The sequence below is a fragment of the Chlamydotis macqueenii genome, chromosome 28 (genome assembly GCF_036417535.1).
Source record: "Chlamydotis macqueenii isolate bChlMac1 chromosome 28, bChlMac1.mat, whole genome shotgun sequence".
NCBI classification, from domain to species: domain Eukaryota; kingdom Metazoa; phylum Chordata; class Aves; order Otidiformes; family Otididae; genus Chlamydotis; species Chlamydotis macqueenii.
Window position 1 is genome coordinate 954,939 of NC_141583.1, and position 129,773 is coordinate 1,084,711.

General features: G+C 47.3%; 23 protein-coding genes across 23 annotated transcripts; 21 read left to right on the forward strand and 2 right to left on the reverse strand.

Annotated features, from left to right (window-relative positions):
- Window positions 1–17,953: 17,953 nt before the first annotated feature.
- On the forward strand, window positions 17,954–18,343 carry LOC147597201 (claw keratin-like). Its single transcript, XM_086768153.1, has one exon. It carries the CDS (start codon window positions 17,954–17,956, stop codon window positions 18,341–18,343), a length of 390 nt encoding a protein of 129 aa, XP_086624279.1.
- Window positions 18,344–26,525: 8,182 nt separating this feature from the next.
- On the reverse strand, window positions 26,526–26,915 carry LOC147597202 (claw keratin-like). The gene has a single exon (XM_086768154.1). The coding sequence runs from the start codon at window positions 26,913–26,915 to the stop codon at window positions 26,526–26,528; it is 390 nt and encodes a 129-aa protein (XP_086624280.1).
- Window positions 26,916–29,229: 2,314 nt separating this feature from the next.
- LOC147597203 (claw keratin-like) lies at window positions 29,230–29,619 on the forward strand. The gene has a single exon (XM_086768152.1). It carries the CDS (start codon window positions 29,230–29,232, stop codon window positions 29,617–29,619), a length of 390 nt encoding a protein of 129 aa, XP_086624278.1.
- Window positions 29,620–54,003: 24,384 nt separating this feature from the next.
- LOC147597204 (feather beta keratin-like) lies at window positions 54,004–54,297 on the forward strand. Its single transcript, XM_086768188.1, has one exon. It carries the CDS (start codon window positions 54,004–54,006, stop codon window positions 54,295–54,297), a length of 294 nt encoding a protein of 97 aa, XP_086624314.1.
- Window positions 54,298–58,140: 3,843 nt separating this feature from the next.
- On the forward strand, window positions 58,141–58,437 carry LOC147597205 (feather beta keratin). The gene has a single exon (XM_086768176.1). The coding sequence runs from the start codon at window positions 58,141–58,143 to the stop codon at window positions 58,435–58,437; it is 297 nt and encodes a 98-aa protein (XP_086624302.1).
- Window positions 58,438–61,196: 2,759 nt separating this feature from the next.
- On the forward strand, window positions 61,197–61,490 carry LOC147597206 (feather beta keratin-like). Its single transcript, XM_086768183.1, has one exon. It carries the CDS (start codon window positions 61,197–61,199, stop codon window positions 61,488–61,490), a length of 294 nt encoding a protein of 97 aa, XP_086624309.1.
- Window positions 61,491–64,185: 2,695 nt separating this feature from the next.
- Window positions 64,186–64,479, forward strand: LOC147597207 (feather beta keratin-like). The gene has a single exon (XM_086768179.1). It carries the CDS (start codon window positions 64,186–64,188, stop codon window positions 64,477–64,479), a length of 294 nt encoding a protein of 97 aa, XP_086624305.1.
- Window positions 64,480–67,240: 2,761 nt separating this feature from the next.
- On the forward strand, window positions 67,241–67,534 carry LOC147597208 (feather beta keratin-like). Its single transcript, XM_086768184.1, has one exon. It carries the CDS (start codon window positions 67,241–67,243, stop codon window positions 67,532–67,534), a length of 294 nt encoding a protein of 97 aa, XP_086624310.1.
- A 2,695-nt stretch (window positions 67,535–70,229) lies between these two features.
- LOC147597209 (feather beta keratin) lies at window positions 70,230–70,523 on the forward strand. The gene has a single exon (XM_086768180.1). The coding sequence runs from the start codon at window positions 70,230–70,232 to the stop codon at window positions 70,521–70,523; it is 294 nt and encodes a 97-aa protein (XP_086624306.1).
- A 3,395-nt stretch (window positions 70,524–73,918) lies between these two features.
- LOC147597210 (feather beta keratin-like) lies at window positions 73,919–74,212 on the forward strand. The gene has a single exon (XM_086768181.1). The coding sequence runs from the start codon at window positions 73,919–73,921 to the stop codon at window positions 74,210–74,212; it is 294 nt and encodes a 97-aa protein (XP_086624307.1).
- A 2,680-nt stretch (window positions 74,213–76,892) lies between these two features.
- Window positions 76,893–77,189, forward strand: LOC147597211 (feather keratin 1). Its single transcript, XM_086768173.1, has one exon. It carries the CDS (start codon window positions 76,893–76,895, stop codon window positions 77,187–77,189), a length of 297 nt encoding a protein of 98 aa, XP_086624299.1.
- A 3,288-nt stretch (window positions 77,190–80,477) lies between these two features.
- Window positions 80,478–80,771, forward strand: LOC147597212 (feather beta keratin-like). Its single transcript, XM_086768185.1, has one exon. The coding sequence runs from the start codon at window positions 80,478–80,480 to the stop codon at window positions 80,769–80,771; it is 294 nt and encodes a 97-aa protein (XP_086624311.1).
- A 2,681-nt stretch (window positions 80,772–83,452) lies between these two features.
- LOC147597213 (feather keratin 1-like) lies at window positions 83,453–83,749 on the forward strand. The gene has a single exon (XM_086768177.1). It carries the CDS (start codon window positions 83,453–83,455, stop codon window positions 83,747–83,749), a length of 297 nt encoding a protein of 98 aa, XP_086624303.1.
- A 3,288-nt stretch (window positions 83,750–87,037) lies between these two features.
- On the forward strand, window positions 87,038–87,331 carry LOC147597214 (feather beta keratin-like). The gene has a single exon (XM_086768186.1). The coding sequence runs from the start codon at window positions 87,038–87,040 to the stop codon at window positions 87,329–87,331; it is 294 nt and encodes a 97-aa protein (XP_086624312.1).
- A 2,685-nt stretch (window positions 87,332–90,016) lies between these two features.
- On the forward strand, window positions 90,017–90,310 carry LOC147597215 (feather beta keratin-like). The gene has a single exon (XM_086768187.1). It carries the CDS (start codon window positions 90,017–90,019, stop codon window positions 90,308–90,310), a length of 294 nt encoding a protein of 97 aa, XP_086624313.1.
- Window positions 90,311–92,990: 2,680 nt separating this feature from the next.
- On the forward strand, window positions 92,991–93,287 carry LOC147597216 (feather keratin 1). The gene has a single exon (XM_086768174.1). The coding sequence runs from the start codon at window positions 92,991–92,993 to the stop codon at window positions 93,285–93,287; it is 297 nt and encodes a 98-aa protein (XP_086624300.1).
- A 3,288-nt stretch (window positions 93,288–96,575) lies between these two features.
- Window positions 96,576–96,872, forward strand: LOC147597217 (feather keratin 1). Its single transcript, XM_086768175.1, has one exon. It carries the CDS (start codon window positions 96,576–96,578, stop codon window positions 96,870–96,872), a length of 297 nt encoding a protein of 98 aa, XP_086624301.1.
- Window positions 96,873–99,107: 2,235 nt separating this feature from the next.
- On the forward strand, window positions 99,108–99,404 carry LOC104482140 (feather keratin 1). Its single transcript, XM_010123536.2, has one exon. The coding sequence runs from the start codon at window positions 99,108–99,110 to the stop codon at window positions 99,402–99,404; it is 297 nt and encodes a 98-aa protein (XP_010121838.2).
- A 6,177-nt stretch (window positions 99,405–105,581) lies between these two features.
- On the forward strand, window positions 105,582–105,929 carry LOC104482141 (feather keratin 4-like). Its single transcript, XM_010123537.2, has one exon. It carries the CDS (start codon window positions 105,582–105,584, stop codon window positions 105,927–105,929), a length of 348 nt encoding a protein of 115 aa, XP_010121839.2.
- A 4,215-nt stretch (window positions 105,930–110,144) lies between these two features.
- LOC104483502 (feather keratin 1) lies at window positions 110,145–110,495 on the forward strand. Its single transcript, XM_010125291.2, has one exon. It carries the CDS (start codon window positions 110,145–110,147, stop codon window positions 110,493–110,495), a length of 351 nt encoding a protein of 116 aa, XP_010123593.2.
- A 4,804-nt stretch (window positions 110,496–115,299) lies between these two features.
- On the forward strand, window positions 115,300–117,016 carry LOC104483501 (feather keratin 4). The gene is made up of 2 exons (XM_010125290.2): window positions 115,300–115,365; window positions 116,646–117,016. Exon 2 carries the CDS (start codon window positions 116,669–116,671, stop codon window positions 117,014–117,016), a length of 348 nt encoding a protein of 115 aa, XP_010123592.2. The 5' UTR covers window positions 115,300–115,365; window positions 116,646–116,668.
- A 6,619-nt stretch (window positions 117,017–123,635) lies between these two features.
- Window positions 123,636–123,974, forward strand: LOC104483500 (feather keratin B-4). Its single transcript, XM_010125289.2, has one exon. The coding sequence runs from the start codon at window positions 123,638–123,640 to the stop codon at window positions 123,968–123,970; it is 333 nt and encodes a 110-aa protein (XP_010123591.1). The 5' UTR covers window positions 123,636–123,637; the 3' UTR covers window positions 123,971–123,974.
- Window positions 123,975–125,476: 1,502 nt separating this feature from the next.
- On the reverse strand, window positions 125,477–126,202 carry LOC147597218 (uncharacterized). Its single transcript, XM_086768145.1, has one exon. The coding sequence runs from the start codon at window positions 126,200–126,202 to the stop codon at window positions 125,477–125,479; it is 726 nt and encodes a 241-aa protein (XP_086624271.1).
- Window positions 126,203–129,773: the final 3,571 nt, after the last annotated feature.

Consider the following 129,773-nt stretch of genomic DNA (forward strand, 5'->3'; position numbering starts at 1 on the left):
CCAGGGCCCAGCCAATTGGCAGCAGAACACTTCCTGATGATGCCTCTGCAGTAACATATTTCAGAAGGGGAAAAATAAAAAAGAAAAGACGTGAAGAAGCCAAGTGGGAGGCGGGAGCCTTGTGGGCCTTCCAGGACTTGCCCTCTGGCCTCCCACCAGGCAGCCAACTGGGCCTGACTCGGCCCAGCCCAGCTGCAAGAAGTGGAGAGGAGATGAGATGTGAATGAGATGTGAAAAGATCCTGAGAGGCATCTGCCTGCCTGTTGTGAAGATTTTTTCCTGTGAGAGGAATGGCTGCAGATGCCAAGGTCAGTGAAGAAGGAGGGGGAGCAGTAATGCAGCTCCTGGCAGAGATTCCCCTGCAGCCTGTGGTGATGACCATGGTGGAGCAGGTTGTCCCCCTGCAGCACATGGAGGTCCACGGAGGAGCAGAGATCCCCCTGCAGCCCGTGGAGGACCCCACACTGGGGCAGGTGGAGGCCTGAAGGAGGCTGTGGCCTGTGGAGGGCCCGCTGGGGCAGCTATTCTGGAGGGACTGCACCCCGTTGAAAAACAATCCACGCTGGAGCAGTTTCACAAAGGACTGTGGCCCTTGGAGGGACCCCACGATGGAGCAGGGGAGGAATGTGAGGAGTTCTTCTCCTGATGATGAAGCAGCAGCGTAAAGCGGTGTGCGAGGAACTGACCATAACCGCCATTTCCTCTTCCCCCCCGTGCCGCTCGGGGGGGAAGGTGGTAGAGATAATGTTAAGCCAGGGAAGAGGGAGGGGTGGGGGAATGTTATCTTGTTATCTTGTCTTATTATCCTGCTTTGGTTTTAAAAATAAACAGAGAGTTTTCCCCAAGTCGAGTCCGTTTTGCCCATAACAGTAACTTTAAGGATCTCTCCCTGTCTTTATCTCAAATGTTGAGCTTTTTTTCCCCTATGTTATCTCTCCCTCTTCTCTCGGAGGGTGGGGGGAGTGAGAGAGCAACTGCATAGTCTGGTCCCGAGTGGGGCTAAACTGCGACAGTGCATTATTGAAACCACACCTGTGGAAATGGATTTTCTTCTACCCAGTTTCTGTGTGGAAGATCAAGGTAGTGTTTGGAGTTTTCAAGGCCAGCATCAAGACAAGGAAAGCTTCCTTGACGCTTTTCCCGTTGCTCTTAAGATAGGTTTTTATTTTGTCTTATGTTCTGCTGGCTGGTAGTGAAATATGTCTGTTAAATTGGAATGTGATAGGAAATTGTGACTGGATCAAGAACATTTGAATTTGGCTTCCAGGAATAGGACAATACTCTGCTTACTTGAACAGTTTTATACACTTTCTATAAGGCTTAGGACTAACTCTCTTCCATTTAAAAACATTATTATAAAGACTGTTACACCCTGTTATGCTCAAATATGTTAACCTTAAATCTGATATTTTCAAGTAATGGGAGAAATTGTGGCATTTCTTGAATTTCTGAGGGGTAGAAGAGAAGAGTGTGTTTTTTGGGACCAGCTGCTCTGAATGTGGAGGGATATGACGTGCTCTGCCAGCACTAGGAACAGAAAGTCCCTTCAGGATGCCACTGCTCCCAGTATATCCGTGCAAACTAGGGACAGAGGAAATAAGATGGCAGGAACTAAATTTTTTTTTTTTATGTAGAAAAATTTTAATGCAATAAGAAAAGGAGTTGGCAGGGATACAGAAAGATTATAGTTTTGGGATACTGGGAAGAGCTACAGTAGATGAGTCACTGCACCGTGCTATACAGAACATTCCTTTTTGTTGAAGCTGTGTTGTTCATCCTTTAGGTCCTTGTAAATCCAGATCAAAGGAGAGACTGCCGTAAGACTTCTCCATTACACAGTACTGCAGCAGCTTACTGGGAGTAGTTATTGAAAATGCAGATGACACAAAAGCTAATTTTGCAGAACACCACTGCAGCAACCGTCAGAAGCTTCAAATGAACTGCAGATGGTTGTTTGCGTTGCTGAAGGGGTGTAAAGGGAGAGTATCAAGAGAGAGCTCATAGTTGAGAAACACAGGAAGAACAAGAAAAATAGAAATGCCAAGAAATTATAGAGAGCAGCCAAGCTCCCCGTTCTCAGTAACTTCAGTTGCTGTCACAGGGGCTCGGCGCTTCCGTAAACATTGCCTCTGAGATTAGCCATCCGTCTTCGTTTGCCGGGTTGGGGTTAATTCTTGTTGCAGGGATATTGCTGCTGGGTTTACGAGCAAGGGTAGTAGCAGCACCTGTAGCTGTAATCGCAGCAGGAAGGGTAGTAGTATCGGGTGGTGTATGTGGTCCTGTATCTGTGGCAGTCTCCGCAGCTATACCTGCGCCGGTAGTGGCACAGGCTCTGGTAGTTGCAGGGGTTGCAGCAGCTGTAGGTCCGGGATCTGCACACAGTCCTGTAGCAGGGGGAGTAGCACACGCTGTAGCATGGGTACCTGTAGCAGTGAGACATCTTGGTGTGGTGGAGGGAGGCAGGCAAACCTGGAAAAAAAAAAAGCAGGGTTAAAGGGTAGGCTCAGCTTGCGGGGAGCAGCAGCAGTGGTGCCTTGGTGGCACAAGGACAGTAGCTTTGGAAAGAAATATTGAGCAAATCCCTCAGCTTTTGGATGTGATTTTGGCTTCCGTTTTATCCAAGCCCGTTCTGTGCTCCCTCTTCGTTAGGTTTGACCATGAGACAGTTTCTATTCTTTAGCTTCTCCTACAAGTCAACATAATATCCTGTATTTTTGAACTTTGGATACAGGAGGTTCAGCTTGCAGATGTGCATCCAAACCTCTGTGTCTGTGAGTGTTTGGTGTCCAAGCTCCCAGCACAGGCAGCTGAGGTCAATCCCACAGCTAGACTGCCGCTCAGGACCTGCATGTGTAGGTGTCCTCATGTCTGACCTGGATCCCACACAGCATTTTCAAAATTTTTCTGAAGCTTTTGTACACAACATGACAAGTTCGTTAAAGTCAGCCTCCTTGTCTCGTTCTATGCTGGCATGTAAACGATTCCTTTTCATGTAACTTTGGTTTGACCACCTTGTTAGTGCCAGCTCTAGCAAGGGTACTGAAAATACTCTGCTGTGCAGCGGAGAGCTAAGGTTCAAATCCTCTATCGCTGCAGATCAGAGCGGCTCTAGTGACTGCAGAGAGACTAAAGCAATTCATGTGACCTGTCTGCATTCCTTATTGCAACCGCTTTCCATCAAAAAACCATTTCTGCTTTGCGCAATATACAATTCTGCCCATGAACCAAAAGTGCAGACCGTGTTAAGTATCGTCAAGCGAAAAAAGAAAATTTCTCTTCCATTAAAAAAGTCAAAGAAGTAGAGCTGTTGCTTTCTCTTATGTGAAGACAAGACTTCTTACTAAGCTTCACATCTTACCAATGATATCTGAATGTTCATTCATCAATGTCCCCACTTTTTAAACTCTACAGCTTAAAAACATACAGACTAAAATACTTCTACCTTTGTTACGAATCAGAGAACGCTAGTGAAGGACTTATTCCAAAGTTAAAGGAATCTCTGTGAGAACAGGATCTGAACTTACCAAGTTCACGGAGGAGAGTAAACCAAGAGGAACGCTGTGAGGAGCGTGGGGTTGTGAGCGCTTTTATATGGTTCCCCATAGACCTGGGGAAGTCGGTGCAATTCCCCCTGTGCTTCCGTTGCCTGTTAGTCACAAAACACATTTCGGAAGTACATCACCAGTCCAATTGCTGTAATTCTTCTCCTCCACATTTAGGACAATTTTCACATTCCTCTGGTACCTCATTGTGATTACACTCTGTGAGATTATTTCATTTTAAAACTTTCCAGGATGAATGAGTTTGTGGGAATTCACTCAAAGGATGACTGGGATTGAAACTAGAGGATATGCAGAACAGTTCCAGCTCTGCTGCCTGCCTACCTGGGGAGTCCACAGACTATTTCTTTTTGTTATTTCCCTGCAATGAAGGTGGATACTGCACATTGAGGGGTGATGGAAAATACCTGAGGAGGAAAGAGGCATTACACTATGTGCTTAGGGCTTTTACCAAACATTTTGATTCATTTCCGTCACAATTAATAACAGGCGTTCCATTGATTCCTTTAGGTCCTTCTACTGCCTATAATTTGGCATACGCACTATGAGGCGGACAGGCCAAGGCATAGGATCAATTAAAGGAGCATCTGAGCAATGTGTCTAAGACTTAGTCTCTTTTTTCTTTTTTTTTTTCTTTCTTTTTTCCCAATGCAATTCTTAGATAATCTTGCTTAAACCTCATGATGTCACACACATATGAAATATTTGGTTTTTATATACATGAGATATATAATACTGGGGCAAATATTGCTCCAGGATCAGGTAGCGCAGAACAAACTGTTCCTGTTGCTCTACCAAAGGGACTGCAGTAGAGAAAAGGGGGAGAACAGTCTTTTAGGAAGGCCGTGGAAGCCAGTAGCACAGAGACTGCGTGTTCCTGACTGGTGGGGAGCATTTGATGGGCAGGGTGGCTGGAGACTCTGCTAGTGGTGCCGTGTCTTACGAGGTCCCTTGCTTTGCAATGAGCTTCAGCAGAATAAAAAGGTCGGTGAGGCATTGGAAGTTGCTCGCTGCAGAAGGGATCTTTCTAAGCCGGGAAAGGAGAAATCGCTTCTCTGATTTTTTTTTTTGTGGTGGTGTTACCCAGTGAGATACGACTCATCCATGTGAGGATGATGATGACTGCAATGCCTTACTTTTAATAAAGAGAAACATCGCTTAGCCTGGGGGTTCCCTTCCCCGTTCTGTTGTTTATTATACATCGAGGCACCTTTCAGTAACAAACCATTAATATTTAAATAATACAAACATTACTAAAGTAAGTCTTTAATGACTGTTTTGGAAGAGCATTGATACCATAAATTCTGATGCGGCTCAGCACTTCTAGGATGTCTGTTATTATCCTCATTTAGTATGCAAATGAGGAATGTCTCACTGCAGTGAAGGTCATACAAGGAGGTATTTGTTGAGAATTAAAAAAAAAAAAAAAAAGAGAAGGCTCTTGGCTTCATGTGTCGTGCTCTGCTTCATTTGGGAACCCAGTGTTAGATGAGGTTGAAAACTAGAATCAATAAGATTTGCTGCAACGTAATATTTATAATTTTAACTTCCAAATATTCTGCTAATGTCAGTGATCTCAAACTTCATTTACATTTGCTTTGGTGATATTCTGAACGAGCTTTTTAATGGTATGAGCAGGTGCAATGGCAAGGGATAGATTATGGGATTAATTTTTCCTCTCTCCTTTTTGTATATGTATGTTATAGTTACCCAGGAGATTGGTGGACTTTCATGTTTTTGTTTGTTTTCTTTAGTGAACCAGACTGAAATAAGATATTAAAAGTATAAAATAAAAGTATTTTAGAAGAGGAGGAGAAAATACTTATTTTTTTTCTTGAATACAAAACTCAGTTTTACAGGCACGGGAGGAGGCAAAGAAAAGTAGCACAAAATACGTTTGCCTCCTCTGCTTCTCTAGCAGTAGGAATTTTTATTTTGTGAGGAAGAGAAAGTGAACTAGGTTTTATTTTAAGTGTAAATGTATGTTAGGTATGTGTTAGTGTACAGAACTTAGGTTTTTTTTTTTTCTCTAGGAAAAGCTACCGTGGACCACAAGCCTAGTGTAATTTCTAATAAGAACCCATTATCTTCCAACCAAATGTTTTGGTTCTCTCTGAGAATGGGAAAACAAAAATAAAGTACAGTTGAAGCTCCTTCCAGTTCAGGCTACATGTAAGTTTAGGACGTTAAAAATATCCCAAATGTATGGATTTTGATTCTCAGTCATCTCTAGTCTGAGTATCTCTCGTTCTCTTGTCCATTCTGGTATCTTGATTTGATAATTAAAACTGAGGATGACCCAAAAATTTTTAAGATGAAAGGCATCTGTAACCTTTGCATTGTCACGCCAAGATGAGAGCAGGTTAATAATCCTTGACGTTAGAGAAACCAATTATATTAATTGAAGTTGTGATGCATGCAAAAAAAAAAAAATTAGTTTTGTTGCTCTTTGCACAAGTCAGAAGATCAAAATTTCTGAGTGACCAAGCAACCTGTTGCATGACCGCTGAGGCCAGGTCCCTCGGAAACAGCTGAGGAGCACTGAAATGGCCATCAACTGTCCTGGAAATGAAGCATGTGCGTGGGATTTTTCAAAGTTACCTAAAATTAATAGAATATTTTGATGTCCCAGATATTGAAAATCAGAAATTGAGCTTGGGAAGTGTGAGTTCCTTAGTGCCTGTACTTCTGTACCTACAAACAAAAGTGATTTACCCCACGTTATTCCTTCATTTGTTCTATTTTTCTAACTGTGGTGGAGCAGAGTTTATATCAGAACTAACATAGATATTTTTAAGAAGTTCTTTTTAATATACACTTTTAAAAGTTAATGGAAAATGTTGACGTTTTCTCTCAAGATGGATTTTTTTCTCTTTAAATTTTATTTTACCAAGTGCATAGTTATTTAATCTCCTATCATGTCGGCGATAAGACCATATAGAAATAATTAATGTAATTCTAAATGCATACGAATAAGGTATATTTGTGTGTGTTTGCGTGTGTACATAAGAAACCCCATCATTTCTTGAGATGTGATCCATTTTCCCTATTTCTTCTGACATTGTGCTATGACTGATAACATTTATTGAAAAATTATCTTAACTTCATTTTTTGAAATACTGAAGGTTATTTCATATGAGTAAATATTTTTACTATTTTTCTGTATTATTTATAAAATTTAAATCTGATCATTTTTGATTAGTAGTGTACTTTTTCACTTATTGAAAGTCTTTTTCAAATTTCTTCATATTACTCTGAAATAGGAGAGTCTATGATGTACTGTGTCAACTTATATCTTAAACTTTCATAACAAATCTATGCATAAACCAGAGCTACTTTCAAATGAAAAATTAATACCTTCACATTCTGAATTTGCACTTCGTGACCAGTTGAGGGAAACATTGATTTGCACTTTTAGACTATTAGATCAGATAAGAACAATTTCAGTAAAAGGAAATTAATATAACAATTCAGCACACTAAACACAAAAAGCCTTTGTTAGTAGGTAATTTGTCCAAAATAATTTTCCAGAAGTACTCAATGCGTTACTGCAGAATAGAATGGTGAATTTTCAAAGCAGGATTTGATGGATGTTTTTAGCAGCTCACCCAGGCACTCATGGCCTTGTTTTCTTCAGGTTTCTCTTTTGCAGACTCTTCTGCCAACCTCTTGAATAATCTGTTGAATAAATATCTAGGTTCTGCTTCATTTCTATGCTCCGCTTTTGCGTGGATGCAAATTCACGTGAACCTCACTTCTGCTGGGAATCAATTGTGCCTGGCACTTATGGGATGAGGCAAGAAACCCTGCGGCGATCCCTCCCCTGATGGTCTACCCACCAGGGAAATGTTAGTGCCAAAGTCCATAATTCTGCCACCTACATGCAGATCAGCATTTGCTGGAGAGCTGAAGCTCCTGCGGACTGGGAGGAGAAGCATTTCCTGTTGGAGATCTCTTCCAAAACTCAATTTTCTTGTGGCTCTAGATGGCTCCAGCCTGGGAACCGTCCCAGCAGGTTCATCCCTTTGTCATCAAGCTGATAGTCACTTTTACTTTAAGCAACTCTTCTCCCTCCCTGTCACATGCCTTCCTCTTAATTATGGGAAGAATGACTTCCCCTCAAAGCCTCGCCTTATCTGGAATCTGCATTCTTCTCGTCTTTCTGTGTAAAACAGATTTTCCTGATGGCTAAGGATGCTTGCAGGATACATGCCCAAAAGCCAGCCTGGGCAGGGCAGCGATGGGGAGGACTAAGCTCATACGTCACACGCAGGACAGCAGCCAAGCAAAGTTTAACTCTGGTGGAGAAATGACAGCATTTATACCTCAATACACATTGGGAAGAGGTGAATGTGAGTTCCCGTGTGTTCTTGTATCAGGCAGCTATTGCAGAGCTGGGAGTCTGGCATTTTGTGTCTCAGTGCATTTTGGATCCTCAACTGTAGCATAACTGGATGTAGGCTGGATGTAGTCAACATGTCCTGATATAATTTTCTTAAATCTTCACATTTCTAAGCTAGTATTTTGGAAATAAGGAGCATCTTGGTGTGTTTAGTGGAAGAGGGGGCAGAGCTAAGACGGGGCAGATGTGAATTTTCAGGACAGTTTTGGAGGAGACAGAAATTGACGTGTTCAGTACGTCCTCAGTCACTTGAGATTCTACAGGATGCTTAAAACTGCAGATCTGAAAAAGCTAGCGCTTTGGTTTTTTTTTGCCATGCGTCAGGAAAATAATTATTAAAGTCAAATATAAAAGAAAAAAACCAAACCAGAAAGCAGTACTGCGATGCAAGATCTTTTAATGAGAATGAGAAGCAGTGCATAGAGCAGTTACAGCTTGTAGTAGCACAGAATAGGAGTATCCAGAGATTCACATATTCTTTAAACAAGGAGTCACTACACTTCACAGCAGATGCTTTTGGGACTACGGTGGTGTTTGGTGAAGAGCAGAGCTGTCAGCACAGCAAGATGAGGCATCTGCCCTGGTATGCATCTCCTGTTGCAAAGCTACACATCAAAATACACAGTACATTCACCAGGAAAGGCTATGAAGGAAGAGTTCACCGTAAAAGCAGGTTATTAGAAATAGCTGCAGATATTGAAGAGAGATGCTAAGCACTCAGGGCCGTTCCTGACCGCAGTTGCTGTCACGGGAGCTTAGCGAAGGTAAAATTCATACAGGAGCCATAAATCGCTACTTTGCCTTTAGTTTCCTATCTGGTCATTGCACGGCTGGGTTTAGTGGGGGTAGCAGGGGTAGCAGCTCCCATGGCTGTATCTACGGGTGTGGCAAGACGAGTAGGGGTAGCAGTGGCGGGAGCTGTAGGAGGGGTAGCAGTGGCGGGAGCTGTAGGAGGGGTAGCAGTGGCGGGAGCTGTAGGAGGGGTAGCAGTCCCGATAACTGCACAGATCCCTGTAGCCCCGGTAGCCACAGGGCACCCCACAGTCGTAGGTCCGGTAGCTGTACACGGTCCTGTAGTTGCAGGGAGAGTAGCAGATGTCCTCACACTGGTTCTGGTAGCAGTGAGTCATCTTGGTGCGATGGAGGGAGGTGAGTCTGAAACACAGCAGAAGAGAAGGAGATAAGGTCTGTCCCTTGCTGCTTCTGGCAAACCCTCTGTGAGCATGGGAAAGAGGGAGAGGGGAGAAGGGCGAACATGGGAACCAATCAAACATCTCCATTCAAGGCTATACCCTGACTCCTTCTTGCCCAGCTCCCTCCTTTCCATTTTTCCCCCTTCTTTTCCCTGTAAAAATATTTTATGCTGCTTTTCTTGTTGCCGTTGCTTAAAATTGCCATTCTGGATTCAGATCATATTTTAGAGAGCATATCATTAGGGTTAGGTTCTCTGTATCAGTGTCCACTGTTTCTCTAAAGACCATAAGTGAACAGACACTAGTTCAGGAATCAATTTTGCGAGTTTTTGCTATCGAGGGAAGACACCATGGAAGAAGTCCTCCCCTTGTGCAAGTCAGCAGTGCTCTGCAGAAAAAAAGCAGCTCCTTTATTTGGACCTGTGTCCATGCCTTAATTGTCAGTTGAATATATACTTATTTTTTCTTTGAAATAATTTACAAAATATAATGCATTTTCTGCTTCAAAATAAAAAAGCCTGAAATCCTTCAGTGTATCAAAAAATAAGGTAATTTCTCATAGTGCATGGCTAGATGAGAGAGTCTTCTAAGCTTATGTGGACACCTTAATATTATATTTTTAACAGAAAAGAATTGTAGTTGCAGGGCTGTGAAATCACAGCCTGTGCTTTTAAAGTACAAGCGCCATCTGTATATTGATGTAGCAACCCCACAGCATCTACACAGCAATAAAGACATCGTAGTAAGTTTGACTTACCAAGTTCAGGGAGAATGTGAGTCCGGAGATGGGAATAGAGAGCCCTGAATTTCTCTCCCTTTTATACGTTTATCTGACCAAGCCTACTGTGCTTTACGCTCCTATTCATCACAGAACAAATTTTCTTATGCACGTCATTCCTTCACTTGATGTAATTGTTTTTCTTGGTTTGTGATTATTAGTCAATTGTTGGCTTCCAAAAGCATGACATTGCATTGTAGTATTCTTTCATGTTCAGACTTCCTGGGTCAATTATATTTGTAGAATTTGCGTGGTAAAATCTGAGTTATAACAGGAAAGAGAAGGAAGGACATTGAGAGCAGAATTGATTGACGTTCACAATTCCAGTTTTGGAGGAATGGACAATTTCTGTACATGACGCCTGCATTGACTCTGGATTGTTTTGAGGAAGAAAAAATTTCAAATATTTTGCAGAAATAATAATCCGTAGAACGCATTTTCTGTTTGTTTTCAAAATTGCATGTTTAGGTCAGAAATAGTTGCATTATTTGTACGTATCATTTTGTATTATTTCCAGCTCAAAAGCAGAAGTACAAGAAAGGTGTTTGGATCAGAGGACAAGTTGAGTCTGTACCTTGCTGCAGTCCAATATGCACAGACGTGTTAATTGTATACCGTGACCTGCCACAGGAAAGTCGTTCTGTAGAAAATCCAATTCACTTATTTGCTGTGCTCTATCAGTTCCTGTTACCAAACTTCAACAGGCACCTCCTAAGTCCATGTAGAAAGCAACTGTGTCCCTTTTTGGTGTAATAACAGTGGAAATATATTTTAACAAGGGAAGGAATTGGTGATACAGCTTTGAGAACTGTAAAGCAGGTAGCAATCAATAATAAATCTAAAGGCTTTCAAGGAGAAATAATGGTATTTGAAATTTCCAGGCTTTGCACTATATATGAAATAAACTTACAAACTCAGTATTCTGGAGAACCAGCCCAAGCGAGGAAAATTTAATTGGATCCAAAAATATCTGCTCAGTGGTTGTTTACCCTTAGATCAGAAAATGATTCACTCAGGGGTTCATTACAAGGAAGAAGATAAAACAAACAGGAGCATATCTCTGTAATAACTGTAGTTTTCCTGAGAAGTCCCCAAAAGCTAAATATGGCTTAACGTGACATCTTCTTAATGTTGTTGAGGTGTTTAACTTAATGTTGGTAATGATGGTGAATAATGCTGAGCCCTGTGAATGTGACCTGGTAAGCAGCAACATCCCGGTCTTCCCTGGTGACCTTCACCTCCAAACACTGCTGTTTACTCACATCTAAAGGAAGGATAATAACAGGCACGTCGGATGTTCTGGGCCTTTCTCTAAATTTTGAATATCAAAGCCTTCATTAATACTTATTAAAGATTTACACCTACAAAGAGATTTATTATTTAAATATTAATACTACGTTACTGGAAAATGCCCCAGTGTCATGTAACAGTTTCTAAAAATGTCTATCAGGTTATCCTGTTCCTATGCTTTAAAATTGTAATTCATAGCTTCAGAATTGAGTCTCTGAAAGCTTTTTTTTCCCCTAAAACTACATCATACACATACCATTTTAATGTTTATAGGCCAATTTTCTAGCTGAATCAATCAGTACAGCAATATCCTATTGCATGATGGCATCAAGTCAAATAAATGCTTTTCCCCCCTTTGCTAGTCACAGGAAATGTTGGAAGGGATTGTTAAGAACGTGCTGTTTCACGTGTCATTGAAGTTATGAAACGCATGAAAAGGAGAGGTTACCTCTTCCACAGGTATTTCAGAAAAAAATGTACAACAAAGTAAGGATGGTCTTCCAAAAATGACATGTTTGGTAATTCATGCGTCTCTGGACATTCTGTCAACGTGTTGCTGTACTGAAGAGGTGAATTCAGCATGATGATACCAAGTCTTAATTGCCCTATACAATTTTGAGATGAAAGAAACCGGGAGGGCGTAGCCTGCGTGTCACGCTGCCGGACCGATAATCAGAAACTCCGGGGAGAACCGGTATATCAATGAGAAGGAGTTGTGAGGGAAGCAAAATGCGTTTGGTGATTGGAGCCGACCCCGGGGCGCAGACATGCCTTTCACGGGTGGGCGGGACTGGATGCACTATAAAAACCCGTGCAGCTGAGAATAATGCATTCGCTTCTCCTACCTTATCCTCCTTGCAGAAGTGGGTAAGTCAGAATAGATTTAGAAAACCTAGTGAATAACGAAGAGATGTATTTGATACTGTTTTCCCCCGCCTCTGAGTTGCTAATCTACAAGTGCTGTAGATTAATGTATTGGGAATTAAGGTTGTGATTTGATGAGAATTATTTGTATGTAAGATACTCTTTCCCCGGTGGGTTTTCATTAATATCGGAGCATTTGAAACTGTGTCAGTCCTGTGTGTATCCCACTTCTCTCTTGAAGTCTTTATCTCTGTACGCCTAGGAAAGATTTTCCAGTTTATTTCCTGACAGCTCCCTTTTGACACAGTCGTCACGGTTTGCAATCTCATCTCCCATCACGATTCACGGGTGCAGCTGGTGGGGCTGTGCAGGGAAGCTCAGAAAGGCTGGTCAGGACAGAGGATTAGGGGGAAAACCCAGCACTAAAAATCAGGATAGAACAATAGATGAGCACAGAGGGTATCGGGCAGCGTGCTGGTTTGCTGGGTCTCTCTTCCCTCCCTGCATCCTCGCATTTATTTGAGATTTACTTGCTGTTGGCAGCGTTGTCTTACAGACTTTTTCTTCCTTTTGGTGTTTGAGGCTTGACTCCCTCCATCGCACCAAGATGACTCACTGCTACCAGAACCAGTGTGAGGACATCTGCTACTCTCCCTGCAACTACAGGACCGTGTACAGCTACCGGACCTACGACTGTGGGGTGCCCTGTGACTACCGGGGCTACAGGGATCTGTGCAGTTATCGGGACTGCTACCCCTCCTACAGCTCCCGCCACTGCTACCCCTACTCCTCTTACTACACCCGTAGGTACAGCCACGGGAGCTGCTACCCCCACTAAACCCAGAAGGATTTAATGGGAAACAAGGACTGAGAATTAATTACTGAACTCACGGCTACTCTTAGAGAGAGGGTTTGCAGAAGCTCTGTGTCCAGAATCGCAGGTGAAAGCTGTAGTATTTTGGAGAGCTCAGTGTTTCTGTAAAACTTCTTCAATGTTCTTCCAAAATGTTTTTTCTTTCTTTTTCCCTACCGACTTCTTAACCCTACGTAGGTTTGGTGGTGTAATGGAAGCCGGGCTTAACATGGGTTAACATGGGTAAACAACTTCATAACTCATTTCCCAGCTAAATTAATGAAATCTAGAGTGTACTTGTACTAGGCTTCCTATAGATGTTTCTAACTTAACTGCTTTTCAAGCTATACCAAAGAAACAGTAAATAATCTGATCTGTTTTGTTTCATTGGACTTAAGGCAAGCGGAAAAGTTTGAACATGGAAATTGATAGGCAAATGCTACAGCTGTAGCAGCAAAAATGGTACCAATGAAACCGGGAGATTTTCTGCAGATATAGATTAGTCTCTGTATGCATGCTTTTCTGCTTTCTGTACTGTTTTAGATCATCACTGTGAGCTTTATTCCTATTAAAAATGTTATAGCATCATTAACGTCCTTGTTTTTCTTTTTCTTGCTTGGATGTACACAAATTTTTGTCCCCTGCTTAATATGTTTTACGGAGACATACTGCACCTTGTAGCTTTTCTGAATGTCAGCTGAACCTGAATACATTTTGCAAAGTAATAACCCAGTAGTATCTCAGAAAATTGAGTCATCCATTCTGGAATTTCCTAGGAAGGATTTGTAAATATACTTTTAAATTTGCCTCAGCATTACAGTGCATGTGCAGACATAGGACAAAACAGCACCACATCTTAGTGATTTTTAAAGCACAGGCTGCCTGCAGGCAAACTCAATTTAACTGGGGAATAAGCCAAGAATTTGGAAGAAAATTGCTTTTTCTCAAGTGCCTTTGTACTGGCAGTATCTGGGATGCTTTCTGGGTTGAGACACCTGATCTCTTACAGAGCAGGAAGTTGCACGTTTTCTGTTCACCTTATTAAGTGCTGGCAAGGATAAGTGTTTCTGCAAGGCTCCATTTGAATGACAACGAAATGGCGTGAAGTTCCCAGGCTGTGCAATCACACGGTGGTTATTAGGGTGAGATTCCTTGATGCAAGCCTGAAGTGACTCTCTTATTTATGACTGAAGTACCTAACTGGCAGTGGTAGCAACCTCTTAATAGTACGATGCTGTAACACAGCCTAGGCATAAACCAGCAGGTTAAGTGCTTTGAAAGCCCTATTAAATCCTAGAACCCTTATTGAGAAGGTAATTGCTGTCCTTTGAACACGAAGAGGCCGCTTGAGCGCAGTCTCGCAGGAGGAACAGAGCTCAGTTGTGCTACAGTACAAAATAGGAGGACAAAATTCATTGAAAACCTTTGCAAGTAAAGCTGTGGGTTACACTTCCAGCGTCTTTTGGGATGGAGCTTTCTCCTGGCTTTTGAGGAGCTTTGTTCCTGGGAAAGCGCTCACCGACTTTCGTGCCTGACACATTCCCTGCAGAAGAACAGTGCAACCTGTATCTTGGCATAAAGGTGGGTTTAGCTGGAACTGTCATTAATCAATTTGTCATTAGCTAAATATATTAAATAAAACCTGGAAAGTTATGAGTGAGTTACTGAGTAAAAACTGGAAAGTAGTAAGTGTCTCGGAGCACACAAGTAAGAGACGTTAGCTGAAAATAATTGCTAATATCTCAGTAGTTCTATGGAATATTTATAGACCTAGCTACTTTAACAGGGGATCTAGTTAAAAGAAAGTCAGAAATACATGAAATGCCACACACTTATAGGTTTCTTCTACTCCAAGAAATCTTAAGATAAGACTAGAAAGAAATCCAAATTTCTGGGATGAGAACGCAAAGAAAGTAATTGTAGTGTCTATCATGGTTGTTTGTCCAGAGCCACATTTGAATGAAAAATTTGAAGGCTATAAAATCACATTCTGACTAAAGCTTACATTGAAATGTCTCAACATGTACTTTTGAAGTGACTATTATTCAATAACGAAGCACCTAATAAGAATAGTAAGCTTTTAATAGAGTAATAGCACACTATTAATGCATAAAATTGTTATGAGAGTCTGAGAAGTGCTTTGAACTTCCCAGACTATCTAGAGTAGAAAAACGTGATGACATTGTGTATTTCTGCTTGAGAAAAGGAGCACAAAGTAACAAATTCAGTGATATTTTTTCCTTCAAAAGCTATTCCTTAGGGTGGGGCTAATGGCTTGATTGTGTATCTGTAGTAGGCTACAACGCAAGGGTGTCTATCACAAGCTGTTGGACCTCTCGCAAACCCTCTTCGCTAACCCACACTTCACACCCTTCTGGTGTGTGACCGTGTGGCTGGAGCTTCACTATCAACACATCCCTGACCAAAACCGGCAGAGCAAACTCACACAAACCAACCAAAAGTCAAGTTATTGATGCAAGGCGGATGCTTTAATGGGGGTGGAAAATGCAAGAGACAGAGACAGCAGGAAACAAAACAACACAGAAACAATAAATGGGAAACACAAAAATCGTAAGACACCAGCAAGGCACAACCCAGGGCTCTGCCCCAAAGAGTTCACCTTCCTGGTGCAGGTTGGGAATCTCAGAGCTGGGCAGAGCAGGGAAGCCTCCCATCTGAGGACGAGTACAGTTTCGTTGTATCGCAGGTGGAGGGCAGCTTTTGGAGGAATTGCTGGAAACCCAAAGCCGCCAGCTGAAGGTCTGCAAGGCTATTCCGTGCAAAGAAGCAAGGATCACAAAGTTCAAGCAGCTGCTTTGCCACAGCCTAAAGAGGGGCTGAAAGCTTCGTTCTGCATCCGGTGGTAGAAGATGAGAGGGGCTACTTGTGAAGAGCCAGAGCAGATGCAGCAGTGAAGTCTGTGGATCTTTGGGGCTTAGCAAGGCCCACAGTTGCCACTGAGGTACCTGTGGCCTCGGGCCCAGCCGCCGTATCCGCAGCCCCCAAAGCCTCCATAACCCCCGTAGAGACCATAGCCTCCGTAGCCACCAAGGCCACCATAGCCCCCAAGGCCCCCAAGGCCCCAGGAGCCTCCAAAACCACCACGGCCTCCAAAAGTGCCGCCATAGCCCCCTCCAACACCGGGGGCTCCCGCTGAGCCAACAATGCTGTACTGTGGGAAGGAGCTGAGGATGGGCCCGGGGAAGGTGACCACGGAAGGTGGGGGCTGGATCACCACAGTGGAGTCAGGGCACTGCCGCACGCAGGGCTCGTTGGCGGTGTCAGCCAGGGGTGCTGGGGCGGCCACCCCACAGGAGTAGAGGGACAGGCTGGAGCAGGACATCTTTCAGGCAGGCAAGGAGTCCTGGAAAACACACCAGGAATTAGACAAGGGTGTGGGGAAGGGATTGTATTGAGAGAAGTAGAGAGAGATCTCCAAGATGCTTCCAAGAGCTGGACTTACCCAGTTGATGAGGAGAGTCAAGTGGAGGAAGCTGGATAGAGGGCTGTGGAGCCCTCGGCTCTTTTATACATGTTGCAGAATGCCCGGGGCATCGGCCAGGGGGTGGTGGCAGAAGACCCAGCTAATCAGGAGACCAAGTGGATAATGACACTGATTTCATGTGATGCGAGACAATTATATGCCTCCTCGCTGGGGACATCAGTGTGCAAACATGCCCTGGAGAGGGTAGAGGTGATGGGAGCAACACACCGTGACACATCATGACATGAAAGACAAGGTGCTGCTGTAGCTGACCTGGCGCCACCAATAAACCCCGATCTGTCCCTAATCCCACCACTTTGCCTACGTGGAAGAATCCTGAGCGTCTTGCAGCAGTGCTTTGTAATCCTGTGCACAGCCATCACGCCTGTCATTACCGCTTTTTTACGAGCTGGTAAACAGAGGCACTGGGACGTTGGGCAAAGGGAGAAGCCATTCGACCCGCTTGGGGTGCCTCCCAAACGCCCACCATCTCCCAGTTCCTGTGAGGGCTGGGGACCTTTGGCAGCAACAGCTTGGGAGCATCCTTTAGCCCAGCCCATCTCCATGCCCCTGTTGGACAGGGTGTATTCGCAGCTTCCCAGTTAATGTCCGTGCAAACAACAGGGGCACTCTTTGCTGCGTCGGGCAAAGCCCCATACACACATCTGTCAAGACACAGGTGAGCGGGGAGCAGTGAGGTCAGGCGGCAGGGTTGTCTGTGAGAAGGAGATGTGCACAGGGGAGCTGGAGGGCAGGCAGGGGACCAGGACGCTTTCAGCTTCCTTGGCCGCGTGGCTGGGAGCGTGGTCCTCCCCAAGCCCTCTCCTGAGGGCCTCACTTACACCAGTGGGCAAGGAGGGCTGTGCCAGGAGAGGCTGCCTGAGCACCCACACAGGGCCAGGCTGCACGTGGTCACGCTCCGCACGGGCACAAGCGTGCTGGGCACCGCTGGTTCTGGGCACGTGGCTGGGCTGCTGCTGAGTGCTTTGTCTGTGAGAGCAGCAGCCTGGTGTGGCGTGGTTGGGCAGAGCAATCTTCTGCGAGATGCCTGGGACACTTCCACCAAAGCAAAGTAGTGATTAGGGAAACATTTACCTTTATTGCTGGGGTGAGTTCAGTTATAGCATCGTTTTCTCTTTCATGTAATGGCATGTCACCATCCCTCCCTCCCATCACCTCTTTCTTCTCCAGGGCACCTTTGTAAGCCAATGTCCCCAATTAGGAGGCATGTAATTGTCTCGCATCATTATCTGTGTCATGAAGCTTGTCCATTCGATGTCATGATTCCCTGGGGTTTCTGCCACCACCCCCTGGCCGATGCCCCGGGCATTCTGCGACATGTATAAAAGAGCCGAGGGCTCCACAGCCCTCTATCCAGCTTCCTCCGCTTGACTCTCCTCATCAACTGGGTAAGTCCAGCTCTTGGAAGTATCTTGGAGATCTCTCTCTACTTCCCTCAATACAATCCCTTCCCCACACCCTTGTCTAATTCCTGGTGTGTTTTCCAGGACTCCTTGCCTGCCTGAAAGATGTCCTGCTCCAGCCTGTCCCTCTCCTCCTGTGGGGTGGCCGCCCCGGCCCCGCTGGCTGACACCGCCAACGAGCCCTGCGTGCGGCAGTGCCCTGACTCCACTGTGGTGATCCAGCCCCCACCTTCCGTGGTCACCTTCCCCGGGCCCATCCTCAGCTCCTTCCCACAGTACAGCATTGTTGGCTCAGCGGGAGCCCCCGGTGTTGGAGGGGGCTATGGCGGCACTTTTGGAGGCCGTGGTGGTTTTGGAGGCCTTGGGGGCTATGGTGGCCTTGGTGGCTACGGAGGCTATGGTCTCTATGGGGGCTATGGAGGCTTTGGGGGCTGCGGATACAGTGGCTGGCGACGAGGCCACAGGTACCTCAGTGGCAACTGTGGGCCTTGCTAAGCCCCACCCTCGGTCCAGCCACAGATGAAGGAGAGCTCTGCAAAAGCCCCAGGCACATCTTGACACAGCACCCTGAGAACGACTCCCCATCTGCATTGCTGTACTCCAGAGCTTGGACAACTTGTGCCTCCTTGGGGCCCACCTCTGCCTTCCTCCTGCCCTGCTTAGTCATCCCTTCCAGATCCGCGGGTCTGTGAAGATGCAGAACCCTGCTGGGTGCCTGCTCCTGCGGCTCGACTGATGCTCACTGTCACTCTGCTCTCTGCCAGGAGACTGGGGAAAGTCCTGGCCAGGGCCCTGCTCTTCTCCCAACTCCCTCCTCCCCTGGAACTGCAATAAAAGCTCTGCTGCATCACAATGTTGACCCATGGTTTATCTTGACCCTTCCTTCTTCTTTCATACTTCCCACAAACCTCAGAGCCTGTGGTTCTGGGCTTCCTGAGTGTCCTCTCAAAGCCATCAAACGGCCATGATACCAAAGCTCTTTGAGCAGGAATTTGGACTGCCTACCCTCCTGTGGTCCCTCCCTCAGAAGGGGAAGGAGGAGGCAGGGTGCAGGAATGTGGAGGGGTTGGAGGCAAGGCAGCTGGGGAGGTGCTGTGGGTTCATCACCCTCTTCCCTATTGACCCATTGCTTCCCAAGTGGCTCTGATCTGAGCCTTTCCCCTCGTGTGACTCCATTGAAGTCCCAAGCTCCACAGCCCTGGGGCTGCAGGCAGCCCGTGGGGAATGTCCAGAGTGGGCAGCAAACTCACTGTGGGGCCTAAGAGCTCTTGACTGCAGAGTGCAGGAGCCCAAAGCGAGGAGAAGACAGAGAGGGAGAATGTGTTGTCAAAGGAGATGAGCATGGGCCGCACTGCAGGCCAGCCCATGGTAGAGGAACACGCTGCCAAGGGCAGGCGGAGGAAGTGAGGCATGTCCCACAGGTTACCCTGACGAGGTCCTCAGTGGGAAGTGTCTGGTAGGGCCCAGGAAGCCAATGCTGCCACATGGGGTATTGGGTATGGAAGTGTGGTTTTGGGTGTGTGGTGTGTTCGACAGACTAGAGGGAAGGCATGCCATCCAGAGGGACCTTGACAAGGTGGAAAGGCCTGAGCAAACCTCATGAAGTTCAACAAGGCCAAGTGCAAGGTCCTGCACATGAGTTGGGCCAATCCCAAGCACCAATACAGGCTGGGTAGAGAATGGATTGAGAGCAGCCCTGAGGAGAAGCATTTAGGGGTGCTCATTGATGAGAAGCTCAACAGGAGCTGCAATGCACTGTTGCAGCCCAGAAGGCCAACTGCAGCATTGCATCAAAAGCAGCACGGCCAGCAGTTGAGGGAGCGGATTTTGCCCCTCTATTCCACTCTGGTGAGATGCCCCCCATGCAGTATTGTGTCCAGTTCTGGAGCGCAAAACATAATAAGGACACGGACCTCTTGGAGCAGGCCCAGAAGAGGCCATAAAGATGATGAGAGGGCTGGAGCACCTCTCCTATGAGGACAGGCTGAGAGAGCTGGGGCTGTTCAGCCTGGAGAGGAGAAGGCTCTGGTGAGACCACCCAGTACCTAAAAGAGGGTGATAGGAAAGACAGGGAGAAACACTTTAGCAGGGCCTGTTGTGATAGAATGAGGGGTAATGGTTTTAAAATAGAAGGATGTAGATTTAGACTAGATGTAAGCAAAAAATTTTTTATGCTGAGGGTGGTGGAACATTGGCCCAGGTTGCCCAGAGAGGTGGTGGATGCCCCATCCTTGGAAATATTCAAGGCCAGGTTGGCTGGGGCTCTGAGGAACCAGATCTGAGGAGCAGATGTCCCTGCTCCTTACAGAGGCCTTGGACTGGACGGGCTTTAAAGGCCCTTCCAACCCAAACTATTCTGTGATTCTATGAAGAATCAAGGAAAAACCATGGGCCGACATTGCGATGCAACAGAGCTTTTATTGCAGTTCCAGGGGAGGAGGGAGTAGGGACTGGACCAGGGTGCTGGCCAAGGGCTGCCCACATCTCCTGGCAGAGAGCAGAGTGACAGAGAGCATCAGTTCTGATGAAGGAGCAGGCACCCAGCGTGGGGCTGCATCACCATGGGCCAGTGACTCTTGAAGAGATGATCAAGAAGGGCAGGAGGAAGGCAGAGCAGGGTTCCAAGCAGGCATGAAGGGTCCAGGCTGTGGAGTGCAGTGATGGAAAAGAGAATTCCTCCCTTCAAGCATCAGGCTGGGATGTGCTGCGAGGCTTTTCTGGAGATGTCCTTCATCTGTGGTTTAGCAGGGCCCACAGTTGCCATTGAGGTACCTGTGGCCTCGTCGCCAGCCACTGTATCCGCAGCCCCCAAAGCCTCCATAGCCCCCATAGAGACCATAGCCTCCGTAGCCACCAAGGCCACCATAGCCCCCAAGGCCCCCAAGGCCCCAGGAGCCTCCAAAACCACCACGACCTCCAAAAGTGCCGCCATAGCCCCCTCCAACGCCGGGGGCTCCCGCTGAGCCAACCACACTGTACTGTGGGAAGGAGCTGAGGATGGGCCCGGGGAAGGTGACCACGGAAGGTGGGGGCTGGATCACCACAGTGGAGTCAGGGCACTGCCGCACGCAGGGCTCGTTGGCGGTGTCAGCCAGGGGTGCTGGGGCGGCCACCCCACAGGAGTAGAGGGACAGGCTGGAGCAGGACATCTTTCAGGCAGGCAAGGAGTCCTGGAAAACACACCAGGAATTAGACAAGGGTGTGGGGAAGGGATTGTATTGAGAGAAGTAGAGAGAGATCTCCAAGATGCTTCCAAGAGCTGGACTTACCCAGTTGATGAGGAGAGTCAAGTGGAGGAAGCTGGATAGAGGGCTGTGGAGCCCTCGGCTCTTTTATACATGTCGCAGAATGCCCGGGGCATCGGCCAGGGGGTGGTGGCAGAAGACCCAGCTAATCAGGAGACCAAGTGGATAATGACACTGATTTCATGTGATGCGAGACAATTATATGCCTCCTCGCTGGGGACATCAGTGTGCAAACATGCCCTGGAGAGGGTAGAGGTGATGGGAGCAACACACCGTGACACATCATGACATGAAAGACAAGGTTCTGCTGTAGCTGACCTGGCGCCACCAATAAACCCCGATCTGTCCCTAATCCCACCACTTTGCCTACGTGGAAGAATCCTGAGCGTCTTGCAGCAGTGCTTTGTAATCCTGTGCACAGCCATCACGCCTGTCATTACCGCTTTTTTACGAGCTGGTAAACAGAGGCACTGGGACGTTGGGCAAAGGGAGAAGCCATTCGACCCGCTTGGGGTGCCTCCCAAACGCCCACCATCTCCCAGTTCCTGTGAGGGCTGGGGACCTTTGGCAGCAACAGCTTGGGAGCATCCTTTAGCCCAGCCCATCTCCATGCCCCTGTTGGACAGGGTGTATTCGCAGCTTCCCAGTTAATGTCCGTGCAAACAACAGGGGCACTCTTTGCTGCGTCGGGCAAAGCCCCATACACACATCTGTCAAGACACAGGTGAGCGGGGAGCAGTGAGGTCAGGCGGCAGGGTTGTCTGTGAGAAGGAGATGTGCACAGGGGAGCTGGAGGGCAGGCAGGGGACCAGGACGCTTTCAGCTTCCTTGGCCGCGTGGCTGGGAGCGTGGTCCTCCCCAAGCCCTCTCCTGAGGGCCTCACTTACACCAGTGGGCAAGGAGGGCTGTGCCAGGAGAGGCTGCCTGAGCACCCACACAGGGCCAGGCTGCACGTGGTCACGCTCCGCACGGGCACAAGCGTGCTGGGCACCGCTGGTTCTGGGCACGTGGCTGGGCTGCTGCTGAGTGCTTTGTCTGTGAGAGCAGCAGCCTGGTGTGGCGTGGTTGGGCAGAGCAATCTTCTGCGAGATGCCTGGGACACTTCCACCAAAGCAAAGTAGTGATTAGGGAAACATTTACCTTTATTGGTGGGGTGAGTTCAGTTATAGCATCGTTTTCTCTTTCATGTAATGGCATGTCACCATCCCTCCCTCCCATCACCTCTTTCTTCTCCAGGGCACCTTTGTAAGCCAATGTCCCCAATTAGGAGGCATGTAATTGTCTCGCATCATTATCTGTGTCATGAAGCTTGTCCATTCGACGTCATGATTCCCTGGGGTTTCTGCCACCACCCCCTGGCCGATGCCCCGGGCATTCTGCGACATGTATAAAAGAGCCGAGGGCTCCACAGCCCTCTATCCAGCTTCCTCCGCTTGACTCTCCTCATCAACTGGGTAAGTCCAGCTCTTGGAAGTATCTTGGAGATCTCTCTCTACTTCCCTCAATACAATCTCTTCCCCACACCCTTGTCTAATTCCTGGTGTGTTTTCCAGGACTCCTTGCCTGCCTGAAAGATGTCCTGCTCCAGCCTGTGTGTCCCTTCCTGTGGGGTGGCCGCCCCAGCACCCCTGGCTGACACCGCCAACGAGCCCTGCGTGCGGCAGTGCCCTGACTCCACTGTGGTGATCCAGCCCCCACCTTCCGTGGTCACCTTCCCCGGGCCCATCCTCAGCTCCTTCCCACAGTACAGTGTGGTTGGCTCAGCGGGAGCCCCCGGCGTTGGAGGGGGCTATGGCGGCACTTTTGGAGGCCGTGGTGGTTTTGGAGGCTCCTGGGGCCTTGGGGGCCTTGGGGGCTATGGTGGCCTTGGTGGCTACGGAGGCTATGGTCTCTATGGGGGCTATGGAGGCTTTGGGGGCTGCGGATACAGTGGCTGGCGACGAGGCCACAGGTACCTCAATGGCAACTGTGGGCCCTGCTAAGCCACAGATGAAGGACATCTCCAGAAAAGCCTCGCAGCACATCCCAGCCTGATGCTTGAAGGGAGGAATTCTCTTTTCCATCACTGCACTCCACAGCCTGGACCCTTCATGCCTGCTTGGAACCCTGCTCTGCCTTCCTCCTGCCCTTCTTGATCATCTCTTCAAGAGTCACTGGCCCATGGTGATGCAGCCCCACGCTGGGTGCCTGCTCCTTCATCAGAACTGATGCTCTCTGTCACTCTGCTCTCTGCCAGGAGATGTGGGCAGCCCTTGGCCAGCACCCTGGTCCAGTCCCTACTCCCTCCTCCCCTGGAACTGCAATAAAAGCTCTGTTGCATCGCAATGTCGACCCATGGTTTTTCTTGACCCTTCTTTCTGCTTTCACATTTCCCTCAAACCTCAGAGCCTGTGGTTCTGGGCTGCTTGAATCTCTCATGGCCGTGCCCTTGCAGCATGTGGGCAGTTTGGTCAGTGTGTTACAGCTGATGATGACAGTCCCAGCTGGGTCTTGTAGAGCTCAGCCCACTGAGCTTTCCTCCAGTCTCCCACCAGCAGCAAACACAATGAAGTCCCAAAGCCCAGAACTGGAAAACGGGAAGGTGCCATAGGCGTCTTGCAGAAGCTCTTCCAAATCCTCGCACAACCAGCATACCTGGCATTTCCTCCTTTTCTTGACTTGTTGACGGTCACAGTGGGAGGTCCTGGGAGATGGAGATGACCACTGCATGTACAGGGCTGCTGGCCATGTTCCTGTGCCAAGGTGAAGGTGGGGGCCACCGGGAAGGGGTAAAATAGACACAGCCACTTTTTCCTGAGTGGCCTCTGCCGTGGTTTTGTTTAGTGAGGGGGGGCATAAGGTGGTAGCTTCTGTAGGAAACTGCTAGAAATCGCTTCCCTTTGTTCAGTGGACTCGGCCGGGCCTAGGGGGGACCTGCTGCTGGCCAAGGTTGAGCCAATTGGTAGCAGAATGTTCCGTGATAACGCCACTGCGATAACATATTTAAGAAGGGGAAAACAGAAAAAAAAAAGAGAGAAGAGAAGATGTGAAGAAGCTGAACAGGAGCAGAGGTGCAGAGGGGGAGGCACAGGCCTCATGGGCCTTGCAGGCCTCACCCTCTGGCCTCTTGCCAGGCGTCCGACTGGGCCCGACTCGGTCTGGCCCAGCTGCAAGAAGTGGAGAGGAGATGAGAGGTGAATGAGATGTAAAAAACATCCTGAGAGACATCTGCCAGCCTGTCATGAGGAACGGCTGCAGATGCCAAGGTCAGTTCAGAAGAAGGGGGAGGAGTAATGCGGCTCCTGGCCAAGATTCCCCTGCAGCCTGTGGTGACGACCATGGTGGAGCAGGTTGTCCCCCTGCAGCCCATGGAGGTCCACGGAGGAGCAGAGATCCACTTGGAGCCCGTGAAGGACCCCGTACCGGGGGAGGTGGATGCCTGAAGGAGGCTGTGGCCCGTGGAGGGCCCGCTGGGACAGCCGTTCTGGAGAGACTGTACTCCATGGAAGAGATGACCCACGCCGGAGCAGTTCCACAAAGGACTGTGGCGTAGGCGTGGGACCCCACGATGGAGCAGGGGAGGAATGTGAGGAGTTCTTCCCCTGACCATGAAGCAGCGGCGTGAAACAACGTATGATGAACTGACCGCAACCGCCATTCCCTCTTCCGCCCTGTGCCGCTCAAGGTCAGTTCAGAAGTGAGGGGGAGGAGTAATGAGGCTCCTGGCCAAGATTCCCCTGCAGCCTGTGTTGACGACCATGGTGGAGCTCAGGAGGGGAAGGTGGTAGAGATAATAAGTTTGGCAAGAGGGAGGGGTGGATGGAGGTTATCTTGTTCTCTGTCTCATTATCCAGCTGTTTGTAGTAATAAATGAATAGTTTTCCCCAAGTTGAGTCTGTTTTGCCCGTGACAGTAACTTTAAGGATTTCTCCCTGTCCTTATCTCAAACCTCGAGCCGTTTTTCCTTATATTTTCTCTCCCTGTTCTCTCGGAGGGTGGGGGGAGTGAGAGAGAGACTGCGTAGTCTGGTCCTGATCGGGGCTGAACTACGACATCCTCTCAAAGCCATCAAACGGCCACGATGCCAAAGCTCTTTGAGCAGGAAGTTGGACTGCCTACCCTCCTGAGGTACCTCCCTTCCCCAAGTATCTTCCAACCGTATGATCCTGGCATGCATTTTTGTCTTTAACAGAGCGAATTCTGGCCAGAGCCATCAGGAAGGGCAGTGTGGCAGCACATTCGTCACATGTCCTGGTTCATGTGGTGTCCCCTGTGTATCTACTGAGGACATTGTGGTGGAAGGGGGTGTTGGTGACTCCATCACAGCTGCTGTGGCTGGATGCTTTGTGTGAGGGTGTGTCAGCATGAACTACTCTCTGGGCTGGTGTGCGAGGAATGGCAGCAAAGGGCCTGCAAAGTGTGGTCAAGAACACTGGGCGGTGGGAAGCTCTCATGTACTGCCTGGTCAGAACTGTGTCCCTGGGATGTGGGTGGGTGTCACATGGAATGCTGGGAAAAGCATCTGCTCTAGTGGCCAAGGCAAGTCGGGGCCAAAAGTGCTCCAAGGAACAGTGGGAGATGGAGCAAAAAGGAGGAGGAAGAGGAGGAGGAGGGGTGGAGGAGTCTGGAGGGGATGGAGGCAAGGCAGCTGGGGAGGTGCTGTGGGTTCATCACCCTCTTCCCTATTGACCCATTGCTTCCCAAGTGGCTCTGATCTGAGCCTTTCCCCTCGTGTGACTCCATTGGAGTCCCAAGCTCCACAGCCCTGGGGCTGCAGGCAGCCCGTGGGGAATGTCCAGAGTGGGCAGCAAACTCACTGTGGGGCCTAAGAGCTCTTGACTGCAGAGTGCAGGAGCCCAAAGCGAGGAGAAGACAGAGAGGGAGAATGTGTTGTCAAAGGAGATGAGCATGGGCCCCACTGCAGGCCAGCCCATGGTAGAGGAACACGCTGCCAAGGGCAGGCGGAGGAAGTGAGGCATGTCCCACAGGTTACCCTGATGAGGTCCTCAGTGGGAAGTGTCTGGTAGGGCCCAGGAAGCCAAAGTGGGGGTATTGGGTATGGAGGGGAGGGTCACGAAAAACCATGGGTCAACATTGTGATGCAACAGAGCTTTTATTGCAGTTCCAGGGGAGGAGGGAGTTGGGAGAAGAGCAGGGCCCTGGCCAGGACTTTCCCCAGTCTCCTGGCAGAGAGCAGAGTGACAGTGAGCATCAGTCGAGCCGCAGGAGCAGGCACGAAGCAGGGTTCTGCATCTTCACGGACCAGCGAGTCTGGAAGGGATGAGTGAGCAGGACAAGAGGAAGGCAGAGGTGGGCCCCAAGGAGGCACAAGTTGTCCAAGCTCTGGAGTACAGCAATGCAGATGGGGAGTCCCTTCTCAGGGTGCTGTGTCAAGATGTGCCTGGGGCTTTTGCAGAGCTCTCCTTCATCTGTGGCTGGACCGAGGGTGGGGCTTAGCAAGGCCCACAGTTGCCACTGAGGTACCTGTGGCCTCGTCGCCAGCCACTGTATCCGCAGCCCCCAAAGCCTCCATAGCCCCCATAGAGACCATAGCCTCCGTAGCCACCAAGGCCACCATAGCCCCCAAGGCCTCCAAAACCACCACGGCCTCCAAAAGTGCCGCCATAGCCCCCTCCAACACCAGGGGCTCCCGCTGAGCCAACCACACTGTACTGTGGGAAGGAGCTGAGGATGGGCCCGGGGAAGGTGACCACGGAAGGTGGGGGCTGGATCACCACAGTGGAGTCAGGGCACTGCCGCACACAGGGCTCGTTGGTGGTGTCAGCCAGGGGGGCCGGGGCGGCCACCCCACAGGAAGGGACACACAGGCTGGAGCAAGACATCTTTCTGTTCAGAAGGTGAAGCTGTAAGACAAGGCAGATGTCAAGATTTGTGCTAAGCCTGATCCTAAATCCCTCCTGGCTCTCTTACACTTGGAACCTCTGTTGCAGGACATGCTCTGCATCATCTCTGGCAGTCAGCGCAAAAAGCAGTTCCACAGATTAAGTGCTGGTGTAGACCCCTTGATCTCCCTTGTGCTCCCCAGTCCTGACTTGCCCACAGGAGAAAGGAAAAAATCCCTCATCCAAAGCAGATGCAAAGTCAACGAGCTCCCAAAGGACTTGAGTGCATTGGTATACTCAGGGCTTGGTACCTACAAGTTTAAATTCCCACCCCTTCCATAGCTCTCAAACAGCACCGTTACATCCTAGCTACGCACGATGAAAGAGTGGTGAAGCCCACAGCTAAACATCCCCTGAGAAAGCCACTGCTGAGGAAGGCAAGAGGGAGGCAAGACTTGGACTTACCACAGTGATCAGGAGAGTCAAGTGGAGGAAGCTGGATAGAGGGCTGTGGAGCCCTTGGCTCTTTTATACATGTCGCAGAGTGCCCGGGGCATCGGCCAGGGGGTGGTGGCAGAAGACCCAGCTAATCATGGAAGCAAGTGGTCAAGCCTCATGAAACAGATTATGATGCGGGGCAATTATATGCCTCCTCATTGTGTACACGAGCAAGCAAACGTGCCCCGGAGAAGAAAGAGGTGATGGGAGGGGTAGACAGTGACACACCATGACATGAAAGACAAGGTGCTTCGGTAGTTGACTTGGCGGCACCAATAAATCCCAATCTGTCCCTAATCCTCCGTTTTGCTTACGTGAAGAGTCCTGGGTATCTTGCAGAAGATTGCTCTGTCGAACCACGCCACTTTCAGCAGCAGCCCAGCCATGTGCCCAGAATCAGTGGTGCCCAGCTTGCCAATCTCTACAGTGAGCATGGCCACTGGTTCTCTGGGTGCTCAGAGATTCTCTCCTGACACATTCCTCACTGCCCAGTTGTGTAATTGTGTCCCCTCAGGGAGGACCACGCTCACAGACACACGGCTACAGTGGCTGAGAGTGTCTTGGTCCTATTCCTGCCCTCCTGGTCCTCTGTGCATGCCTACCCACTCACAGGTCTCCAGTGCCTGATCCTACTGCCCTCCCACCCATGTCTGTGCCAGCACTGGCCATAGATGGGGCTTTGTCACACACAAGACCTATCTCCTCTGCTCTTTGCATGGCCATTGGGTGAATTGGGGAGGTATAAATCAATATGTTATGTGGTGACAGGAAAATCTCCAAGGATTACAGATGCCCCTTGCACTTGGTACTGTGATCTCCCCAGACCTCAATGGCATGGGGCAATGGTTGACATGTGGGAGCTGCAGTGGGTGGGTGGGATGGCTTCTCTCTTTGCCCAGCCTTCCGGTGCCACTGTTTACCAGCCTATAAAAGAAAGATAATGACAGGCGTGTTGGCTATATGCAGGATTGCAAAGCATCTGCAAGACGCTCAGGACTCTGGCACCTAGGCAAAGTGGAGATTAGGGACAGATCGGGGTTTATTGGTGCTGGCAGGTCAGCTACAGCAGCGCCTTGTCTTTCATGTCATGATGTGTCACTGTCTACACCTCCCATCACCTCTTTCTTCTCCGGGGCACGTTTGCTTGCTCGTGTACACAATGAGGAGGCATATAATTGCCCCGCATCATAATCTGTTTCATGAGGCTTGACCACTTGCTTCCATGATTAGCTGGGTCTTCTGCCACCACCCCCTGGCCGATGCCCCGGGCACTCTGCGACATGTATAAAAGAGCCAAGGGCTCCACAGCCCTCTATCCAGCTTCCTCCACTTGACTCTCCTGATCACTGTGGTAAGTCCAAGTCTTGCCTCCCTCTTGCCTTCCTCAGCAGTGGCTTTCTCAGGGGATGTTTAGCTGTGGGCTTCACCACTCTTTCATCGTGCGTAGCTAGGATGTAACGGTGCTGTTTGAGAGCTATGGAAGGGGTGGGAATTTAAACTTGTAGGTACCAAGCCCTGAGTATACCAATGCACTCAAGTCCTTTGGGAGCTCGTTGACTTTGCATCTGCTTTGGATGAGGGATTTTTTCCTTTCTCCTGTGGGCAAGTCAGGACTGGGGAGCACAAGGGAGATCAAGGGGTCTACACCAGCACTTAATCTGTGGAACTGCTTTTTGCGCTGACTGCCAGAGATGATGCAGAGCATGTCCTGCAACAGAGGTTCCAAGTGTAAGAGAGCCAGGAGGGATTTAGGATCAGGCTTAGCACAAATCTTGACATCTGCCTTGTCTTACAGCTTCACCTTCTGAACAGAAAGATGTCTTGCTCCAGCCTGTGTGTCCCTTCCTGTGGGGTGGCCGCCCCGGCCCCCCTGGCTGACACCACCAACGAGCCCTGTGTGCGGCAGTGCCCTGACTCCACTGTGGTGATCCAGCCTCCACCTTCCGTGGTCACCTTCCCCGGGCCCATCCTCAGCTCCTTCCCACAGTACAGTGTGGTTGGCTCAGCGGGAGCCCCTGGTGTTGGAGGGGGCTATGGCGGCACTTTTGGAGGCCGTGGTGGTTTTGGAGGCCTTGGGGGCTATGGTGGCCTTGGTGGCTATGGAGGCTATGGTCTCTACGGGGGTTATGGAGGCTTTGGGGGCTGCGGATACGGCGGCTGGGCCCGAGGCCACAGGTACCTCAGTGGCAACTGTGGGCCTTGCTAAGCCCCAAAGATCCACAGACTTCACTGCTGCATCTGCTCTGGCTCTTCACAAGTAGCCCCTCTCATCTTCTACCACCGGATGCAGAACGAAGCTTTCAGCCCCTCTTTAGGCTGTGGCAAAGCAGCTGCTTGAACTTTGTGATCCTTGCTTCTTTGCACGGAATAGCCTTGCAGACCTTCAGCTGGCGGCTTTGGGTTTCCAGCAATTCCTCCAAAAGCTGCCCTCCACCTGCGATACAACGAAACTGTACTCGTCCTCAGATGGGAGGCTCCCCTGCTCTGCCCAGCTCTGAGATTCCCAGCCTGCACCAGGAAGGTGAACTCTTTGGGGCAGAGCCCTGGGTTGTGCCTTGCTGGTGTCTTACGATTTTTGTGTTTCCCATTTATTGTTTCTGTGTTGTTTTGTTTCCTGCTGTCACTGTCTCTTGCATTTTCCATCCCCATTAAAGAATCTGCATTACATGAAGATTTCTTTTTTTTAGTCTGAATTTGTTCTTCACTGTGGTTGGAGTTATGTCTGTAATTGAGCGATGATGTGAACAGTCAGATAGCAATTAATTTGCTAAAATAATTTGCGGAAGCTCTGAGCTTCTCTCAGAAATGGCTTTTGAAATGCAATGTAGGGAAATTACTAGCAAATTATTAGTTTCATTAAAAAAGATAGATTTCAAAGGTGAAATGCCACTTTCTGTTTAGTGAGGTCTCTAGAGGAATGAAAACTAAGCTAGCGGTGTATTTCTTTCCCATTCATACTCTTCACCCTGCTCCCATCAATTAGACATGATGCTTGGGGTAATGCACTAAGCATGCACCCTGCAGTGTGGCTGGTGCATTCACAAGTGTGGTTATCTGTGGGCAGCCCTAGGCCATCCTTCCCCTCCCACTCATGACGCAGGTCAATGTCTTCACGGCGTGTCGGAGTGCTGTGCGTGGGCTGCACATTTCTCCACCCTGCCAGCTGCACTCAGATGTTCACAGCAGGTTGAGGGAGGTGATTCTGTTCCTCTACTCTGCCCTGGTGAGACCCCACCTGGACTACTGCGTCCAGTTCTGGAGCCCCCAACACAAGAAGGACATGGACCAGTTAGAGAGGGCCCAGAGGAGGCTACGAAGATGATAAAAGGGCTGGAGCACCTCTCCTATGAGGCCAGGCTGAGAGAGTTGGGGCTGTTCAGCCTGGAGAAGAGGAGGCTCTGGGGAGATCTGATAGCGGTCTTCCAGTACCTCAAGGGGGCCTACAAGAAAGATGGGGAGAGGCTGTTCAGCAGGCCCTGTTGCAATAGGACAAGGAGTAATGGCTTTAAAATAGAGGGGGGAAGATTTAGATTAGATATTAGGAAAAAATTTTTTACACTGAGGGTTGTAGAACACTGGAACAGGTTGCCCAGAGAGGTCGTGGAAGGCCCATCCCTGGAAACGTTCAAGGCCAGGCTGGATGAGGCTCTGAGCAACCTGACCTAGTCAGGGATGTCCCTGGTCCTTGCAGGGGGGTTGGACTAGATGACCTTTGAAGGTCCCTTCCAACCCTAACCATTCTATGATTCTATGATTCTATGATCTTGCTTTGGGCTTGGAGCAAAGTGCTGGAAAGCTGCTCAGTCCTGAGATGGATGGGACAAATTTGGAGTGGAGTTTTACCCAAGGCCTTGCAGGGACTGCTGTTACACGCGGCAACAGCCAGGGACTCAGCTTGGTCCTGGAGAGTGTCAAATATTCAGCACATGTTTAATAAGATGGCGTAGAAAAGTATTCCTGGGATTTTGTGACATTTGCACAAAAAGAAGAAACACAGAATACCTATGGCCATGGATAAATATACTATAAATTCATTGATAAGTAAAAGAAGAAGGAAATGGCATATATGGTAATGAAAACCAAAAGACATATTTTGGTACAGAACATTTATTCGGAAAAAGACAGCTTTTCTACAATTCTGGAACAAAATTGTACAGAATATAAAGACCATCCTTCCAGGGGTTCAGTGGGGTTCTGGCTAATCACCAGGGTCAGAGTGATGCAGTCTATAAAAAATGTTTTTTCTTCTTTGGTGCAGTCGCTGTGTGCACTTTCTAGCATCCTAAGTCACCTCTCTAAGCTCAACGTCACTAATGTAACTGAAATGAGTCAAAGCACAATGTAAGCCGATGACTAAATTGGAAAGCCAGAGGATAACAGATCTAAACTAAAGGCAAAGTCAGAAAATGCACACACGAGCCTGCCTTTCGCAGGTGCTGAGCATTTGCAGCTCTCATTCTTTGCAGCTGGAGCCAGACAACACCCAGCACTGGGACTGGTGCCTACCAGCTCCACCCTCAACTAGCACCTTGAGTTTCCTTTGCTACTTCTTTAAATTGCTCCGTGCACACTATGGCTGAGCTTAGTATGTCCAGTGTTTCCCAGAGCGGTATGAATTGCATGGATGTGTCCATTGGGAAGAATAGGAGTAGGAGTATTTTGGAGCACACCGGGGCTCAGGTCGGGCAATGATCTGAGGGGTAAGTTTCTCCGTGGCTGCCTCCAGCCTCCCTGTCACCTCTGCTGGCAGGGCTGCAGTGGCAGGGGGCTCAGCCAGGGCCACCTCGGAGGGCTCTGAGCTTCCCACAACGCTTTGCTGTGGGTAGGTGGTGAGGATGGGCCCCGGGAAGGTGACGATGACGGGCGGTGGGTATATAATCACGCGGGAGTCACCGCAGGCCACGACGCAGGGCTCATTGCTGCTGGTGGCCAGGGGCTGGGGACACTTTGCCTCGCAGGGGTTGGTGCATGCCAGCTGGTCCGAAGCCATCGCCTGGCTGTGGTGGGGGGTGCCTGCAATTTATTTGCAGAATTAGAAAAAAAAAAAAACAAACAAACCACAAAAGCATGCACTTGGTTATTGACAGTTCTAAGCTTGGCTTTAAGAGACCTTTAGACAGAGGTTACTTGGAAGAAGGCAGCAGTTTAGCTCCTTTCTTTGTGTCTGCTGCCTTTTACTTAGTCTGGGTCTCCTTGTCCTTTCTAATTTCCTGCTTTAAGCTTGCTCTCCTTGATCCTCTTTCTCCGGGAGAAAAAAAATCCTCCCCTTTCTTTGCATGCCACCTCCAAAACATCTCTAAAGCCTCCCTGTCCTTTGTAATACTTCCCGGAGACAAGTTTGATCTTGTTCCCGTGGCATCTCTTTTCCTCCCACACACAGCTTCTCAGGGCAGTGCCTAGAGTCTGCATTTTACAGATGGGATGCAAAGGGAGGAAAGAAAAAAATTATCTGGATTTTCAATAGATTTGAGTGTTGAGTAATTTATTTAGCAGCCTGCTTAATTTCCTATACCGTATTCCTTGCAGATTCCTGTTATCAGGCAGTAAGACGTTCCACTAAAATACAAGAAAATGAAAGGCTAGGAATAAATGAGGGATTAAAAATATTGGTTTAATAAGTAAGACACACAACTTAAAAATATTTTTATTGTGGTGATATTGCCAACCCAAATGAAAAAAACTGCAGCTTCAGCTAGGGTACCACACACTTAACAGTGTTTGTTTCGTGCTTTAGATTAAATCTTCACATAAAAGCTAGTTTTCCATGGCATAACATCATGCAATTTTTTAAACTTGTGAATCCGACACTCTGTAGTGATGAATAAAGGGAAAAAAATATTATTTTGTTCTCAGTTAAGTCCTGCATACTGCAGTATACTAGAACTGCTGTCCTTGAGAGCATTTGGAAGAGGAGGACTAGGGGACATGGCAGCTTTGCAACATTCCTTACCATAAGTAAACAGAAAATGCAGAATGTTTCTAAGGCAGGTGGTGCATAATTGGGAGCTAACCCCAACTCAGTGAGCCTTATCTTTGGAGAAGTGGTACACAGGATCCTAAAGTATGTAGCCCGCAACACTTTCTAATAAATAAACTATTATATTGCCAAGCATAAAGTAAAAATAACCTGAAAGCTGCTTTCCCTGACTTGAGAAGCTCAGTGCTGTTTTGCACCACAGGGGAATGCACAGGGCGAGGAGTTCTTTGATCTGTTTACTTGTCTCGCCTGTATTCCGAGGAAAGCAGAAGTATTCTCAAATGTATCATTCTGGGGGGGAAAAAAGCACGCACAGCATTTTTCCCCAAATGCCCTTAGGTTAGAACTTAGCTTTGACCTAAAAAAAAAAAAAGCTTAATTTCTTCTCTGTAAAAACACATTAAAATACTAGCAAATTAATATTTTTAATAATAAGAAACTAAAGCTTATTTCCACAGTTACATAAAGTAATAGTATCTAATCTTCACCTGCTGTAGCTTGTTGTGACTCCAATTAAGTTAGCTAAGGATGGACAGATTACGAAGAACAGCAATGCTACATCTCTATAGCTACGTAGAACTAACTTAAACAATGATCTTACTTCAGTAGTTATCTATGAAATCCCCCCTCCTAACAACTCCTGGATCCCGTAGTCATGCCATCTATGCAAAAACAATTCTTAAATCTGTTGTCACATAGAGAAAATCGAGATTTTCAGAAAACTTCTGAAAAATTTTCAGAACCAAGATTAAAATTCTGAATTCTGAAAATTTTTCAGAATGAAGAGATTGGAATTCTGAATTCTCCCATAAAATTAACAGCCCAGATGAGTCTTGAAAAGCCTTGTCCTTTATTTTTCCATTCTTTACCCAGCATAGAAAAGATTAGTAAGCATCTTCTTACAGATGTCTCAGAGCCAGGGAATTTATGCAGGATTTAGTCCCGATTTTAACAAAATTCATGCTAAAACAGAATTAAACTCAAAGTTTTTATAGTTGTCAAATCAGACTTACTCAGTGTACCGGAGAGAACAAGTCAAGAGAAGTAGTTAGCGAACCCTTGCACGGAGAGAGTATTTATACCCTTCCTCGAATTGCCTGGAGGAGCTGAGACACCCTTTGTCTAAAGAGCTTTAATTACTAACGAAGCAAACTTTGTTGCATGTATTACTGCTGTAGTTGCTGTAATTGTTTTACTCACTGTTTATGATTATCTAAAGCTGAGTTGGGTAATAATACAAAATGCAGATTGTAACCTGCAAGTTCTTTTCATCCTGAAGTTTCCTGGTTTTATGCTACTGATTTCATTAAGAATTTAAAATACGCTCAGAATTAATGGACTTCTGGTGGCTTATCTTTGCTAAAACCATGGCTGCACAGGGAGTCTTGGAGATGTCAGTGGCACAGTGTGTCAGCACTCGTGGGATTTATTTTCCTTATTGGAAATACAAGCTAACATCTAGTATTTGTCTCCATGGCTAGATAAATCTCTAGAAACACCGGACTTTTTTTTTTTATCTGATATGATGTTAGTGAAGCTTACAGATGTGTTCTTACCTAAGCTGCAGGAAGTATTTGGTGCAAAAACTTTAAAGAGCAAAGCTATCACAGGGTTATCTTTTAAATAAAAATGAAGCCATCTCCAATTATGAAGCTCAAAATGAGGAGTTGATTAAATAAATGTTTTGCATATTTCATTCTGCATGATCTCAGAGAAGTCTAAATCCACTGGGCTGTGATTACAATTAACATAAAATAATTTCCACATATGACATACTAACAGATGTTTGGGAACTTCTCTGAAATCTTGTTTCCTGATGTCTCCAGAGCGTTCCTGATAAGCTCCGCAGCCTAGGTGGCTCATAAAATAAGAATAATGAATGTCAGAGACGCCTCAGGTCGCCAACACCATGATGGTGGTGGCTTTAATTCATTTAAATGTGCTTGGCATTTTTATGCAGGAAGCTTCCCTCCAGAGGAAAGAGCGAGTGTGGTGAACTGATTTCTGGGAAAATGGGCGTACTGCACACGCACTTTGACAAGGTTCTCCCAGTGCCCTTCATGTGTGTGAGCCTCCCATTGTGCACAGGGGCAGAGTTAAGTCCGTCAACACCGACTGGGGGAGCGTTCAGCCTCCTGGTAGGTGCCACGGCAGAGGTAGCCTCAGGTCTTCATGGTTTGGTCCTGACAAGCTGGGATGGATGTCGTACATGCCAGAGGAGCTCACAATTCAGCTGAAAACATAGTATAGATTTTTTTCCTGCCCCCTTAAGTTTTCCATACCTCTTGTTTCTAACTCTTCAGTAATTTCTGTCTGGAAGACCTCTCCCCTCCAAGGATGTATCCCAAAATTACTATTTCAAACCATGGATATTAAATCATGTATAACAAGGATGAAATTCACCCCTACAAAAGAATTCTAGCTGAGCACTCTGGGTTCTCCTTTCAACCGATTTCTATGGTGTTTGGGAGTTCACTGAGAGAACTAGGAGCCAAATCCTGGCTGTCTTATTAAGACGCAGTCCCTTAACTACGAGGTAATTAACTCTTCAAAATTCTCCCATAATACAGCAGTACTATACAGAATTTTCTTTTTCCCCCAGTATTTGCGTTGTGCTCTAGAGTGACTAACAAAGGTAATAAAGGCAACAGAGGGTAAAGAATAATGCAGACTGCGTACACCACAATATAGAATGTTAATATTGTCAGCACCTATTAATTTTAAATTGTTTTAGAAAATTATATCCTTGTGTAAGGCAATAATGGCTCTTGCCTAGCTAGAATACTGTTTATGTGGTCAAACCAGTTCTGTTTGACTTCAGAGCACAGCAGCTTTGTTTGTAAAGCTGAGTCAAGAGCGCTTGCTAATGAAGGAATAATCAAAGGAAAATGCTTGTGGATGGATGGTCTGCTGATGTAGATCTGCGACATTCATTCTCTTCAATTCAAAGAGGCTCTACTTGCTTACGTCATCTGGACACACATTGTATCAGCAAGAATTCTGCCCATTAGGCAAGCGTGAACTGACATATAGGTCCACATGGGTAAGAAGTGTTAGTTGTGTATCGGTGTGAAGAGTCACTGTTTTTCACACTATTGCAAACTCTGACTATCTGACTTTATACAAACCACATGTGAAAGTTGAATAAGCCAAAATTTGAGGCAGTGATTCATGGTCAAATTAGGACAATGCCAGAAATGACCTTGATGTATCTCCTTTAAGGTGATGCTATTACCCAACGCTAGGCGTCACCTACAGCCATTATGATAATACAACTATTTGCATAGGCAACATTAATAAGTGTTTGTGAAACCTTTCCAGTCCTCAGAACATTCCCATGGTGTTTAATTACGCAGGGTGTTTCCAGAAACACCTCATAAAGCCTAACTTATGGTAGAAGGAATGTAATTTAACAAAACTCTGCATCTACTGGGAAAAAAATAAATCCATGGATTGGTGTATCACTGAGTGAAGGATGGTTTTCTCCAGGTGTATTTGCCAGCTCAAGAGAACAGACCCTTTTCTGAAGGTCTTTTGATAACATTTGGTGCGTAAAAAGGGGAAGTCTTGCATGATGACCTCATGATGTGTGCAATTGCTGTCTAGATCCTTGCTTTCCAGGCTTGTCAGGACCCCAAAGGTGCAGAGGGCTGGGAGTTGCTTGGATTTTCCATGTCTTTACCAACACATTTCTAGGTCTTGGCAGACCAGCAAAAAACTCTGAATAGAGTAGGAGAACCTCGAAAGGCACTTTTGGTGCTCTTCTAGCTGGGATTGAACTGGATTTGGAATACTGAAAAATGACAAAGAGCTGTCAAAACATTATCAGTTGGCCTGATAAACCTGGAGGAAGTAAGTGTTGAAGGAGCACAGAAGGAAAGGGGATGAAAGGAGTAGAGCAGAAGAGAGAGACACCTCCGTCACCATGTGTTGACCAGAACTGTATTGAAACGTATTTTAATACAAGAAAATTGAAATACTGGCTTGTTCAGAGCAGGAAAACAAATTAAATTAATGAAATTATGTAAAATCTGTTTGGAATATGTTTACATGGCACGCTCCCCCTCATCCTGCCGTGTGTGGGGTTTTTCTGTTGTTAATCCTGTTTCTTGGTGTGTAGGTAGAAACCAGAGTTGCGCAGATGGGTTCACAAGATGCTGAGTTAACCCTGTAATATTTGGCCTCTGCAGCTCCCTCTAGTTGTTCCATGTGACATTACACAACTTGCCTCAGTTTCCATTTAAATCTTGAGGTTTTTCTTGACTTTCCTCACCCGCTTCCCAAGCATTCCCCTCAACTCTTCATTGTACAGGGTTAGGCTTTAAAGCACACTTGTTTCTTAATGAATAGAGAACATACAGAATCAGTCCTGAAAAAAGAGTTGGGTGGCATCGGAGCTTGCTGAAACACTGATTGTTTGTAGTTCTGTAGCGCTGTGTGTGTAGAAGATGCTGTACAGCCTTCACAAAGTTCTTTGAAAGTATTTCTGCTCAGCCTTCAACAGGAAGGATTTAACAAGTGAATTTCCCCCCCAAGGGAATCCCATGCTCACCTCAAATTTTAAGGACAATTTATAGCTTGGAAACCTGAAGTTATTTAATCAGGGGCAAACCACAGGAATGTAAACAAATTATGCAGGTGAATGAATAAAGTATTTTTAGCAATCTGTGGGTGTAGCAGGGAAATCTGATGTGAGTCATCCTGTGTCCTCCCTGGCAGACCTCAGACCTGGGATGGTTACAGGGTGAGAGGTGCTGTCCAGCACACAGACCTCTGTTCCCACATTCCTGCCCTGGGGGGGCTGACTTTTAATAGAAATCGAAAGTGTTCAGAGCTCAAGGCCTAGAATGAATGATGGCTATAGAAATGAAGTATCATGAATTAAGTTTTAACACATAATTTAAAGTGATGTTATTACTTGATATTTGAACGTAAGGAGTCTCATAAGATACGGTTTGATTCATCCCGTTTGTTTGTTCCAATGTTTTGTGCAGGAAAAACAAAACCAAGTTTGATACGAGGATTTCAAACTTGCTTCTTTTGAAGTAACTATAGGTAGGTGTTGTTTCTTGAAAGTTCCTTGAGAGGGCAGACCAAGAACTTGGGAAAAGCAATGTAAAAGAAGTTGCAAATTTAGGAAATAAACAAAGGACAAAGTAAGAGTGGTTCTGCACACAGAGGAAGCTCTCTGAATTTGGAAAGGGAGAGAGAAGGATGCTAGAGAGACTTGGGAATGGAGAATCTGCTGCATGGGAGAGTTGTTTGTTTGCTTGGGTTTTTTTTAAGTGATGAATAATCCCTTTATACATTCAAGGCTTATTATCAGATGCACTTGATCTGGATGAATAGCTACTTGATAGTAAAGACCTGATTCCAGGACATCTGAGTTGACTTATGTGATACTAATGTTGTAAGAGGTGCTTTGTCTATGTAAATCAACAGAAAGCATTTTAGGGAGCATTTCAGAACTTTTTCCTTGAGGACACTTGGAGATTTCCTAGTGAATGATTGTCCTCTGGTGACCCTCAGAGATGAAATTCCTGTGCTAGACGTAGTTGTGGGTATAAATCTGATTAAATAGAAAACTAGGCTATACCACAACTGTGCAAAGGCATAGAAACAGACTTTTACTACTCAGTCTGAGCCTGGGCAATCCTTCCCCTTCCTGCAGATCGCAGCCATGCGGAGCTTCCCAGCACTGACACAAGTGCTGCATGTGCCTGCCCTCCTTTATAGCACAGCTGGTAGGTCTGGACAACATAGCAGATGTGTGTGTTCACAGCAAAATTACATGCAGCATATATATGCCGGGTCATTTACAAGACCAACGCATGTCTTGCACAGATCATTGGGGAAGGAGAAGGAAAGGACAGACTCTATCCCCTCATTACAGGCTTTGGTCCAAATGAGCAAGTATCCTCCATCTCAGACGCATCACAGCTAAATCTGAGGGACAGGTGTGGTGGTGGCAGACAGTGGTATGACTTTAGTGGTGGATGGAAGCTGCTGGTGGTTGACTTGCTGATCTGCTATTAAATAGACCACAACTGGAGATGTGTTTGTGGGGCTGGACTGTTATAAGGTGCTGCTATTCAAAATATGAATATTGTGTTAATGCACAGTGCCTACTAGATCGCTCAAGGGAGAGAGAGATGTCTGGCTTCCGTTTCTTTGGAATTTGTCCCATGCACCTTAAAAAGCTTTGGGATATGTCAGGTAAATTGTTTAAAATGAAAAAATGCAAAATAATTATCGCCCTTGAAAAATGATACTCTCAATCCTCTTACACGTGTCTCTAAAGTGTAGGTGTTGCTCCACCTCTGGATGTCTAAATCCAAAGGCAGAGGCTTAATTTTGCAATGCTGTGCACGTGTACAAATATAATTAATGTTTACGAAGCATTCTGAAAACTTCAGAGATATTTGTTATTGCTGAAAGCATCATGCAGGAGCCATCTGAAGCTGGGTTTGATTCATGGAAAAAGAAGTTGCAGATTTAATTTGCAGACTCCAAGAACTCAAGTAGATTAGTGTGGAGAAAACATCCAGGGGGATGGGGAAGGATGCTTAAACACAGTCCCTGGGAAATTTTGATGAGGAAACAGTCTCTGCTTTAAAATCCTGTGAGACTGCAGCTTTTGTCTCTGACTTAAGAGTGTGAACTTAGGTATGATTTTTCACGGGTTTACTGCTACAGGCCCAGCCAGAAATTATCAACTTCTGTGTCCTTAATTTTTAAAAAATATTTTGAAAGCAGGGAATATTGAAGGAGGGAGAAAAGTGATTGATCCTTCTGAGTCATGGAACATAGATAACAAAAAGCAGAATTACTCTGACTGGCCCTGTAGTGCCTCTCCAGGGGAATAGAAGCACATTAATGCTCAGCCTAATAACTCATTAGTCCTAGCTATTACTGTGTGTTGGCCAATATATATATATATTTGCTTTGCACTATTAAGTTGCGCGTATCCACCTTGCAGGTTCTTCTTGTGCAAGTTGTCCCAACAAAGTGACCCAGAGAGAGGGTTATAGTGCCCTGCTGCTGCCTGTACGTGCTTGGTCAACGATTTTTGTCCTATTTTTGGGGAATTGCCTTGCGAGTAGGCTGGGAAAGTCATTCTGGTACTTCAGTTAATAAAAAAAAATCTGTATGTGCTATGCAGTCACCTGAACTCCTGACAACCTGGAAAAGAGTGTGGAGGAGGTTTCATGGTGCTCTGTGCTGCTGCAGCCAGACAGCTTTCCACGAACCGTTTCAGAAATGGACTGGCACTGCACCATGTACAGCAGCATCTCTCTTCCATGCAGAAGTGCAGTTCAGATGGATTATTAAGTGCAAAAATTCATAAATATTGCGTGGTAATTTAGTTGATGTTGGTATGGATGTTGAGCCTTAGCAAGGTAACAATGCCACTTGTGGTGGGACTCACAAGGGCTTAAAAATAGTGGAGAGAAAAAATGAAAAACCAAAAAGTGCATGCTGCATGACAATGTTTAATGGCAATGAGAAGCTGAGTATACATGTGCAAAATTAAATGGATAGGATATAATCAAGAGAGTTCCAGGACTTCATGAGGGTCTACAATGAATCTCCAGTTCCATGATTTTGCATAGTTTTTTTTTTCTTTGGTCAGAAGTATTTTACAAAGAAATCTGCTATTACAATTGCTCAAAGTTAATTTTTTGCCCTGGTTTGCGTCAGAAGAGGGATAAGCAGGAAAATAAGCTGGGAAACCACTACATCATGAGTCTAAGCAGAAATAAAGCACAAGAAAGGCTTACAAATGCCTAATTTTAAGAAATGCTAAGTAGAACTGATTTTTTTTTTAGTACTAAATGAGGCTTCAGCAAAATAGGCAAGTGAATACAAATTTTTATAAAATTTCATTTTTGAAACCAAGATTTTCAGTCATATGATTTTGAAATAATTTATGCTTTTTATTTTGAGAAAAATTGATAATAAAAAGTCAATATTGGCACAAAAACTTTAGTTTATTGAGAGATACAATTTTTTAGCAAACCAAAAAGATATTTTTGAAAATCTTGTTTCTTGGAAAATATTTTTAAAAAAATTTAGTCCTAATTTTGAGTATGATGAATAGTGAAATTTTGATTTCTTGTAGATTGGAAATTCTAGTCCTCATGCAGGAATAGTGCCAGGAAGCCATGCTTTTATTGACTCCGCTGGGAACTGTGGGAGCTCAGCACTTCTATAATACATTATCCATAAACTTAGTCGTGATCTGTCTTACTGTTCAGTTCTGCTTTTCACTTAATCCACAGATATCCATGTTGGATTTAGGTTGGCCTGCAGGTTCGATAGCAAATTGGTTTGGACAAGTGAGCAGAAAAAGGATTACAGTTTCCTGTATCAAAAGGTGGTAATCCTGGGTTACATGCTGTCCCAGAACCACACGCCCCCCGAAACCCAAGAGATCCCCTGGAGCTGAGTAAGTTCCCGACATCGAACAAGGCAGTAGATCCCACTATGGTTTGCTGAGGGAAAGTGGTGAGAGTTGGGCCAGGATATATCACAGAATACGGTGGCGAGTCAGGGTCCACTATGTCCACTATTGTATCGGGGTATTTTATGACACAGGTATCGCTGGAGGTGACGGCAAACGGCTCGGGGCATGTCACCCCCGGCGGCAGGCAGCACTCGTAGGGAGACATGTGAGAGGTCCAGACCTGAAACACAGGAGGAGGGGAGGAAAGGCAGTTGTTAGTCCAGCAAGAACCTTCTATATTAGATATCAAGATTTTATGAGTCTATGATTTTTGGGAAGACAGGATTGTGTGCTGGGTATCGCAATTGCTGGCAAAAGGGGGAATTACAAGGTGCAAACAGTTCAGTTTCCTTTTCTCTGCCCAGTAACTCCTCTCCTTCCTAAGTAACCCTTTTGAACTTCATTGTTTCAGTAGTTGATGATATTTCTCTAGATCCCCACAGTTTTCCTCCTAAAATGCTCTTGTGCTATTGCTTCTCTTCTTCCTAGGATTTTTAATGTGTCGCGCCGCTCTGTCTTGCTCCTCCTATTGCCGATTCAAACCCTGCTGAAAGCTGTAACTCCAACTCAACACCATGTTTTAAACTTCCATTTTAATCCTCACTGCCCTGGTGAAACCAAAACATGGGGGTGAAGCTAGTTACCTCATCTCACCTGGTTAGAAGTGGAACAGTGTTATCTGGGATGGAGATCCACCCATCTTTTATTAGTCTCATTATATATCATCTGGATTACAATATCTTATATTTGAAATAGCAGAGCTCTTTAAAACTGTACCTGATATCAAGGTCAGATTTTCTTGGGCATTGTATAATTATAGATTAACAGGCTGTCCTTGCCCTGAATTGTGCCCACACTAATTAGGCAAGGCAAACAGAGTGAGGAAGAAGTGGTATATTTTTTTTTCACTTTATCAGTGTGAAACTGATGTGGAAGAGATGAAGGGCTGGCATAAAGGATGGGCCTGAATTGATTTCCCTAATGAGCCCCAACATTTACCCCAGGAATCTGTGAGAGAGACCAGGGGAGATTTCTTATGTCTCCACCTAAACATCTTGTTTCGGCCACATGCTATCGTTGCCCTCAGCAATCCTCAGGGCTGCATCTTCAGCTTTTTCCAACTGACCCCATACCTTTGACTTGAAGGTAAGAAAAAGGCAACAACAGAATATTTTACCAGCTCTAGAGCTGGATCTGAAATGGCTAGTTTAGCCTTTGGGAAAAGAATTAATACCACAGATCAGTCTTAAGGGTGGAAATCCTTGAGTTGTCCAATGAAGACAAAAAAATTTGTCAAAGCTTATCCTAGTAGCATGAAAATAGATGAAGAAGGAGCACTTGTACATTCCTTCTAGGTTTGGAATTCAGCACTATAAATACATCTTAAACAAAACCAGCAGTAAAGTGGCTTTTTAGTATGAAAAATCTGAGTTCCAGTCTCTGTAGGATTTTGAAAATATTTAGGACAAGTTCTCCAACTGTTAAAAGACACCGTAGCTTCATTGAAGACAGCTGAGGGTAAGAACATAATAAAAAAATTATTTTTTTCAATTATAATTTAACAAAACCTAGTCTTTATAATATGAAAAGAATGCTTGCTGGCATGAAATTATTGAGACTCTTCAGAGTTCTGAGGGAGTTTTTTGTGCCATCCCAGGTTTAAATGAACTGCTGTCCTGAACACTATTGTAGTTTGTAAATGCCAGCTTTCACCTTTGAAGTATAAAACTTAAATTGACTTAAAAATAAAGAACAGTAGAAAGTATATTTCTGGAAGAACACCCCCTTGCCATTTCCTAAGTTGACCCTATCATTTGATAATATTTAAATAGTAATAAGTAATTGATTCAAAATTGACTTACCCAGATCACCAAGGAGAAGAGTTTAAGAAAAGTGATTAGAAGAGTTCTACGTAGCAAATGCTCTTATATACTTAGTCAAATTGCCTGGAGGATGTGACACCCTTTTTGCATGAAGTCTTAATTAGTTGCAAAACAAACTTTGCTGCATGCATAACTTCTGCAAGTAATGAAACTGTTTTGCTCCCTGTTTGTGTTTGTTAGCTATTGGATCTTCACATGGTGTGCTAAAAACACATTGCACCCTGTAGGCAAGGTTCACGTTAACATTTCACTTGTCAAAAAGAACTTGATATACTTCATTAACCATATTTCAGTTATATCATGAGTTGATCAAGCATTCTTTTATTTGTGTATTTTTTCCGCAAATTCAATCTGTGAAAGGGGTTCAAGGGAGCATCAGTAGCACCGTTTACTGTTGGGGTACAGGATTTTATTTTTGTTTCCCAAATCTGACATGTTGTCCAGTGTGGAAGAGAAGAGTTTTCCTCTGGAATGCCTTCCAAGGCATTAAATGTAGCAGTATACAGCTGTTATCCCTTACGGTGAATATTCATGGATGAGGAGAACCACACAAACTTGTAGCCATTTTCCCAAGGAGATGGAGCATCTCTGAACAGGATTGATTCCTAGGGAGAGCGCTCTGCCTTATCTCACATCCACTGTACTCTTGACAAATAGCACTTGCATAGGATTTAAGTGGAGGTTGTCGGTTCGTTTTGGGTCCCTTTGCAGGGTTTGACCATGCTGCAATTAAAGGCAGGTAGATGCCACCAACGATTTTTTTTTGCCACTGACTCAAAGTGGAGTCACATAGCATCACAGAGCTGGGTGGTGGTTGTTTTTTGGGTTTTTGTTTTATTTTGTTTTTTTTCCCCACAGCTTTTTGACTGGTTTGAAAAGGACAATATTATAGGAAAGGGAAGGTTGCAATGGCCTGTACTCTGAAACTAGTATTTCCATTCAGGCTGTGTTTTTCTGTGGCAGTACTAAAGTGAAGTATACAAGAAATAGCTCTGTCCTGATGAGAGCTTAATTTAACACAAATGAGACGTTAGTTTAATATAAGATTACCAAAGATCAGAGATCTTGGATTTTAAAATGTTTCTATGAACACTTTAATGAGGTAATAAATATGACAGAAATATGTTAGGGGAGGAGAGGGAAATTAGGATTCACACGGAAACAGACTTCTGAAAAAGCCACCAGTTAATGCAGCCAGGAGTGTTTTGGCAGAACCGTCACCTGACATTTCAGCTCATAAATCAGAAACAGTTTGTTTTTAATACATAAAAAGTGATCTTATCTAAAGTCTTGCTGTAACGCCAGGGATAGGGATCACTTACGTATTTGGGGACACACTTAAGTGCAATACAGCTCACTATTTGGCATTAGCATACCTGATGCATGATGCTTTACTTTATCTGCATAAATGCCTGGGAATCAGTCTGAAATCTTTTGTTCTGTTCACAAGTTTCTGTAAATGCTTTTGCCTTAGGACCCCAGCTGTCATCCTCCCAAGCTACAGATAATTTATGAAATGAAGGAATATTTTAAGTAAGTAATCATTATGAATAAAGGAATCTCCTTCCTGTTTGCAAAGCGAGGAAGGGAGGCACGTCGTCTTCCTAGCACCGCACAATGGTTGCCCTTCACTTTGGGTATGAATGTTGTGAAAGAGCAACAATAATTTTGATAGTTTTTGCCATGAGATTCCAGTGCCTGAAGATTGCTTTAAGATAATGAAGTTTAGTGTGGGACTAAAAAGCTTTCTGGGACTGGAGTGACTGCAAAGTGTCCCAGCTGAGAGGACTCCAGTTCTGAATTTCCTGTGCAGAGTGGTACCAGCTGCTCTGGAGAAGGTACAGATCTAAGGGTGAAAGATGTTTCATGAACGCTTCACAGCCCAGCAGAATGACCGAAGTGAAGACTGGTGCAAATTTGCGTAATACAGTATAGATATTTGTAGCTGATTTCAACTCCTCCCCGCTCCCCCCCCCCTTCCCCCCCCAATGTTTTGGTCCCTTTTCACTTCTTTGCTCCATCCTGGCTGAGAAACTTTCTGTTTAGGTGGACTCCCTGCTAAATATGTTGTGCTTGTGCCTGGGCATTAGCATGCCTTCAGTCCTTATGGGGATTGCTACAGCATTTGCACTGATTTGTCTAAAATATTTCAATATCAAATCTGGCTGCTTGGAGCTATGGGAAAAAACATTTGCCTATTCCTTCTGCATAACATAGATAAGACAAAGCCTTTCCTATTCACAGAAGGCAGCTGTGAAGGAGGCAAAGATTTTTTTTTTATTTTGTACAAATTAAGAGCTCTGTCTTGTCTCTCATTGATTTTTGAGCATGTGAGTCAATGGGGGAACACCAACGAGTGAAGCAGGTGTTTCACTTTTTTCGAGAAGGTGGCCAAAAATAAGTCTGGAGTGAAAATATATCTGCATGTTGCTTTTAGTATTGTTTCAACTTTTGAGTGAAATGTTATTACATCTTAGCCAGGTTGGTTTTTAGGGCCATAATAAGAAATGGGAAAAATTAATACAGTTTTCTGATTAAAGCAGATTTTTTTTTGAGGGCTCCAGGCAAAAGGGGGAGTAAAGGCAGGTGGGAATGTCCTAAGATTCTATAATGAATCTGCCACTGAAGAGCCATGTAACATTAAAGCTGTGCAGCAGGAGTCACTTGGCTGAAGACGTCTCATATATATAGATATATGTAGGGAGATTCATATATGTTTATTTGCATTCAGAAATAGCTTAGTAATATTCTCGTTCATGCAATTTAATCATGGATAGTGAAAACTCTTGGTTGTATCAATAGAAATTTTGCACGACATGCTGGTCATAAGCCAAGTGAAGATAAACCTGAAAAACCTGTAGGTAAAAAAAAAAAATCATCCATTTTTTAACTGAGTATAAACCACCACAGGTGGCTTTTGGTGAGGAAAGCTATTGCACACAGTAGATCCCTCAATTACTGGAATTGCCCCAGTAGCTCAGCCTTATAGGCAAAGCAGCAGGACAACCCGCGATGGTCCAGGCATGGAGTCCTGCAGCAGCAGAGCCCCAGGGTGTTGGTGTGAAGGACCCCCAGAGTGGTGGTTGCTGTGGGTGGCAGCTCCTTCCCTGCACCTGCGTAAGCTGAGTGGCCCTGGACGTCACCTGAACCAGAGCAATGTCCCGTGCTGGCTTTTCCACAAGCACCTGGGGCAAAGCAGTTAGGATATTTAACAAACATCACAGGAAGATAGCTGGAAATGCCTGGCAAGCAAAACCTTAGCTGCCAACTATGCTCATCTTCTGTAGCTGAAGGATTTTGTGCCATTAATCCAGGCTTAGCCATAATCTGTGCTCCTCTTGTGAGCCTTCTCTTTTCTAAATGCTCTCCCAGAGTCAGCTCAGTGCTTCGTGTTCATCGCAGCTTCTTTTTGCAGCCCCTTGTGCCGTAGTATGTGATGGGACTGCTTGAGACCTTTACTGTCTTTGCAGTTCTGGGCACTCTATAAAAATGCTACCTCACGCTTCCCTTGCAGCTTAATTTTTCATTGCCTTTGGCAAATTTTAATTCTAGTTATTATCTAGATTTAGTAGTGAAGCATAAAGGCTAAATGAATTGTCAGAGGTCACTTGGTGAGCAAATGGAACAGCCTGGAGTAAAACAGGCTTTCCTCATTGGCATTTATCGTATTATTTATAATTTTAATTCCAGTGACTCTTTGAAGGCTTAACTGAGATTGCATTGCATCGGGCAAACAAAGGGCAAGTCCCCACACCGAACAACAAGCGTTTGAACTGATTAGACCTGAGAAACAAAAGAGAAGGGATTACGATCTCTTTTTACAAATGCAACATTAATGCACAGGGATTAAGGGAGAGGCTGTCAGTACAGAAAAGTACAGTGAGTACTTTTTGATATGTCCTGAAACGACTTTTCTGGTTTTACATAGGAAATCTGTGGCAGTCGGGAAGTAAACACAGACCTGAATATTAATAAATAATTTAATTTTAAGAGTGTCCGTTATATTCATATTCTCCCAGTGCTATTTCTATAATAAACTGAGGATTTGGTGTGACAGCTCAGTCTTTATGATGACTGAAGCGTGTAGAACCGCAATAAGGCCAGCGGTTTGGACACCAGACCACCGTCTCTCTGGGACAGCCATGTTTACAGGAAAGTTAAGAGATCTGAAATCGAATCCGAAGAGATGAGTGTCCAAAGGGACTAGGAACCCTAGTGTGGTGGAGATGCACTTGATCTGAACAAAACACAGCTGGAAATTCTCAAATTGTGCTTTTTAAAAAAATTTCCTTTTACTTGGAATGAATAGTGAACATTGATTTTATTTTTTTTATTTCTATACCACAAAACGGAGGAAAAAGGCACAAGTTTTTTTAAAGCTGCTTAAAGTATTTTGCAACGCTATCCCTAGTTAAAATCCGTGGCTTCATGTATGTATTTTGAAACCTAAGCTGTCACTTAAGAAATCTACTATTACTATTACCGATGCCTGCAAATTACTAACTATGAAGTAACTATCTTTGTTAAAAAAAATTAATACTGTTTTAAATGAAAATCCTACATTAAAAATCATCCCTCAGGTAATAATTCCCAAGGAATAATTGTCTCAACATGGATTTATCTGCTTCTGAAGAGAACAGTTAAAGAGGGAAGAATAAAGAAAACAAAGAACAAGAGAAATGTTATGGGAACTTTCTGAAATTAATTGAAAGATTAAAGGAGCCTTTTGTGCATGAGGTCCTAATTAGCTACCCAGATTATTATTTTATTTTTCCAAGAGTAAGTTCTGCGTACTGTCTGTATGTGTCAGACTAGCCCCATTGGCACATTTTCTAACCTTCACGTTCTGCTCCCGTTCTTTCATTAGAGATGTACAAGTGCCTAATCCTTTCTCAAATAGTTCTCCTGACTCCTCTGAGTTTTTACTAAGAGTGTTAATAAGGGATCTTTATTTTGTTATTCTTTTATCAACAGGAGTAGCTCCGCTCTTCGTGAAAGCCCTCCCCTCAATGCAAACAAAATTAAACAAGATGCAGAGGTCATGCATACTTATACAATTAATCTCTATTTTCACATGCATAACACTTGAGCAAGTGCAGGTTTGTGTAATTTCTGAGAAATCAGTGTTGTCTGAGAAGGTTCAGCGTTTCTCTGCAAGAAGTTTCATCAGTTGCCTATTCTGAGAAACCTGGCAGCAGTGCAAAGCTGCTTTTCAAACGCGACTCAAAAACGTCTTGTGATGCAAGCACCTTAATACCTAACTGGAGGATGTGCATTAATAACCTTGACACATATTTCAAGGTGACTTTGAAGCTCTATTTTAAAACACTGCAATCATGCTGGATACTTAAAATATGATAATAAGTGTTTTGTGTGTATGAATAATTAATAAGAGTTTGCAAAAGTGCTTTGAAATCCTTTAATCTGAAACTTCCGCAGGCTGTTCCCAATGGCTGGCATTGCTTCTGGATCTTTACAAAGACATCTGCTTTACAGGAATAATTTAAAAGAGGAGGACCATAGGTTGAATTAATTATTTAAAAAAGGAAAATAGTAGCAACTAAGAAAATTAAATTGTTTTCAGAGAAAGAAAATGGAACATGAATACTTTTTATACTGAAATCTCCCAGTCTTCCATGAGCTAAGGTGGTACACCAGCAGTGGCAACATCTTGGCCAAAGAGAACTTTGGATAGTTTCAGCAGATTGTACATTAAATCTGCAAAGAAAGTTTTTTCTTTTTTCTTTTTCTTTTTTTTTTTTAGGATCCGGCTTCTTTGGAGTACAAGAATACTGAAATTAGGAGCAAAGAAAAACAAATTCCTTCTCCCTCTATATCAGGTAATATGCTCTTTCTTTCCCTAAGCATGCGGGTTCTTTGGGTATGGACAATGACAGAGGTCACTGAAGTAAAGGCCATGATCTTTGGTATTATTTAGTGACTCCCTGTAATCCCTCCTCCAAGATCTCCATGAGTCTGATTTTGGACCTGTGAGAGACATCCAGGGAGAAAGAGTTAAAAAGAAATCACCCAAACCACTTCTGCTTTACAGTGAAATCTAAGGTTTACTCCAACTGAAAAATGGTGAGATTTTGGTTGCCAAAGCCACAATGCCTCAAAGGATACAGATTTTTAGAAGTCGTTTGCCTTGAAAATGAGGCATCTCAGAGCTGTTTCAAATTTGAAGCCAGAAGTAACCAGTAATTTTAAAAGTCTGTTTATGCTTTCCAAGCAGTGCACACCAGCTCCCAACCCATCAGTCTTATGTCCTTACGAGCAGCACAGCTAAATATGATTTGAGGGGAAAGATGAGGGTGGTAGAACAGTGGAACAGGGTGCCCAGAGAGGTGGTGGATGCCCCATCCCTGGAAACATTCAAAGCCAGGTTGGTCGGGGCTCTGAGCAACCTGATCTGGTTGGAGATGTCCCTGCTCTTTGCAGAGGGGTTGGGCTGGGTGGGCTTCAAAGGTCCCTTCACACCCAAACCAGTCTGTGATTCTATGACTGGGAATTATAAAGCTTTATCCTTCGTGGTAGAAATCATTGCAATGACATACCAATTTATGGAATGGTATTTATTTGCATCTGCTGGGATCTAGGGTCACCCAAGACTGTAAGGGGTGAATGGGATCTAACATGAATGAAGTGTAGAGGGGAAAAAAAAACCCCCAAACATTATGAGGCAAGGAATCATGAGCTGATTAGTGGAATGACATACATGACTTTAATCTGTTTATTTTATAGCAATATTATTACTCAATTCATGGGTGTCTGAAGCCGATGCTACACTTTAAGTATAATAACACAGCGCTCTGCCTGTATAAATCATTAATGAATACTTGTGATACGACATTCAATCCAAGAAGGACGCAGAGCTTCCTGATAAGAGTTGTTGCCCTAGGGATTCCTCCAACACACCTCATAATTTAGGAAGGATTTACAGAGAAAAATTTTTCTTCTCTAACAGAGCATTAAAACAAGTAGCAGGTAAACAATTCCAGAGAGGAAATCTGTCTGTAGGGAAGGGCAGGTCTCGGGGTATGTGAGACACTTTCCCTGACTAGCTTGTCCTGTGGGCTGACAGCCACGGCTTTTGACACAACAGCCCGAAGATGAGCTGTGTGGGGATGAAAAAAAGTCTTTGTCATCCTTGGTGGCTGCAGCTTTTCACTCTGATTCTTACTGGCAGATCCTTTAATCAGGGTTGGTGCCCAAATAAGCGTCCCAGAGACCAACCAAAGCTTGAGTGTAGGAAGGATGGGTATCTATCAGGAAGGGTTAGGATGGCCAGAAATGTACTTTTCTAAAGAATAAGAAACAAAATACCAGTTTCTGTCTAGACAACACATTGACACAGAAGTGATTACACTATAGCAGGCTTTTCAGTGCAGTGGAGTATCGTGGCAAGTCTCAGCCCCTTCCTGGTCCAGCCTGAAGGAGCCCACTTACGGTAGGGTCACTGGATGCAGATTTTTGCTATGAATATGGAGCAGACGTATGGCTCTAGCTCTGCATGTGGGGAACTTAGTTAGTCTTCTTCTAGTAGAGCTGAGGGAATTATTTTTTTTTCACTGAGAAGGGCGTGCTGTGAAAGACAAAGGGAGAGAAGCAATAACTTAGGATTTGTATAAAACACACTTTTGTGGTAACAGCAGGGACAGGCCCAGAGCTTGTGGCAGAGCTTGAGAAACCACATGATTTCTGTTGGTGATTTCCAAAATACCCATATTCCAACCTTATTTTATTGCCCAGTGCTGCTGCATTATCTAGTCATAAGAATTTAGGGGAACTGTGGGTTTTATAAAAAGTTTTATAAAAGGTTATTATTATGACACATACAATCCTAGTTTTTAATGAAAAAATTAATAACCCTGGTTTCTGAAGCTATTAAATATTGCCTGCTTAGGAAGTAACCATGTCTCTCAAATTTAAAGTGAAGTTATTATCCAAGTGACATTTAACTATTTAAATTTTGTCATATACTTGCAATATTTACATAGCGTATACAGTTTGTATGTCTCAACCATTAATGACTATTTGGGACAAACTTTGAAGCTCTTTCCTTTAAACAACCCAAAGGAGAAGCTTCAGTATTGTTGTACAGCCCCAGGGATCCACAGACAGACACACCTCAGTGCCTTGTAAGTATGTAATGGCGGTAAATGGAATTTTATAAAAAAAATTTCCATTAATCCTGGAATTGATCACTTATTCCACCTCAATGATTACCGCAGGATGTGTTCCCAATGAATTTGTGTGTGTTTTTTTTCCTCTGTACTGAATTAATAAAATAATAAAAAGAAAATCACAAATCTAGGTGTGGTGTTTTGTAGGAAATCCACTGAGTGGATAATTTTATCCCTCCACAGTTTAATTCTTGTGTTGCTGTAGTTGTGATGTATTAGGCTCTGTTTTAATGAATGAAATTAAACATTTCTCTCTTCAGAAATGTTTCACGGTGTAAAAAAATCCAGCTTCCGTCTTTCTTCATTTTTCTTCCTTTGGTTAGCCAAAATTACTGACTCAAATTATTTGAATGTAGTATAAATGATTGCTTGCCACGCCACCTGAATGAAGCATTTGGTTTTCTGTGTTTGGGTATGGTAATAAATCCACTGAAAGTATGTGACCGAGCAATTGCATGGATGCAGTCTTCTCACGTGCTCATACGTAAAACCTTAGCACATTACACCCCTAATTAGACCAGGGAAGCAACTTGTCCAATAGCCCATATCCAACATCAGATGCTGAACACTATGTTTCCACTGAGAAATGCTTTGTAGAACAATTCCAGTTTGCTTTAGAAATATCACAATGGATTACTAATTGTTACATTGAATGTGCAATTCAGTATCTGGCCAGGTGGAAACAGCTGACCTGTGTAACTCATTGTCTTTGTACAATTTGAACATGAGTCCATAAAGTCTGAAAATTTTCTGTCTCTGCTTGGTCAGATAATTCTCAGTCTGACTGGTGTCATGAAAGGATTCTCCTTACAAGTTGTTGCTCCATTTCCTGACTGCATGTGAAAACATGAGATCCTCAAAAAGAACACCAGCATACTATTGGAAGAAGGGAAGGAAAAAACACTCTTTGAGTCTTCACAGAAGAAGGTGAAGGGGCAAATTATTTCTAAAAATGGCTTGAAGGGTTAGGTGGGCTTGTAAGAACACATATTTTTTTAAAACTTTCTGATGGTATCATCTCGTGTGTCGGGAATTAAAAGTAGCTGGAGATTCTACAAATTAGAAGGTAGAGACACTATAAATTAAAAACCGTGACACGGTTTCTGAAATAAAATGGTTAATCTTGACTGACACACTAAAAATTCACTACTATGCAGAGTATGTGACAAAATTAGGCTTTTATCTAAAAAAATATTTAACTCTCAATGAGAGATTCAAATTAAATATGTGGTGCAAACCTAAGAAAGAGAAAAATACAGGGAATTTGCACATACATTTGTGCAAAACCTGTCGATTTTCCAATTATGTAGCTGAGTCTTGCATTATACTAATTTGTAAATGACCATGTGAAAGACAAGTTAGTGACTAAAATGACAGGCGGAGGATGAAAAATGCATTGCATTCCAAGTAGATCATCATAAATGTCTGAAAAACGTGAATCAACAGTGCTCTGCATGAAAATCTTTGATCATTTATGTCACTTGAAAGAAGGCTCTAGGGTGGAATGGGCTTACCATTAATGGGGAAACGGAAAGGGAGCCTTGCAAGTAAAAAAATTAAAGCCTACTTTGGTAGTAGGGGTGTTTTGCATGCAATATGAGGTTGTTGGTAAACACATTACATGTGCTCAAAGGGTGCCTGTGGGCCTGGGGCGGTCTGGAGCAGTATAAAAGGCCGTCCAGGTGCAGGCTCCCTCACCCACTTCTCTTGCCTCCTCCTCCTTGGTGAACAAGGTGAGTGACAACTGCCTTGACCTTTTCTTGACTGCCTCCTTTTCAGATTTGTCTTTTGGCCTCAACTGAGTCTTTGCCTCTCTGGAGCTTTTACTGAGAGGGGAGGTGGGAGAAAGTCTTAGGCTTTTTTATCAGATGCCCCTGAGGGTCTGGGGATCCCAGTCCTCTCTTCCTCCCCGAGCAGCCTGTCCCTGCTCCCCAGCCTGTGCGTTTTCTCTCTTGCCGAGCAGGCTGTGAGGCTGTGGCTCACACGGTGCCTGTGCTTTCCCTTTGCTCTCTCCCAGGTGCACATCCATCCCACAGCCATGTCCTGCTACGATCTGTGCCGTCCCTGTGGGCCAACCCCACTTGCCAACAGCTGCAACGAGCCCTGTGTCAGGCAGTGCCAGGACTCGCGGGTGGTGATCCAGCCCCCTCCCGTGGTGGTGACCCTGCCCGGACCCATCCTCAGCTCCTTCCCCCAGAACACCGCTGTGGGATCCTCCACCTCGGCTGCTGTTGGCAGCATCCTGAGTGAGGAGGGAGTGCCCATCAACTCTGGGGGCTTTCACCTCTCTGGCCTTGGTGGTCGCTTCCATGGAAGAAGGTTCCTGCCCTGAGAGAGCCAGCCCGGACGTCCAGTGAGTGCATCGACCAGGAAGCCCAAAGCCATGTGCTGGACTGAGGACGGAGCTGGTGGCCAGGGTTTCCAGAAGGGTTGAGCACCCTGGTGCCCTCCTGCAGAGGAGGGATGGAAGCAAGGTGCCATCCTGTGCAGTCTGGAAACACGACCATGTGATGTCTTCTTCTTCTCCTGCTTTCTTCTCCGCATCGTGAGTCCCTGTTGTCTCCTGCTGTGCTGTGCCACAGGTTCATTGTGAAGCAAGCAGAGAGGTTCCCTGCTCATCATCCTCTCCCGATGTGTGAGGGAGGAAGATGTGTGCTCCAGTGCTGTGAAGGGGTGCCTGACTGTCAGGTGCCCTTGTAGCTGCCTGGAGTGGGTCCCTTCCAGCATGCACTGCTTTTTATTCACTCTTCAGACTGATTAAAGTTTATGCTGCATTGTAGCTTGTGTGTCCTCATGTTCCTTCTCTCCTGGAAGGAAGTTATGCCCAGCTAAGCTGTGCAGGGGGAAATGGGATGCTATACACGGTGGATGGATGAGGGTGCAATGGTGGACCTCTCTTGTACCTGTAGGATCTGACTGCCGAGAAGAGCTATGGTGAATGGAAGGGACATGGGGTGGTGGAGGGGTCTGTGGTATTTCCTTTCTCAGAAAAGGGTGGTGAGGATCTCCCCCAAGGGATATGTGAGCAACAAGCAAGGTTACTTACTGGATTCCAGTCGAAGCGGCAAGCCTGCTGGAAGACATTTCTGTGCAGGCTAACACCCACTATGCCAAGGCTCTGATCACATGTTACGACCCAGAATAAATCCTTGCCCTTCTCTATTCCAATCTGTTCTTCCAATCCCTATAAGTGGAAGGAGTCTCAGAATATTTGAATGGACAGGTGGCAGCTGGGGCAACTGTGTAATGCAAATGTGTGGCTTCTGCTAGGGTTTGGCCCAAAGGGTATGAGTTGGTCAAGGGTGTGCAAAATGGGTAGTGGAGGGGACTGGACACACAGGGATCGTCCTCCCTCATCCAAAAGAGATGGGTAGCATTGATGACAGGTCCCGGAAAGTCTAGTGGGGTCTACATGTGAGAAGGAAAGCCATCTTTGCCTGCACTGCAGCAGTCTTGTGGTCAGAAACATTTGCTGTTGTGGAGTCCTTCACTGTGCGTCGCTCTGTCCTGAAGGGACATGTGCCTGGAAGGGACACACAGCAAATCCTCCAGGAACCTGAGTCATGTGCTGTGCGGGCTGTGCCTGGAGAGGTTGCAAGCAGTGATGCTTTTGTCCCTCCAGGCAGGCCTCAAGCTGGGGAGCCTGAGGGAGTGGTACCCCACTAGCTCTGTCCTTAGTCCCCCCTTCCCACACAGGGAATGCTTTGGTCCTGCTGTTCATGTCATGGTTCAGGTAAGGCAGGAGGTACCTCTGGTGCTGTGCTCCTCCGACTGTCCTTTCAAAGACTCGTGGACCCTGCTTGGTTCTGAGCAGAGGTGGTTGTCCTGTGGAAATGCTGCCAAGGATTTGGTCATGCGTGGTGTGCCAGCAGTCTGGATGTCGAAAACTGAAGTTTTGGCAAAGACATGGGTGGTAAGAAAGGTGTGTATTGATGGGCCAGCACATTCCTTAGTCACTGGGCTGTGTCCAGCTTTGCTAGAGGTCTACATCAAAGAGTGCTGGAAGGGAAATAGCCTTCATTCCTAAGCACTGGTTGTTTGGTAGTTATGGAGAGTTGGGATGAAGGAGAGGAGGAGGATGTCAAAAGAGGCACCAAACTTGTTCCGAGAGCAAAGCTCAGTGTCAGGGAGAGAGTGCAAAGCCCAAGGGCAGAGGTGCCCTGCCTGGGAAGGTGATGCCTACTAGAGTGTGAGTGAGCACAGCATGAGAGCAAGCCACTGATGGTGCCCATGGTTGTGTGTGGATGTCCAGGTTGAAGCTTCAGAGTTGTGAGGAGAATTAGCTCATTGTCGTAGTTCAGCCCCGATCGGACCAGACTACGCAGTCTCTCTCTCACTCCCCCCACACTCCGAGAGAATAGGGAGAGAAAATATAAGGAAAAACGGCTCAAGGTTTGAGATAAGGACAGGGAGAAATCCTTAAAGTTACCGTCACGGGCAAAACAGACTCGACTTGGGGAAAACTATTCATTTATTACTACAAACAGCAGGATAATGAGACAGAGAACAAGATAACCTCCATCCACCCCTCCCTCTTCCCAAGCTTAACATTATCTCTACTACCTTCCCCCCCTGAGCGGCACAGGGGGGAAGAGGGAATGGGGGTTGCAGTCAGTTCATCATATGTTGTTTTACGCCGCTGCTTCATGGTTGGGGGAAGAACTCCTCACATTCCTCCCCTGCTCCATTGTGGGGTCCCTCCCACGGGCCACAGTCCTTTGTGGAACTGCTCCGGCGTGGGTCATCTCTTCCACGGGTGCAGTCCCTCTAGAACAGCTGTCCCAGCGGGCCCTCCATGGGCCACAGCCTCCTTCAGGCCTCCACCTGCTCTGGCGTGGGGTCCTCCACGGGCTGCAGGTGGATCTCTGCCCCTCCGTGGACCTCCATGGGCTGCAGGGGAACAACCTGCTCCACCATGGTTGTCACCACAGGCTGCAGGGGAATCTTGGCCAGGAGCCGCATTGCTCCTCCCCCTCCTTCTGAACTGACCTTGGCGTCTGCAGCCGTTCCTCACAACAGGCTGGTAGGTGTCTCTCAGGATCTTTTTTTTACATCTTATTCACTTCTCATCTCCTCTCCACTTCTTGCAGCCAGGCTGGACTGAGTCGGGCCCAGTCAGCTGCCTGGCGAGAGGCCAGAGGGTGAGGCCTGCAAGGCCCATGAGGCCTGCGCCTCCCCCTCTGCGCCTCTGCCCCCGCTCAGCTCCTTCACATCTTCTCTCCTCTCTCTTTTTTTTGTTTTCCCATTCTTAAATACGTTATCGCAGAGGCGTTATCACGAGACATTCTGCTACCAATCGGCTCGGCCTTGGCCAGCAGTGGGTCCGCCCTAGGCCTGGCCAAGTCCCCTGAACAAAGGGGAGCGACTTCTAGCAGTTTCCTACAGAAGCTACCACCTTAGGCCCCCCCCCCACTAAACAAAACCACGACACTCATTCACCAGGAAAGAGTTTAAAGTGAGGCCCTGGAGGGCAAGAGGCTAGCATCAGCTAGGGAGGTGGAGCTGTCTTCATCACTGGCTGCATCATCTGCCTTTGCTGACATGGCATGGCCCCAGGAAATGTTTTGGCCTCTCATACTCTGACTGGAAAGAAGCCTGTGTGGCTGGACGGGCATGTCACGAACAGGGAAATGAAAAGGCAGCATTGCAGGGAACATAAGCGTTGTCCCCATTTCTCTAATTGTGGTTCTTTGCATGCAAGATGAGGTTGTTGGTAAACACATTAGATGTGCTCAGAGGGTGCCTGTGGGCCTGGGGCAGTCCAGAGCAGTATAAAAGGCCGTCCAGGTGCAGGCTCCCTCATCCACTTCTCTTGCCTCCTCCTCCTTGGTGAACAAGGTGAGTGACAACTGCCTTGGCCTCACTCTTCTCTTTCTCTTCTTCTCTTTGTCTTACGGCCTCGGTAGATCTTTTACCAAGACCCTTCCTCTCTGGCTGTGTTCCTGACCCTGGGCTCCTTGCCACCAGCACGGGAGGTGGGAGAAGGTCTTGGTCTTTCTTTGCAGGACCCTCTTGGGGACCAGGGCTCTTCAGTCTCCCTCTGTCCCTACACAGCCTGTCCCTGCTCCCCAGCCTGTGCGTTTTCTCTCTTGCCGAGCAGGCTGTGAGGCTGTGGCTCACATGGTGCCTGTGCTTTCCCTTTGCTCTCTCCCAGGTGCACATCCATCCCACAGCCATGTCCTGCTACGATCTGTGCCGTCCCTGTGGGCCAACCCCACTCGCCAACAGCTGCAACGAGCCCTGTGTCAGGCAGTGCCAGGACTCGCGGGTGATTATTGAACCATCTCCCGTGGTGGTGACCCTGCCCGGACCCATCCTCAGCTCCTTCCCCCAGAACACCGCTGTGGGATCCTCCACCTCGGCTGCTGTTGGCAGCATCCTGAGTGAGGAGGGAGTGCCCATCAACTCTGGGGGCTTTCACCTCTCTGGCCTTGGTGGTCGCTTCCACGGAAGAAGGTTCCTGCCCTGCTAAATCCAGCCCGGACGTCCAGTGAGTGCATCGACCAGGAAGCCCAAAGCCATGTGCCGGACTGAGGACGGAGCTGGTGGCCAGGGTTTCCAGAAGGGTTGAGCACCCTGGTGCCCTCCTGCAGAGGAGGGATGGAAGCAAGGTGCCATCCTGTGCAGTCTGGAAACACGGCCACGTGATGTCTTCTTCTTCTCCTGCTTTCTTCTCCGCATCGTGAGTCCCTGTTGTCTCCTGCTGTGCTGTGCCACAGGTTCATTGTGAAGCAAGCAGAGAGGTTCCCTGCTCATCATCCTCTCCCGATGTGTGAGGGAGGAAGATGTGTGCTCCAGTGCTGTGAAGGGGTGCCTGACTGTCAGGTGCCCTTGTAGCTGCCTGGAGTGGGTCCCTTCCAGCGTGCACTGCTTTTTATTCACTCTTCAGACTGATTAAAGTTTATGCTGCATTGTATCTTGAGTGTCCTCGTGTTCCTTGTGTGCTGGGTTGCCCAGCTGCGCTCTTCAGGGGAAATGGGATGCTGTAGAGGGGAAAGGTGTGGCTCAAGGCATGTGTTGACCTGCTATCCTTGTGGGGGCTTGGAGAGAGTGTCTTAGTGAAAGGGTTACCTGGAGGCAACTGTCCTTTCCATGGATATAGCCTTCCCAATATCACCCAGAACCCTTTGTGCTGAACTCCAGACTGGTGGTGCCTCTCAGGAAACTCCTGTGATGCCTGCCTTGGCTCCAAGACGTGTGTGTTGTGTGACAAATGCCCAAGGAATTGTATCCCTTCACTTCTGCTGCCAGACCATCTTGCTGTGCCCCTCAGGGCCTTTTCTGAAGTACTCTGCAATGCTGGCTGTGCTGCACAGTCACTGCTTGAGGGTTCACGTCGCCTTTGGCTCACGACACAGAAGCGCGGACATTTGGTGAGTCCCTCTGTGTCCTCTGCACAGCAGGTGAAGGAAGGAAAGAAACCCTCCACGCTGCAGCCATTCTATCTTCCTGTCTTTCTGCTCTGAACTGCAAGGGCTCCTACATGAGCGAATGAAGTAACCTTGCTGGTGTGTGACTTTCCCATGTAGTCAGTGATGTAGCAGAGGACAAGCTGCCTATCTCTTCCTCCCACCTGCTTTAGTCCTCCACAGGTGATGTTTTGCTCTGTGCCTCTCATTCCTGCTTCATGTAGCGTGAGGGGCACCTCCTGTGCTGCCCTGTATGCTGTGGGACCTCCTGCAGTGCCTGTCCCCATAGCTAAAGCCCTGTCTTCCCTGAAAGGCAGCTGCTGCCAGCAACCCTGCTGTGCCCTGCTGCGCAGGAAGGCCCTCAGGAACCGCACTGTCCATCGACATTCTCGAGCCATGCTGAGCTGACAGTGGGGTGAAAAGACAGTGCCAGGGGAGGGTGGCTGCATCTGCAGCACAGGATCAGACAGGGCAGGGTGTGGCAGGGCATCGGAGCCTTTGGGCAGACCCTCAGTATAGGTACTGACTGTGGGACTAGCTTGGGCAAGTGGGAAACGTCATGTCTGAGTGTGCTGAAATGCTTGGGAAGAGGAAAAATAGATCCTGATATCTACTTGGCTCCAGTGTCTTCCCTCTGACATTGGCAGAACATGAGTACTTCTAATGAGTTTTGATGTCTCACGGAAAACTTTCCAAACTTTTTGCAGTGTCTGTTACTCAGCGTGTAGGCTCAAAGAATAAGTGTTTTGTAGCCTTGGTGATGAAGAAGGAACTGTTAGGAAATGCCAAAACTGACCTTTGCTGGTGGCACAGGGCAGAGCAGAGAGTGTTTGTTGGAGAGGAGGGTCTCTGCTTCTCAAACATCTTTCTCCTAATGATGGGAGGTTACTTGGGACTCTGCAGATAAGGTACATAAAGGAAAGAAGTGTATGGATTTCTCCTGATGTTAAACTGCTGAGCCTAAAACCTTGCAGGATATTAAGGTGACTGGGAAATTTATACCTAAATTGGGTGGAGTTAGGCATTAGGTTAGGTTACATATATGAGACTCCTGTCACAGAAAATTCTTTTTAAGACTGGCTTTGTATTTAGGGTTGCAGGAAAACACACACCTTTCATTAGTAGAATTGTTGAAGTCAGGCCCTGGAGGGTAAGAGGCTGGCATCAGCTAGGGAGGTGGAATTCTCCTCATCACTGGTTGCATTATCTGCCTTTGCTGACGTGGCATTTCCCCGGAAATGTTTCAGCCTCTCATACTGTGACTGGAAAGAAGCCTGTGTGGCTGGACGGGCATGTCATGAACAGGGAAATGAAAAGGCAGCGTTGCAGGAAACATAAGCGTTGTCCCCATTTCTCTAATTGTGGTTCTTTGCATGCAAGATGAGGTTGTTGGTAAACACATTAGATGTGCTCAAAGGGTGCCTGTGGGCCTGGGGCAGTCCAGAGCAGTATAAAAGGCCGTCCAGGTGCAGGCTCCCTCACCCACTTCTCTTGCCTCCTCCTCCTTGGTGAACAAGGTGAGTGACAACTGCCTTCGCCTTTTCTTGACTTTCTCCTTTTTCGATTTGTCTTCTGGCCTCAACTGAGTCTTTGCTTCTCTGGAGCTTTTACTGAGAGGGGAGGTGGGAGAAAGTCTTAGGCTTTTTTATCAGATGCCCCTGAGGGTCTGGGGATCCCAGTCCTCTCTTCCTCCCCGAGCAGCCTGTCCCTGCTCCCCAGCCTGTGCGTTTTCTCTCTTGCCGAGCAGGCTGTGAGGCTGTGGCTCACATGGTGCCTGTACTTTCCCTTTGCTCTCTCCCAGGTGCACATCCATCCCACAGCCATGTCCTGCTACGATCTGTGCCGTCCCTGTGGGCCAACCCCACTTGCCAACAGCTGCAACGAGCCCTGTGTCAGGCAGTGCCAGGACTCGCGGGTGATTATTGAACCATCTCCCGTGGTGGTGACCCTGCCCGGACCCATCCTCAGCTCCTTCCCCCAGAACACCGCTGTGGGATCCTCCACCTCGGCTGCTGTTGGCAGCATCCTGAGTGAGGAGGGAGTGCCCATCAACTCTGGGGGCTTTCACCTCTCTGGCCTTGGTGGTCGCTTCCATGGAAGAAGGTTCCTGCCCTGAGAGAGACAGCCCGGACATCCAGTGAGTGCATCGACCAGGAAGCCCAAAGCCATGTGCCGGACTGAGGACGGAGCTGGTGGCCAGGGTTTCCAGAAGGGTTGAGCACCCTGGTGCCCTCCTGCAGAGGAGGGATGGAAGCAAGGTGCCATCCTGTGCAGTCTGGAAACACGGCCACGTGATGTCTTCTTCTTCTCCTGCTTTCTTCTCCGCATCGTGAGTCCCTGTTGTCTCCTGCTGTGCTGTGCCACAGGTTCATTGTGAAGCAAGCAGAGAGGTTCCCTGCTCATCATCCTCTCCCGATGTGTGAGGGAGGAAGATGTGTGCTCCAGTGCTGTGAAGGGGTGCCTGACTGTCAGGTGCCCTTGTAGCTGCCTGGAGTGGGTCCCTTCCAGCATGCACTGCTTTTTATTCACTCTTCAGACTGATTAAAGTTTATGCTGCATTGTAGCTTGTGTGTCCTCGTGTTCCTTCTCTCCTGGAAGGAAGTTATGCCCAGCTAAGCTGTGCAGGGGGAAATGGGATGCTATACACGGTGGATGGATGAGGTGCAATGGTGGACCTCTCTTGTACCTGTAGGATCTGACTGCCGAGAAGAGCTATGGTGAATGGAAGGGACATGGGGTGGTGGAGGGGTCTGTGGTATTTCCTTTCTCAGAAAAGGGTGGTGAGGATCTCCCCCAAGGGATATGTGAGCAACAAGCAAGGTTACTTACTGGATTCCAGTCGAAGCGGCAAGCCTGCTGGAAGACATTTCTGTGCAGGCTAACACCCACTATGCCAAGGCTCTGATCACATGTTACGACCCAGAATAAATCCTTGCCCTTCTCTATTCCAATCTGTTCTTCCAATCCCTATAAGTGGAAGGAGTCTCAGAATATTTGAATGGACAGGTGGCAGCTGGGGCAACTGTGTAATGCAAATGTGTGGCTTCTGCTAGGGTTTGGCCCAAAGGGTATGAGTTGGTCAAGGGTGTGCAAAATGGGTAGTGGAGGGGACTGGACACACAGGGATCGTCCTCCCTCATCCAAAAGAGATGGGTAGCATTGATGACAGGTCCCGGAAAGTCTAGTGGGGTCTACATGTGAGAAGGAAAGCCATCTTTGCCTGCACTGCAGCAGTCTTGTGGTCAGAAACATTTGCTGTTGTGGAGTCCTTCACTGTGCGTCGCTCTGTCCTGAAGGGACATGTGCCTGGAAGGGACACACAGCAAATCCTCCAGGAACCTGAGTCATGTGCTGTGCGGGCTGTGCCTGGAGAGGTTGCAAGCAGTGATGCTTTTGTCCCTCCAGGCAGGCCTCAAGCTGGGGAGCCTGAGGGAGTGGTACCCCACTAGCTCTGTCCTTAGTCCCCCCTTCCCACACAGGGAATGCTTTGGTCCTGCTGTTCATGTCATGGTTCAGGTAAGGCAGGAGGTACCTCTGGTGCTGTGCTCCTCCGACTGTCCTTTCAAAGACTCGTGGACCCTGCTTGGTTCTGAGCAGAGGTGGTTGTCCTGTGGAAATGCTGCCAAGGATTTGGTCATGCGTGGTGTGCCAGCAGTCTGGATGTCGAAAACTGAAGTTTTGGCAAAGACATGGGTGGTAAGAAAGGTGTGTATTGATGGGCCAGCACATTCCTTAGTCACTGGGCTGTGTCCAGCTTTGCTAGAGGTCTACATCAAAGAGTGCTGGAAGGGAAATAGCCTTCATTCCTAAGCACTGGTTGTCTGGTAGTTATGGAGAGTTGGGATGAAGGAGAGGAGGAGGATGTCAAAAGAGGCACCAGACTTGTTCCGAGAGCAAAGCTCAGTGTCAGGGAGAGAGTGCAAAGCCCAAGGGCAGAGGTGCCCTGCCTGGGAAGGTGATGCCTACTAGAGTGTGAGTGAGCACAGCATGAGAGCAAGCCACTGATGGTGCCCATGGTTGTGTGTGGATGTCCAGGTTGAAGCTTCAGAGTTGTGAGGAGAATTACCTCATTCACCAGGAAAGAGGTTAGAGTGAGGCCCTGGAGGGCAAGAGGCTGGCATCAGCTAGGGAGGTGGAGCTGTCTTCATCACTGGCTGCATCATCTGCCTTTGCTGACATGGCATGGCCCCAGGAAATGTTTTGGCCTCTCATACTCTGACTGGAAAGAAGCCTGTGTGGCTGGACGGGCATGTCACGAACAGGGAAATGAAAAGGCAGCATTGCAGGAAACATAAGCGTTGTCCCCATTTCTCTAATTGTGGTTCTTTGCATGCAAGATGAGGTTGTTGGTAAACACATTAGATGTGCTCAGAGGGTGCCTGTGGGCCTGGGGCAGTCCAGAGCAGTATAAAAGGCCGTCCAGGTGCAGGCTCCCTCACCCACTTCTCTTGCCTCCTCCTCCTTGGTGAACAAGGTGAGTGACAACTGCCTTGGCCTCACTCTTCTCTTTCTCTTCTTCTCTTTGTCTTACGGCCTCCGTAGATCTTTTACCAAGACCCTTCCTCTCTGGCTGTGTTCCTGACCCTGGGCTCCTTGCCACCAGCACAGGAGGTGGGAGAAGGTCTTGGTCTTTCTTTGCAGGACCCTCTTGGGGACCAGGGCTCTTCAGTCTCCCTCTGTCCCTACACAGCCTGCCCCTGCTCCCCAGCCTGTGCGTTTTCTCTCTTGCCGAGCAGGCTGTGAGGCTGTGGCTCACATGGTGCCTGTGCTTTCGCTTTGCTCTCTCCCAGGTGCACATCCATCCCACAGCCATGTCCTGCTACGATCTGTGCCGTCCCTGTGGGCCAACCCCACTTGCCAACAGCTGCAACGAGCCCTGTGTCAGGCAGTGCCAGGACTCGCGGGTGGTGATCCAGCCCTCTCCCGTGGTGGTGACCCTGCCCGGACCCATCCTCAGCTCCTTCCCCCAGAACACCGCTGTGGGATCCTCCACCTCGGCTGCTGTTGGCAGCATCCTGAGTGAGGAGGGAGTGCCCATCAACTCTGGGGGCTTTCACCTCTCTGGCCTTGGTGGTCGCTTCCATGGAAGAAGGTTCCTGCCCTGAAAGAGCCAGCCCGGATGTCCAGTGAGTGCATCGACCAGGAAGCCCAAAGCCATGTGCCGGACTGAGGACGGAGCTGGTGGCCAGGGTTTCCAGAAGGGTTGAGCACCCTGGTGCCCTCCTGCAGAGGAGGGATGGAAGCAAGGTGCCATCCTGTGCAGTCTGGAAACACGGCCACGTGATGTCTTCTTCTTCTCCTGCTTTCTTCTCCGCATCGTGAGTCCCTGTTGTCTCCTGCTGTGCTGTGCCACAGGTTCATTGTGAAGCAAGCAGAGAGGTTCCCTGCTCATCATCCTCTCCCGATGTGTGAGGGAGGAAGATGTGTGCTCCAGTGCTGTGAAGGGGTGCCTGACTGTCAGGTGCCCTTGTAGCCGCCTGGAGTGGGTCCCTTCCAGCGTGCACTGCTTTTTATTCACTCTTCAGACTGATTAAAGTTTATGCTGCATTGTATCTTGAGTGTCCTCGTGTTCCTTGTGTGCTGGGTTGCCCAGCTGCGCTCTTCAGGGGAAATGGGATGCTGTAGAGGGGAAAGGTGTGGCTCAAGGCATGTGTTGACCTGCTATCCTTGTGGGGGCTTGGAGAGAGTGTCTTAGTGAAAGGGTTACCTGGAGGCAACTGTCCTTTCCATGGATATAGCCTTCCCAATATCACCCAGAACCCTTTGTGCTGAACTCCAGACTGGTGGTGCCTCTCAGGAAACTCCTGTGATGCCTGCCTTGGCTCCAAGACGTGTGTGTTGTGTGACAAATGCCCAAGGAATTGTATCCCTTCACTTCTGCTGCCAGACCATCTTGCTGTGCCCCTCAGGGCCTTTTCTGAAGTACTCTGCAATGCTGGCTGTGCTGCACAGTCACTGCTTGAGGGTTCACGTCGCCTTTGGCTCACGACACAGAAGCGCGGACATTTGGTGAGTCCCTCTGTGTCCTCTGCACAGCAGGTGAAGGAAGGAAAGAAACCCTCCACGCTGCAGCCATTCTATCTTCCTGTCTTTCTGCTCTGAACTGCAAGGGCTCCTACATGAGCGAATGAAGTAACCTTGCTGGTGTGTGACTTTCCCATGTAGTCAGTGATGTAGCAGAGGACAAGCTGCCTATCTCTTCCTCCCACCTGCTTTAGTCCTCCACAGGTGATGTTTTGCTCTGTGCCTCTCATTCCTGCTTCATGTAGCGTGAGGGGCACCTCCTGTGCTGCCCTGTATGCTGTGGGACCTCCTGCAGTGCCTGTCCCCATAGCTAAAGCCCTGTCTTCCCTGAAAGGCAGCTGCTGCCAGCAACCCTGCTGTGCCCTGCTGCGCAGGAAGGCCCTCAGGAACCGCACTGTCCATCGACATTCTCGAGCCATGCTGAGCTGACAGTGGGGTGAAAAGACGGTGTCAGGGGAGGGTGGCTGCATCTGCAGCACAGGATCAGACAGGGCAGGGTGTGGCAGGGCATCGGAGCCTTTGGGCAGACCCTCAGTATAGGTACTGACTGTGGGACTAGCTTGGGCAAGTGGGAAACGTCATGTCTGAGTGTGCTGAAATGCTTGGGAAGAGGAAAAATAGATCCTGATATCTACTTGGCTCCAGTGTCTTCCCTCTGACATTGGCAGAACATGAGTACTTCTAATGAGTTTTGATGTCTCACGGAAAACTTTCCAAACTTTTTGCAGTGTCTGTTACTCAGCGTGTAGGCTCAAAGAATAAGTGTTTTGTAGCCTTGGTGATGAAGAAGGAACTGTTAGGAAATGCCAAAACTGACCTTTGCTGGTGGCACAGGGCAGAGCAGAGAGTGTTTGTTGGAGAGGAGGGTCTCTGCTTCTCAAACATCTTTCTCCTAATGATGGGAGGTTACTTGGGACTCTGCAGATAAGGTACATAAAGGAAAGAAGTGTATGGATTTCTCCTGATGTTAAACTGCTGAGCCTAAAACCTTGCAGGATATTAAGGTGACTGGGAAATTTATACCGAAATTGGGTGGAGTTAGGCATTAGGTTAGGTTACATATATGAGACTCCTGTCACAGAAAATTCTTTTTAAGACTGGCTTTGTATTTAGGGTTGCAGGAAAACACACACCTTTCATTAGTAGAATTGTTGAAGTCAGGCCCTGGAGGGTAAGAGGCTGGCATCAGCTAGGGAGGTGGAATTCTCCTCATCACTGGTTGCATTATCTGCCTTTGCTGACATGGCATGGCCCCGGAAATGTTTCAGCCTCTCATACTGTGACTGGAAAGAAGCCTGTGTGGCTGGACGGGCATGTCATGAACAGGGAAATGAAAAGGCAGCGTTGCAGGGAACATAAGCGTTGTCCCCATTTCTCTAATTGTGGTTCTTTGCATGCAAGATGAGGTTGTTGGTAAACACATTAGATGTGCTCAAAGGGTGCCTGTGGGCCTGGGGCAGTCCAGAGCAGTATAAAAGGCCGTCCAGGTGCAGGCTCCCTCACCCACTTCTCTTGCCTCCTCCTCCTTGGTGAACAAGGTGAGTGACAACTGCCTTCGCCTTTTCTTGACTTTCTCCTTTTTCGATTTGTCTTCTGGCCTCAACTGAGTCTTTGCTTCTCTGGAGCTTTTACTGAGAGGGGAGGTGGGAGAAAGTCTTAGGCTTTTTATCAGATGCCCCTGAGGGTCTGGGGATCCCAGTCCTCTCTTCCTCCCCGAGCAGCCTGTCCCTGCTCCCCAGCCTGTGCGTTTTCTCTCTTGCCGAGCAGGCTGTGAGGCTGTGGCTCACATGGTGCCTGTACTTTCCCTTTGCTCTCTCCCAGGTGCACGTCCATCCCACAGCCATGTCCTGCTACGATCTGTGCCGTCCCTGTGGGCCAACCCCACTTGCCAACAGCTGCAACGAGCCCTGTGTCAGGCAGTGCCAGGACTCGCGGGTGATTATTGAACCATCTCCCGTGGTGGTGACCCTGCCCGGACCCATCCTCAGCTCCTTCCCCCAGAACACCGCTGTGGGATCCTCCACCTCGGCTGCTGTTGGCAGCATCCTGAGTGAGGAGGGAGTGCCCATCAACTCTGGGGGCTTTCACCTCTCTGGCCTTGGTGGTCGCTTCCATGGAAGAAGGTTCCTGCCCTGAAAGAGCCAGCCCGGACGTCCAGTGAGTGCATCGACCAGGAAGCCCAAAGCCATGTGCCGGACTGAGGACGGAGCTGGTGGCCAGGGTTTCCAGAAGGGTTGAGCACCCTGGTGCCCTCCTGCAGAGGAGGGATGGAAGCAAGGTGCCATCCTGTGCAGTCTGGAAACACGGCCACGTGATGTCTTCTTCTTCTCCTGCTTTCTTCTCCGCATCGTGAGTCCCTGTTGTCTCCTGCTGTGCTGTGCCACAGGTTCATTGTGAAGCAAGCAGAGAGGTTCCCTGCTCATCATCCTCTCCCGATGTGTGAGGGAGGAAGATGTGTGCTCCAGTGCTGTGAAGGGGTGCCTGACTGTCAGGTGCCCTTGTAGCTGCCTGGAGTGGGTCCCTTCCAGCATGCACTGCTTTTTATTCACTCTTCAGACTGATTAAAGTTTATGCTGCATTGTAGCTTGTGTGTCCTCGTGTTCCTTCTCTCCTGGAAGGAAGTTATGCCCAGCTAAGCTGTGCAGGGGGAAATGGGATGCTATACACAGTGGATGGATGAGGTGCAATGGTGGACCTCTCTTGTACCTGTAGGATCTGACTGCCGAGAAGAGCTGTGGTGAATGGAAGGGACATGGGGTGGTGGAGGGGTCTGTGGTATTTCCTTTCTCAGAAAAGGGTGGTGAGGATCTCCCCCAAGGGATATGTGAGCAACAAGCAAGGTTACTTACTGGATTCCAGTCGAAGCGGCAAGCCTGCTGGAAGACATTTCTGTGCAGGCTAACACCCACTATGCCAAGGCTCTGATCACATGTTACGACCCAGAATAAATCCTTGCCCTTCTCTATTCCAATCTGTTCTTCCAATCCCTATAAGTGGAAGGAGTCTCAGAATATTTGAATGGACAGGTGGCAGCTGGGGCAACTGTGTAATGCAAATGTGTGGCTTCTGCTAGGGTTTGGCCCAAAGGGTATGAGTTGGTCAAGGGTGTGCAAAATGGGTAGTGGAGGGGACTGGACACACAGGGATCGTCCTCCCTCATCCAAAAGAGATGGGTAGCATTGATGACAGGTCCCGGAAAGTCTAGTGGGGTCTACATGTGAGAAGGAAAGCCATCTTTGCCTGCACTGCAGCAGTCTTGTGGTCAGAAACATTTGCTGTTGTGGAGTCCTTCACTGTGCGTCGCTCTGTCCTGAAGGGACATGTGCCTGGAAGGGACACACAGCAAATCCTCCAGGAACCTGAGTCATGTGCTGTGCGGGCTGTGCCTGGAGAGGTTGCAAGCAGTGATGCTTTTGTCCCTCCAGGCAGGCCTCAAGCTGGGGAGCCTGAGGGAGTGGTACCCCACTAGCTCTGTCCTTAGTCCCTCCTTCCCACACAGGGAATGCTTTGGTCCTGCTGTTCATGTCATGGTTCAGGTAAGGCAGGAGGTACCTCTGGTGCTGTGCTCCTCCGACTGTCCTTTCAAAGACTCGTGGACCCTGCTTGGTTCTGAGCAGAGGTGGTTGTCCTGTGGAAATGCTGCCAAGGATTTGGTCATGCGTGGTGTGCCAGCAGTCTGGATGTCGAAAACTGAAGTTTTGGCAAAGACATGGGTGGTAAGAAAGGTGTGTATTGATGGGCCAGCACATTCCTTAGTCACTGGGCTGTGTCCAGCTTTGCCAGAGGTCTACATCAAAGAGTGCTGGAAGGGAAATAGCCTTCATTCCTAAGCACTGGTTGTCTGGTAGTTATGGAGAGTTGGGATGAAGGAGAGGAGGAAGATGTCAAAAGAGGCACCAAACTTGTTCCGAGAGCAAAGCTCAGTGTCAGGGAGAGAGTGCAAAGCCCAAAGGCAGAGGTGCCCTGCCTGGGAAGGTGATGCCTACTAGAGTGTGAGTGAGCACAGCATGAGAGCAAGCCACTGATGGTGCCCATGGTTATGTGTGGCTGGCCAGGTTGAAGCTTCAGAGTTGTGAGGAGAATTATCTCATTCACCAGGAAAGAGGTTAGAGTGAGGCCCTGGAGGGCAAGAGGCTGGCATCAGCTAGGGAGGTGGAGCTGTCTTCATCACTGGCTGCATCATCTGCCTTTGCTGACATGGCATGGCCCCAGGAAATGTTTTGGCCTCTCATACTGTGACTGGAAAGAAGCCTGTGTGGCTGGACGGGCATGTCATGAACAGGGAAATGAAAAGGCAGCATTGCAGGGAACATAAGCGTTGTCCCCATTTCTCTAATTGTGGTTCTTTACATGCAAGATGAGGTTGTTGGTAAACACATTAGATGTGCTCAGAGGGTGCCTGTGGGCCTGGGGCAGTCCAGAGCAGTATAAAAGGCCGTCCAGGTGCAGGCTCCCTCATCCACTTCTCTTGCCTCCTCCTCCTTGGTGAACAAGGTGAGTGACAACTGCCTTGGCCTCACTCTTCCCTTTCTCTTCTTCTCGTTGTTTTACGGCCCCGGTAGATCTTTTACCAGGACCCTTCCTCTCTGGCTGTGTTCCTGACCCTGGGCTCCTTGCCACCAGCACGGGAGGTGGGAGAAGGTCTTGGTCTGTCTTTGCAGGACCCTCTTGGGGACCAGGGCTCTTCAGTCTCCCTCTGTCCCTACACAGCCTGTCCCTGCTCCCCAGCCTGTGCGTTTTCTCTCTTGCCGAGCAGGCTGTGAGGCTGTGGCTCACATGGTGCCTGTGCTTTCCCTTTGCTCTCTCCCAGGTGCACATCCATCCCACAGCCATGTCCTGCTACGATCTGTGCCGTCCCTGTGGGCCAACCCCACTTGCCAACAGCTGCAACGAGCCCTGTGTCAGGCAGTGCCAGGACTCGCGGGTGATTATTGAACCATCTCCCGTGGTGGTGACCCTGCCCGGACCCATCCTCAGCTCCTTCCCCCAGAACACCGCTGTGGGATCCACCACCTCGGCTGCTGTTGGCAGCATCCTGAGTGAGGAGGGAGTGCCCATCAACTCTGGGGGCTTTCACCTCTCTGGCCTTGGTGGTCGCTTCCATGGAAGAAGGTTCCTGCCCTGAGAGAGCCAGCCCGGACGTCCAGTGAGTGCATCGACCAGGAAGCCCAAAGCCATGTGCCGGACTGAGGACGGAGCTGGTGGCCAGGGTTTCCAGAAGGGTTGAGCACCCTGGTGCCCTCCTGCAGAGGAGGGATGGAAGCAAGGTGCCATCCTGTGCAGTCTGGAAACACGGCCACGTGATGTCTTCTTCTTCTCCTGCTTTCTTCTCCGCATCGTGAGTCCCTGTTGTCTCCTGCTGTGCTGTGCCACAGGTTCATTGTGAAGCAAGCAGAGAGGTTCCCTGCTCATCATCCTCTCCCGATGTGTGAGGGAGGAAGATGTGTGCTCCAGTGCTGTGAAGGGGTGCCTGACTGTCAGGTGCCCTTGTAGCTGCCTGGAGTGGGTCCCTTCCAGCGTGCACTGCTTTTTATTCACTCTTCAGACTGATTAAAGTTTATGCTGCATTGTATCTTGAGTGTCCTCGTGTTCCTTGTGTGCTGGGTTGCCCAGCTGCGCTCTTCAGGGGAAATGGGATGCTGTAGAGGGGAAAGGTGTGGCTCAAGGCATGTGTTGACCTGCTATCCTTGTGGGGGCTTGGAGAGAGTGTCTTAGTGAAAGGGTTACCTGGAGGCAACTGTCCTTTCCATGGATATAGCCTTCCCAATATCACCCAGAACCCTTTGTGCTGAACTCCAGACTGGTGGTGCCTCTCAGGAAACTCCTGTGATGCCTGCCTTGGCTCCAAGACGTGTGTGTTGTGTGACAAATGCCCAAGGAATTGTATCCCTTCACTTCTGCTGCCAGACCATCTTGCTGTGCCCCTCAGGGCCTTTTCTGAAGTACTCTGCAATGCTGGCTGTGCTGCACAGTCACTGCTTGAGGGTTCACGTCGCCTTTGGCTCACGACACAGAAGCGCGGACATTTGGTGAGTCCCTCTGTGTCCTCTGCACAGCAGGTGAAGGAAGGAAAGAAACCCTCCACGCTGCAGCCATTCTATCTTCCTGTCTTTCTGCTCTGAACTGCAAGGGCTCCTACATGAGCGAATGAAGTAACCTTGCTGGTGTGTGACTTTCCCATGTAGTCAGTGATGTAGCAGAGGACAAGCTGCCTATCTCTTCCTCCCACCTGCTTTAGTCCTCCACAGGTGACGTTTTGCTCTGTGCCTCTCATTCCTGCTTCATGTAGCGTGAGGGGCACCTCCTGTGCTGCCCTGTATGCTGTGGGACCTCCTGCAGTGCCTGTCCCCATAGCTAAAGCCCTGTCTTCCCTGAAAGGCAGCTGCTGCCAGCAACCCTGCTGTGCCCTGCTGCGCAGGAAGGCCCTCAGGAACCGCACTGTCCATCGACATTCTCGAGCCATGCTGAGCTGACAGTGGGGTGAAAAGACGGTGCCAGGGGAGGGTGGCTGCATCTGCAGCACAGGATCAGACAGGGCAGGGTGTGGCAGGGCATCGGAGCCTTTGGGCAGACCCTCAGTATGGGTACTGACTGTGGGACTAGCTTGGGCCATGATTGTAAGCCATGCTTAACCATCAGCAGAGCCAGGTCAAGATCAATCCAGGGATGGAAGGCCAAGCCCTCAGTACATGCTCTGATGGGCAGCGTTTTTCAGGATGCTTGAGCCTTTATTTAGACCCTCGATATAGGAACCTGAGTCAAGGCAAATGGAGAGAAGGTGGGAAATGGGTTCTTTGTATTTAATATTCCGGTTGTGGAAAGGTTTTAATTGGAAGTGTCATGAGTAGAGAACTGGTCTGCAGTACGCCTTGAGGTTAATGAAAACTCTTTTGTGTTTCAAGGAAATATTTCCATTACAGGCGTGGCTGCTGTGTTGCAGTCCCACTTGGGATTTCTTCTGCATGCGTATTTGATTAGATAAACATCTCCTGCCAGCATAAAAGCTCTCTTCATCTTCCTGAATAAGGAATTTGGCCTTGGCCTCTGCAATTAGAGAGCTGCCTGTCTCCAATGGAGTCCCAACCTAGTCAGTGAACATATTTTGTCCACCCTTTGAAATAAGGACCCAGCTGGGGTGTCAGAGGAGTGCAGGTGGTGGCTCAAGTAGGGCTGTCATTCCTCTTGGAAACATTCAGCCCCTTTCTTGCCCCAGGAAATGCAGTGCAGAGCACCAAATCCTTCCTTTGGCATGCATTCCTCGGGAGATCCTTACACGTGCTGCTATCCAGGCTGTCTTTGCTGGCACTGTCAGCCCTCACTTGCTTCTGGGGATAATTGTGCATTGTGTGGAAATATTTCTGAGTGTTTGGAAATGTATGCTGTCCTGTTAGTACATAGGACCAAAAAAGAAGCCGAGTTACAGACACTGGGAACAGAAGAAGGAAGCATTTTGAAGCCAGGAGGCGTTCTTGTTAGAGAGTGGTTTGTGCAAGATAACAGCCTTGGGTACCTAATGCTTACTTATGGGAAAACAATGTCATTCCTTCTGAAACATTCCTGTTCTGGTGATTGAGGAACTCAAGGCAATGCTCAAAGAGGTGAGAAGGCAAACCAGGCAGGCTAGCTTGTTCTAAGGGCAATATGAGATACCAAAGAAAGTTCAAAAACCTGAGAGCATCTTCTCTCTGATGAAAAAAATGATGCATAAGAAAGCTTTTAAATTCCTTTGAGGCACAGAGAGCAATGGGTTGGGCCAGTCCCTGCATAAAGAAAGCTTGCACATTAATCACAGGTTCATAACGAAAAAAATCTGAGCTCATTACAAGAAAGGCTAAAATCATACCTCAGGACGTAAGATGCTGACATCACCAGAAAATATAACACAACTCCACCATTAGGCTGGAACATCTGCCTGATCTTTGTTGTAAATTTGCCAGGAAAAATTTTGGTCTCCCATACTGTGACTTGAAAGAAGCCTGTGTGGCTGGACGGGCATGTCATGAACAGGGAAATGAAAAGGCAGCATTGCAGGGAACTAAAACAATCACCCATGTATTAAGTGGGATGATTAGCATAGAATATGAGCTGTTGGTAAACACATTAGATGTGCTCAGAGGGTGCCTGTGGGCCTGGGGCAGTCCAGAGCAGTATAAAAGGCCGTCCAGGTGCAGGCTCCCTCACCCACTTCTCTTGCCTCCTCCTCCTTGGTGAACAAGGTGAGTGACAACTGCCTTCGCCTTTTCTTGACTTTCTCCTTTTTCGATTTGTCTTCTGGCCTCAACTGAGTCTTTGCTTCTCTGGAGCTTTTACTGAGAGGGGAGGTGGGAGAAAGTCTTAGGCTTTTTATCAGATGCCCCTGAGGGTCTGGGGATCCCAGTCCTCTCTTCCTCCCCGAGCAGCCTGTCCCTGCTCCCCAGCCTGTACGTTTTCTCTCTTGCCGAGCAGGCTGTGAGGCTGTGGCTCACACGGTGCCTGTGCTTTCCCTTTGCTCTCTCCCAGGTGCACGTCCATCCCACAGCCATGTCCTGCTATGATCTGTGCCGTCCCTGTGGGCCAACCCCACTTGCCAACAGCTGCAACGAGCCCTGTGTCAGGCAGTGCCAGGACTCGCGGGTGGTGATCCAGCCCTCTCCTGTGGTGGTGACCCTGCCCGGACCCATCCTCAGCTCCTTCCCCCAGAACACCGCTGTGGGATCCTCCACCTCGGCTGCTGTTGGCAGCATCCTGAGTGAGGAGGGAGTGCCCATCAACTCTGGGGGCTTTCACCTCTCTGGCCTTGGTGGTCGCTTCCACGGAAGAAGGTTCCTGCCCTGAAAGAGCCAGCCCGGATGTCCAGTGAGTGCATCGACCAGGAAGCCCAAAGCCATGTGCCGGACTGAGGACGGAGCTGGTGGCCAGGGTTTCCAGAAGGGTTGAGCACCCTGGTGCCCTCCTGCAGAGGAGGGATGGAAGCAAGGTGCCATCCTGTGCAGTCTGGAAACACGGCCACGTGATGTCTTCTTCTTCTCCTGCTTTCTTCTCCGCATCGTGAGTCCCTGTTGTCTCCTGCTGTGCTGTGCCACAGGTTCATTGTGAAGCAAGCAGAGAGGTTCCCTGCTCATCATCCTCTCCCGATGTGTGAGGGAGGAAGATGTGTGCTCCAGTGCTGTGAAGGGGTGCCTGACTGTCAGGTGCCCTTGTAGCTGCCTGGAGTGGGTCCCTTCCAGCATGCACTGCTTTTTATTCCCTCTTCAGACTGATTAAAGTTTATGCTGCATTGTATCTTGTGTGTCCTCGTGTTCCTTGTGTGCTGGGATACCCAGCTACGCTGTGCAGGGGGAAATGGGATGCTATACAGGGTGGCTGAAAGGTGGGATGGATGAGGGTGCAATGATGGACATCTTGTACCTGTAGGAGCTGACTACTCAGAAAAGCCATGGTGAATGGAAAGGACATGGGGTGGTGGAGGGGTCTGTGGTGTTTTCTGAGTATGCCAGTGGTGGTCTGGATCTCCCCCAAGGGACATGTGAGCAACAAGCAAGGTTGCTTACCAGCTTCCAGTTGAAGAGGCAAGATGTTGACTTTCTTGAAGACATATCTATGCAGGCTGACACCCACCATGCCAAGGCTCTCATTGCATGTCGCTCCCCAAGACATGGCTTTGCCCTTCTCTACTCCGAGCTGTTCTTCCAAACCCTGGAACAGGAAGGACTCCCAAAGGATTTGAAGGGAACGGTGGCAGCCAGGGCAACTGTGTGATGGAGACGTGCGGCCTGTGCTAGAGTTTGGCCCAAAGGGATTGGGTAGGTCAAGGTATGTAAAATGAGTAAGAGAGGTGAATGAATACACAGGGATCGTCCTCCCCCATCGTAAAGAGATGGGTAGCATTGATGACATGTCCTGGAAAGTCTAGTGGGGTCTACATGTGAGAAGGAAAGCCATCTTTGCCTGCACTTCAGCAGTCTTGTGGTCAGAAGCATTTACTGCTGTGGAGTCCTTCACTGTGTGTCGCTCTATCCTGAAGGGACATGTGCCTGGAAGGGACACACAGCAAATCCTCCAGGAACCTGAGTCATGTGCTGTGCGGGCTGTGCCTGGAGAGGTTGCAAGCAGTGATGCTTTTGTCCCTCCAGCCAGGCCTCAAGCTGGGGAGCCTGAGGGAGTGATACCCCACTAGCTCTGTCCTTAGTCCCCGCTTCCCACACAGGGAATGCTTTGGTCCTGCTGTTCATGTCATGGTTCAGGTAAGGCAGGAGGTACCTCTGGTGCTGTGCTCCTCCGACTGTGCTTTCAAAGACTTGTGAACCTTGCTTGGTTCTGAGCAGAGGTGGTTGTCCTGTGGAAATGCTGCCAAGGATTTGGTCATGTGTGGTGTGCCAGCAGTCTGGATGGCCAAAGCAGAAGTTTTGGCAAAGACATGGGTGGAAGAAAGACGTGTACTCAGAGGCCAGCATGTGACCCTTGGTCACTGGGCTGTGTCTAACTTTGCCAGAGGTTTACAGCAAAGAGTGTTGGGAGGGGAATAGCCTTCATTCTTAAGCACTGGTTGTCTGGTGGTTATGGAGAGTTGGGATGAAGGAGAGGAGGAGGATGGCAAAAGAGGCACCAAACTTGTTCCGAGAGCAAAGCTCAGTGTCAGGGAGAGAGTGCAAAGCCCAAGGGCAGAGGTGCCCTGCCTGGGAAGGTGATGCCTACATGAGAGCAAGCCACTGATGGTGCCCATGGTTGTGTGTGGATGTCCAGGTTGAAGCTTCAGGGTTATGAGGAGACTTGTCTGCTTCACCAGGAAAGAGTTTGAAGTGAGGCCCTGGAGGGCAAGAGGCTGGCATCAGCTAGGGAGGTGGAGCTGTCTTCATCACTGGCTGCATCATCTGCCTTTTCTGACGTGGCATGGCCCCAGGAAATGTTTTGGCCTCTCATACTGTGACTGGAAAGAAGCCTGTGTGGCTGGTCGGGCATGTCACGAACAGGGAAATGAAAAGGCAGCGTTGCAGGGAACATAAGCGTTGTCTCCATTTCTCTAATTGTGGTTCTTTGCATGCAAGATGAGGTTGTTGGTAAACACATTAGATGTGCTCAGAGGGTGCCTGTGGGCCTGGGGCAGTCCAGAGCAGTATAAAAGGCCGTCCAGGTGCAGGCTCCCTCACCCACTTCTCTTGCCTCCTCCTCCTTGGTGAACAAGGTGAGTGACAACTGCCTTGGCCTCACTCTTCTCTTTCTCTTCTTCTCTTTGTCTTACGGCCTCGGTAGATCTTTTACCAAGACCCTTCCTCTCTGGCTGTGTTCCTGACCCTGGGCTCCTTGCCACCAGCACGGGAGGTGGGAGAAGGTCTTGGTCTTTGCAGGACCCTCTTGGGGACCAGGGCTCTTCAGTCTCCCTCTGTCCCTACACAGCCTGCCCCTGCTCCCCAGCCTGTGCGTTTTCTCTCTTGCTGAGCAGGCTGTGAGGCTGTGGCTCACATGGTGCCTGTGCTTTCCCTTTGCTCTCTCCCAGGTGCACATCCATCCCACAGCCATGTCCTGCTACGATCTGTGCCGTCCCTGTGGGCCAACCCCACTTGCCAACAGCTGCAACGAGCCCTGTGTCAGGCAGTGCCAGGACTCGCGGGTGGTGATCCAGCCCTCTCCCGTGGTGGTGACCCTGCCCGGACCCATCCTCAGCTCCTTCCCCCAGAACACCGCTGTGGGATCCTCCACCTCGGCTGCTGTTGGCAGCATCCTGAGTGAGGAGGGAGTGCCCATCAACTCTGGGGGCTTTCACCTCTCTGGCCTTGGTGGTCGCTTCCACGGAAGAAGGTTCCTACCCTGCTAAATCCAGCCAGGATGTCCAGTGAGTGCATTGACCAGGAAGCCCAAAGCCATGTGCCGGACTGAGGACGGAGCTGGTGGCCAGGGTTTCCAGAAGGGTTGAGCACCCTGGTGCCCTCCTGCAGAGGAGGGATGGAAGCAAGGTGCCATCCTGTGCAGTCTGGAAACACGGCCACGTGATGTCTTCTTCTTCTCCTGCTTTCTTCTCCGCATCGTGAGTCCCTGTTGTCTCCTGCTGTGCTGTGCCACAGGTTCATTGTGAAGCAAGCAGAGAGGTTCCCTGCTCATCATCCTCTCCCGATGTGTGAGGGAGGAAGATGTGTGCTCCAGTGCTGTGAAGGGGTGCCTGACTGTCAGGTGCCCTTGTAGCTGCCTGGAGTGGGTCCCTTCCAGCGTGCACTGCTTTTTATTCACTCTTCAGACTGATTAAAGTTTATGCTGCATTGTATCTTGAGTGTCCTCGTGTTCCTTGTGTGCTGGGATGCCCAGCCAAGGTGTGGATGGCAAAATGGGATGCTGGAGAGGGGAGAGGAGTGCCTGAAGGGATGTGGTGACCGAGTATTTGGAAGGGTGTGTCTTAGTGAAAGGGTTACCTGGAGGCAACTGTCCTTTCCATGGATATAGCCTTCCCAACATCACCCACATCCCTTTGCGCTGGTTTTCAGACTGGTGGTGCCTCTCAGCAAACTCCTGTGATGCCTGCCTTGGCTCCAAGACGTGTTTATTGTTTCACAAATGCCCAAGTAACTGTATTCCTGCACCTCTGCTGCCAGACCATCTCTCTGTGCCCCTCTGACCCCTTTCTGAAGTACTCTGCAATGCTGGCTGTGCTGCACAGTCACTGCTTGTGATTTTGCATGACCAGAAGGGAGGGAAGGCAGGATCTGAGCACAGGATCAGAGAGAGCAGGGTGTGGCAGGGCATCGGAGCCTTTGGGCACACCCTTTCCATTGAGGTCTGGGAGGAAACCCCACCTGTGGATTTTCTGGGGCAGGGATTTCATTGAGAGGACCATTAGAAGAAAAGACAGATTTTGCAGAGAGAATGTGAATGTAAGCTTGCTTTCTTGAAGGAAGAAGTCCTTCCCCGACATGTTGGTGATAGATGGTGTCCTGTATCCCAGGTGCACAGGGGATTTGCTCTTCCTGCACATGAGTGGCCTGAGTGTGGTAAGAGCAGGAGTAAGGGTCCTGATGAGCCCCACCTGGGGTCTCTGACTCCTCCCTCTTCCCTTTCACCCAGGGCTCTATTTAAGCTCTGTCCTGAGCCCTTAGTCCTTTCTCCAGCTTGGTGGCAGGAGGCTGAGCCTCCTGTTATTGTGCAGATTTGCTTGTGCCGGACCATGAGGCCCCTAGGTGTGGACCTGAAGTTGCCCACGGATTTCCAGCCTCTCCTTGGCTCTGTCTGGTTGTTGTGGCCCTGCTCAGCAATCAGTGGGCCATGTGGACCCAGGTTACCGTCACTGGATGTGCTCCTGAGCTGTGGGCTGACTGTCCTGCTTGATGTCCAACTTGCTTCATCACCATGAAGCTGACGATGGAGCTGGATTCTGGGCTGCACGTGTCCACAATCTCTGTGGTTTCCTTGCTCAGGTACTGTGCAATGGGGCTGTTGCTTGTGAGGCTGCTTCCCTGCTGCCCTTGTAATGCTGCTCATCTTGCGGGTGCCATCCTGCGGGGAGCAGCTGGCTGTCAGTCAGCCCTGACCATGTTTCTGTTTGAATGGACTTTTGCTGTCATCATCAGGTTACCACACTGCCCCTTCTAAGCTCTCCTCATCATCTCAAATGAGGCATTTGGCCTGGCCCTCTGTGATTAGAGGGCTGCCTGTTTCTGGTGGAGTCCCAGCCTACTTGGGCAAGGTGCCTTGTCCATGCTTTGCAATGAGGACCCATCTGGCACATCAGAGGAGTGCAGGTGACGCCCCAAGCAGGACTGTCATTTCTCTTGAGGACACTCACCTCCTCTTCTGCCCCAGGAAATGCAGTGCAGAGCACTGAATGCTGCCCTTGGAATGCCTCTCTGGGCAGTTCCTGATACCTGCTGCTCTCCAGGCTGTCTTTGCTGGTGCTGCCAGCCCTTGCTTGCTTCTGGGGAGGCTTGTCTGTTGCATGGAAATCTTGTGGAGTGTTTGGAAAAGTGTGTGCTGTCCTGTCAGTGTGTAGAGCAAAAGCAGAGTCTGAGGCGTGGAGCACAGGGTGGAGGAAAGGGGATATATTTGTTGCCCAGTATGTGCCTTTGTTTGTGATGGACATCCCAGTTTAGGAGGAGTGGTCAAGCAATGTCCTTCTTTGTGAAACCTGCCTGTGCTGGAGACTGGGGATGTCCAGATGCTGTTGACAGAGGGGAGAAGGGAAAAAGGCTGCGTTTATGTCACCAGAGAGCAATGTTTGAGATCAGAGAAGGCTTGAAGCCCAAGGGCAGAGCTGATGTGCTTGCAAAGCTGGTGCCTGAGCTGGTCCGTAGGGAAAGCTGAGGTTGTGGCTGGTCCTGACACAGGAACCGTGTTGGAAGTCTGGCCTTTAAGACAGGTTTGGGAGGAAAGGTGGCCCTGTATGGTAGGACAAAACCTCAGACTGAGCCCCAGGAGGCTGAGAGGTTAGCTTCACTGGGTGAGGTGTGCCATCTCTGTCTCTTTGCCTTCATCTTCCATCCCTTCTGTGTCATTTCCCCGGAAACCCTTTGGCCTCTAATTCTGTGACTGGAAAGAAGCCTGTGTGGCTGGGCGGGCATGTCATGAACAGGGAAATGAAAAGGCAGCATTGCAGGGAACATAAGCGTTGTCCCCATTTCTTTAATTGTGATGCTTTACATGCAAGATGAGGTTGTTGGTAAACACATTAGATGTGCTCAAAGGGTGCCTGTGGGCCTGGGGCAGTCCAGAGCAGTATAAAAGGCCGTCCAGGTGCAGGCTCCCTCATCCACTTCTCTTGCCTCCTCCTCCTTGGTGAACAAGGTGAGTGACAACTGCCTTGGCCTCACTCTTCTCTTTCTCTTCTTCTCTTTGTCTTACGGCCTCGGTAGATCTTTTACCAAGACCCTTCCTCTCTGGCTGTGTTCCTGACCCTGGGCTCCTCGCCACCAGCACGGGAGGTGGGAGAAGGTCTTGGTCTTTCTTTGCAGGACCCTCTTGGGGACCAGGGCTCTTCAGTCTCCCTCTGTCCCTACACAGCCTGTCCCTGCTCCCCAGCCTGTGCGTTTTCTCTCTTGCCGAGCAGGCTGTGAGGCTGTGGCTCACATGGTGCCTGTGCTTTCCCTTTGCTCTCTCCCAGGTGCACATCCATCCCACAGCCATGTCCTGCTACGATCTGTGCCGTCCCTGTGGGCCAACCCCACTTGCCAACAGCTGCAACGAGCCCTGTGTCAGGCAGTGCCAGGACTCGCGGGTGGTGATCCAGCCCTCTCCCGTGGTGGTGACCCTGCCCGGACCCATCCTCAGCTCCTTCCCCCAGAACACCGCTGTGGGATCCTCCACCTCGGCTGCTGTTGGCAGCATCCTGAGTGAGGAGGGAGTGCCCATCAACTCTGGGGGCTTTCACCTCTCTGGCCTTGGTGGTCGCTTCCACGGAAGAAGGTTCCTGCCCTGAAAGAGCCAGCCCGGATGTCCAGTGAGTGCATCGACCAGGAAGCCCAAAGCCATGTGCCGGACTGAGGACGGAGCTGGTGGCCAGGGTTTCCAGAAGGGTTGAGCACCCTGGTGCCCTCCTGCAGAGGAGGGATGGAAGCAAGGTGCCATTCTGTGCAGTCTGGAAACATGGCCACGTGATGTCTTCTTCTTCTCCTGCTTTCTTCTCCGCATCGTGAGTCCCTGTTGTCTCCTGCTGTGCTGTGCCACAGGTTCATTGTGAAGCAAGCAGAGAGGTTCCCTGCTCATCATCCTCTCCCGATGTGTGAGGGAGGAAGATGTGTGCTCCAGTGCTGTGAAGGGGTGCCTGACTGTCAGGTGCCCTTGTAGCTGCCTGGAGTGGGTCCCTTCCAGCATGCACTGCTTTTTATTCCCTCTTCAGACTGATTAAAGTTTATGCTGCATTGTATCTTGAGTGTCCTCGTGTTCCTTGTGTGCTGGGATACCCAGCTACGCTGTGCAGGGGGAAATGGGATGCTATACAGGGTGGCTGAAAGGTGGGATGGATGAGGGTGCAATGATGGACATCTTGTACCTGTAGGAGCTGACTACTCAGAAAAGCCATGGTGAATGGAAAGGACATGGGGTGGTGGAGGGGTCTGTGGTATCTTCTGAGTATGCCAGTGGTGGTCTGGAGCTCCCCCAAGGGACATGTGAGCAACAAGCAAGGTTGCTTACCAGCTTCCAGTTGAAGAGGCAAGACGTTGACTTTCTTGAAGACATATCTATGCAGGCTGACACCCACCATGCCAAGGCTCTCATTGCATGTCGCTCCCCAAGACATGGCTTTGCCCTTCTCTACTCCGAGCTGTTCTTCCAAACCCTGGAACAGGAAGGACTCCCAAAGGATTTGAAGGGAACGGTGGCAGCCAGGGCAACTGTGTGATGGAGACGTGCGGCCTGTGCTAGAGTTTGGCCCAATGGGAATGGGTAGGTCAAGGGTATGTTAAATGAGTAGGAGAGGAGAACGGATACAGAGCTATCATCTTCCCCCATCGTAAAGAGATGGGTAGCATTGATGACATGTCCTGGAAAGTCTAGTGGGGTCTACATGTGAGAAGGAAAGCCATCTTTGCCTGCACTTCAGCAGTCTTGTGGTCAGAAGCATTTACTGCTGTGGAGTCCTTCACTGTGTATCGCTCTGTCCTGAAGAGACATGTGCCTGGAAGGGACACACAACAAATCCTCCAGGAACCTGAGTCATGTGCTGTGCGGGCTGTGCCTGGAGAGGTTGCAAGCAGTGATGCTTTTGTCCCTCCAGGCAGGCCTCAAGCTGGGGAGCCTGAGGGAGTGGTACCCCACTAGCTCTGTCCTTAGTCCCCCCTTCCCACACAGGGAATGCTTTGGTCCTGCTGTTCATGTCATGGTTCAGGTAAGGCAGGAGGTACCTCTGGTGCTGTGCTCCTCCAACTGTCCTTTCAAAGACTCGTGGACCCTGCTTGGTTCTGAGCAGAGGTGGTTGTCCTGTGGAAATGCTGCCAAGGATTTGGTCATGCGTGGTGTGCCAGCAGTCTGGATGGCCAAAGCAGAAGTTTTGGCAAAGACATGGGTGGAAGAAAGACGTGTACTCAGAGGCCAGCATGTGACCCTTGGTCACTGGGCTGTGTCTAACTTTGCCAGAGGTTTACAGCAAAGAGTGTTGGGAGGGGAATAGCCTTCATTCTTAAGCACTGGTTGTCTGGTGGTTATGGAGAGTTGGGATGAAGGAGAGGAGGAGGATGGCAAAAGAGGCACCAAACTTGTTCCGAGAGCAAAGCTCAGTGTCAGGGAGAGAGTGCAAAGCCCAAGGGCAGAGGTGCCCTGCCTGGGAAGGTGATGCCTACATGAGAGCAAGCCACTGATGGTGCCCATGGTTGTGTGTGGATGTCCAGGTTGAAGCTTCAGGGTTATGAGGAGACTTGTCTGCTTCACCAGGAAAGAGTTTGAAGTGAGGCCCTGGAGGGCAAGAGGCTGGCATCAGCTAGGGAGGTGGAGCTGTCTTCATCACTGGCTGCATCATCTGCCTTTTCTGACGTGGCATGGCCCCAGGAAATGTTTTGGCCTCTCATACTGTGACTGGAAAGAAGCCTGTGTGGCTGGTCGGGCATGTCACGAACAGGGAAATGAAAAGGCAGCGTTGCAGGGAACATAAGCGTTGTCTCCATTTCTCTAATTGTGGTTCTTTGCATGCAAGATGAGGTTGTTGGTAAACACATTAGATGTGCTCAGAGGGTGCCTGTGGGCCTGGGGCAGTCCAGAGCAGTATAAAAGGCCGTCCAGGTGCAGGCTCCCTCACCCACTTCTCTTGCCTCCTCCTCCTTGGTGAACAAGGTGAGTGACAACTGCCTTGGCCTCACTCTTCTCTTTCTCTTCTTCTCTTTGTCTTACGGCCTCGGTAGATCTTTTACCAAGACCCTTCCTCTCTGGCTGTGTTCCTGACCCTGGGCTCCTTGCCACCAGCACGGGAGGTGGGAGAAGGTCTTGGTCTTTGCAGGACCCTCTTGGGGACCAGGGCTCTTCAGTCTCCCTCTGTCCCTACACAGCCTGCCCCTGCTCCCCAGCCTGTGCGTTTTCTCTCTTGCTGAGCAGGCTGTGAGGCTGTGGCTCACATGGTGCCTGTGCTTTCCCTTTGCTCTCTCCCAGGTGCACATCCATCCCACAGCCATGTCCTGCTACGATCTGTGCCGTCCCTGTGGGCCAACCCCACTTGCCAACAGCTGCAACGAGCCCTGTGTCAGGCAGTGCCAGGACTCGCGGGTGGTGATCCAGCCCCCTCCCGTGGTGGTGACCCTGCCCGGACCCATCCTCAGCTCCTTCCCCCAGAACACCGCTGTGGGATCCTCCACCTCGGCTGCTGTTGGCAGCATCCTGAGTGAGGAGGGAGTGCCCATCAACTCTGGGGGCTTTCACCTCTCTGGCCTTGGTGGTCGCTTCCACGGAAGAAGGTTCCTACCCTGCTAAATCCAGCCAGGATGTCCAGTGAGTGCATTGACCAGGAAGCCCAAAGCCATGTGCCGGACTGAGGACGGAGCTGGTGGCCAGGGTTTCCAGAAGGGTTGAGCACCCTGGTGCCCTCCTGCAGAGGAGGGATGGAAGCAAGGTGCCATCCTGTGCAGTCTGGAAACACGGCCACGTGATGTCTTCTTCTTCTCCTGCTTTCTTCTCCGCATCGTGAGTCCCTGTTGTCTCCTGCTGTGCTGTGCCACAGGTTCATTGTGAAGCAAGCAGAGAGGTTCCCTGCTCATCATCCTCTCCCGATGTGTGAGGGAGGAAGATGTGTGCTCCAGTGCTGTGAAGGGGTGCCTGACTGTCAGGTGCCCTTGTAGCTGCCTGGAGTGGGTCCCTTCCAGCGTGCACTGCTTTTTATTCACTCTTCAGACTGATTAAAGTTTATGCTGCATTGTATCTTGAGTGTCCTCGTGTTCCTTGTGTGCTGGGATGCCCAGCCAAGGTGTGGATGGCAAAATGGGATGCTGGAGAGGGGAGAGGAGTGCCTGAAGGGATGTGGTGACCGAGTATTTGGAAGGGTGTGTCTTAGTGAAAGGGTTACCTGGAGGCAACTGTCCTTTCCATGGATATAGCCTTCCCAACATCACCCACATCCCTTTGCGCTGGTTTTCAGACTGGTGGTGCCTCTCAGCAAACTCCTGTGATGCCTGCCTTGGCTCCAAGACGTGTTTATTGTTTCACAAATGCCCAAGTAACTGTATTCCTGCACCTCTGCTGCCAGACCATCTCTCTGTGCCCCTCTGACCCCTTTCTGAAGTACTCTGCAATGCTGGCTGTGCTGCACAGTCACTGCTTGTGATTTTGCATGACCAGAAGGGAGGGAAGGCAGGATCTGAGCACAGGATCAGAGAGAGCAGGGTGTGGCAGGGCATCGGAGCCTTTGGGCACACCCTTTCCATTGAGGTCTGGGAGGAAACCCCACCTGTGGATTTTCTGGGGCAGGGATTTCATTGAGAGGACCATTAGAAGAAAAGACAGATTTTGCAGAGAGAATGTGAATGTAAGCTTGCTTTCTTGAAGGAAGAAGTCCTTCCCCGACATGTTGGTGATAGATGGTGTCCTGTATCCCAGGTGCACAGGGGATTTGCTCTTCCTGCACATGAGTGGCCTGAGTGTGGTAAGAGCAGGAGTAAGGGTCCTGATGAGCCCCACCTGGGGTCTCTGACTCCTCCCTCTTCCCTTTCACCCAGGGCTCTATTTAAGCTCTGTCCTGAGCCCTTAGTCCTTTCTCCAGCTTGGTGGCAGGAGGCTGAGCCTCCTGTTATTGTGCAGATTTGCTTGTGCCGGACCATGAGGCCCCTAGGTGTGGACCTGAAGTTGCCCACGGATTTCCAGCCTCTCCTTGGCTCTGTCTGGTTGTTGTGGCCCTGCTCAGCAATCAGTGGGCCATGTGGACCCAGGTTACCGTCACTGGATGTGCTCCTGAGCTGTGGGCTGACTGTCCTGCTTGATGTCCAACTTGCTTCATCACCATGAAGCTGACGATGGAGCTGGATTCTGGGCTGCACGTGTCCACAATCTCTGTGGTTTCCTTGCTCAGGTACTGTGCAATGGGGCTGTTGCTTGTGAGGCTGCTTCCCTGCTGCCCTTGTAATGCTGCTCATCTTGCGGGTGCCATCCTGCGGGGAGCAGCTGGCTGTCAGTCAGCCCTGACCATGTTTCTGTTTGAATGGACTTTTGCTGTCATCATCAGGTTACCACACTGCCCCTTCTAAGCTCTCCTCATCATCTCAAATGAGGCATTTGGCCTGGCCCTCTGTGATTAGAGGGCTGCCTGTTTCTGGTGGAGTCCCAGCCTACTTGGGCAAGGTGCCTTGTCCATGCTTTGCAATGAGGACCCATCTGGCACATCAGAGGAGTGCAGGTGACGCCCCAAGCAGGACTGTCATTTCTCTTGAGGACACTCACCTCCTCTTCTGCCCCAGGAAATGCAGTGCAGAGCACTGAATGCTGCCCTTGGAATGCCTCTCTGGGCAGTTCCTGATACCTGCTGCTCTCCAGGCTGTCTTTGCTGGTGCTGCCAGCCCTTGCTTGCTTCTGGGGAGGCTTGTCTGTTGCATGGAAATCTTGTGGAGTGTTTGGAAAAGTGTGTGCTGTCCTGTCAGTGTGTAGAGCAAAAGCAGAGTCTGAGGCGTGGAGCACAGGGTGGAGGAAAGGGGATATATTTGTTGCCCAGTATGTGCCTTTGTTTGTGATGGACATCCCAGTTTAGGAGGAGTGGTCAAGCAATGTCCTTCTTTGTGAAACCTGCCTGTGCTGGAGACTGGGGATGTCCAGATGCTGTTGACAGAGGGGAGAAGGGAAAAAGGCTGCGTTTATGTCACCAGAGAGCAATGTTTGAGATCAGAGAAGGCTTGAAGCCCAAGGGCAGAGCTGATGTGCTTGCAAAGCTGGTGCCTGAGCTGGTCCGTAGGGAAAGCTGAGGTTGTGGCTGGTCCTGACACAGGAACCGTGTTGGAAGTCTGGCCTTTAAGACAGGTTTGGGAGGAAAGGTGGCCCTGTATGGTAGGACAAAACCTCAGACTGAGCCCCAGGAGGCTGAGAGGTTAGCTTCACTGGGTGAGGTGTGCCATCTCTGTCTCTTTGCCTTCATCTTCCATCCCTTCTGTGTCATTTCCCCGGAAACCCTTTGGCCTCTAATTCTGTGACTGGAAAGAAGCCTGTGTGGCTGGGCGGGCATGTCATGAACAGGGAAATGAAAAGGCAGCATTGCAGGGAACATAAGCGTTGTCCCCATTTCTTTAATTGTGATGCTTTACATGCAAGATGAGGTTGTTGGTAAACACATTAGATGTGCTCAAAGGGTGCCTGTGGGCCTGGGGCAGTCCAGAGCAGTATAAAAGGCCGTCCAGGTGCAGGCTCCCTCATCCACTTCTCTTGCCTCCTCCTCCTTGGTGAACAAGGTGAGTGACAACTGCCTTGGCCTCACTCTTCTCTTTCTCTTCTTCTCTTTGTCTTACGGCCTCGGTAGATCTTTTACCAAGACCCTTCCTCTCTGGCTGTGTTCCTGACCCTGGGCTCCTTGCCACCAGCACGGGAGGTGGGAGAAGGTCTTGGTCTTTCTTTGCAGGACCCTCTTGGGGACCAGGGCTCTTCAGTCTCCCTCTGTCCCTACACAGCCTGTCCCTGCTCCCCAGCCTGTGCGTTTTCTCTCTTGCCGAGCAGGCTGTGAGGCTGTGGCTCACATGGTGCCTGTGCTTTCCCTTTGCTCTCTCCCAGGTGCACATCCATCCCACAGCCATGTCCTGCTACGATCTGTGCCGTCCCTGTGGGCCAACCCCACTTGCCAACAGCTGCAACGAGCCCTGTGTCAGGCAGTGCCAGGACTCGCGGGTGGTGATCCAGCCCTCTCCCGTGGTGGTGACCCTGCCCGGACCCATCCTCAGCTCCTTCCCCCAGAACACCGCTGTGGGATCCTCCACCTCGGCTGCTGTTGGCAGCATCCTGAGTGAGGAGGGAGTGCCCATCAACTCTGGGGGCTTTCACCTCTCTGGCCTTGGTGGTCGCTTCCACGGAAGAAGGTTCCTGCCCTGAAAGAGCCAGCCCGGATGTCCAGTGAGTGCATCGACCAGGAAGCCCAAAGCCATGTGCCGGACTGAGGACGGAGCTGGTGGCCAGGGTTTCCAGAAGGGTTGAGCACCCTGGTGCCCTCCTGCAGAGGAGGGATGGAAGCAAGGTGCCATTCTGTGCAGTCTGGAAACATGGCCACGTGATGTCTTCTTCTTCTCCTGCTTTCTTCTCCGCATCGTGAGTCCCTGTTGTCTCCTGCTGTGCTGTGCCACAGGTTCATTGTGAAGCAAGCAGAGAGGTTCCCTGCTCATCATCCTCTCCCGATGTGTGAGGGAGGAAGATGTGTGCTCCAGTGCTGTGAAGGGGTGCCTGACTGTCAGGTGCCCTTGTAGCTGCCTGGAGTGGGTCCCTTCCAGCATGCACTGCTTTTTATTCCCTCTTCAGACTGATTAAAGTTTATGCTGCATTGTATCTTGAGTGTCCTCGTGTTCCTTGTGTGCTGGGATACCCAGCTACGCTGTGCAGGGGGAAATGGGATGCTATACAGGGTGGCTGAAAGGTGGGATGGATGAGGGTGCAATGATGGACATCTTGTACCTGTAGGAGCTGACTACTCAGAAAAGCCATGGTGAATGGAAAGGACATGGGGTGGTGGAGGGGTCTGTGGTATCTTCTGAGTATGCCAGTGGTGGTCTGGAGCTCCCCCAAGGGACATGTGAGCAACAAGCAAGGTTGCTTACCAGCTTCCAGTTGAAGAGGCAAGACGTTGACTTTCTTGAAGACATATCTATGCAGGCTGACACCCACCATGCCAAGGCTCTCATTGCATGTCGCTCCCCAAGACATGGCTTTGCCCTTCTCTACTCCGAGCTGTTCTTCCAAACCCTGGAACAGGAAGGACTCCCAAAGGATTTGAAGGGAACGGTGGCAGCCAGGGCAACTGTGTGATGGAGACGTGCGGCCTGTGCTAGAGTTTGGCCCAATGGGAATGGGTAGGTCAAGGGTATGTTAAATGAGTAGGAGAGGAGAACGGATACAGAGCTATCATCTTCCCCCATCGTAAAGAGATGGGTAGCATTGATGACATGTCCTGGAAAGTCTAGTGGGGTCTACATGTGAGAAGGAAAGCCATCTTTGCCTGCACTTCAGCAGTCTTGTGGTCAGAAGCATTTACTGCTGTGGAGTCCTTCACTGTGTATCGCTCTGTCCTGAAGAGACATGTGCCTGGAAGGGACACACAACAAATCCTCCAGGAACCTGAGTCATGTGCTGTGCGGGCTGTGCCTGGAGAGGTTGCAAGCAGTGATGCTTTTGTCCCTCCAGGCAGGCCTCAAGCTGGGGAGCCTGAGGGAGTGGTACCCCACTAGCTCTGTCCTTAGTCCCCCCTTCCCACACAGGGAATGCTTTGGTCCTGCTGTTCATGTCATGGTTCAGGTAAGGCAGGAGGTACCTCTGGTGCTGTGCTCCTCCGACTGTCCTTTCAAAGACTCGTGGACCCTGCTTGGTTCTGAGCAGAGGTGGTTGTCCTGTGGAAATGCTGCCAAGGATTTGGTCATGCGTGGTGTGCCAGCAGTCTGGATGGCCAAAGCAGAAGTTTTGGCAAAGACATGGGTGGAAGAAAGACGTGTACTCAGAGGCCAGCATGTGACCCTTGGTCACTGGGCTGTGTCTAACTTTGCCAGAGGTTTACAGCAAAGAGTGTTGGGAGGGGAATAGCCTTCATTCTTAAGCACTGGTTGTCTGGTGGTTATGGAGAGTTGGGATGAAGGAGAGGAGGAGGATGGCAAAAGAGGCACCAAACTTGTTCCGAGAGCAAAGCTCAGTGTCAGGGAGAGAGTGCAAAGCCCAAGGGCAGAGGTGCCCTGCCTGGGAAGGTGATGCCTACATGAGAGCAAGCCACTGATGGTGCCCATGGTTGTGTGTGGATGTCCAGGTTGAAGCTTCAGGGTTATGAGGAGACTTGTCTGCTTCACCAGGAAAGAGTTTGAAGTGAGGACCTGGAGGGTAAGAGGCTGGCATCAGCTAGGGAGGTGGAGCTGTCTTCATCACTGGCTGCATCATCTGCCTTTGCTGACATGGCATGGCCCCAGGAAATGTTTTGGCCTCTCATACTGTGACTGGAAAGAAGCCTGTGTGGCTGGGCGGGCATGTCACGAACAGGGAAATGAAAAGGCAGCATTGCAGGGAACATAAGCGTTGTCCCCATTTCTCTAATTGTGGTTCTTTGCATGCAAGATGAGGTTGTTGGTAAACACATTAGATGTGCTCAGAGGGTGCCTGTGGGCCTGGGGCAGTCCAGAGCAGTATAAAAGGCCGTCCAGGTGCAGGCTCCCTCATCCACTTCTCTTGCCTCCTCCTCCTTGGTGAACAAGGTGAGTGACAACTGCCTTGGCCTCAATCTTCCCTTTCTCTCCTTCTCGTTGTTTTACGGCCCCGGTAGATCTTTTACCAAGACCCTTCCTCTCTGGCTGTGTTCCTGACCCTGGGCTCCTTGCCACCAGCACGGGAGGTGGGAGAAGGTCTTGGTCTTTCTTTGCAGGACCCTCTTGGGGACCAGGGCTCTTCAGTCTCCCTCTGTCCCTACACAGCCTGTCCCTGCTCCCCAGCCTGTACGTTTTCTCTCTTGCCGAGCAGGCTGTGAGGCTGTGGCTCACACGGTGCCTGTGCTTTCCCTTTGCTCTCTCCCAGGTGCACGTCCATCCCACAGCCATGTCCTGCTATGATCTGTGCCGTCCCTGTGGGCCAACCCCACTTGCCAACAGCTGCAACGAGCCCTGTGTCAGGCAGTGCCAGGACTCGCGGGTGGTGATCCAGCCCTCTCCCGTGGTGGTGACCCTGCCCGGCCCAATCCTCAGCTCCTTCCCCCAGAACACCGCTGTGGGATCCTCCACCTCGGCTGCTGTTGGCAGCATCCTGAGTGAGGAGGGAGTGCCCATCAACTCTGGGGGCTTTCACCTCTCTGGCCTTGGTGGTCGCTTCCACGGAAGAAGGTTCCTGCCCTGAAAGAGCCAGCCCGGATGTCCAGTGAGTGCATCGACCAGGAAGCCCAAAGCCATGTGCCGGACTGAGGACGGAGCTGGTGGCCAGGGTTTCCAGAAGGGTTGAGCACCCTGGTGCCCTCCTGCAGAGGAGGGATGGAAGCAAGGTGCCATGCTGTGCAGTCTGGAAACACGGCCACGTGATGTCTTCTTCTTCTCCTGCTTTCTTCTCCGCATCGTGAGTCCCTGTTGTCTCCTGCTGTGCTGTGCCACAGGTTCATTGTGAAGCAAGCAGAGAGGTTCCCTGCTCATCATCCTCTCCCGATGTGTGAGGGAGGAAGATGTGTGCTCCAGTGCTGTGAAGGGGTGCCTGACTGTCAGGTGCCCTTGTAGCTGCCTGGAGTGGGTCCCTTCCAGCATGCACTGCTTTTTATTCCCTCTTCAGACTGATTAAAGTTTATGCTGCATTGTATCTTGTGTGTCCTCGTGTTCCTTGTGTGCTGGGATACCCAGCTACGCTGTGCAGGGGGAAATGGGATGCTATACAGGGTGGCTGAAAGGTGGGATGGATGAGGGTGCAATGATGGACATCTTGTACCTGTAGGAGCTGACTACTCAGAAAAGCCATGGTGAATGGAAAGGACATGGGGTGGTGGAGGGGTCTGTGGTGTTTTCTGAGTATGCCAGTGGTGGTCTGGAGCTCCCCCAAGGGACATGTGAGCAACAAGCAAGGTTGCTTACCAGCTTCCAGTTGAAGAGGCAAGACGTTGACTTTCTTGAAGACATATCTATGCAGGCTGACACCCACCATGCCAAGGCTCTCATTGCATGTCGCTCCCCAAGACATGGCTTTGCCCTTCTCTACTCCGAGCTGTTCTTCCAAACCCTGGAACAGGAAGGACTCCCAAAGGATTTGAAGGGAACGGTGGCAGCCAGGGCAACTGTGTGATGGAGACGTGCGGCCTGTGCTAGAGTTTGGCCCAAAGGGATTGGGTAGGTCAAGGTATGTAAAATGAGTAAGAGAGGTGAATGAATACACAGGGATCGTCCTCCCCCATCGTAAAGAGATGGGTAGCATTGATGACATGTCCTGGAAAGTCTAGTGGGGTCTACATGTGAGAAGGAAAGCCATCTTTGCCTGCACTTCAGCAGTCTTGTGGTCAGAAGCATTTACTGCTGTGGAGTCCTTCACTGTGTGTCGCTCTATCCTGAAGGGACATGTGCCTGGAAGGGACACACAGCAAATCCTCCAGGAACCTGAGTCATGTGCTGTGCGGGCTGTGCCTGGAGAGGTTGCAAGCAGTGATGCTTTTGTCCCTCCAGCCAGGCCTCAAGCTGGGGAGCCTGAGGGAGTGATACCCCACTAGCTCTGTCCTTAGTCCCCGCTTCCCACACAGGGAATGCTTTGGTCCTGCTGTTCATGTCATGGTTCAGGTAAGGCAGGAGGTACCTCTGGTGCTGTGCTCCTCCGACTGTCCTTTCAAAGACTCGTGGACCTTGCTTGGTTCTGAGCAGAGGTGGTTGTCCTGTGGAAATGCTGCCAAGGATTTGGTCATGTGTGGTGTGCCAGCAGTCTGGATGGCCAAAGCAGAAGTTTTGGCAAAGACATGGGTGGAAGAAAGACGTGTACTCAGAGGCCAGCATGTGACCCTTGGTCACTGGGCTGTGTCTAACTTTGCCAGAGGTTTACAGCAAAGAGTGTTGGGAGGGGAATAGCCTTCATTCTTAAGCACTGGTTGTCTGGTGGTTATGGAGAGTTGGGATGAAGGAGAGGAGGAGGATGGCAAAAGAGGCACCAAACTTGTTCCGAGAGCAAAGCTCAGTGTCAGGGAGAGAGTGCAAAGCCCAAGGGCAGAGGTGCCCTGCCTGGGAAGGTGATGCCTACATGAGAGCAAGCCACTGATGGTGCCCATGGTTGTGTGTGGATGTCCAGGTTGAAGCTTCAGGGTTATGAGGAGACTTGTCTGCTTCACCAGGAAAGAGTTTGAAGTGAGGCCCTGGAGGGCAAGAGGCTGGCATCAGCTAGGGAGGTGGAGCTGTCTTCATCACTGGCTGCATCATCTGCCTTTTCTGACGTGGCATGGCCCCAGGAAATGTTTTGGCCTCTCATACTGTGACTGGAAAGAAGCCTGTGTGGCTGGACGGGCATGTCACGAACAGGGAAATGAAAAGGCAGCGTTGCAGGGAACATAAGCGTTGTCTCCATTTCTCTAATTGTGGTTCTTTGCATGCAAGATGAGGTTGTTGGTAAACACATTAGATGTGCTCAGAGGGTGCCTGTGGGCCTGGGGCAGTCCAGAGCAGTATAAAAGGCCGTCCAGGTGCAGGCTCCCTCATCCACTTCTCTTGCCTCCTCCTCCTTGGTGAACAAGGTGAGTGACAACTGCCTTGGCCTCACTCTTCTCTTTCTCTTCTTCTCTTTGTCTTACGGCCTCGGTAGATCTTTTACCAAGACCCTTCCTCTCTGGCTGTGTTCCTGACCCTGGGCTCCTTGCCACCAGCACGGGAGGTGGGAGAAGGTCTTGGTCTTTGCAGGACCCTCTTGGGGACCAGGGCTCTTCAGTCTCCCTCTGTCCCTACACAGCCTGCCCCTGCTCCCCAGCCTGTGCGTTTTCTCTCTTGCTGAGCAGGCTGTGAGGCTGTGGCTCACATGGTGCCTGTGCTTTCCCTTTGCTCTCTCCCAGGTGCACATCCATCCCACAGCCATGTCCTGCTACGATCTGTGCCGTCCCTGTGGGCCAACCCCACTTGCCAACAGCTGCAACGAGCCCTGTGTCAGGCAGTGCCAGGACTCGCGGGTGGTGATCCAGCCCTCTCCCGTGGTGGTGACCCTGCCCGGACCCATCCTCAGCTCCTTCCCCCAGAACACCGCTGTGGGATCCTCCACCTCGGCTGCTGTTGGCAGCATCCTGAGTGAGGAGGGAGTGCCCATCAACTCTGGGGGCTTTCACCTCTCTGGCCTTGGTGGTCGCTTCCACGGAAGAAGGTTCCTACCCTGCTAAATCCAGCCAGGATGTCCAGTGAGTGCATTGACCAGGAAGCCCAAAGCCATGTGCCGGACTGAGGACGGAGCTGGTGGCCAGGGTTTCCAGAAGGGTTGAGCACCCTGGTGCCCTCCTGCAGAGGAGGGATGGAAGCAAGGTGCCATGCTGTGCAGTCTGGAAACACGGCCACGTGATGTCTTCTTCTTCTCCTGCTTTCTTCTCCGCATCGTGAGTCCCTGTTGTCTCCTGCTGTGCTGTGCCACAGGTTCATTGTGAAGCAAGCAGAGAGGTTCCCTGCTCATCATCCTCTCCCGATGTGTGAGGGAGGAAGATGTGTGCTCCAGTGCTGTGAAGGGGTGCCTGACTGTCAGGTGCCCTTGTAGCTGCCTGGAGTGGGTCCCTTCCAGCATGCACTGCTTTTTATTCACTCTTCAGACTGATTAAAGTTTATGCTGCATTGTATCTTGAGTGTCCTCGTGTTCCTTGTGTGCTGGGATGCCCAGCCAAGGTGTGGATGGCAAAATGGGATGCTGGAGAGGGGAGAGGAGTGCCTGAAGGGATGTGGTGACCGAGTATTTGGAAGGGTGTGTCTTAGTGAAAGGGTTACCTGGAGGCAACTGTCCTTTCCATGGATATGGCCTTCCCAACATCACCCACATCCCTTTGCGCTGGATTTCAGACTGGTGGTGCCTCTCAGCAAACTCCTGTGATGCCTGCCTTGGCTCCAAGACGTGTTTATTGTTTCACAAATGCCCAAGTAACTGTATTCCTGCACCTCTGCTGCCAGACCATCTCTCTGTGCCCCTCTGACCCCTTTCTGAAGTACTCTGCAATGCTGGCTGTGCTGCACAGTCACTGCTTGTGATTTTGCATGACCAGAAGGGAGGGAAGGCAGGATCTGAGCACAGGATCAGAGAGAGCAGGGTGTGGCAGGGCATCGGAGCCTTTGGGCACACCCTTTCCATTGAGGTCTGGGAGGAAACCCCACCTGTGGATTTTCTGGGGCAGGGATTTCATTGAGAGGACCATTAGAAGAAAAGACAGATTTTGCAGAGAGAATGTGAATGTAAGCTTGCTTTCTTGAAGGAAGAAGTCCTTCCCCGACATGTTGGTGATAGATGGTGTCCTGTATCCCAGGTGCACAGGGGATTTGCTCTTCCTGCACATGAGTGGCCTGAGTGTGGTAAGAGCAGGAGTAAGGGTCCTGATGAGCCCCACCTGGGGTCTCTGACTCCTCCCTCTTCCCTTTCACCCAGGGCTCTATTTAAGCTCTGTCCTGAGCCCTTAGTCCTTTCTCCAGCTTGGTGGCAGGAGGCTGAGCCTCCTGTTATTGTGCAGATTTGCTTGTGCCGGACCATGAGGCCCCTAGGTGTGGACCTGAAGTTGCCCACGGATTTCCAGCCTCTCCTTGGCTCTGTCTGGTTGTTGTGGCCCTGCTCAGCAATCAGTGGGCCATGTGGACCCAGGTTACCGTCACTGGATGTGCTCCTGAGCTGTGGGCTGACTGTCCTGCTTGATGTCCAACTTGCTTCATCACCATGAAGCTGACGATGGAGCTGGATTCTGGGCTGCACGTGTCCACAATCTCTGTGGTTTCCTTGCTCAGGTACTGTGCAATGGGGCTGTTGCTTGTGAGGCTGCTTCCCTGCTGCCCTTGTAATGCTGCTCATCTTGCGGGTGCCATCCTGCGGGGAGCAGCTGGCTGTCAGTCAGCCCTGACCATGTTTCTGTTTGAATGGACTTTTGCTGTCATCATCAGGTTACCACACTGCCCCTTCTAAGCTCTCCTCATCATCTCAAATGAGGCATTTGGCCTGGCCCTCTGTGATTAGAGGGCTGCCTGTTTCTGGTGGAGTCCCAGCCTACTTGGGCAAGGTGCCTTGTCCATGCTTTGCAATGAGGACCCATCTGGCACATCAGAGGAGTGCAGGTGACGCCCCAAGCAGGACTGTCATTTCTCTTGAGGACACTCACCTCCTCTTCTGCCCCAGGAAATGCAGTGCAGAGCACTGAATGCTGCCCTTGGAATGCCTCTCTGGGCAGTTCCTGATACCTGCTGCTCTCCAGGCTGTCTTTGCTGGTGCTGCCAGCCCTTGCTTGCTTCTGGGGAGGCTTGTCTGTTGCATGGAAATCTTGTGGAGTGTTTGGAAAAGTGTGTGCTGTCCTGTCAGTGTGTAGAGCAAAAGCAGAGTCTGAGGCGTGGAGCACAGGGTGGAGGAAAGGGGATATATTTGTTGCCCAGTATGTGCCTTTGTTTGTGATGGACATCCCAGTTTAGGAGGAGTGGTCAAGCAATGTCCTTCTTTGTGAAACCTGCCTGTGCTGGAGACTGGGGACGTCCAGATGCTGTTGACAGAGGGGAGAAGGGAAAAAGGCTGCGTTTATGTCACCAGAGAGCAATGTTTGAGATCAGAGAAGGCTTGAAGCCCAAGGGCAGAGCTGATGTGCTTGCAAAGCTGGTGCCTGAGCTGGTCCGTAGGGAAAGCTGAGGTTGTGGCTGGTCCTGACACAGGAACCGTGTTGGAAGTCTGGCCTTTAAGACAGGTTTGGGAGGAAAGGTGGCCCTGTATGGTAGGACAAAACCTCAGACTGAGCCCCAGGAGGCTGAGAGGTTAGCTTCACTGGGTGAGGTGTGCCATCTCTGTCTCTTTGCCTTCATCTTCCATCCCTTCTGTGTCATTTCCCCGGAAACCCTTTGGCCTCTAATTCTGTGACTGGAAAGAAGCCTGTGTGGCTGGGCGGGCATGTCATGAACAGGGAAATGAAAAGGCAGCATTGCAGGGAACATAAGCGTTGTCCCCATTTCTTTAATTGTGATGCTTTACATGCAAGATGAGGTTGTTGGTAAACACATTAGATGTGCTCAGAGGGTGCCTGTGGGCCTGGGGCAGTCCAGAGCAGTATAAAAGGCCGTCCAGGTGCAGGCTCCCTCATCCACTTCTCTTGCCTCCTCCTCCTTGGTGAACAAGGTGAGTGACAACTGCCTTGGCCTCACTCTTCTCTTTCTCTTCTTCTCTTTGTCTTACGGCCTCGGTAGATCTTTTACCAAGACCCTTCCTCTCTGGCTGTGTTCCTGACCCTGGGCTCCTTGCCACCAGCACAGGAGTTGAGAGAAGGTCTTGGTCTGTCTTTGCAGGACCCTCTTGGGGACCAGGGCTCTTCAGTCTCCCTCTGTCCCTACACAGCCTGTCCCTGCTCCCCAGCCTGTGCGTTTTCTCTCTTGCCGAGCAGGCTGTGAGGCTGTGGCTCACATGGTGCCTGTGCTTTCCCTTTGCTCTCTCCCAGGTGCACATCCATCCCACAGCCATGTCCTGCTACGATCTGTGCCGTCCCTGTGGGCCAACCCCACTTGCCAACAGCTGCAACGAGCCCTGTGTCAGGCAGTGCCAGGACTCGCGGGTGGTGATCCAGCCCTCTCCCGTGGTGGTGACCCTGCCCGGACCCATCCTCAGCTCCTTCCCCCAGAACACCGCTGTGGGATCCTCCACCTCGGCTGCTGTTGGCAGCATCCTGAGTGAGGAGGGAGTGCCCATCAACTCTGGGGGCTTTCACCTCTCTGGCCTTGGTGGTCGCTTCCACGGAAGAAGGTTCCTGCCCTGCTAAATCCAGCCCGGACGTCCAGTGAGTGCATCGACCAGGAAGCCCAAAGCCATGTGCCGGACTGAGGACGGAGCTGGTGGCCAGGGTTTCCAGAAGGGTTGAGCACCCTGGTGCCCTCCTGCAGAGGAGGGATGGAAGCAAGGTGCCATCCTGTGCAGTCTGGAAACACGACCATGTGATGTCTTCTTCTTCTCCTGCTTTCTTCTCCGCATCGTGGGTCCCTGTTGTCTCCTGCTGTGCTGTGCCACAGGTTCATTGTGAAGCAAGCAGAGAGGTTCCCTGCTCATCATCCTCTCCCGATGTGTGAGGGAGGAAGATGTGTGCTCCAGTGCTGTGAAGGGGTGCCTGACTGTCAGGTGCCCTTGTAGCTGCCTGGAGTGGGTCCCTTCCAGCGTGCACTGCTTTTTATTCACTCTTCAGACTGATTAAAGTTTATGCTGCATTGTATCTTGAGTGTCCTCGTGTTCCTTGTGTGCTGGGTTGCCCAGCCAAGGTGTGGATCAGGAAATGGGATCCTGTAGAGGGGAAAGATGGGGCTGAAGAAAAGTGCTGGAGTAGTATCTTTCTTGGGTATTGGGATGAGAGCAGTCTCACTGAAATGGTGACCCATAGAAGACTGTCTTTTTCATGGATGATAGACTTCCCAAAAGCACCACATGCCTTTGTGCTGAATCCCAGACTGGCCGTGCCTCTCAGCAAACTCCTGTGATGCCTGCCTTGGCTCCAAGACGTGTGTGTTGTGTGACAAATGCCCAAGGAATTGTATCCCTTCACTTCTGCTGCCAGACCATCTCTCTGTGCCCCTCTGACCCCTTTCTGAAGTACTCTGCAATGCTGGCTGTGCTGCACAGTCACTGCTTGTGATTTTGCATGACCAGAAGGGAGGGAAGGCAGGATCTGAGCACAGGATCAGAGAGAGCAGGGTGTGGCAGGGCATCGGAGCCTTTGGGCACACCCTTTCCATTGAGGTCTGGGAGGAAACCCCACCTGTGGATTTTCTGGGGCAGGGATTTCATTGAGAGGACCATTAGAAGAAAAGACAGATTTTGCAGAGAGAATGTGAATGCAAGCTTGCTTTCTTGAAGGAAGAAGTCCTTCCCCGACATGTTGGTGATAGATGGTGTCCTGTATCCCAGGTGCACAGGGGATTTGCTCTTCCTGCACATGAGTGGCCTGAGTGTGGTAAGAGCAGGAGTAAGGGTCCTGATGAGCCCCACCTGGGGTCTCTGACTCCTCCCTCTTCCCTTTCACCCAGGGCTCTATTTAAGCTCTGTCCTGAGCCCTTAGTCCTTTCTCCAGCTTGGTGGCAGGAGGCTGAGCCTCCTGTTATTGTGCAGATTTGCTTGTGCCGGACCATGAGGCCCCTAGGTGTGGACCTGAAGTTGCCCACGGATTTCCAGCCTCTCCTTGGCTCTGTCTGGTTGTTGTGGCCCTGCTCAGCAATCAGTGGGCCATGTGGACCCAGGTTACCGTCACTGGAAGTGCTCCTGAGCTGTGGGCTGACTGTCCTGCTTGATGTCCAACTTGCTTCATCACCATGAAGCTGATGATGGAGCTGGATTCTGAGCTGCACGTGTCCAGTGTCTCTGCATTTTTTTTTTTACTCAGGTACTGTACATTGTGTTAATTATTTTTTTTTCTGTGTAATTTTCTTTGGAAATATTTTAATCTCTAATTCTACCTTTTGGAATGAGCCTGTGTGGCTGAATGGGCATGTTATGAACAGGGAAATGAAAAGGCAGTGTTGTCCCCATTTCTTAATTGTCATGTTTTGCATGCAAGATGAGGTTGTTGGTAAACACATTAGATGTGCTCAGAGGGTGCCTGTGGGCCTGGGGCAGTCCGGAGCAGTATAAAAGGCTGTCCAGGTGCAGGCTCCCTCATCCACTTCTCTTGCCTTCTCCTCCTTGGCGAACAAGGTGAGGTGCAAACATATTTCCCTCTTTTCTTTCTCTTATTCTATTATCTGTTTTTTTTTTTTTTTGTCTTTCTCTGCCTTTATTGTCTCTTTTCTCATTCTTCTCCACTGTGGGGAGACGGGAGAAAGTCTTGTCTTTTTTGCAGGGTCCTCTTGGGAACTAGGGTTTCTAAGGCTCTTCATCTCTGTCCCTACACAGCCTGTCCCTGCTCCCCAGCCTGTGCGTTTTCTCTCTTGCCGAGCAGGCTGTGAGGCTGTGGCTCACATGGTGCATGTGCTTTCCCTTTGCTCTCTCCCAGGTGCACATCCATCCCACAGCCATGTCCTGCTACGATCTGTGCCGTCCCTGTGGGCCAACCCCACTTGCCAACAGCTGCAACGAGCCCTGTGTCAGGCAGTGCCAGGACTCGCGGGTGGTGATCCAGCCCCCTCCCGTGGTGGTGACCCTGCCCGGACCCATCCTCAGCTCCTTCCCCCAGAACACCGCTGTGGGATCCTCCACCTCGGCTGCTGTTGGCAGCATCCTGAGTGAGGAGGGAGTGCCCATCAACTCTGGGGGCTTTCACCTCTCTGGCCTTGGTGGTCGCTTCCATGGAAGAAGGTTCCTGCCCTGCTAAATCCAGCCCGGACGTCCAGTGAGTGCATCGACCAGGAAGCCCAAAGCCATGTGCCGGACTGAGGACGGAGCTGGTGGCCAGGGTTTCCAGAAGGGTTGAGCACCCTGGTGCCCTCCTGCAGAGGAAGGAGGGAAGCAAGAGTCTCTCTTGATACATGGCCAACATATGTTCTATTCTTGAAATTCCTTTTTAAATTGACTTTCCTTGCATCTGTGGTTTTGAATTTTACATTGACTTGGTATAATGCTGTACTTTTATATGTGGTCATTGGAGAGGTTTTATTCAGGAATCAAGTAAAATCAAAATATTCCTTGTTGTCTTTCATTTGGAGTGGTTGAAATGTCTTCTTTTCCATATAGAAATATACATATTCAGTTTGTTTTTTAGAATACTATTTAACTCTTGATCATTAAATTGATTTTGCATCTCAGTTTGAGTGCAGGTTTGTTTTTTTTTTAATGGAAAATCTATACAGACTACCTTCCCAGCAGAAAATGTGAATAGCATAGTCACCACAATCAACCTGATAAAAATAATCTTGTTGTTTCCCCTTTTGTGAAGCATCAAACAAGTTTGCCTATACATTTATTTTGCTAGGTTTTTTTTTCCCAAATCTCTGTGGAGAAGATATTCCTGTGATATTCCTGTTTGGGAGCTTTCTGATCTTATAACTTATTAGGCATCTTTGAAATTCTGAGAATTTGAAAGTGCATAATAATATTTTCAGCAGCAGTATTTGGGTCTCTCTTTTTGGTGAGATTGAATACTACCAGACTCTGAAGCTTTAACCATGGCACGCTTTGGGTGATCTTTACTCAAGACTTCAAAGGTGAAGGGAGTATTTAAATCTTATTAGAGTAATAAGATTCTTTATATTATTGTAACATTAATATATTTTTATGATAGGCTTTCATGTCCTCTCTTTCAAGCCTTAAACAGAACCCAATAAATCTTCTGTGGATTAGGTAAGAAGTAAGAACTCTCATAATATAAAGAAAAAATTTACATGAACGAATAACTAGACAAGCGGCCATAGGTATTTCCCTTAAGAACAGTTTGGTTTTACACAATCTAGGAATTTTCTCAAAGATGTTAAAGTCAGCACATGTGAGCAACTAAGATCCATCAAAGAATAATAAAGAATAACCTTGTCTGTAGGTACATAAACATAAAGAAATTTATCTGCATCAGCTCCTTTGCTCTCCCACTGAAGCTACATGGGTTCCTGCAGGACATAGCACCAGAAAGCAATAAGAATGAGAGTTATGCCACTTCAGATGGCTCTCTACCTTATGCAGGGTTTTCTCCTTTAGAGTCCACTAAAATCTATTTGAAAATCAAAGCGTCATAGTGCTGAGCTAGAAATAGTGGAGGAACCAGAGGGAAAATACCTGCCATTTAGTGCTGGAACTGGTCCAAATGCCTACATAGTAGGGGAAAAGAGATAGGGTTTGTTGTTTTTTTTTTTCCAGATGTTTTATGCTAAGTTTTCTTTACTTAAGAATTACCTGCTTGCAAAATTACCAAATTAGGGAAAAATAGTTTAGAGATAAGATGGGAGGTGTCCCCTTTTAGGCTGTGTCTTGAGGCAGCAAAAAAAAAAAGTATGAAAAACAGTAAATCAACAAGTACTAGACTGAGTGGAGTCTCTGCTTAAAAAGTGGTTTCTGTGAGTGTATTTTCTAAACAAATGATTGAAGTGGCTGGAATGGGTACGCAAACATACGGTGCCCTGTTGACAGAACTGGTACGACTTAAGTAATTAGTTATTCACTCAGATCTGTGTGGAATCACTGATTGCACTCTGAGGTACATCAAAGACTGGCTTCGTTCTTGGTGGCAGGAAGGCGTCTTTCTGTGATGCAAATGGACATATAGCATACAAAGTACAGAAATGAATTTCAGGAGAATGAAATGTCTGGTTAAGTGGCTTGTCCAACAACAGCATACCCTGAAAGGTACATTTCTGGTGCTTGTTGTGAATGAAAAATCTTGGAGACCTACTTTGCTATCAGCCCCTAAGTCTATGCTTGCTGATAGGACTTCCAGTGTCCTGGAACCAGGCATCTTCAAGCAGCATGGCGTCATGGAGTGTTTGTGGAGGATGTTGAAGCCTTCGTTACATATATTGTTAGAGGGACAGCTCCTGAAGAATATAAACACTATTTGAAAGCCATGTCCCCCTTGTCTGTTAACCTTGGAGAAATAGGTACAGTAACTATGCATATGGATGTTTCCAAATTTACGAGACTATTGAGGCATCCTTTTTTGCATGATTTAGTTCCCACATTTATTTTTGCAGGTGGAACCTTCTCTTGATAATGAAATTATTTTGCTTTTGTTTTCCAGTCTAGGTTCAGCCTGACATTGCATGAGAAGCATACTCTACTCATGAAAAATTCTTTCATCTTCATAATTTATGGGTACTTTTAATTTCTGATACTTTTATACTGACTCTATTAGTGTCAATGTGAAATTACTCCAAGTGCAGCCTTATAAAGATTTTTTTTTCTGCTCCTCAGCAATTTGTTAGCTTGCATGAGTCTCAGGAGCATAATCTGAGATTACATTCAAGTCGTCTACTAAAACTCTTTGTGTGCAATTCCCTGTCCGACAAAATTAAAAACAATTACCAGCTAACTTCTTCACCATCTTTAAGAAAAATCTCTGAGGAGATCTCCAAGGAGGGCTTCAGTTCTCTTGGGTGAGTTCTTTGAGCCAGTCAGATCAATCTGGAGTTCAGCCGTGGTCAGGAGACAGTTCAGGAGTCTTTTTGAAAATACTCCAGTCATCTCTGATAAGTTTATTTTTGAAATAATGAAGTAGTATACCAGATAGATCTCTCATATTAATAGAAGGAAGCAGAAGTGTTGAAAACTTCTGTGGATATTGTTACAAGTTTTACAGGAAAATGACTTCTCCAGGTAGCCAGTAAACACCTGATGGTACAGAAGAATTTGTATTTCAAAAACATGTTTATGGGTTGGTAGCATTGTTTAGGTCTGGAAAGGAAGGGAAATATTTAAGAGTGTAAGTGGGTTACTTTAGATAATGATATTGAAATAAGAAAAGCAATTTAAAAATTTGTAAAATGATGATTTTTTTTTTCTTTAAATAATTGTTCAGGGTTGGTTTTCATAGAGTGTTAAAATACACATGGCTTCACTTGAAGTTATAAACCGATGTATGGACTTACAGATGGCAAAGAATTAGCTTGCTTTAAAGACACCCGTTTGGGTGAATGATGAGGGTGTTAAAGCCTCATCATATATCATGAACAGTTTGGTAACTTAGTTACGTGAATTTGCATATTGTTAATGGAAATTGTGAAGGACTCTGAAGCCCTTATCCTTTAGGAACATAAGACCAAGAACTTTTATTTTGCAGATGTCTTTGAATCCTCATGTGCAGTATTTTGTAACTCTTCTCCAAGGAGAGGTTCAAATTCTGCAGTTTGTACAGGAGAGATTGCAAAGTAAAGATAAAAAAAAACATAGTAAAAATGTATATACAGTCCACTTACGCAATGAGAATCCGTCAGTCTGTAGTGTAATCGCTGTTGTACTGCAGTCTATAGTGAGGGAAAAAATACTACGGCAAAAACGGTCTTGTGTGGTTTTTTCGCCCCAATGACTCTGCAGTTAAGCTTGTGCAAGGATAATACCTCAAAATAGTTTAAAATTCATATGTGTCCTCAGGATGACTTGTGAAGTGCTATTTGTATTTGTGGTCTGAGATGGTACAGAAGGGAGTTATAGGTCCCCTTCGTAAAAGAACTCATAAATCAGGTTTAACTGTCCCCGTGTGCTAGCAGCTGTGCTTCAAGCTGTGTTACTGAAGTGTAACAGGGTGATACTCTCCAAATTTGATGCGATATAACAGTATTTTTCTCTGAATTTCACACAGGGATCTGATTCTTTCTCAATGGATTCAGTGGGATTTCAGATGTGTGTATGCTTGTGCTTTTTTGCAGGGCCTTCACAAAACACAGTTCAGTCTAGACTGTTCTTGTGGTTGGCTGGAGTCAGAGCTTTGTAAACATTGGTGGAGACCAGAATTTATTAAGGATTTACACTCATGTTCTTAATAAAAGAACACCTTTGAATGATGAATTATACGTTGTATGAGTTCTTCATAGTATTTTTCTTTATGACTAAAGGAAAATGTACACCAGAGCATAAATTTTGTTGTGACTGAAAGGTGGCATTGGAATAAATTTGGTCTGTAGTACCAGAAAATTAGGAACTCGTATGACAGAATATGTATGTCAGAAGATAAGGAAATAAAACAAAGTAACAAACAGTGAGGAAAAGACATTTAATCAGTTGAAAGCATTTTGCATTCAGGAGATACTCGCTGGTAAATAATTTCATGCACAAAGGATGTCTGTGTTCCTCAGGCCATCCGAGATGCAGTATAAAATCTAACTCAACTCAAGTTGCTTCCTACCACTTCTCTTACCTTTTTCCTCTTTTGTGAACAAGGTTAGTTCAAATCTACTTCTCTTTTCCTGTTTGCTGAATTCTTGCCTTCATAACAATTTGATTGCTGATCTTTTTTCTCCACAGTATTCTGCTAGTTGCTGGATTGGTTGGGGAGAAGACTTCTTTTTAAAAAGTTGGTTTTTTGGTGTTAGAATTGTAGGTGTTTCTGGAGTTCCAGGTTGGCTATATAGATCCTTGAAATGGTGATATAAATTTATTCAAATGTGGGCTTTCAGACATGCCAAGTGACTTGGCAAATCCTAATAATAATAATAATAATAAAATTTAAAAATTGAATTGGTAGAATACCTGTGCGAGGGGGCTGGAACTAAGTGATCTTTAAAGCTTTCTTCTAACTCAAACCATTCTATGATTACAGAGATCTACATGCTCAGTCATCTTTCAAGTAGCAATGTGCATTTTATATATTTAAGGGTCTTCTCCATCATCTGTAATGCCTGAAATTTCAAGTGGGTTGATATGAAAACTAGAGTGTTTGTAAAGGATGTGAATGCATTTATTTTCAGAAACACTACCCAGAAAAATATTCTTCTTTGCTTTTATTCCATGGGAGGCTTCTTCAGTGTTCCCATTTTTGTTATGATGAATCTATTACTGGGCAGAGAGGGAAACAAGAGAGTAAAATGAACCAGATACTAAAAGAAGCAGACAGAGAGCAAGGAAACTAGGATGGTTTAAAGCAGAATTTTGTGGATTTTAAAAATCAGTTATGTCAAACCAGAAGATTTTGAGCTCTAAATACCACTTTCTAAATGAAGACCAAATGAAGCTGCATACTGAGATTAGAAGGAATATTCAGACTGAGCTAAGCAAGGATATGGGCTCTAGTCACGCATCCTCAACCTTCTGCTATAGCAATCAACATGCACTTCGGTATGATAGACATCATCAAATAGTTCTTCTTGGTGTCTTATAGTTGCCAAGTTTTGAAATTATGTTATAGGGTGCAATGACATCTCCTGCAAGTTTAAAGAAATGGATTCAGGGACTCTGAGGACAAGGGGAAAGAACAGCAAAAATAGAGGAGAGGTGAGCACCCAACAGAGATGGGCATAGGAAACAGAGAACTTTATTTTTATTGGTGTACTGGAAACAGATACTGGGAGTATGCAGGGAACTATTGGCTTTCTCATAGACGGCACGTCTGTGGACAGGTTATCTGGGAAAGATTTCCAAAGGCTGCAGCTTAACTATAATGAAATTTGTACCTCTTTGTAGATGAAGTTGGAACCTGGAAAATAACTCTTCACTTCATTTTCCAAATGTCTGTTGAAATCTATCCACAAGTACATTTGTGGCTAAGTATTACTCGTAATTACTACTTCTAAAATGCTCTGAATATCTAGGGCTCGATCTCAGTAGTTTCTTTTCAGACATACAGCCAATCAAAATATGGAAATTAAAGTAATGATACAGGTATGTCCTTTTGTTCTACTGCCAGCTATTCCGTTGAATCACCAACAACTGAGAGAGGATTATTTCAGCCTCCATCTTGTAGTATATGTAAGAATTCAGTTTCCTTCTCAAATCACTCACTCCTCAGGTCCTAAAAGGATCCCTGGAAAGCTCCTGTTGTCTTGATACCTGAGCTGAGTAAATATAAGTGCAATATAGTTCCTACACAGCATTCACTTCTGGTCCTGTGTTTCAGATTTACCTCCATCCCACAGACATGTCCTGCTACGAGCGGTGTCCTCCCACCTTCTGCGGCCCAACCCCGCTTGCCAACAGCTGCAACGAGCCCTGTGTCAGGCAGTGCCAGGACTCCACAGTGGTGATCCAGCCCTCTCCTGTGGTGGTGACCCTGCCCGGACCCATCCTCAGCTCCTTCCCCCAGAACACCACTGTGGGATCCTCAGCATCTGCAGCCATTGGGAGCGCACTCAGTGCCGAGGGAGTGCCCATCTCCTCTGGCAGCTCCTTGGGATTTGGGAGCTTTGGGTATCCAGGTCTGGGCAGTGGGTACAGCCGGCCGTCCCGTCGCTACAACACCCACCGCAGTGGCTTCTATGGGCTGTGATAAAGCGTGAGGAGCAAGCAGGAAGAAGTGACCAGGAACGCTGAAGCATGACCTGATGCAGGACTGAGCTCATAGCCATGGTTTTCAGATGTGATGTTAGACGCCCACAACTCTACTTGAGGTTAATGGAGCTGTGGGAGTTAGCTATTCCCTAAATGAGGCCTCTACTCTTGTTACGCTACTTTGTATTTCTATCAAGTATGTAGTTCTGCTGTGCATCACTGTACTTGATACTGCTTGGTGTAAAGCTTAGACAGAACTTAATTGTCAAGGTGCAGTGCTACACTGTAAGAAGAGCTTTGCCTGTGGAATACATTAGCATGAGATGTGCCATTCTTCCCACATTGAAACCTGTTGCTTTGCAGTATTTTAATCTACTCTTTGGTGTTATTAAAGTTACGCTTTTATTTTATCTCTGGTCTTCTGTTATTTTTTTTTCCTTCCCCTCCTACCTTCTGAAACTTTTTCTGGGTGAAATTCATCACTGCGTAGACCATCAGTACCAGACAGAGACATTACATGAATACTACAGGGGCCACTAATAAGAGGAGAAGAACATATGTTTAGAGCTCAAGATCAAGACAATGTTTAATTTTGCAGCTGAAATGCATATTGATTCCACACTGACTCATCATAATACTTGGCTTTATTGCCAAGAAATTTTTCTCAAGGCTGCAGGTATTTTATGGTCTGACAGAATGGCAGGGTGTCTATTCTAGCATATAATGATATTTGTTTTGAGGAATGGTGTTGTGATTCACACTCTCAATAACTCTGACCTGGAGCTGCAGGGTGCACAGAAAGATTTACCTTCTTTTACCATCAAATCTTTGCTTGAGTCCTTGGATTTGTGAAGTAAAACATGAATGGCAGCAGGAGTCTCAAAGGAGGTATACACACAGCTTTTTGTGACAGAGCAAAACATTTTGGTCTATTTACTGCAGAAGTACTGTGTGTTTTAGGGCCTCTTATAAAAGCCTGGCTGTCATTACTGTCCTGGCTGCAGCCCTACAGAATTCCAACAGAAATCTCATGTCAAGGAATGAAGAATACTAACACAAAATAAATATAAGACACTTATAAGCATTAATACCTTTAGAAATCCTCACAAGTAAATTGTTTTTGCTAAAAGTAAGTACCTGAGATTTAAACCAGATTTGCAACAGCCACTGAAGCTACTAAACCAAGAGATTTTGGAGAAAAACTGAAAAGATTCTGATGTCGGGGGGGTTTCAGGCATTCAAATAGTTCCAGTCTTATAAATTCTGTTGCAGCTGGTTAAATTCTCCCCGATAGTTAAATTGTTCCCAGTAGTTAAATTGCTTATGTTTTCTGTACCAGTCTAGTCTCATCCCGACTTCAGACGAAAAGCTTTCCTCAAAGCTTCTTTCATCTCAAAGACCTGTGGATCGCTTGGATGCCTTGTACTATTACACTCAAGCCTCTGAAGTCAACACACAAAGGCGATACAAATTTCAACTCATGTAAGTAATTTGTCAGCTCTTTGGCAATTTGGTAGCTCACCAGCCTGTCATGGGATCCCTCTGTTGTTACATAAAGGGTTTTAATTGGGTGTGTGGAATGTGAAACTCCATTACTGATCCAGAAGTGAGAGCTGTTACGTCCTGGTTCACCAGCCAAAAGCAAGATCCAGAGGCTCTCAAACTTTTGAGTGAACTCTAGGTGCTAATTAGACTAAACTGGCAGAATATCAATGAGAACATTTCCAGGCTGTTAATGAGCCTCTTTCTGAAGTATTCTATACCCTTCAAGAAAAAACTGTTTGTGTCCCTAGAGGGAAGAATGAGGAAAAGTGAGCATTCCTTAGCTATCTTATTTCACAGATGAAAGGGAAATGAGTTCTCCAGATGAGTGATAGCTTTCACCTGTGATAAGGAATTTTTTTTTTTTTTTTTTTTTTTTTTTTTTTTTTAATGTATAAAAAGACTACAGGTAGCAAGTTGGATAGTAGAGATTTTGAGGAAAAGGAAGAAAAAGACTCCCTCTTTTTATAGAAAAGGAGAGAAGAATTTTCTTGTGGAGAATCCTTAAAATACGTAGTTATAGGATTTTACAGAAGATTAAGGTTTGGCTTTATTTTTTAAAATCATCTATGAAATATTTTAATAAAATAATTAAAGTTTCTGAAGTTGTTTACCTTGAATTAGCTTGTGAAGGCCTTTGAGTGATCTTGACTCACACGCTTTGAAATTAGGTTATTAGCCAGGTGATGCTGAGATCTTGTCACGTACCTTGAACATTAGGAGCATAAAACTTTGCATATTTGAGCCATTAGGGAAAAGTTGTCCTGAACTTTGAAGTCCTTTCTTCTTCTGAAGACCAAGACCAACCTGTGTATAAAGACACTCTTCATTTGGAGTTAATTCCTGTCTCCTGCTGAGGGATGGTGGTGCTAAGAGGAGAGACCTGATTCCTGCTTTTTCCATGCTTTCATGGAATAATAGATGTAATGGAGAATTGCTGGGTGCAACTTCTATTGATGCCATAGTTTGGCTCAGGCAGATTCCTACTTAACTGGATGTGAAAATTGCAGCACATCCTGATGACTTAGTGAGATTTCAGGTAGAAATAATGGCGATTCCTCAGATGAGAGACTGCACAGAAATTGTATGAAGAATTGTCGTATAATGATTTTTCACCTAAAGGAGTGAAGTCCTGAAAAAGGAATATGCGTCACATGCACTCCCCTTAAGCAGTGTCTGAAATGAAACCTAGAACGTACATTGGCCTTAGGAGGCAACATAATTACTGCTGTAATTCAAATGAGTCACCACGGTCTTCCAAGCAATTAAGTGGGTGCACATTGATGAAGATGAAAGCTTCATCTATACTGGAATGTGGCTGTAATAAGGGGAGGGGAAAAAATAGAGCGATACTAAAAGAGATTTTGAAAGGAAAAGAAAATGGAGTTGATCAGTTTGGTAGATTTTGCATGCAAAGGGATGGATCATTGAATAATTTCGTGCGTAATGTATGTCTGTGGTCTGCAGGCAGTCTGGAACGCTGTATAAAAGCCTGTACAACACAAGCCTTTCCCATCCACTTCTCTTGCCTGATTCGCCCGGGTGAACAGGTAAGTCTGAATCTACCCCATGTCTTTTTAAATGCTAAACTGTTCCTTTGATGACTGCTTTTGTGTGTGTGTGTGTGTGTGTGTGTGTTATTCTTATTTCTTTATAAATATTGCTAGCTTTTTTTTCCTTTTGGGAAGAAAAATTAGAAAGGCTTACTTCTATGAAAAAGAAAGGTTTATTGACTTGTAAAGCAGGATGTGATGAGATGGGACTTACAGGATACTGGCAATATTGTCTCTCAAAACAAGCAGCTTCATGCTCCGTTTTAGAGACCGGCGCCAAGGCAGTAGCTTGCCAATGAACCTGGTTGGAAATATAGTCACATCTTAAGAAATTGTGACTAGAAAAAAAAAAAAAAAAAAAAAAAAAAGTGAAACCAGATTTGTGCTGAGGTCTAGGATCTCTCCCCAAGTCCTGTTTTCCCAGGCAGAAGAGCAGAGATCCCAGCAGACGCAAATGCATTGAATTCAAATCAAGCCAGAAAACTCTGAGTGGGAAAATAATCCTTCTTTGCACTTCAAGCTTGCCTATTCTGGCCATACGACGTTTGGGAGCAAAGGAAGCTTCTCAAACACTTTTCTATAGTTCTGCAAATGCTGCTGGCTGGACCACTGGTGACTCAGTTCTAGCATTAAGGCACTAAACCCAGCTATGTGTCAATGTCCAGCTCAGGGCCGCTTTCCGTGCCAGATGGGAGGTCCAGCTGCTCTTCTCCACCTGCTGGTACAGACACAATTGCACCTTCTCCAGAGAGACAGCAGAAAGGGAAGCTACCAGAGAATCAAAATGCCTTTGCTGATAAGGGGTAGGGAAACTTTACCATGACAGGCACCACAGTTCAGAGGCCAGACGCAGGGCAGAGATGTCCTCCATCCGTCATATATATATATATATATATATATATATATATATATATATATATATATAAAGTGAAGCCTCTACGCGATTTTCAGACTGCCTACTGTGGATTTTAATTTAACAAGTGATTACCTCTCTGACCACCTTCTCTATGTACTTTCAGAAATGTTTCCCTCTTACCTGACTTTTATAAACTTAATACCATTTTTATGTGGCATTTACTTTCTCCCCTGTATTTCAGATTTCCCTTTGTCCCACAGACATGTCTTCTTCTGACCTGTGTCCTCCCACCTCCTGCGGCCCAACCCCGCTTGCCAACAGCTGCAACGAGCCCTGTGTCAGGCAGTGCCAGGAATCAACGTATGTGATCCAGCCCCCTCCCGTGGTGGTGACCCTGCCTGGACCCATCCTCAGCTCCTTCCCCCAGAACACCGCTGTGGGATCCTCCACCTCGGCTGCTGTTGGCAGCACCCTCAGCTCTGAGGGAGTGCCCATCTCCTCTGGCAGCTCCTTGGGATTTGGGAGCTTTGGGTATCCAGGGCTGGGCAGTGGGTACAGCCGGCCCTCCCGTCGCTACAATACCCACCGCAGTGGCTTTAGTGAGCCATGCTAAAGCGTGAGGAGCAAGCAGGAAGAAATGACCAGGAACGCTGAAGCACGACCTGATGCACGACTGAGCTCATAGCCACCGTTTTCAGAAATGATGTTAGACACATGCAACTCTAGCTGAGGTTAATGGAGCTGTGGGAGCTTGGCATCTCCTAAAATCAGGCCTTTGCTTGTCTTATTCTTTGAATACTTCATACTTTGCTGAAACACGTTGTTTTTCTGTTGCTGTAGATGGGACTTTATTGTCTCAGTTCACAGGAGCACTGAGAAAAGAAACCCAGGATGAAAACATGTATTAGCTGTTGTCTTACTGAGTCCTAGAAATATGTACTTATACTTTGTATTTTTTTTTTATTCTGCTTTTTGCTCTCATTAAAGTTACACTGCATCACAATCTGGGTCCCCTGATCTTTGTTTGATTAGCAGCTTGCTTTTTGTAAAGTTCCTTACTGTCCCTCTGTTTTCTTAATTGAGAGCTACTTTTGTGTGTGTGTGTTTGCCTAGAAATAAGGACTTGGCTGGTGACCTCTATGCCAAGAAATCATTTTACAGGCAGGAAACTTTGGGAATGTTGTATAAACGAGGTAGATACTTTGTAACAAAGTAGTGACCGCTCTTTGTGGACACAAATTAGCTACATTGTAGCAAAGCAGATACCGGATACACGGTAGATACTTTGTTTACAAACACCGTGGCTTTGCTACATTTCTGTCACAGACTCTGGCTTTCATCACCAGGGTAAGGCCATGCACTTAAACCTCTTGTTATCAAATTCCTCTTGTTCACCAGAAAGCATTTCTGATGGTCTTGGTCTGAGCACAGGGAGAAAAGCCCAAAGAGAAAAGCCTATAGGGAGTTTGGAGGGAATGTTCAAAGAGGAGACCTGCTCCCCCTGCAAAACTTATTGAGGATTTTTTGTAATTAGTGCCGACCTGTCCAGGGCTACTTAAATGTGGATTTGTAACTCATGTTATAACCGAGCTCCTGGTGCCTCTGTGTGGATGCTCCCTGGCTGGAGCCGAAGCAGCTGGGTGTGGCAGAGGTACTTGTGTACGCTCACTGGTTGTGGGTGTAAATGACAGGCTGGATTTTCACCTCATGCCAAAGTCTGTAATTTCAAATATTTCTTTGGGATTGAAAATTCTTCTTACTGGGATGGAAGGACTTTGGATGACTGTGTGTTAGTCCTGGGTCTCCAGCTGCAAACAAGTAGGCTGTGATCTTTTCCTTCCTAAAGGACTAATGGCAGTAAATGTAAAATCAGGGACCTGGCGTGGAATTGTAGCAAAACACAGGTGAGCGCTGTCTCCTGCAACCCTTGGCAGAATGAAAAGATGCCTTGTGCAAAGGGTTTATACCAATGTTCACAGGCAATCCCTTGCTCTGGGGTGATGGGTTACAAGTACTTATTCGTCAGTCCTGGTGACATCAAGATACCGTTCTACGAGGGAGAGAGATCTGACACATAGGGGTAGGGAAATGCTACTTGCACTCTTACAATTTGAAATACAATTTAAATCTGTGATTGAAAAATTATTCAAATATATTTGAGGAAATAACTAGAGCCCACCTATTTTGGATGTGGTGTTTTGCAGTTTCTGGTGAGTAAATAATTTCTTCCCTCCAGCATAAACTACTTTTTGTCCTTATTTTCCTCTACTATTCCCCATTGAATTCCAGCATAACGACCACACTACACCTGGCTCTTTGCAGAAACACTCCGCAGGTCTGTGTGCAGTAGTTAGTTACATTTACTTTTTTTTTTTGCCAAAAAGGGAAATTGTAGCTTAAACTGTTTAAGCTTATTAGACCACAGTAAAACGCAAAACTAAACCTCAAACTTTAGTCATTTTGAAGTTCTTCATAACAGCATTTGAATAACATTAGCAATGCAAGTAGCTATGTTCAGGTGTGAACCTATATTTGAACACCTTTGCCTTCAGGGGAGCCATCCGAGCAGCAGAAGCTGAAGTAGTGAAGCTCAGGTTGCATGCTCTGCCTACACCAAAAAGCAACTTAGATGACACATACAGCATGTACCGCTCGGCCGCCTGGGCCAAACAAAAAATTACAGCAAATAACAAGGGGTGGGTTGCAATAGGAACAGCGATGCCACACAGAGGCATGCAGTTTGAACTAAACAACCGTAAGCTACGGATACTTCTTCTACGTCAAGCAATAAGCCAGAAATTGTGAGGTCATTAGCAGAATTCACCTCAGTGGCCTGGAACCAGGTGCCCTAGATATTGCATGAACTTCAAATGGCTGTGTAGGACAATGCTGCCAATAAGCATTACATTAGTACAACTAAGAGTGAGGTCTGAGTTAAAAGAAAGAACTGTCAGAGCTGTTGGGAATGGTGAGAGAAGGGAATGGCACAGGAGGGCTCTGAGCTGCAAGGAATTTCACAGGTTTGTTCAACTCCTTCAGGCCTCTGAGGCATTTAGTTCTTTCTAACGAGCTAATTAATTACAATTCAAAATTTATTGCAGATGGCACGCATTTTGGGAAGGGAGCCAGGGAAGTTTCCATTTTCTGTGTGTCTCTTTCTTTATGCACAGATTTTTGGGGCTACTTCTGTGTCTGGAGTCATTACATGGAGATTACTGTGAGTAAGCTTTCAGTTCCTTTTTGATTAAGATTTTTTTTGTTGTTTTGTTTTGTTTTGTTTTGTTTTGTTTTGTTTTTCAGTTAGTTAGTCACTCACAGGTGTCTCGGGAGGATGTTCTCACATTATGCAAAAATTTGTAATTATAATCTGAATATATAGGTCTGTCCTTGATTATACAAAAAAAAAAAAAGCTGTGAACTTCTGATTCACTCACTTTAATTCATATCAAAGATCAGGCTATTAAGTCTTTCTGACAGTACAATAAAGTGTCTGGAGTTAGAACAATAATTATTGTAATTGTTTTCAAGGAAGGCTCTAGACGTCTCTGAAAATGTTGTTAGATCTTTTTTTTTTTTTTTTTTTTTTTTTTAAACTCGTAGTCTGATTTTAAAAGCATCTTGTGTTTTCCAAGCAGAGCTTGGATGAAGGATGAATTAAAAGAAGCTCTAAAAATAACCTATGGATACAGTTATGCAAATTAATTCCTCAAATAGCTGCTAGATACCAGCTGCTATAAGGGAAATTGTTTTTTAAAAAGCTTTAGAATATGGAGAAGTACTGAGCAATGGACAGAGTTGGTGAAGCTGAAAAAGGCTGGGGCAATTTATCTGAGAATCTCCTCAAAATATGGCTTAAACAAAATCTTGAGCTATTTTTTAAATTAAAAATAAAATAGCTGTAGTTCCTGCAGCCAGGAACAATGACATAGATTTCAGAACACAATGACAGACCTACACTCCCAAATCTTAATAATATATTATTACTGAAGTGATATGAGAATTCAAATATGGGTCACATCTTAAATTTGCACATGATTTGATACTTTGCATACCTAGCACATAAAAGCTTCTGATAAACTTTGAAGTTCTCAGGAACCTATGACCAAGCCAAACAAGTTTCTATTCCCAGGGGATCTTCACAAAGACACTCCTAATTTAGAGATGATTTACATGTCTCAGTAGCTAAAGGGCTAGGAGAGCAAAAACCTCAGGACTAATCTCTGTGTCTAGGATTGCTTATGCATTTTACCCCTTTGCTATTTATCCTGCAAGCCCCCTCTACAGAATAGGCTCAACTTCACCGAGCAATCCAAAGACTACTGTATAGTGACAGAAAAAACAGACTGCAACTGAAGAAATTATTGACCCTTTATATACTGTTGACACTTCTCCAACTGGCTGCCACTGGTCTGTAACAACAAATGCACGCTGCAACAGGAAAGGAACAATTCTTACATGGGACTCCCCTGCCTCCGCAGCTGTGTTTTGCAAAGCCCTATCTTTTGCAGAACTCTTCTTTGAGAACAAACGTCACGAAGCAATGCACTGTGTTTATGCATGCCAAAGTTAACCTAAAGATAGCTGCTGATGTTTCGAGGTCTGAGATAAGAATAAAAGTGGATTCTTTAGACAAAGAGCTCCTAAGAGATCAGGCGCAGTTAGAGCCAACCAGGAAAGATCCTGTACTAATCAGATTTGTGCTTCAGACTCTTCCACAGAAGTGTTATCATTTCATATTACCTCATTAGACTGGACTTCTAATACTCTTTTTTGTTTCTTTTTCTATGTCAAAGAAGCAATACCTTAAGTGTTTTTCTGGTTCTATCTCGGCCTTTACACAGAGCCATAACACCTTTCAGTTCCTTCCAACTCTTACAGGGTTCTTCAGTGTCCTTCCCTTTTAATAGTATTTGTGCTGCTTTCATTTTAAGGCTGGAGTTGGGTGTGAATTCTATGTATTTTCCTCGCCGTTTTCTGAAAAAAAATCCATCTCTCTTCTCTTATCCCTAAAAGCACCTTGAATTCTCAAACTACAAGTGGTCATGGCTTGACTTCCAAAAGCTGAAATTCTTCATGATGTCCAACAGTATTACCTTGCAGAGGAGGGTAGAAGGGACTGCATTATGTAAATTACACTTAATTAATCTCCTTTAATGACAGCAGGCAGATCCAAAAGGGTTTTGAAGGCAGAATAAATTATTCTGAATTAATCATTCTAGTGTTCCCAGAAATTAACTTCAGCTAGAATATTTTAAGATGAAAGAAACTTGTGGTCAGATAGACATGCCATAAGATAAGGAAGTGAAGCAGTAATAAACACAAATACTGAGGCAAAGCACCGTGTAATCAGCAGTGGCTCGTAAATAACTCCATGCACAAAGAAAGCCCCAAGTTGTTGGGCAACTTGGGACTCAGTATAAAAACCTGAGCAGCTCAAGGCTCTTCCATCCATTTCTCTTGCCTTCTTTGCCTAGGTGAATAAGGTAAGTTTGAACCCATTTGTTCTCTCCTTATATGTTGAACTGCTGCCTTGATGATTTTGTAGCTTTTCTTCACTACTGTTGTAGTACATTCGGCCTTTTTCTCAGAGGGACAAAGGGGTTTTCACATGAAAAAGGATGTTTTCTGTTGGTGGTCAGTTACAAAAATCATTGAATGGGGAAATCAGCTATAAGTTAGCTGGTTAGGTCTGTGCATTCAACTTTGGGATCCAAGCAGTCCTGCAGCTAAACTGAAAATATTTGTAGTGAATTCTTGGGTCTGTTCAGAGTAATGTGCTGGTCTGTGGAAAATGCAGCTAAGGCCAGAAGATCAGAAGAACTGTCTAATGCTGGCAGTCCTGAGTCGGCAGCTCTCCAAGTAGAAAGCAATCTGCCTTTGAAACTCAATTCACAGTTTTTCCACAGGCAAGGACTGACTTCTAACCAGTTGCTTCTCCATCCTTCAAACAATTGTGGAGAGATTTGCACTTTAGCTTCTGAGATCTGCTACTGATTTTAATATTTATAGCAATACACAAATATTGACATCTTCCTGAATTCAGCTGTCTGTCCTTCCATTTCTTATTGAACAAATTTTAAGTGCTTAGGCTCCTATTTTCCACTTTCTGAAAATGGGAGAATGGCTCCAAGATGGAACATGCATGAGAGGAAGCAATAGGAATGAAATGGGAAAGGTTATTTGCTATATTACCTTTAGGTAGGATGCTTGCTACCATTGCCTATTTAACAAAGAGGCAAGCCTTGGATCAGGAATAATGAACTGAGTCTTACCTGTTCCAGCAGAGCACCTTCATCTGAAGGCTACAGAGTCAACCTCCATTTCTCTAGGACACATAGACCTGTAATAGTTTTCCTGTGTGCAGCCACAACTGCAAGGGGAAGTGTTGAAAGTGCTTTTTCCCAAGGGTAGTGGTATGGCTGTGCGGTTAGGGCGCTCTCTGCAATGTGGACGAAGAGGCTTTCAGCACCAGCATGTATCCTGATTCCTGGGTGAGTTGACTAACCATGGAGGCTTCAGGGTAAGTTACGGACTGAGATGCACCAGTGCCTCCTTCCCTAGCAGTTGTCTTAAAGAAAATGCAAGCTCAACCCTGTTTTCAAAGTACTTCCTTTGGGTCTTGTGAAAAATACAATCTTGCTCCCCATGGAATCTCTTGTTAGCTTATTACATACTCCCCTTATGAGAGAATTTCAGCTGTACAAATAGAGTTTTATTTAAATTCTTGTATGGCATTTCTTTCTTACTTTTTTTTGTGTTTCAGACTTACTGCCACACACCGCAGACATGTCCTGTTATGATCTGTGTCATCCAACCTCCTGCGGCCCAACCCCGCTTGCCAACAGCTGCAATGAGCCCTGTGTCAGGCAGTGCCAGGACTCCACAGTGGTGATCCAGCCCTCTCCTGTGGTGGTGACCCTGCCCGGACCCATCCTCAGCTCCTTCCCCCAGAACACCACTGTGGGATCCTCAGCATCTGCAGCCATTGGGAGCGCACTCAGTGCTGGAGGGGTCCCCATCTCCTCTGGCAGCTCCTTGGGATTTGGGAGCTTTGGGTACCCAGGTCTGGGCAGTGGGTACAGCCGGCCGTCCCGTCGCTACAACACCCACCGCAGTGGCTTCTATGGGCCGTGATAAAGTGTGAGGAGCAAGCAGGAAGAAATGACCAGGAACGCTGAAGCACGACCCGAGGCAGGACTTTGCTAATGGCCATGGTTTTCAGATGTGATGTTAGACACCCATAACCTGAAGATAATGGAGCTGTGGGAGCTTGGCATCTCCTAAAATCAGGCCTTTGCTTGTCTTAATTTTGTTATGCTTTACTTTGTATTTCTGATCAAATGTCTTGTTCTCTTATGCTTTTTTTTTGTATTTGACAATGACTAGGTAAAATATGTAATTATTAGAAACTGTTCTGCGTGACTGAGTTAGTACAGTCTACATAAGCAACGAAGAAGGAAGATCTCATTTTGCTAAGTGTGCCATTGTGAGAGGGATAAGCGGGTACTGTCCTTAGTGGACCATGGAAATGTGTTCCTTACACTTTACATTGCTTCCTTCCATTCCTCAGCCTCATTAAATTTGTGCTGCATCATACTCCGAGTGTGCCTGTATGTCTGTTCCCAGCCTGTTTTCCAGTTTGTTTGTGGTGAAACAGGCCCCTTTGCAAGTCACTCGTTCCAGAAAACACTGTGCAAATAACTTTATGCCAATCGCCAAAGGAGAAAGAGTGAGATTCCAGTTGTGGAAAAATGTTTATTTTGTCTATACATGGTAAATCATGCACAAGGCAACTTATCAAAGGCTAGAAAGAGATTATGTTCACTTGCAAGAAGTATGTCTCCTGTTGCTGGATAAGCTGGAAATCTTAAATTGAGGGAGCTGCTTCTGTTTATACTTTAAAGACCCTTTGCCTACTGTACTGTGGAAATGGGAAAAGGCCCTTTAACTGTTTTGATACTACTCTTTTTATGAGAAAATGTTTGTTTTGAGATGGATGTCTTTGAAGAGCAATGGGAATGGGGCAATAGGCTGATTTGAGAAGGGAGATGAGCTTCCCTTCAATGAGAAACGGAATAGCCTCACTTCAGGGAAAAGCTCACTGAGGGGAAATAGTTTCTCCTTATCCTTCCATAGATGCAATAGACAAGAGTACCTACGTAGAAAAGAGGATAGAGGCGTGCAGTAAAAAGGTCCACAGGGCCATGAGGAACACTAGAAATTATAGGGATAAACCTGGTTTTGAAGAGCTACCTCCTCTCATCTGTTCTCAGCCTACTGCACAAGTAGAATATATGTGCTATTACCTGGGCCACCTGGAAGGAGACTATGGCTTGCTTTGCCCTATCTGTGATAGGAAGACCCTTTAAAAGAAGGGTCATGTGATGCTTTTCCTCAGCACAGCTGAGTTTTCTCAGGGCAGAGGTGGTGAGAGAGAGAGAAAGCAAGCTGGTGCAGCCCAGAGCTTTCTGATGGGTGCAACACCTCTTGGCAGCTGAGATCAGGCCCTGGTAAGTCTCGAAGGGGAGGAAGAGAAGACTATGTGGTGTTTTTGCAAGGGAATTGGTCTCTGAAATTTGCTGGCCTGAGACGTATGTCTGGGAGAAAGAGATTAAAAGACTTCACCTTCTAATCCTTTTTTAGTATGTTTTTATAAATTGACTCCTATCTGTTGTCTCAAGTAGATCTCAACTTTATCAGGCATTACTTTGTTCTAGCTTGATCATCTGTGTTGTAATAAAGGTGGTGTTTAGAGACAGGGAACTTTGGTCCCTAAAGCAAGAAGGTTTGAAAAACTCTTCCTGAAGGCTCTGGATGTCCTGTCAGCCCATATGACTCACAGCCTGGCATATGTGAAATTTCTTGCTTGGAGTCTTTGTCTGTGTTTGTACAGACTGATGCTGAACTGTAATTAAAGCCAGGGAAAGATGTTGACCAAGTTATATTGACTGCAGTCATTAGTGGAGCTAAATTAAAGGAGGTACATCGGTTTTATGAAAGAATTAATAATTTTAAGGAGTAGATTTTCTTAATAAACAACAGAAGAGAATGGAAAGCTGCCAGTATAATATTATAATACAGCAAAAGGTTGGTCTGAATCAAATGTGTAATACATTTTTTTGCCATCTGAACTGATGCTATTCCTTGATCAAAGAGGATGCATTCCAAAGAAGTCACTGTTCCTTTGCAGTTGTAAATAGCTTTCTCTTATGGAAGTCAGCCTGTGTATCCAACACAGCAGAGAAGTTACATTCCAGGAGTATTGACATGGCTGGAAAGAGTTATGGCTCTGTGATACAGTGAAGGTATCTTTAACGTATTCAGGTGGACAGATCATGACATTTCTCATGGCAAAGTAAATTTTCCTGCTTTTGCAGTCCCCTTCTGCAATTCCCTGCTAAGCTTTCTTCTAATCAACTGTTTCAAACCTCTCTGCAGAGGTAAGCTCTGTGCACATACACTCTTTCCAAAGTTAGGATTTTTCTTCCAAGTGTTCAGAAATTGTAGCAGAAAGGTCTGGCATGCAGCTCACTACTACTACAAAAACAAAACAAAACCAATCCTCAAACATCATCTCCCCACTTCATTCCTGTACTGAACTCCAAACTGCCTTCTTTGGGTTAAAAGTTGTCTTAGCAAAAGTGCAGCACAGTCTCAAAATAAAAGGTTTCTCTGATTGGTTTTGTAGTTAATCAGAAAGTGTTTTATTCCCTGCTGCAGAACATAAGTTAAATTGTCGTGTTACAGAGAAAATTCTCTAGGGAAGACAAGCTCAGGCGCTGCTTCCCAAGCTGTTATTGTGCTCGCTTTGGAAATGTTGTGTAGACTGGGGTCTACGTAATCAGGCAGTGTGTGTGCAATAACACATAGTACTAGACAATAAACCAGCAGCATAAAACCAGTGCACGGTAGAGTACATACGCTCTGAATGAAAGAACTTTCTGTATCTTCTATTCTTCTGTTTATAAACTTGCATCTGTTAATATCTATCACTGAATAGTTGGAACAAGTTTGTCACACAGAAAGAAGTACAACATGAGCTCTTTTTGCAAGACACTAAGTACTTGTTGCTGCTGTCAGCGAAAAAGTATTTCAATACCGAATTTTATAAAGCTGGAACCAGAATTGTAGCGTCTGCTGTGTGTACAGGGATAAGGGAAGAGACAGGAAGACTCTGAAGAGCAAGAGGTTTTATAGTTTTCTCAGCCTGCCTGGAGGAGCTGAGACATTCTTGCACTTTTACTAACTAGTTCCTGCATTTTTTTTTCCTTGCATATGGCTGGGTTCCCACTAGAGAAGTTGTTTTGTTTACTGTTTATATTTATTGCCTGGACTTATCCTGGCATTGGATGAAAACCACGATCCACGGTGTCTCTTTCATCTGTTTGGTTTGCATCCATTAAATATGCCTGGCTCCATTATTCTGGCTCCACCTTCCCAATATGTGGATGAGTCAAAATTCAATTTGGTTGGGAATTTTGTCTGCTCTTTTGCATTTTGGTCACACTGGCCTATGGGACTACCACCTGCTGTCACAGCAAGAACTTTTAATTTAAGATCTGAGTGTGCAATTTCATCCCTGATAAGTGACTGTGAGATTCAGGATTACTACGCTTTGTAATATTCCAACGAGCAGTGTGCCAAAACTTTCAGCTCCTGGGATGAGGAGATTGAGCCAGCCAGGCTAAGCTGACATATGATCACCTTCAAGACAGGTCTTATGATTCTTTTTGTCATCACTATTCCTTTTGATGAGCTTTCAAAACCATATGCTCCTCTTACTGTTAACAGATAGTTATTGCTATAAAGGAATATGCTTTTTAACATTTTGTTACTGCAGTTGTGTGTCTGTGTGTGCACTGGTAAGAGCATTGGGGAAAGACTGGTAAACCTCAAGGGACAGGAGAGCTTCAGTCAGTAGTGTCACTGATGGGGGTAATCACACACCTGAGGACATCCACTGATTGGTGATTGAAATGAGCTTTTTAACGTATGATTTTGTGCAAATACTTATTTGTATTTTAACTAAAAAATGAAAGGAGTCCAGTTTGTGACACCATATAATGGGAGGAAGTTTGTGAAATTTATTAGTAATCCTGGTCACAAATTTAAAATGTTGATCATGTTCAAAAAGTGTCACATACCCTCATATTTTCTGATAATGCATTATTTACATGTCTGAGCAGTTGACGAAAATGTGTCATGAACTTTGAAGAATTTTGTTCTTCAAAAATATATAATCAGTATTTACTTCCCAGGAGATCTTCATGAAGATACTCACAGTTCAAAGATAATTTGCATGTCTCTAGCCAAGTGATTTAAACATGAAGAGAGGAGAGATTGGAATACTCATCCCTGTCCTAAAGTCTACTTATGTGTTGTATGCCATTGCTTTTTAATCTAGAAATTGTCTTTGAAAAAGAAATTGAATTGTTGCACGTTGCAATGCTCTTTAAAACCATGCAAAATGAAGATGACATTATTTACTTTCAAAAGAGGAAAAAAGAACAAGAACATTATAAACTTTGTAAGGAGCTACCATTGGTTTGGAGTATAATTTTGTATAATAGTGCAAGACACAGTAGGGGAAAATAATAATTTACTGGCAAATGCAAAACAGTTTGCTGTCTTTAATGACCTCATAGGTAAGATTGTGCAAGACTTTGAGAATGCATGTGAATTTTAGGCTAGTCAGACACAACGGCACTCAATCTAACCAGAATAGTTTTCCTCGAGTTTGATGTAGGAAGAAAGCTAAAACTGCAGACTCCTTAGATTAAGGACTTTGACTCTCAGTTCCCAAACAGAAGAGCTGTGACTCAAATTCCTTCATGGAAGTGTAGTAATTTAATATTAAATTAATAGATCAGACTGCTGATACTCTTTGATCCTGTCTCCTAATTCAAGAAAGTAAAGCAATATTTTCCTTCAAATAAGTAAGTGCCTTCAAGACAGGTATTCAGCTCTGCTAAGTGCTTTCTGTAACAATTGTATTTTCTGAATTTGTGGGGCTATCTGGCTGTCTGTGGCAAGCCTACAGCCCAATTCAGCATCAGAAATAGTAACTTCTGCCTTTTTCAGAGTGAGATGTGTCCAAAACTTAAGTTCTCGGTGAAGAGGGAAGGGGCATTTCACAGAGGACTTCACATGCATCTTTCCCAATAGATGTATTCATCTGTGTCAAATGACTTAATTTGCATATTTTGTCCTTTGGATGCAAAATAATTTCTTTAGTAACCCAGATGAATCTGTTGATCTGACCAGGAATTAACTGAGCTCATAAGATTTTAAGATAAAAGAAACTTCTGTAGTGAAATGCATGCGTTATCGTGAGGAAATTAAATCAAGGGAAATACAAACAGTGCGGAAAAAGTAAATCATCAGCTGGGAATATTTTGCATACAAGAAGTCTCTAGCAATTGGCTGGTAAATAGCTACATGCACAAAGTATGTCACAGGTCCTCAGGCACTCTAGGACACAGTATAAAAGCCAGCACAGAGAGAGCTGCTGCCATCTACTTCTTCTGCTTTATTCTCCGTGGTGAGAAGGGTAAGTCTGAGCCTGCTTACTGTCTGTCAATGTCCTTTATTGTTGCCTTCATTGTATTTTATTTTTACACTGTCTTGTCTATAGCTGTCCAAGATTTATGCTCTTTACTGGTGTGTGTGGGAGACCTGCAAGTAGCTCCTTCTCTAAAAGAGGGCAGCTGCTCTCTGAAGGGTGGCTATTGCTGGAGACAGGACTTCAGACTCATTTTTTTGTCTGTGTCACTGGATCATTTGGTTCCAAGATGTTCAAACCTCTGCTTGGCAACCAGAAGTAGATGTGGAGAATCTGTACACAGATTTTGGCTTTCTTATAGCTTTTTCTGTAGCTAGATAAGTAAGTGGGCTCAAATTTTCAGAAGCGTGCTGAACAATGCTGAAAGTGTATTCCTTCTTGCACCAGGATACTGTGAAAATAATCCTTCCCTGTTCCTAAGCACTTTGGGGTGAGAAATATATGAAACACCTTCTTCTAAAATGCTCTGAATGCTTTGGCAGTGGATCTCCATTGCAGCACTTCAGTAACCTGTAACTGAAATATCAATAGCAAAGCTTCCACCTGTTCTATTTGCTTGTCAAATTATTTTGGACACCATCAACTTGCATTCCCCCTCCCCTTCAGAAACAGGCAGAAAGCTGCTTTTCTCTTTAAGACTGGTGTAAGAGGAAATAAGCACAAAGAAAAGGGTATTATTAAATAAGAATTAAGCAGAATATTTGTTCTTTTGCTGTTTAAGAGACAAACCCATCTGCTGGGAGAATAACAGCTCCCTTTCATGGGTGAGTGTCACATTATCAGGTTAAGCTCCTCACTTCTACACGCTGAGGAATTTTTTTCTTCTTCCCTCTGTTACGGGGCAAAGTTTCTCCTAGCTGTATCGTATGGAGATCATAAGCCTTGTCCCTCGCTTCCCACCTACCGCAGGGCTGCACACATCCTGGAGGAGGGTTGTAGGAAATGAGCTGTCAAAGATTGCTCAGGAGCAGGCAGAGCTACTTCTTGAGCTGTCCTCTGTAGCGTAGAAGAGTTGGGGTTTCATTGAGATCTCCTTTCAACCTACTACTAACACATTATTGAATTCTTCACATAGTCTCTAGTTAGTTTCTTGCACTCTCTATCATCTTAGTGGCTTAATTACATTACTATAATTGCAATTTCTTTCTTCTATTTACTTCCCTGTGTTTCAGACTTAGTTCCATCCCGCAGACATGTCCTGCTATGACCTGTGTCCTCCCACCACCTGTGGCCCAACTCCGCTGGCGAACAGTTGCAACGAGCCCTGTGTCAGGCAGTGTCAGGACTCAACGTATGTGATCCAGCCCTCTCCTGTGGTGGTGACCCTGCCCGGCCCAATCCTCAGCTCCTTCCCCCAAAATACCACTGTGGGATCCTCAGCATCGGCAGCTGTAGGGGATGCTCTCAATGCCGGGGGGGTCCCTATCTCCTCTGGCAGCTCCTTGGGACTCGGAAGCCTTGGACACTCAGGTCTAGGTGGCCTTTATGGGAGGTCCTACCGTCGTTACAACCGCTGTGGGCCGTGATAAAGCCTTGGGGAAAAAGCACAAAGGAACAACCAGAAGCTTAAAAGTGTGATTCTGATGCAGGACTGAGCTCATGACCATGGCCGTATGCTTGCTGACCACCCTCAGCTTTTCCCTAAGCTAATGGGACTGCAGGAGGTTGGCATTTCTGATTCAATGCCTTTCTCTGTTATCAATAAGGTGAAAAGTGTAATTTTTGTCGTTACATGCAGGAGATGGGTGTCCAGCTGAAAAGCATTGCCTTGAAATGGATGACTAGTTTTATCCATATTCAACCCTACTACTTTCTTATGCTGTACATTTTAAAAAATTTTTCTTCTCACTCATTAAATTTATGGCGCATCATAATATGTGTGTTGCAATGTTCTTCCTCTCTCTTCCTCTTTGGAGTCTTCTCTGTGAGAAACTTGCCTGTTCATAAATTGTCAGTACCTGGCAGATCTTCATTTGAATCATACCATCCCCATCAGCAAGGAGGTAATCATAAGTAAAGGTAAGCAATGAGTAGTACCCCTTTTTTGGTAGAGTATGTTTTAACTTAGTCACGTTTATTTCATATTGTACTTAAAGGATAATTCCTGGCTAACCATCAATGGGATGAAACAGGGGAAAGCTATTGCTGTCTTACAGGCAGCATATCTTTTCATCACTTGCTATGCCAGTTCCTTGGAGCTCATAAAATCCCAGCGATCTCTGGTATTGTTTTCATACTCACTTTAGATTATGAAGCAGATTTTGCCATTAGCAAAGAATGGTGGCAAATATCAAGAAGAACATTCAAAAATGAACAAACTAAAGAAAAGGTTATGTATGATTCTTCCTTTGTTGGTTTAGGAAGGCTGCAATTGTGCAGTAATTGGTTGCTAAATGACGTGGTGATCTGGGGGCCTTTGGGCTGTCACCAGAAATTCTCAGAGCAATAACAATTACCCTGCCTGCTCTGAACCTTGGAGAAGAAAATGACTGCTAAATTGCTAAACAAACATTCATTAAGATGATGCTGTTGATGCCTTAAGGATCCCAATTAAACTTTCATTCCACATACTAAAGAGAGATGGAGCAGGGCAGATTGTTTGATAAGTTAACTCAGCACACAAGGGAGTTTTGCTCCAAGAGGAGGCTAAAGGGCAAAAGAAAACCAGAGAGGCTCTTGTGCAGCACCAAAGGGTTTTAATGGGAAAAAGAAGCAGAGCAGCCAACTACAGAAAATCAAGGCAATACAAGAGGAAATGCGTGATGCAGGTATTCTGGTACCAGTGCCCTGCTCGGGACCCAGGGAACGGCTGAGGTGATGGAGGGATGCAGGGGATACTGAGGCACAGCCACGCAGCCAGGGCACGCTGTGGCACAGGGTAGTGGGATGCTGGGCACACACAGCCTCCTCCTGTCCCCAGGTGTCAGGGCAGCTGATGCACGCTGCTGCTCCCCATGGCTCCTGCTCCACATCCTGCTGCTGTGGTCCTTGCTTCAGGGCTGTTGGTGGTTCTGGGCACCATCTTGGGGACTTTAGAAAGCCCCACAGCTCCCACGGCGGGACCTGCCCCACCTCTGGGCTCCAGGGAGGTAATACCCAGTGCCACAGGAGGAGAAGCCAGAGCCGTAGGATCTCCCACAATTGCCAAAGCTGCTGGACCCATATTGGCCCCCATAGCCCAAGGAGCCCCCGTAGCCTATGTCATTTCCATAACCTAGGGAACGGCCATACCCCAGGGAGCCCCCGTAGCCTCCCAAGCCAAAGGAGCTCCTGTAGCCCTGGGAACCCCCATAGCCCAAGGAGCCCCCCAGACCAAAAGAGCTCCCATAGCCCTGGGAACTCCCAGAGCCCAAGGAGCCCCCATAGCCCCCCAAACCAAAGGAGCTCCCATACCCCCGGGAACCCCCAGAGCCCAAAGAGCCCCCATAGCCCCCCAGACCAAAGGAGCTCCCATAGCCCCAGGAACCCCCAGAGCCCCCAAAACCAAAGGAACTCCCGTAGCCCCGGGTACCCCCAGAGCCCAAGGAGCTTCGGGAACTGAAGGAACTCCCCACCCAGCCTGGGCCTGATGATCCCACAACGCTCTCCTGAGGAAAGGAGCTGAGCACGGGGCCCGGGAGTGTCACCACAGCCGGTGGGGGAAAGATCACTGCTCTGGAGTCGGGGCATTGCTGCACACACGGCTCATTGTAGCTCTCGGCAATCGGCTGAGGGCAGGTCACCCCGCAGGGTCTGAAGGACTCGCTGTAGCAAGACATCTTTCTTGTGCTGGCTGTGAGTCTGCAATGCACAGCAGTAGGCAGGTTTCAGACGCAGAAATTTTCACCTGATTCTAGATACCTGTGCTTACTTAAAGTCAGTGCAAACCGTGACAACCCAGAGTTTGTTACCTTGCGAAGTATACCTACACCCAGTCAAATAAACCACATTCTGGACTCTTTATTGTCAAGAGCCCCTGGATGTCATGCAGAGATGCAGATATCTAGTGTATGGTGAATCCCACACTTGATATCACTGCTCTTGCTTGTACCATGATGAATCTAATTTATTAAGACCAGCTGAAAAGAACTGAATATTGGTAATGTATTTACAGCAAGCTGGGAAATGAAGTGTTAGATACAGCCAGCTATTTCTATTGTTTCATATTGCTTCCCCAGGAGCACTCAACTTCCAAATAGTAATATTTGGTCTTATGGGACACATACTACCACAAGGTAGTAGGTACTATGATCACTCTGATATTTTTAAATTTGATAATGCATGTAGATCCTGAATTGGAACTAAAACGCCTGGGAAATGTTTATTCAAAGTGGCATAGTAAAGCTTCCCGTTTTGTTCTAAGGATAGCATCTGCTGACAGCCACAGTTCTCTAACCTGTCAATCCATAGCATCGTGTAGAATTTAGTGTCAAGAGAAAAAAGGAGAGAAGTTGAGCCAAATTGGACTTACCCTGTTCACCAAGGAGAGCAAGGCAGAAGATGCGGATGGAGAGGCTTAGAGTGGAGATAGCTTTTATACATTTCTCAAACTGCTTACAGATATGAAACACCCTTTGTGCCTCAGGTCCTAGATAGTAACAAAACAACCTTCACATTGAGGGATTTAATTTTGCTTGCTTTGCACTGCCACTCCCCACCTTTAAAACCAGGTGTGATACAATGTCAGTACCAACTTGTGGGCATTGGTCTGGTGAATGATGAGATCTTTCAGACGTCTAATACCCAGCCCCAGCAATGGGGCATCTGCTGTTTAATTCCACTGTCATTTTTGAGATTAATAATTTTTACTTTTAGAGTAGACGAGTATGGACCAATTAAAGTTTTAAGTCTTTTAAGAATAGTTCAATTCAAGTGAATCCTATGAAAATACGTGCAAGCTGGATAAAAAGAGGGAGATATGTAACAGAAAGGTGAAGAATTTCAGTTATCTGCATCTGGTTTAGAAACATGGGGGTTTTAATATCTGTATTTGCAGATCAAATACCATTAATTACTCATGAGTTATAAGGTGGATTCCATTGTTGTTTTTACTGATGTCTTTGAAATGTCATTGAGGCAGTGACACTTCAGAGATGTTCCAGATCCTCCCAGGAATGATAAGAGGTTTTACAAACGCCCACTAAAAATTCATATTTCATGTGTCGTGCCACTGTTACACACAAACACCCAACTAATCAGCATGCAAATCTTGTGCAACAGCATCACTTTAGAGATGTGTGAATGAAGTGCTTTGTGTCATTAGGTACAGCTTCATGCATAAGAGAGGGAGTCGTTCAGAGATGACAGCATGCAAGCTGGAAAGTTTAAAAGTAGAGATTTTAGGACGTCAGTTTGAGACCCCTTGTTTTTCAGAATGTGGACAGGTAGCCAGCTAAGCCTGAAAATTCAAATAATTTTTAATGGGGCTCCTTCCTGCCCCCCACCCCTAGAATTTAAGGCAATGGACATTTGGGGCACATTAGCAAAATACTGGATCATAAAGGGAGATGAAGCAACTATCTATAGTCCGTAGCATGGGCATGTTATAATCTCGCCAAATCTATTAATACTGAGTAAAATAAAGAACTTGATATTATAAATGAAAATCAAAACATCGCAAGCATTGAAGTTATAAATCACAGTCTGGTTAGGGAATCAAAAGGAGTGACATCGTTTGGCATACTTTTAAACAATGCTGTTTCATAACAAGAGAGCTTCTAAATCCTGCCCTTCTTCATTTAATATGATAATAACAGAAATTGCAGGCACTAAGTATTAACGAGTATTTGTGAAGCAGCTTAAAGTCATTATCTTCCAGATGCCTCTCATTATTATCAGCAAATCCTGATGACACTTCAAAGGCACAGCTATATTACAATTTAGAGGTAATTTATAGCCTATCTGTTGCAATATTGTGAAATTAGAAAACAACAGATTTGCAAATAACTGTATGATGCCACTGACTTATCCCATTAAAATATATCCTTTTTAATACTATTTTATTAATTTCCCACTTTTTATTAAGTTATCAGTAAGTCAGGAGTGGAGGTGGAGAAAACTCAGGTTGTTTTTAAGTGTATTTGTAACTGAAATTCTAGAAGCAGAGATTTTGAATGAAATTTTGCATTGTTTGGTATTACCTTTAGGCCGAGGCTCTCTCAACAGTTCTGGCCGTATTGAGGCCTTCCGTGCCTCTTTGAAGGTGCAACTTAGCCCAGCCGTTCCTCTGTTAACCTTGTGTCAGCTGAATTGTCTCACAAGACTTGAGAAAAGGATGTTGGGAGAGGTTTCAATGGACCAATGCTAGCTCCGCTTGGGTTGTAGTTAACATTTCTAGTGACGATGGGACTGTATCATCCCCATATATTATTTGGCAGGTGCAGTAAATCAGTAACAGATCTCCCTGCCTGGGTTAATTGTAGGCAAAATGAAAAGCTTAGAGTACGAGCTAAAAACCTTGCCAGGGCTTACTGTTTTCATGCTGTTCTCAGCAGTAGCGATATCCCATCAGGAACGAGCCTGCATCGTGCCAACTCTTTGCTCTGCTGTATAACAACATCTAGAAATTCCTAGCCAACTGCAGGGAGAACGTCTGTCCTCTCAGAGTCACACTTCTAGCTCATGTTGGATGACCTCCACCTGATTTGTGCACACAAAACAAAAGGTCTCCACAGCATGTAAGTACTACCTTGAACATGAAAATGGGGCTAACGTGACGCATGACTCTTGTTCTAGCTTTCAGTTGATGATTGTATGGCAACTTCAGCTGCAAGTTCCCAAAATCCTAAAATGACAATCACAGATCACCGATTGTCATCAGCAGTTGTATCACACCCACACTAACATTTGGGAGGGACAGTGCTGAGGTGGCAAAATTAAAGCTCCCTCTATCACGATTGTTTTGTAACAAATTAGGACCAGAGGCACAAGAGTGGCTTAATGGTAATGGCCAGAGAAGGGTATAAAAGCTCACATCACCCACAGCCTTTCTATCCACTTCTCTGATCTCCGTCTCTGGAGTGAACAAAGGTAAGTGTGGTTTCACTTTGTTTCCTTCTAAAAACATATCTTTGTCCAGATGGAGTCACTGTGTTAGGTTGGGAAGTAGATTTCCAAGATATAGAAATATTTGGGGTGACTTAGACCTCATAAAGTCTGAATTATTACGTACAGTAAATGAGCCTATTTTTTTTTTTAATATATTCTTGTTTGCTTCTCTTTCACTGGTTCTTACACTTCAGGGTGCATCCTTGCCAGTCGAAGTTGCTACAGACAGACCTGTCTGTCTAATTTATGCAGTACTGAATTTGTGTTTCACATCAAATTATTTTCAAAACTGGTCAAGATGAG

Excerpts from the sequence above, each read along its gene's own strand:
- LOC147597212 (XM_086768185.1), top strand. The coding sequence starts at position 80,478 with ATGTCCTGCTACGATCTGTGCCGTCCCTGTGGGCCAACCCCACTTGCC.
- LOC147597202 (XM_086768154.1), bottom strand. The coding sequence starts at position 26,915 with ATGTCTTGCTCCAGCCTGTGTGTCCCTTCCTGTGGGGTGGCCGCCCCG.
- LOC147597208 (XM_086768184.1), top strand. The coding sequence starts at position 67,241 with ATGTCCTGCTACGATCTGTGCCGTCCCTGTGGGCCAACCCCACTTGCC.
- LOC147597217 (XM_086768175.1), top strand. The coding sequence starts at position 96,576 with ATGTCCTGCTACGATCTGTGCCGTCCCTGTGGGCCAACCCCACTTGCC.
- LOC147597207 (XM_086768179.1), top strand. The coding sequence starts at position 64,186 with ATGTCCTGCTACGATCTGTGCCGTCCCTGTGGGCCAACCCCACTTGCC.
- LOC104482141 (XM_010123537.2), top strand. The coding sequence starts at position 105,582 with ATGTCCTGCTACGAGCGGTGTCCTCCCACCTTCTGCGGCCCAACCCCG.
- LOC147597201 (XM_086768153.1), top strand. The coding sequence starts at position 17,954 with ATGTCCTGCTCCAGCCTGTCCCTCTCCTCCTGTGGGGTGGCCGCCCCG.
- LOC147597213 (XM_086768177.1), top strand. The coding sequence starts at position 83,453 with ATGTCCTGCTACGATCTGTGCCGTCCCTGTGGGCCAACCCCACTTGCC.
- LOC147597214 (XM_086768186.1), top strand. The coding sequence starts at position 87,038 with ATGTCCTGCTACGATCTGTGCCGTCCCTGTGGGCCAACCCCACTTGCC.
- LOC147597203 (XM_086768152.1), top strand. The coding sequence starts at position 29,230 with ATGTCTTGCTCCAGCCTGTGTGTCCCTTCCTGTGGGGTGGCCGCCCCG.
- LOC147597210 (XM_086768181.1), top strand. The coding sequence starts at position 73,919 with ATGTCCTGCTATGATCTGTGCCGTCCCTGTGGGCCAACCCCACTTGCC.
- LOC147597218 (XM_086768145.1), bottom strand. The coding sequence starts at position 126,202 with ATGTCTTGCTACAGCGAGTCCTTCAGACCCTGCGGGGTGACCTGCCCT.
- LOC104483501 (XM_010125290.2), top strand. The coding sequence starts at position 116,669 with ATGTCCTGTTATGATCTGTGTCATCCAACCTCCTGCGGCCCAACCCCG.
- LOC147597215 (XM_086768187.1), top strand. The coding sequence starts at position 90,017 with ATGTCCTGCTATGATCTGTGCCGTCCCTGTGGGCCAACCCCACTTGCC.
- LOC147597206 (XM_086768183.1), top strand. The coding sequence starts at position 61,197 with ATGTCCTGCTACGATCTGTGCCGTCCCTGTGGGCCAACCCCACTTGCC.
- LOC104483502 (XM_010125291.2), top strand. The coding sequence starts at position 110,145 with ATGTCTTCTTCTGACCTGTGTCCTCCCACCTCCTGCGGCCCAACCCCG.
- LOC147597209 (XM_086768180.1), top strand. The coding sequence starts at position 70,230 with ATGTCCTGCTACGATCTGTGCCGTCCCTGTGGGCCAACCCCACTTGCC.
- LOC147597205 (XM_086768176.1), top strand. The coding sequence starts at position 58,141 with ATGTCCTGCTACGATCTGTGCCGTCCCTGTGGGCCAACCCCACTCGCC.
- LOC104482140 (XM_010123536.2), top strand. The coding sequence starts at position 99,108 with ATGTCCTGCTACGATCTGTGCCGTCCCTGTGGGCCAACCCCACTTGCC.
- LOC104483500 (XM_010125289.2), top strand. The coding sequence starts at position 123,638 with ATGTCCTGCTATGACCTGTGTCCTCCCACCACCTGTGGCCCAACTCCG.
- LOC147597216 (XM_086768174.1), top strand. The coding sequence starts at position 92,991 with ATGTCCTGCTACGATCTGTGCCGTCCCTGTGGGCCAACCCCACTTGCC.
- LOC147597211 (XM_086768173.1), top strand. The coding sequence starts at position 76,893 with ATGTCCTGCTACGATCTGTGCCGTCCCTGTGGGCCAACCCCACTTGCC.
- LOC147597204 (XM_086768188.1), top strand. The coding sequence starts at position 54,004 with ATGTCCTGCTACGATCTGTGCCGTCCCTGTGGGCCAACCCCACTTGCC.